This window comes from Pleurodeles waltl, chromosome 3_1 (assembly GCF_031143425.1).
Source record: "Pleurodeles waltl isolate 20211129_DDA chromosome 3_1, aPleWal1.hap1.20221129, whole genome shotgun sequence".
NCBI lineage: Eukaryota > Metazoa > Chordata > Amphibia > Caudata > Salamandridae > Pleurodeles > Pleurodeles waltl.
The window spans coordinates 774,005,649-774,149,446 of NC_090440.1; positions in this window are offsets into that span (position 1 = coordinate 774,005,649).

Consider the following 143,798-nt stretch of genomic DNA (forward strand, 5'->3'; position numbering starts at 1 on the left):
TTTTGAAAGAAAACAGAGGTGTTTTTTGCGAAGTGCCTACCTGTAGATTTTGGCCTCTAGCTCAGCCGGCACTTAGGGAAACCTACCAAACCTGTGCATTTCTGAAAACTAGAGACCTAGGGGAATCCAAGGAGGGGTGAGTTGTGGGGCTCGGACCAGGTTCTGTTACCCAGAATCCTTTGCAAACCTCAAAATTTGGCTAAAAAAACACATGTTCCTCACATTTCTGTGGCAGAAAGTTCTAGAATCTGAGAGGAGCCACAAATTTCCTTCCACCCAGCGTTCCCCCAAGTCTCCCGATAAAAATGATACCTCACTTGTGTGGGTAGGCCTAGCGCCCGCGACAGGAAACGCCCCAAAGCGCAACGTGGACACATCCAAATTTTTTAAAGAAAATAGAGGTGTTTTTTGCGAAGTGCCTACCTGTAGATTGTGGCCTCTAGCTCAGCCGGCACCTAGGGAAACCTACCAAACCTGTGCATTTCTGAAAATTAGAGACCTAGGGGAATCCAAGGAGGAGTGACTTGCGGGGCTCGGACCAGGTTCTGTTACCCAGAATCCTTTGGAAACCTCAAAATTTGGCTAAAAAAACACATGTTCCTCACATTTCTGTGGCAGAAAGTTCTGAAATCTGAGAGGAGCCACAAATTTCCTTCCACCCAGCGTTCCCCCAAGTCTCCCGATAAAAATGATACCTCACTTGTGTGGGTAGGTCTAGCGCCCGTGACAGGAAACGCCCCAAAGCGCAACGTGGACACATCCAAATTTTTGAAAGAAAACAGAGGTGTTTTTTGCAAAGTGCCTACCTGTAGATTTTGGCCTCTAGCTCAGCCGGCACCTAGGGAAACCTACCAAACCTGTGCATTTCTGAAAACTAGAGACCTAGGGGAATTCAAGGAGGGGTGACTTGCGGGGTTCGGACCAGGTTCTGTTACCCAGAATCCTTTGCAAACCTCAAAATTTGGCTAAAAACACATGTTCCTCACATTTCTGTGGCAGAAAGTTCTGGAATCTGAGAGGAGCCACAAATTTCCTTCCACCCAGCGTTCCCCCAAGTCTCCCAATAAAAATGATACCTCACTTGTGTGGGTAGGCCTAGCGCCCACTACAGGAAACGCCCCAAAGCGCAACGTGGACACATCCAAATTTTTGAAAGAAAACAGAGGTGTTTTTTGTGAAGTGCCTACCTGTAGATTTTGGCTTCTAGCTCAGCCGCCACCTAGGGAAACCTACCAAACCTGTGCATTTCTGAAAACTAGAGACCTAGGGGAATCCAAGGAGGGGTGACTTGTGGGGCTCGGACCAGGTTCTGTTACCCAGAATCCTTTGCAAACCTCAAAATTTGGCTAAAAAAACAATTGTTCCTCACATTTCTGTGGCAGATAGTTCTGGAATCTGAGAGGAGCCACAAATTTCCTTCCACCCAGCGTTCCACCAAGTCTCCCGATAAAAATGATACCTCACTTGTGTGGGTAGGCCTAGCGCCTGCGACAGGAAACGCCCCAAAGCGCAACGTGGACACATCCAAATTTTTGAAAGAAAACAGGTGTTTTTTGCGAAGTGCCTACCTGTAGATTTTGGCCTCTAGCTCAGCCGGCACCTAGGGAAACCTACCAAACCTGTGCATTTCTGAAAACTAGAGACCTAGGGAAATCCAAGGAGGGGTGACTTGCGGGGCTCGGACCAGGTTCTGTTACCCAGAATCCTTTGCAAACCTCAAAATGTGGCTAAAAAAACACATGTTCCTCACATTTCTGTGGCAGAAAGTTCTGGAATCTGAGAGGAGCCACAAATTTCCTTCCACCCAGCGTTCCCCCAAGTCTCCCGATAAAAATGATACCTCACTTGTGTGGGTAGGCCTGGCGCCCGCGACAGGAGACACCCCAAAGCGCAACGTGGACACATCCACATTTTTGAAAGAAAACAGAGGTGTTTTTTGTGAAGTGCCTACCTGTAGATTTTGGCCTCTAGCTCAGCCGGCACCTAGGGAAACCTACCAAACCTGTGCATTTCTGAAAACTAGAGACCTAGGGGAATCCAAGGAGGGGTGACTTGCGGGGCTCGGACCAGGTTCTGTTACCCAGAATCCTTTGCAAACCTCAAAATTTGGCTAAAAAAACAATTGTTCCTCACATTTCTGTGGCAGAAAGTTCTGGAATCTGAGAGGAGCCACAAATTTCCTTCCACCCAGCGTTCCACCAAGTCTCCCGATAAAAATGATACCTCACTTGTGTGGGTAGGCCTAGCGCCTGCGACAGGAAACGCCCCAAAGTGCAACGTGGACACATCCAAATTTTTGAAAGAAAACAGAGGTGTTTTTTGCGAAGTGCCTACCTGTAGATTTTGGCCTCTAGCTCAGCCGGCACCTAGGGAAACCTACCAAACCTGTGCATTTCTGAAAACTAGAGACCTAGGGGAATCCAAGGAGGGGTGACTTGCGGGGCTCGGACCAGGTTCTGTTACCCAGAATCCTTTGCAAACCTCAAAATGTAGCTAAAAAAACACATGTTCCTCACATTTCTGTGGCAGAAAGTTCTGGAATCTGAGAGGAGCCACAAATTTCCTTCCACCCAGCGTTCCCCCAAGTCTCCCGATAAAAATGATACCTCACTTGTGTGGGTAGGCCTGGCGCCCGCGACAGGAGACACCCCAAAGCGCAACGTGGACACATCCACATTTTTGAAAGAAAACAGGGGTGTTTTTTGCGAAGTGCCTACCTGTAGATTTTGGCCTCTAGCTCAGCCGGCAACTAGGGAAACCTACCAAACCTGTGCATTTCTGAAAACTAGAGACCTACGGGAATCCAAGGAGGGGTGACTTGCGGGGCTCGGACCAGGTTCTGTTACCTAGAATCCTTTGCAAATCTCAAAATTGGGCTAAAAAAACTCATGTTCCTCACATTTCTGTGGCAGAAAGTTCTGGAATCTGAGAGGAGCCACAAATTTCCTTCCACCCAGCGTTCCCCCAAGTCTCCCGATAAAAATGATACCTCACTTGTGTGGGTAGGCCTAGCGCCCGCGACAGGAAACGCCCCAAAGCGCAACGTGGACACATCCAAATTTTTGAAAGAAAACAGAGGTGTTTTTTGCGAAGTGCCTACCTGTAGATTTTGGCCTCTAGCTCAGCCGGCACTTAGGGAAACCTACCAAACCTGTGCATTTCTGAAAACTAGAGACCTAGGGGAATCCAAGGAGGGGTGACTTGTGGGGCTCGGACCAGGTTCTGTTACCCAGAATCCTTTGCAAACCTCAAAATTTGGCTAAAAAAACACATGTTCCTCACATTTCTGTGGCAGAAATTCCAGAATCTGAGAGGAGCCACAAATTTCCTTCCACCCAGCGTTCCCCCAAGTCTCCCGATAAAAATGATACCTCACTTGTGTGGGTAGGCCTAGCGCCCGCGAAAGGAAACGCCCCAAAGCGCAACGTGGACACATCCAAATTTTTGAAAGAAAATAGAGGTGTTTTTTGCGAAGTGCCTACCTGTAGATTTTGGCCTCTAGCTCAGCCGGCACCTAGGGAAACCTACCAAACCTGTGCATTTCTGAAAACTAGAGACCTAGGGGAATCCAAGGAGGGGTGACTTGCGGGGCTCGGACCAGGTTCTGTTACCCAGAATCCTTTGCAAACCTCAAAATGTGGCTAAAAAAACACATGTTCCTCACATTTCTGTGGCAGAAAGTTCTGGAATCTGAGAGGAGCCACAAATTTCCTTCCACCCAGCGTTCCCCCAAGTCTCCCGATAAAAATGATACCTCACTTGTGTGGGTAGGCCTGGCGCCCGCGACAGGAGACACCCCAAAGCGCAACGTGGACACATCCACATTTTTGAAAGAAAACAGGGGTGTTTTTTGCAAAGTGCCTACCTGTAGATTTTGGCCTCTAGCTCAGCCGGCACCTAGGGAAACCTACCAAACCTGTGCATTTCTGAAAACTAGAGACCTAGGGGAATCCAAGGAGGGGTGACTTGCGGGGCTCGGACCAGGTTCTGTTACCCAGAATCCTTTGCAAATCTCAAAATTGGGCTAAAAAAACTCATGTTCCTCACATTTCTGTGGCAGAAAGTTCTGGAATCTGAGAGGAGCCACAAATTTCCTTCCACGCAGCGTTCCCCCAAGTCTCCCGATAACAATGATACCTCACTTGTGTTGGTAGGCCTAGCGCCCGCGACAGGAAACGCCCCAAAGTGCAACGTGGACACATCCAAACTTTTGAAAGAAAACAGAGGTGTTTTTTGCGAAGTGCCTACCTGTAGATTTTGGCCTCTATCTCAGCCGGCACCTAGGGAAACCTACCAAACCTGTGCATTTCTGAAAACTAGAGACCTAGGGGAATCCAAGGAGTGGTGAATTGCGGGGCTCGGACCAGGTTCTGTTACCCAGAATCCTTTGCAAACCTCAAAATTTGGCTAAAAAAACACCTTTTCCTCACATTTCTGTGGCAGAAAGTTCTGGAATCTGAGAGGAACCACAAATTTCCTTCCACCCAGCGTTCCCCCAAGTCTCCCGATAAAAATGATACCTCACTTGTGTGGGTAGGCCTAGCGCCCGCGACAGGAAACGCCCCAAAGCGCAACGTGGACACATCCACATTTTTGAAAGAAAACAGAGGTGTTTTTTGCGAAGTGCCTACCTGTAGATTTTGGCCTCTAGCTCAGCCGGCACTTAGGGAAACCTACCAAACCTGTGCATTTCTGAAAACTAGAGACCTAGGGGAATCCAAGGAGGGGTGACTTGTGGGGCTCGGACCAGGTTCTGTTACCCAGAATCCTTTGCAAACCTAAAAATTTGGCTAAAAAAACACATGTTCCTCACATTTCTGTGGCAGAAAGTTCTAGAATCTGAGAGGAGCCACAAATTTCCTTCCACCCAGCGTTCCCCCAAGTCTCCCGATAAAAATGATACCTCACTTGTGTGGGTAGGCCTAGCGCCCGCGAAAGGAAACGCCCCAAAGCGCAACGTGGACACATCCAAATTTTTTAAAGAAAATAGAGGTGTTTTTTGCGAAGTGCCTACCTGTTGATTTTGGCCTCTAGCTCAGCCGGCACGTAGGGAAACCTACCAAACCTGTGCATTTCTGAAAACTAGAGACCTAGGGGAATCCAAGGAGGGGTGACTTGCGGGGCTCGGACCAGGTTCTGTTACCCAGAATCCTTTGCAAACCTCAAAATGTGGCTAAAAAAACACATGTTCCTCACATTTCTGTGGCAGAAAGTTCTGGAATCTGAGAGGAGCCACAAATTTCCTTCCACCCAGCGTTCCCCCCAAGTCTCCCAATAAAAATGATACCTCACTTGTGTGGGTAGGCCTAGCGCCCGCGACAGGAAACGCCCCAAAGCGCAACGTGGACACATCCAAACTTTTGAAAGATAACAGAGGTGTTTTTTGCGAAGTGCCTACCTGTAGATTTTGGCCTCTAGCTCAGCCGGCACTTAGGGAAACCTACCAAACCTGTGCATTTCTGAAAACTAGAGACCTAGGGGAATCCAAGGAGGGGTGACTTGTGGGGCTCGGACCAGGTTCTGTTACCCAGAATCCTTTGCAAACCTCAAAATTTGGCTAAAAAAACACATGTTCCTCACATTTCTGTGGCAGAAAGTTCTGGAATCTGAGAGGAGCCACAAATTTCCTTCCACCCAGCGTTCCCCCCAAGTCTCCCAATAAAAATGATACCTCACTTGTGTGGGTAGGCCTAGCGCCCGCGACAGGAAACGCCCCAAAGCGCAACGTGGACACATCCAAACTTTTGAAAGATAACAGAGGTGTTTTTTGCGAAGTGCCTACCTGTAGATTTTGGCCTCTAGCTCAGCCGGCACCTAGGGAAACCTACCAAACCTGTGCATTTCTGAAAATTAGAGACCTAGGGGAATCCAAGGAGGAGTGACTTGCGGGGCTCGGACCAGGTTCTGTTACCCAGAATCCTTTGCAAACCTCAAAATTTCGCTAAAAAAACACATGTTCCTCACATTTCTGTGGCAGAAAGTTCTGGAATCTGAGAGGAGCCACAAATTTCCTTCCACCCAGCGTTCCCCCAAGTCTCCCGATAAAAATGATACCTCACTTGTGTGGGTAGGCCTAGCGCCCGCGACAGGAAACGCCCCAAAGCGCAACGTGGACACATCCAAATTTTTGAAAGTAAATAGAGGTTTTTTTTGGGAAGTGCCTACCTGTAGATTTTGGCCTCTAGCTCAGCCGGCACCTAGGGAAACCTACCAAACCTGTGCATTTCTGAAAACTAGAGACCTAGGGGAATCCAAGGAGGGGTGACTTGTGGGGCTCGGACCAGGTTCTGTTACCCAGAATCCTTTGCAAACCTCAAAATTTGGCTAAAAAAACACATGTTCCTCACATTTCTGTGGCAGAAAGTTCTGGAATCTGAGAGGAGCCACAAATTTCCTTCCACCCAGCGTTCCCCCCAAGTCTCCCAATAAAAATGATACCTCACTTGTGTGGGTAGGCCTAGCGCCCGCGACAGGAAACGCCCCAAAGCGCAACGTGGACACATCCAAACTTTTGAAAGATAACAGAGGTGTTTTTTGCGAAGTGCCTACCTGTAGATTTTGGCCTCTAGCTCAGCCGGCACCTAGGGAAACCTACCAAACCTGTGCATTTCTGAAAATTAGAGACCTAGGGGAATCCAAGGAGGAGTGACTTGCGGGGCTCGGACCAGGTTCTGTTACCCAGAATCCTTTGCAAACCTCAAACTTTCGCTAAAAAAACACATGTTCCTCACATTTCTGTGGCAGAAAGTTCTGGAATCTGAGAGGAGCCACAAATTTCCTTCCACCCAGCGTTCCACCAAGTCTCCCGATAAAAATGATACCTCACTTGTGTGGGTAGGTCTAGCGCCCGTGACAGGAAACGCCCCATAGCGCAACGTGGAGACATCCAAATTTTTGAAAGAAAACAGAAGTGTTTTTTGCAAAGTGCCTACCTGTAGATTTTGGCCTCTAGCTCAGCCGGCACCTAGGGAAACCTACCAAACCTGTGCATTTCTGAAAACTAGAGACCTAGGGGAATCCAAGGAGGAGTGACTTGCGGGGCTCGGACCAGGTTCTGTTACCCAGAATCCTTTGCAAACCTCAAAATGTGGCTAAAAAAACACATGTTCCTCACATTTCTGTGGCAGAAAGTTCTGGAATCTGAGAGGAGCCACAAATTTCCTTCCACCCAGCGTTCCCCCAAGTCTCCCGATAAAAATGATACCTCACTTGTGTGGGTAGGCCTGGCGCCCGCGACAGGAGACACCCCAAAGCGCAACGTGGACACATCAAAATTTTTTAAAGAAAACAGAGGTGTTTTTTGTGAAGTGCCTACCTGTAGATTTTGGCCTCTAGCTCAGCCGCCACCTAGGGAAACCTACCAAACCTGTGCATTTCTGAAAACTAGAGACCTAGGGGAATCCAAGGAGGGGTGACTTGCGGGGCTCGGACCAGGTTCTGTTACCCAGAATCCTTTGCAAACCTCAAAATGTGGCTAAAAAAACACATGTTCCTCACATTTCTGTGGCAGAAAGTTCTGGAATCTGAGAGGAGCCACAAATTTCCTTCCACCCAGCATTCCCCCAAGTCTCCCGATAAAAATGATACCTCACTTGTGTGGGTAGGCCTGGCGCCCGCGACAGGAGACACCCCAAAGCGCAACGTGGACACATCCACATTTTTGAAAGAAAACAGGGGTGTTTTTTGCGAAGTGCCTACCTGTAGATTTTGGCCTCTAGCTCAGCCGGCACCTAGGGAAACCTACCAAACCTGTGCATTTCTGAAAACTAGAGACCTACGGGAATCCAAGGAGGGGTGACTTGCGGGGCTCGGACCAGGTTCTGTTACCCAGAATCCTTTGCAAATCTCAAAATTGGGCTAAAAAAACTCATGTTCCTCACATTTCTGTGGCAGAAAGTTCTGGAATCTGAGAGGAGCCGCAAATTTCCTTCCACGCAGCGTTCCCCCAAGTCTCCCAATAACAATGATACCTCACTTGTGTTGGTAGGCCTAGCGCCCGTGACAGGAAACGCCCCAAAGTGCAACGTGGACACATCCAAACTTTTGAAAGAAAACAGAGGTGTTTTTTGCGAAGTGCCTACCTGTAGATTTTGGCCTCTATCTCAGCCGGCACCTAGGGAAACCTACCAAACCTGTGCATTTCTGAAAACTAGAGACATAGGGGAATCCAAGGAGGGGTGACTTGTGGGGCTCGGACCAGGTTCTGTTACCCAGAATCCTTTGCAAACCTCAAAATTTGGCTAAAAAAACACATGTTCCTCACATTTCTGTGGCAGAAAGTTCTAGAATCTGAGAGGAGCCACAAATTTCCTTCCACCCAGCGTTCCCCCAAGTCTCCCGATAACAATGATACCTCACTTGTGTGGGTAGGCCTAGCGCCCGCGACAGGAAACGCCCCAAAGCGCAACGTGGACACATCCAAATTTTTGAAAGAAAACAGAGGTGTTTTTTGCGAAGTGCCTACCTGTAGATTTTGGCCTCTAGCTCAGCCGGCACTTAGGGAAACCTACCAAACCTGTGCATTTCTGAAAACTAGAGACCTAGGGGAATCCAAGGAGGGGTGACTTGTGGGGCTCGGACCAGGTTCTGTTACCCAGAATCCTTTGCAAACCTCAAAATTTGGCTAAAAAAACACATGTTCCTCACATTTCTGTGGCAGAAAGTTCTAGAATCTGAGAGGAGCCACAAATTTCCTTCCACCCAGCGTTCCCCCAAGTCTCCCGATAAAAATGATACCTCACTTGTGTGGGTAGGCCTAGCGCCCGCGAAAGGAAACGCCCCAAAGCGCAACGTGGACACATCCAAATTTTTGAAAGAAAACAGAAGTGTTTTTTGCAAAGTGCCTACCTGTAGATTTTGGCCTCTAGCTCAGCCGGCACCTAGGGAAACCTACCAAACCTGTGCATTTCTGAAAACTAGAGACCTAGGGGAATCCAAGGAGGGGTGACTTGTGGGGCTCGGACCAGGTTCTGTTACCCAGAATCCTTTGCAAACCTCAAAATTTGGCTAAAAAAACACATGTTCCTCACATTTCTGTGGCAGAAAGTTCTAGAATCTGAGAGGAGCCACAAATTTCCTTCCACCCAGCGTTCCCCCAAGTCTCCCGATAAAAATGATACCTCACTTGTGTGGGTAGGCCTAGCGCCCGCGAAAGGAAACGCCCCAAAGCGCAACGTGGACACATCCAAATTTTTGAAAGAAAATAGAGGTGTTTTTTGCGAAGTGCCTACCTGTAGATTTTGGCCTCTAGCTCAGCCGGCACCTAGGGAAACCTACCAAACCTGTGCATTTCTGAAAACTAGAGACCTAGGGGAATCCAAGGAGGGGTGACTTGCGGGGCTCGGACCAGGTTCTGTTACCCAGAATCCTTTGCAAACCTCAAAATGTGGCTAAAAAAACACATGTTCCTCACATTTCTGTGGCAGAAAGTTCTGGAATCTGAGAGGAGCCACAAATTTCCTTCCACCCAGCGTTCCCCCAAGTCTCCCGATAAAAATGATACCTCACTTGTGTGGGTAGGCCTGGCGCCCGCGACAGGAGACACCCCAAAGCGCAACGTGGACACATCCACATTTTTGAAAGAAAACAGGGGTGTTTTTTGCAAAGTGCCTACCTGTAGATTTTGGCCTCTAGCTCAGCCGGCACCTAGGGAAACCTACCAAACCTGTGCATTTCTGAAAACTAGAGACCTAGGGGAATCCAAGGAGGGGTGACTTGCGGGGCTCGGACCAGGTTCTGTTACCCAGAATCCTTTGCAAATCTCAAAATTGGGCTAAAAAAACTCATGTTCCTCACATTTCTGTGGCAGAAAGTTCTGGAATCTGAGAGGAGCCACAAATTTCCTTCCACGCAGCGTTCCCCCAAGTCTCCCGATAACAATGATACCTCACTTGTGTTGGTAGGCCTAGCGCCCGCGACAGGAAACGCCCCAAAGTGCAACGTGGACACATCCAAACTTTTGAAAGAAAACAGAGGTGTTTTTTGCGAAGTGCCTACCTGTAGATTTTGGCCTCTATCTCAGCCGGCACCTAGGGAAACCTACCAAACCTGTGCATTTCTGAAAACTAGAGACCTAGGGGAATCCAAGGAGTGGTGAATTGCGGGGCTCGGACCAGGTTCTGTTACCCAGAATCCTTTGCAAACCTCAAAATTTGGCTAAAAAAACACCTTTTCCTCACATTTCTGTGGCAGAAAGTTCTGGAATCTGAGAGGAACCACAAATTTCCATCCACCCAGCGTTCCCCCAAGTCTCCCGATAAAAATGATACCTCACTTGTGTGGGTAGGCCTAGCGCCCGCGACAGGAAACGCCCCAAAGCGCAACGTGGACACATCCAAATTTTTGAAAGAAAACAGAGGTGTTTTTTGCGAAGTGCCTACCTGTAGATTTTGGCCTCTAGCTCAGCCGGCACTTAGGGAAACCTACCAAACCTGTGCATTTCTGAAAACTAGAGACCTAGGGGAATCCAAGGAGGGGTGACTTGTGGGGCTCGGACCAGGTTCTGTTACCCAGAATCCTTTGCAAACCTCAAAATGTGGCTAAAAAAACACATGTTCCTCACATTTCTGTGGCAGAAAGTTCTAGAATCTGAGAGGAGCCACAAATTTCCTTCCACCCAGCGTTCCCCCCAAGTCTCCCGATAAAAATGATACCTCACTTGTGTGGGTAGGCCTAGCGCCCGCGACAGGAAACGCCCCAAAGCGCAACGTGGACACATCCAAATTTTTGAAAGTAAATAGAGGTTTTTTTTGGGAAGTGCCTACCTGTAGATTTTGGCCTCTAGCTCAGCCGGCACCTAGGGAAACCTACCAAACCTGTGCATTTCTGAAAACTAGAGACCTAGGGGAATCCAAGGAGGGGTGACTTGTGGGGCTCGGACCAGGTTCTGTTACCCAGAATCCTTTGCAAACCTCAAAATTTGGCTAAAAAAACACATGTTCCTCACATTTCTGTGGCAGAAAGTTCTGGAATCTGAGAGGAGCCACAAATTTCCTTCCACCCAGCGTTCCCCCCAAGTCTCCCAATAAAAATGATACCTCACTTGTGTGGGTAGGCCTAGCGCCCGCGACAGGAAACGCCCCAAAGCGCAACGTGGACACATCCAAACTTTTGAAAGATAACAGAGGTGTTTTTTGCGAAGTGCCTACCTGTAGATTTTGGCCTCTAGCTCAGCCGGCACCTAGGGAAACCTACCAAACCTGTGCATTTCTGAAAATTAGAGACCTAGGGGAATCCAAGGAGGAGTGACTTGCGGGGCTCGGACCAGGTTCTGTTACCCAGAATCCTTTGCAAACCTCAAAATTTCGCTAAAAAAACACATGTTCCTCACATTTCTGTGGCAGAAAGTTCTGGAATCTGAGAGGAGCCACAAATTTCCTTCCACCCAGCGTTCCCCCAAGTCTCCCGATAAAAATGATACCTCACTTGTGTGGGTAGGTCTAGCGCCCGTGACAGGAAACGCCCCATAGCGCAACGTGGAGACATCCAAATTTTTTAAAGAAAACAGAAGTGTTTTTTGCAAAGTGCCTACCTCTAGATTTTGGCCTCTAGCTCAGCCGGCACCTAGGGAAACCTACCAAACCTGTGCATTTCTGAAAACTAGAGACCTAGGGGAATCCAAGGAGGAGTGACTTGCGGGGCTCGGACCAGGTTCTGTTACCCAGAATCCTTTGCAAACCTCAAAATGTGGCTAAAAAAACACATGTTCCTCACATTTCTGTGGCAGAAAGTTCTGGAATCTGAGAGGAGCCACAAATTTCCTTCCACCCAGCGTTCCCCCAAGTCTCCCGATAAAAATGATACCTCACTTGTGTGGGTAGGCCTGGCGCCCGCGACAGGAGACACCCCAAAGCGCAACGTGGACACATCCACATTTTTTAAAGAAAACAGAGGTGTTTTTTGTGAAGTGCCTACCTGTAGATTTTGGCCTCTAGCTCAGCCGCCACCTAGGGAAACCTACCAAACCTGTGCATTTCTGAAAACTAGAGACCTAGGGGAATCCAAGGAGGGGTGACTTGCGGGGCTCGGACCAGGTTCTGTTACCCAGAATCCTTTGCAAACCTCAAAATGTGGCTAAAAAAACACATGTTCCTCACATTTCTGTGGCAGAAAGTTCTGGAATCTGAGAGGAGCCACAAATTTCCTTCCACCCAGCATTCCCCCAAGTCTCCCGATAAAAATGATACCTCACTTGTGTGGGTAGGCCTGGCGCCCGCGACAGGAGACACCCCAAAGCGCAACGTGGACACATCCACATTTTTTAAAGAAAACAGGGGTGTTTTTTGCGAAGTGCCTACCTGTAGATTTTGGCCTCTAGCTCAGCCGGCACCTAGGGAAACCTACCAAACCTGTGCATTTCTGAAAATTAGAGACCTAGGGGAATCCAAGGAGGAGTGACTTGCGGGGCTCGGACCAGGTTCTGTTACCCAGAATCCTTTGCAAACCTCAAAATTTCGCTAAAAAAACACATGTTCCTCACATTTCTGTGGCAGAAAGTTCTGGAATCTGAGAGGAGCCACAAATTTCCTTCCACCCAGCGTTCCCCCAAGTCTCCCGATAAAAATGATACCTCACTTGTGTGGGTAGGTCTAGCGCCCGTGACAGGAAACGCCCCATAGCGCAACGTGGAGACATCCAAATTTTTTAAAGAAAACAGAAGTGTTTTTTGCAAAGTGCCTACCTCTAGATTTTGGCCTCTAGCTCAGCCGGCACCTAGGGAAACCTACCAAACCTGTGCATTTCTGAAAACTAGAGACCTAGGGGAATCCAAGGAGGAGTGACTTGCGGGGCTCGGACCAGGTTCTGTTACCCAGAATCCTTTGCAAACCTCAAAATGTGGCTAAAAAAACACATGTTCCTCACATTTCTGTGGCAGAAAGTTCTGGAATCTGAGAGGAGCCACACATTTCCTTCCACCCAGCGTTCCCCCAAGTCTCCCGATAAAAATGATACCTCACTTGTGTGGGTAGGCCTGGCGCCCGCGACAGGAGACACCCCAAAGCGCAACGTGGACACATCCACATTTTTTAAAGAAAACAGAGGTGTTTTTTGTGAAGTGCCTACCTGTAGATTTTGGCCTCTAGCTCAGCCGCCACCTAGGGAAACCTACCAAACCTGTGCATTTCTGAAAACTAGAGACCTAGGGGAATCCAAGGAGGGGTGACTTGCGGGGCTCGGACCAGGTTCTGTTACCCAGAATCCTTTGCAAACCTCAAAATGTGGCTAAAAAAACACATGTTCCTCACATTTCTGTGGCAGAAAGTTCTGGAATCTGAGAGGAGCCACAAATTTCCTTCCACCCAGCATTCCCCCAAGTCTCCCGATAAAAATGATACCTCACTTGTGTGGGTAGGCCTGGCGCCCGCGACAGGAGACACCCCAAAGCGCAACGTGGACACATCCACATTTTTGAAAGAAAACAGGGGTGTTTTTTGCGAAGTGCCTACCTGTAGATTTTGGCCTCTAGCTCAGCCGGCACCTAGGGAAACCTACCAAACCTGTGCATTTCTGAAAACTAGAGACCTACGGGAATCCAAGGAGGGGTGACTTGCGGGGCTCGGACCAGGTTCTGTTACCCAGAATCCTTTGCAAATCTCAAAATTGGGCTAAAAAAACTCATGTTCCTCACATTTCTGTGGCAGAAAGTTCTGGAATCTGAGAGGAGCCACAAATTTCCTTCCACGCAGCGTTCCCCCAAGTCTCCCAATAACAATGATACCTCACTTGTGTTGGTAGGCCTAGCGCCCGCGACAGGAGACACCCCAAAGCGCAACGTGGACACATCCACATTTTTTAAAGAAAACAGAGGTGTTTTTTGTGAAGTGCCTACCTGTAGATTTTGGCCTCTAGCTCAGCCGCCACCTAGGGAAACCTACCAAACCTGTGCATTTCTGAAAACTAGAGACCTAGGGGAATCCAAGGAGGGGTGACTTGCGGGGCTCGGACCAGGTTCTGTTACCCAGAATCCTTTGCAAACCTCAAAATGTGGCTAAAAAAACACATGTTCCTCACATTTCTGTGGCAGAAAGTTCTGGAATCTGAGAGGAGCCACAAATTTCCTTCCACCCAGCATTCCCCCAAGTCTCCCGATAAAAATGATACCTCACTTGTGTGGGTAGGCCTGGCGCCCGCGACAGGAGACACCCCAAAGCGCAACGTGGACACATCCACATTTTTGAAAGAAAACAGGGGTGTTTTTTGCGAAGTGCCTACCTGTAGATTTTGGCCTCTAGCTCAGCCGGCACCTAGGGAAACCTACCAAACCTGTGCATTTCTGAAAACTAGAGACCTACGGGAATCCAAGGAGGGGTGACTTGCGGGGCTCGGACCAGGTTCTGTTACCCAGAATCCTTTGCAAATCTCAAAATTGGGCTAAAAAAACTCATGTTCCTCACATTTCTGTGGCAGAAAGTTCTGGAATCTGAGAGGAGCCACAAATTTCCTTCCACGCAGCGTTCCCCCAAGTCTCCCAATAACAATGATACCTCACTTGTGTTGGTAGGCCTAGCGCCCGCGACAGGAAACGCCCCAAAGTGCAACGTGGACACATCCAAACTTTTGAAAGAAAACAGAGGTGTTTTTTGCGAAGTGCCTACCTGTAGATTTTGGCCTCTATCTCAGCCGGCACCTAGGGAAACCTACCAAACCTGTGCATTTCTGAAAACTAGAGACATAGGGGAATCCAAGGAGGGGTGAATTGCGGGGCTCGGACCAGGTTCTGTTACCCAGAATCCTTTGCAAACCTCAAAATTTGGCTAAAAAAACACATGTTCCTCACATTTCTGTGGCAGAAAGTTCTGGAATCTGAGAGGAACCACAAATTTCCTTCCACCCAGCGTTCCCCCAAGTCTCCCGATAAAAATGATACCTCACTTGTGTGGGTAGGCCTAGCGCCCGCGACAGGAAACGCCCCAAAGCGCAACGTGGACACATCCAAATTTTTAAAAGAAAACAGAGGTGTTTTTTGCGAAGTGCCTACCTGTAGATTTTGGCCTCTAGCTCAGCCGGCACTTAGGGAAACCTACCAAACCTGTGCATTTCTGAAAACTAGAGACCTAGGGGAATCCAAGGAGGGGTGACTTGTGGGGCTCGGACCAGGTTCTGTTACCCAGAATCCTTTGCAAACCTCAAAATTTGGCTAAAAAAACACATGTTCCTCACATTTCTGTGGCAGAAAGTTCTAGAATCTGAGAGGAGCCACAAATTTCCTTCCACCCAGCGTTCCCCCAAGTCTCCCGATAACAATGATACCTCACTTGTGTGGGTAGGCCTAGCGCACGCGACAGGAAACGCCCCAAAGTGCAACGTGGACACATCCAAACTTTTGAAAGAAAACAGAGGTGTTTTTTGCGAAGTGCCTACCTGTAGATTTTGGCCTCTATCTCAGCCGGCACATAGGGAAACCTACCAAACCTGTGCATTTCTGAAAACTAGAGACCTAGGGGAATCCAAGGAGGGGTGAATTGCGGGGCTCGGACCAGGTTCTGTTACCCAGAATCCTTTGCAAACCTCAAAATTTGGCTAAAAAAACACATGTTCCTCACATTTCTGTGGCAGAAAGTTTTGGAATCTGAGAGGAACCACAAATTTCCTTCCACCCAGCGTTCCCCCAAGTCTCCCGATAAAAATGATACCTCACTTGTGTGGGTAGGCCTAGCGCCCGCGACAGGAAACGCCCCAAAGCGCAACGTGGACACATCCAAATTTTTGAAAGAAAACAGAGGTGTTTTTTGCGAAGTGCCTACCTGTAGATTTTGGCCTCTAGCTCAGCCGGCACTTAGGGAAACCTACCAAACCTGTGCATTTCTGAAAACTAGAGACCTAGGGGAATCCAAGGAGGGGTGACTTGTGGGGCTCGGACCAGGTTCTGTTACCCAGAATCCTTTGCAAACCTCAAAATTTGGCTAAAAAAACACATGTTCCTCACATTTCTGTGGCAGAAAGTTCTAGAATCTGAGAGGAGCCACAAATTTCCTTCCACCCAACGTTCCCCCAAGTCTCCCGATAAAAATGATACCTCACTTGTGTGGGTAGGCCTAGCGCCCGCGAAAGGAAACGCCCCAAAGCGCAACGTGGACACATCCAAATTTTTGAAAGAAAATAGAGGTGTTTTTTGCGAAGTGCCTACCTGTAGATTTTGGCCTCTAGCTCAGCCGGCACTTAGGGAAACCTACCAAACCTGTGCATTTCTGAAAACTAGAGACCTAGGGGAATCCAAGGAGGGGTGACTTGCGGGGCTCGGACCAGGTTCTGTTACCCAGAATCCTTTGCAAACCTCAAAATGTGGCTAAAAAAACACATGTTCCTCACATTTCTGTGGCAGAAAGTTTTGGAATCTGAGAGGAACCACAAATTTCCTTCCACCCAGCGTTCCCCCAAGTCTCCCGATAAAAATGATACCTCACTTGTGTGGGTAGGCCTAGCGCCCGCGACAGGAAACGCCCCAAAGCGCAACGTGGACACATCCAAATTTTTGAAAGAAAACAGAGGTGTTTTTTGCGAAGTGCCTACCTGTAGATTTTGGCCTCTAGCTCAGCCGGCACTTAGGGAAACCTACCAAACCTGTGCATTTCTGAAAACTAGAGACCTAGGGGAATCCAAGGAGGGGTGACTTGCGGGGCTCGGACCAGGTTCTGTTACCCAGAATCCTTTGCAAACCTCAAAATGTGGCTAAAAAAACACATGTTCCTCACATTTCTGTGGCAGAAAGTTCTGGAATCTGAGAGGAGCCACAAATTTCCTTCCACCCAGCGTTCCCCCAAGTCTCCCGATAAAAATGATACCTCACTTGTGTGGGTAGGCCTGGCGCCCGCGACAGGAGACACCCCAAAGCGCAACGTGGACACATCCACATTTTTGAAAGAAAACAGGGGTGTTTTTTGCAAAGTGCCTACCTGTAGATTTTGGCCTCTAGCTCAGCCGGCACCTAGGGAAACCTACCAAACCTGTGCATTTCTGAAAACTAGAGACCTAGGGGAATCCAAGGAGGGGTGACTTGCGGGGCTCGGACCAGGTTCTGTTACCCAGAATCCTTTGCAAATCTCAAAATTGGGCTAAAAAAACTCATGTTCCTCACATTTCTGTGGCAGAAAGTTCTGGAATCTGAGAGGAGCCACAAATTTCCTTCCACGCAGCGTTCCCCCAAGTCTCCCGATAACAATGATACCTCACTTGTGTTGGTAGGCCTAGCGCCCGCGACAGGAAACGCCCCAAAGTGCAACGTGGACACATCCAAACTTTTGAAAGAAAACAGAGGTGTTTTTTGCGAAGTGCCTACCTGTAGATTTTGGCCTCTATCTCAGCCGGCACCTAGGGAAACCTACCAAACCTGTGCATTTCTGAAAACTAGAGACCTAGGGGAATCCAAGGAGTGGTGAATTGCGGGGCTCGGACCAGGTTCTGTTACCCAGAATCCTTTGCAAACCTCAAAATTTGGCTAAAAAAACACCTTTTTCTCACATTTCTGTGGCAGAAAGTTCTAGAATCTGAGAGGAGCCACAAATTTCCTTCCACCCAGCGTTCCCCCAAGTCTCCCGATAAAAATGATACCTCACTTGTGTGGGTAGGCCTAGCGCCCGCGAAAGGAAACGCCCCAAAGCGCAACGTGGACACATCCAAATTTTTGAAAGAAAATAGAGGTGTTTTTTGCGAAGTGCCTACCTGTTGATTTTGGCCTCTAGCTCAGCCGGCACGTAGGGAAACCTACCAAACCTGTGCATTTCTGAAAACTAGAGACCTAGGGGAATCCAAGGAGGGGTGACTTGCGGGGCTCGGACCAGGTTCTGTTACCCAGAATCCTTTGCAAACCTCAAAATGTGGCTAAAAAAAGACATGTTCCTCACATTTCTGTGGCAGAAAGTTCTGGAATCTGAGAGGAGCCACAAATTTCCTTTCACCCAGCGTTCCCCCAAGTCTCCCGATAAAAATGATACCTCACTTGTGTGGGTAGGCCTAGCGCCCGCGACAGGAAACGCCCCAAAGCGCAACGTGGACACATCCAAATTTTTGAAAGTAAATAGAGGTTTTTTTTGGGAAGTGCCTACCTGTAGATTTTGGCCTCTAGCTCAGCCGGCACCTAGGGAAACCTACCAAACCTGTGCATTTCTGAAAACTAGAGACCTAGGGGAATCCAAGGAGGGGTGACTTGTGGGGCTCGGACCAGGTTCTGTTACCCAGAATCCTTTGCAAACCTCAAAATTTGGCTAAAAAAACACATGTTCCTCACATTTCTGTGGCAGAAAGTTCTGGAATCTGAGAGGAGCCACAAATTTCCTTCCACCCAGCGTTCCCCCCAAGTCTCCCGATAAAAATGATACCTCACTTGTGTGGGTAGGCCTAGCGCCCGCGACAGGAAACGCCCCAAAGCGCAACGTGGACACATCCAAACTTTTGAAAGATAACAGAGGTGTTTTTTGCGAAGTGCCTACCTGTAGATTTTGGCCTCTAGCTCAGCCGGCACCTAGGGAAACCTACCAAACCTGTGCATTTCTGAAAATTAGAGACCTAGGGGAATCCAAGGAGGAGTGACTTGCGGGGCTCGGACCAGGTTCTGTTACCCAGAATCCTTTGCAAACCTCAAAATTTCGCTAAAAAAACACATGTTCCTCACATTTCTGTGGCAGAAAGTTCTGGAATCTGAGAGGAGCCACAAATTTCCTTCCACCCAGCGTTCCCCCAAGTCTCCCGATAAAAATGATACCTCACTTGTGTGGGTAGGTCTAGCGCCCGTGACAGGAAACGCCCCATAGCGCAACGTGGAGACATCCAAATTTTTTAAAGAAAACAGAAGTGTTTTTTGCAAAGTGCCTACCTGTAGATTTTGGCCTCTAGCTCAGCCGGCACCTAGGGAAACCTACCAAACCTGTGCATTTCTGAAAACTAGAGACCTAGGGGAATCCAAGGAGGAGTGACTTGCGGGGCTCGGACCAGGTTCTGTTACCCAGAATCCTTTGCAAACCTCAAAATGTGGCTAAAAAAACACATGTTCCTCACATTTCTGTGGCAGAAAGTTCTGGAATCTGAGAGGAGCCACAAATTTCCTTCCACCCAGCGTTCCCCCAAGTCTCCCGATAAAAATGATACCTCACTTGTGTGGGTAGGCCTGGCGCCCGCGACAGGAGACACCCCAAAGCGCAACGTGGACACATCCAAATTTTTTAAAGAAAACAGAGGTGTTTTTTGTGAAGTGCCTACCTGTAGATTTTGGCCTCTAGCTCAGCCGCCACCTAGGGAAACCTACCAAACCTGTGCATTTCTGAAAACTAGAGACCTAGGGGAATCCAAGGAGGGGTGACTTGCGGGGCTCGGACCAGGTTCTGTTACCCAGAATCCTTTGCAAACCTCAAAATGTGGCTAAAAAAACACATGTTCCTCACATTTCTGTGGCAGAAAGTTCTGGAATCTGAGAGGAGCCACAAATTTCCTTTCACCCAGCATTCCCCCAAGTCTCCCGATAAAAATGATACCTCACTTGTGTGGGTAGGCCTGGCGCCCGCGACAGGAGACACCCCAAAGCGCAACGTGGACACATCCACATTTTTGAAAGAAAACAGGGGTGTTTTTTGCGAAGTGCCTACCTGTAGATTTTGGCCTCTAGCTCAGCCGGCACCTAGGGAAACCTACCAAACCTGTGCATTTTTTAAAACTAGAGACCTACGGGAATCCAAGGAGGGGTGACTTGCGGGGCTCGGACCAGGTTCTGTTACCCAGAATCCTTTGCAAATCTCAAAATTGGGCTAAAAAAACACCTTTTTCTCACATTTCTGTGGCAGAAAGTTCTAGAATCTGAGAGGAGCCACAAATTTCCTTCCACCCAGCGTTCCCCCAAGTCTCCCGATAAAAATGATACCTCACTTGTGTGGGTAGGCCTAGCGCCCGCGAAAGGAAACGCCCCAAAGCGCAACGTGGACACATCCAAATTTTTGAAAGAAAATAGAGGTGTTTTTTGCGAAGTGCCTACCTGTTGATTTTGGCCTCTAGCTCAGCCGGCACGTAGGGAAACCTACCAAACCTGTGCATTTCTGAAAACTAGAGACCTAGGGGAATCCAAGGAGGGGTGACTTGCGGGGCTCGGACCAGGTTCTGTTACCCAGAATCCTTTGCAAACCTCAAAATGTGGCTAAAAAAAGACATGTTCCTCACATTTCTGTGGCAGAAAGTTCTGGAATCTGAGAGGAGCCACAAATTTCCTTTCACCCAGCGTTCCCCCAAGTCTCCCGATAAAAATGATACCTCACTTGTGTGGGTAGGCCTAGCGCCCGCGACAGGAAACGCCCCAAAGCGCAACGTGGACACATCCAAATTTTTGAAAGTAAATAGAGGTTTTTTTTGGGAAGTGCCTACCTGTAGATTTTGGCCTCTAGCTCAGCCGGCACCTAGGGAAACCTACCAAACCTGTGCATTTCTGAAAACTAGAGACCTAGGGGAATCCAAGGAGGGGTGACTTGTGGGGCTCGGACCAGGTTCTGTTACCCAGAATCCTTTGCAAACCTCAAAATTTGGCTAAAAAAACACATGTTCCTCACATTTCTGTGGCAGAAAGTTCTGGAATCTGAGAGGAGCCACAAATTTCCTTCCACCCAGCGTTCCCCCCAAGTCTCCCAATAAAAATGATACCTCACTTGTGTGGGTAGGCCTAGCGCCCGCGACAGGAAACGCCCCAAAGCGCAACGTGGACACATCCAAACTTTTGAAAGATAACAGAGGTGTTTTTTGCGAAGTGCCTACCTGTAGATTTTGGCCTCTAGCTCAGCCGGCACCTAGGGAAACCTACCAAACCTGTGCATTTCTGAAAATTAGAGACCTAGGGGAATCCAAGGAGGAGTGACTTGCGGGGCTCGGACCAGGTTCTGTTACCCAGAATCCTTTGCAAACCTCAAAATTTCGCTAAAAAAACACATGTTCCTCACATTTCTGTGGCAGAAAGTTCTGGAATCTGAGAGGAGCCACAAATTTCCTTCCACCCAGCGTTCCCCCAAGTCTCCCGATAAAAATGATACCTCACTTGTGTGGGTAGGTCTAGCGCCCGTGACAGGAAACGCCCCATAGCGCAACGTGGAGACATCCAAATTTTTTAAAGAAAACAGAAGTGTTTTTTGCAAAGTGCCTACCTGTAGATTTTGGCCTCTAGCTCAGCCGGCACCTAGGGAAACCTACCAAACCTGTGCATTTCTGAAAACTAGAGACCTAGGGGAATCCAAGGAGGAGTGACTTGCGGGGCTCGGACCAGGTTCTGTTACCCAGAATCCTTTGCAAACCTCAAAATGTGGCTAAAAAAACACATGTTCCTCACATTTCTGTGGCAGAAAGTTCTGGAATCTGAGAGGAGCCACAAATTTCCTTCCACCCAGCGTTCCCCCAAGTCTCCCGATAAAAATGATACCTCACTTGTGTGGGTAGGCCTGGCGCCCGCGACAGGAGACACCCCAAAGCGCAACGTGGACACATCCAAATTTTTTAAAGAAAACAGAGGTGTTTTTTGTGAAGTGCCTACCTGTAGATTTTGGCCTCTAGCTCAGCCGCCACCTAGGGAAACCTACCAAACCTGTGCATTTCTGAAAACTAGAGACCTAGGGGAATCCAAGGAGGGGTGACTTGCGGGGCTCGGACCAGGTTCTGTTACCCAGAATCCTTTGCAAACCTCAAAATGTGGCTAAAAAAACACATGTTCCTCACATTTCTGTGGCAGAAAGTTCTGGAATCTGAGAGGAGCCACAAATTTCCTTCCACCCAGCATTCCCCCAAGTCTCCCGATAAAAATGATACCTCACTTGTGTGGGTAGGCCTGGCGCCCGCGACAGGAGACACCCCAAAGCGCAACGTGGACACATCCACATTTTTGAAAGAAAACAGGGGTGTTTTTTGCGAAGTGCCTACCTGTAGATTTTGGCCTCTAGCTCAGCCGGCACCTAGGGAAACCTACCAAACCTGTGCATTTTTGAAAACTAGAGACCTACGGGAATCCAAGGAGGGGTGACTTGCGGGGCTCGGACCAGGTTCTGTTACCCAGAATCCTTTGCCAATCTCAAAATTGGGCTAAAAAAACTCATGTTCCTCACATTTCTGTGGCAGAAAGTTCTGGAATCTGAGAGGAGCCACAAATTTCCTTCCACGCAGCGTTCCCCCAAGTCTCCCAATAACAATGATACCTCACTTGTGTTGGTAGGCCTAGCGCCCGCGACAGGAAACGCCCCAAAGTGCAACGTGGACACATCCAAACTTTTGAAAGAAAACAGAGGTGTTTTTTGCGAAGTGCCTACCTGTAGATTTTGGCCTCTATCTCAGCCGGCACCTAGGGAAACCTACCAAACCTGTGCATTTCTGAAAACTAGAGACATAGGGGAATCCAAGGAGGGGTGAATTGCGGGGCTCGGACCAGGTTCTGTTACCCAGAATCCTTTGCAAACCTCAAAATTTGGCTAAAAAAACACATGTTCCTCACATTTCTGTGGCAGAAAGTTCTGGAATCTGAGAGGAACCACAAATTTCCTTCCACCCAGCGTTCCCCCAAGTCTCCCGATAAAAATGATACCTCACTTGTGTGGGTAGGCCTAGCGCCCGCGACAGGAAACGCCCCAAAGCGCAACGTGGACACATCCAAATTTTTTAAAGAAAACAGAGGTGTTTTTTGCGAAGTGCCTACCTGTAGATTTTGGCCTCTAGCTCAGCCGGCACTTAGGGAAACCTACCAAACCTGTGCATTTCTGAAAACTAGAGACCTAGGGGAATCCAAGGAGGGGTGACTTGTGGGGCTCGGACCAGGTTCTGTTACCCAGAATCCTTTGCAAACCTCAAAATTTGGCTAAAAAAACACATGTTCCTCACATTTCTGTGGCAGAAAGTTCTAGAATCTGAGAGGAGCCACAAATTTCCTTCCACCCAGCGTTCCCCCAAGTCTCCCGATAACAATGATACCTCACTTGTGTGGGTAGGCCTAGCGCACGCGACAGGAAACGACCCAAAGTGCAACGTGGACACATCCAAACTTTTGAAAGAAAACAGAGGTGTTTTTTGCGAAGTGCCTACCTGTAGATTTTGGCCTCTATCTCAGCCGGCACCTAGGGAAACCTACCAAACCTGTGCATTTCTGAAAACTAGAGACCTAGGGGAATCCAAGGAGGGGTGAATTGCGGGGCTCGGACCAGGTTCTGTTACCCAGAATCCTTTGCAAACCTCAAAATTTGGCTAAAAAAACACATGTTCCTCACATTTCTGTGGCAGAAAGTTCTGGAATCTGAGAGGAACCACAAATTTCCTTCCACCCAGCGTTCCCCCAAGTCTCCCGATAAAAATGATACCTCACTTGTGTGGGTAGGCCTAGCGCCCGCGACAGGAAACGCCCCAAAGCGCAACGTGGACACATCCAAATTTTTGAAAGAAAACAGAGGTGTTTTTTGCGAAGTGCCTACCTGTAGATTTTGGCCTCTAGCTCAGCCGGCACTTAGGGAAACCTACCAAACCTGTGCATTTCTGAAAACTAGAGACCTAGGGGAATCCAAGGAGGGGTGACTTGTGGGGCTCGGACCAGGTTCTGTTACCCAGAATCCTTTGCAAACCTCAAAATTTGGCTAAAAAAACACATGTTCCTCACATTTCTGTGGCAGAAAGTTCTAGAATCTGAGAGGAGCCACAAATTTTCTTCCACCCAGCGTTCCCCCAAGTCTCCCGATAAAAATGATACCTCACTTGTGTGGGTAGGCCTAGCGCCCGCGAAAGGAAACGCCCCAAAGCGCAACGTGGACACATCCAAATTTTTGAAAGAAAATAGAGGTGTTTTTTGCGAAGTGCCTACCTGTTGATTTTGGCCTCTAGCTCAGCCGGCACCTAGGGAAACCTACCAAACCTGTGCATTTCTGAAAACTAGAGACCTAGGGGAATCCAAGGAGGGGTGACTTGCGGGGCTCGGACCAGGTTCTGTTACCCAGAATCCTTTGCAAACCTCAAAATGTGGCTAAAAAAAGACATGTTCCTCACATTTCTGTGGCAGAAAGTTCTGGAATCTGAGAGGAGCCACAAATTTCCTTTCACCCAGCGTTCCCCCAAGTCTCCCGATAAAAATGATACCTCACTTGTGTGGGTAGGCCTAGCGCCCGCGACAGGAAACGCCCCAAAGCGCAACGTGGACACATCCAAATTTTTGAAAGTAAATAGAGGTTTTTTTTGGGAAGTGCCTACCTGTAGATTTTGGCCTCTAGCTCAGCCGGCACCTAGGGAAACCTACCAAACCTGTGCATTTCTGAAAACTAGAGACCTAGGGGAATCCAAGGAGGGGTGACTTGTGGGGCTCGGACCAGGTTCTGTTACCCAGAATCCTTTGCAAACCTCAAAATTTGGCTAAAAAAACACATGTTCCTCACATTTCTGTGGCAGAAAGTTCTGGAATCTGAGAGGAGCCACAAATTTCCTTCCACCCAGCGTTCCCCCCAAGTCTCCCGATAAAAATGATACCTCACTTGTGTGGGTAGGCCTAGCGCCCGCGACAGGAAACGCCCCAAAGCGCAACGTGGACACATCCAAACTTTTGAAAGATAACAGAGGTGTTTTTTGCGAAGTGCCTACCTGTAGATTTTGGCCTCTAGCTCAGCCGGCACCTAGGGAAACCTACCAAACCTGTGCATTTCTGAAAATTAGAGACCTAGGGGAATCCAAGGAGGAGTGACTTGCGGGGCTCGGACCAGGTTCTGTTACCCAGAATCCTTTGCAAACCTCAAAATTTCGCTAAAAAAACACATGTTCCTCACATTTCTGTGGCAGAAAGTTCTGGAATCTGAGAGGAGCCACAAATTTCCTTCCACCCAGCGTTCCCCCAAGTCTCCCGATAAAAATGATACCTCACTTGTGTGGGTAGGCCTAGCGCCCGCGACAGGAAACGCCCCAAAGCGCAACGTGGACACATCCAAATTTTTTAAAGAAAACAGAAGTGTTTTTTGCAAAGTGCCTACCTGTAGATTTTGGCCTCTAGCTCAGCCGGCACTTAGGGAAACCTACCAAACCTGTGCATTTCTGAAAACTAGAGACCTAGGGGAATCCAAGGAGGGGTGACTTGCGGGGCTCGGACCAGGTTCTGTTACCCAGAATCCTTTGCAAACCTCAAAATGTGGCTAAAAAAACACATGTTCCTCACATTTCTGTGGCAGAAAGTTCTGGAATCTGAGAGGAGCCACAAATTTCCTTCCACCCAGCGTTCCCCCAAGTCTCCCGATAAAAATGATACCTCACTTGTGTGGGTAGGCCTGGCGCCCGCGACAGGAGACACCCCAAAGCGCAACGTGGACAGATCCACATTTTTGAAAGAAAACAGGGGTGTTTTTTGCGAAGTGCCTACCTGTAGATTTTGGCCTCTAGCTCAGCCGACACCTAGGGAAACCTACCAAACCTGTGCATTTCTGAAAACTAGAGACCTACGGGAATCCAAGGAGGGGTGACTTGCGGGGCTCGGACCAGGTTCTGTTACCCAGAATCCTTTGCAAATCTCAAAATTGGGCTAAAAAAACTCATGTTCCTCACATTTCTGTGGCAGAAAGTTCTGGAATCTGAGAGGAGCCACACATTTCCTTCCACGCAGCGTTCCCCCAAGTCTCCCGATAACAATGATACCTCACTTGTGTTGGTAGGCCTAGCGCCCGCGACAGGAAACGCCCCAAAGTGCAACGTGGACACATCCAAACTTTTGAAAGAAAACAGAGGTGTTTTTTGCGAAGTGCCTACCTGTAGATTTTGGCCTCTATCTCAGCCGGCACCTAGGGAAACCTACCAAACCTGTGCATTTCTGAAAACTAGAGACATAGGGGAATCCAAGGAGGGGTGAATTGCGGGGCTCGGACCAGGTTCTGTTACCCAGAATCCTTTGCAAATCTCAAAATTGGGCTAAAAAAACTCATGTTCCTCACATTTCTGTGGCAGAAAGTTCTGGAATCTGAGAGGAACCACAAATTTCCTTCCACCCAGCGTTCCCCCAAGTCTCCCGATAAAAATGATACCTCACTTGTGTGGGTAGGCCTAGCGCCCGCGACAGGAAACGCCCCAAAGCGCAACGTGGACACATCCAAATTTTTTAAAGAAAACAGAGGTGTTTTTTGCGAAGTGCCTACCTGTAGATTTTGGCCTCTAGCTAAGCCGGCACTTAGGGAAACCTACCAAACCTGTGCATTTCTGAAAACTAGAGACCTAGGGGAATCCAAGGAGGGGTGACTTGTGGGGCTCGGACCAGGTTCTGTTACCCAGAATCCTTTGCAAACCTCAAAATTTGGCTAAAAAAACACATGTTCCTCACATTTCTGTGGCAGAAAGTTCTAGAATCTGAGAGGAGCCACAAATTTCCTTCCACCCAGCGTTCCCCCAAGTCTCCCGATAACAATGATACCTCACTTGTGTGGGTAGGCCTAGCGCCCGCGACAGGAAACGCCCCAAAGTGCAACGTGGACACATCCAAACTTTTGAAAGAAAACAGAGGTGTTTTTTGCGAAGTGCCTACCTGTAGATTTTGGCCTCTATCTCAGCCGGCACCTAGGGAAACCTACCAAACCTGTGCATTTCTGAAAACTAGAGACCTAGGGGAATCCAAGGAGGGGTGAATTGCGGGGCTCGGACCAGGTTCTGTTACCCAGAATCCTTTGCAAACCTCAAAATTTGGCTAAAAAAACACATGTTCCTCACATTTCTGTGGCAGAAAGTTCTAGAATCTGAGAGGAGCCACAAATTTCCTTCCACCCAGCGTTCCCCCAAGTCTCCCGATAAAAATGATACCTCACTTGTGTGGGTAGGCCTAGCGCCCGCGAAAGGAAACGCCCCAAAGCGCAACGTGGACACATCCACATTTTTTAAAGAAAACAGAGGTGTTTTTTGTGAAGTGCCTACCTGTAGATTTTGGCCTCTAGCTCAGCCGGCACTTAGGGAAACCTACCAAACCTGTGCATTTCTGAAAACTAGAGACCTAGGGGAATCCAAGGAGGGGTGACTTGTGGGGCTCGGACCAGGTTCTGTTACCCAGAATCCTTTGCAAACCTCAAAATTTGGCTAAAAAAACACATGTTCCTCACATTTCTGTGGCAGAAAGTTCTAGAATCTGAGAGGAGCCACAAATTTCCTTCCACCCAGCGTTCCCCCAAGTCTCCCGATAACAATGATACCTCACTTGTGTGGGTAGGCCTAGCGCACGCGACAGGAAACGCCCCAAAGTGCAACGTGGACACATCCAAACTTTTGAAAGAAAACAGAGGTGTTTTTTGCGAAGTGCCTACCTGTAGATTTTGGCCTCTATCTCAGCCGGCACATAGGGAAACCTACCAAACCTGTGCATTTCTGAAAACTAGAGACCTAGGGGAATCCAAGGAGGGGTGAATTGCGGGGCTCGGACCAGGTTCTGTTACCCAGAATCCTTTGCAAACCTCAAAATTTGGCTAAAAAAACACATGTTCCTCACATTTCTGTGGCAGAAAGTTTTGGAATCTGAGAGGAACCACAAATTTCCTTCCACCCAGCGTTCCCCCAAGTCTCCCGATAAAAATGATACCTCACTTGTGTGGGTAGGCCTAGCGCCCGCGACAGGAAACGCCCCAAAGCGCAACGTGGACACATCCAAATTTTTGAAAGAAAACAGAGGTGTTTTTTGCGAAGTGCCTACCTGTAGATTTTGGCCTCTAGCTCAGCCGGCACTTAGGGAAACCTACCAAACCTGTGCATTTCTGAAAACTAGAGACCTAGGGGAATCCAAGGAGGGGTGACTTGTGGGGCTCGGACCAGGTTCTGTTACCCAGAATCCTTTGCAAACCTCAAAATTTGGCTAAAAAAACACATGTTCCTCACATTTCTGTGGCAGAAAGTTCTAGAATCTGAGAGGAGCCACAAATTTCCTTCCACCCAGCGTTCCCCCAAGTCTCCCGATAAAAATGATACCTCACTTGTGTGGGTAGGCCTAGCGCCCGCGAAAGGAAACGCCCCAAAGCGCAACGTGGACACATCCAAATTTTTGAAAGAAAATAGAGGTGTTTTTTGCGAAGTGCCTACCTGTAGATTTTGGCCTCTAGCTCAGCCGGCACCTAGGGAAACCTACCAAACCTGTGCATTTCTGAAAACTAGAGACCTAGGGGAATCCAAGGAGGGGTGACTTGCGGGGCTCGGACCAGGTTCTGTTACCCAGAATCCTTTGCAAACCTCAAAATGTGGCTAAAAAAACACATGTTCCTCACATTTCTGTGGCAGAAAGTTCTGGAATCTGAGAGGAGCCACAAATTTCCTTCCACCCAGCGTTCCCCCAAGTCTCCCGATAAAAATGATACCTCACTTGTGTGGGTAGGCCTGGCGCCCGCGACAGGAGACACCCCAAAGCGCAACGTGGACACATCCACATTTTTGAAAGAAAACAGGGGTGTTTTTTGCAAAGTGCCTACCTGTAGATTTTGGCCTCTAGCTCAGCCGGCACCTAGGGAAACCTACCAAACCTGTGCATTTCTGAAAACTAGAGACCTAGGGGAATCCAAGGAGGGGTGACTTGCGGGGCTCGGACCAGGTTCTGTTACCCAGAATCCTTTGCAAATCTCAAAATTGGGCTAAAAAAACTCATGTTCCTCACATTTCTGTGGCAGAAAGTTCTGGAATCTGAGAGGAGCCACAAATTTCCTTCCACGCAGCGTTCCCCCAAGTCTCCCGATAACAATGATACCTCACTTGTGTTGGTAGGCCTAGCGCCCGCGACAGGAAACGCCCCAAAGTGCAACGTGGACACATCCAAACTTTTGAAAGAAAACAGAGGTGATTTTTGCGAAGTGCCTACCTGTAGATTTTGGCCTCTATCTCAGCCGGCACCTAGGGAAACCTACCAAACCTGTGCATTTCTGAAAACTAGAGACCTAGGGGAATCCAAGGAGTGGTGAATTGCGGGGCTCGGACCAGGTTCTGTTACCCAGAATCCTTTGCAAACCTCAAAATTTGGCTAAAAAAACACCTTTTTCTCACATTTCTGTGGCAGAAAGTTCTAGAATCTGAGAGGAGCCACAAATTTCCTTCCACCCAGCGTTCCCCCAAGTCTCCCGATAAAAATGATACCTCACTTGTGTGGGTAGGCCTAGCGCCCGCGAAAGGAAACGCCCCAAAGCGCAACGTGGACACATCCAAATTTTTGAAAGAAAATAGAGGTGTTTTTTGCGAAGTGCCTACCTGTTGATTTTGGCCTCTAGCTCAGCCGGCACGTAGGGAAACCTACCAAACCTGTGCATTTCTGAAAACTAGAGACCTAGGGGAATCCAAGGAGGGGTGACTTGCGGGGCTCGGACCAGGTTCTGTTACCCAGAATCCTTTGCAAACCTCAAAATGTGGCTAAAAAAAGACATGTTACTCACATTTCTGTGGCAGAAAGTTCTGGAATCTGAGAGGAGCCACAAATTTCCTTTCACCCAGCGTTCCCCCAAGTCTCCCGATAAAAATGATACCTCACTTGTGTGGGTAGGCCTAGCGCCCGCGACAGGAAACGCCCCAAAGCGCAACGTGGACACATCCAAATTTTTGAAAGTAAATAGAGGTTTTTTTTGGGAAGTGCCTACCTGTAGATTTTGGCCTCTAGCTCAGCCGGCACCTAGGGAAACCTACCAAACCTGTGCATTTCTGAAAACTAGAGACCTAGGGGAATCCAAGGAGGGGTGACTTGTGGGGCTCGGACCAGGTTCTGTTACCCAGAATCCTTTGCAAACCTCAAAATTTGGCTAAAAAAACACATGTTCCTCACATTTCTGTGGCAGAAAGTTCTGGAATCTGAGAGGAGCCACAAATTTCCTTCCACCCAGCGTTCCCCCCAAGTCTCCCAATAAAAATGATACCTCACTTGTGTGGGTAGGCCTAGCGCCCGCGACAGGAAACGCCCCAAAGCGCAACGTGGACACATCCAAACTTTTGAAAGATAACAGAGGTGTTTTTTGCGAAGTGCCTACCTGTAGATTTTGGCCTCTAGGTCAGCCGGCACCTAGGGAAACCTACCAAACCTGTGCATTTCTGAAAATTAGAGACCTAGGGGAATCCAAGGAGGAGTGACTTGCGGGGCTCGGACCAGGTTCTGTTACCCAGAATCCTTTGCAAACCTCAAAATTTCGCTAAAAAAACACATGTTCCTCACATTTCTGTGGCAGAAAGTTCTGGAATCTGAGAGGAGCCACAAATTTCCTTCCACCCAGCGTTCCCCCAAGTCTCCCGATAAAAATGATACCTCACTTGTGTGGGTAGGTCTAGCGCCCGTGACAGGAAACGCCCCATAGCGCAACGTGGAGACATCCAAATTTTTTAAAGAAAACAGAAGTGTTTTTTGCAAAGTGCCTACCTGTAGATTTTGGCCTCTAGCTCAGCCGGCACCTAGGGAAACCTACCAAACCTGTGCATTTCTGAAAACTAGAGACCTAGGGGAATCCAAGGAGGAGTGACTTGCGGGGCTCGGACCAGGTTCTGTTACCCAGAATCCTTTGCAAACCTCAAAATGTGGCTAAAAAAACACATGTTCCTCACATTTCTGTGGCAGAAAGTTCTGGAATCTGAGAGGAGCCACAAATTTCCTTCCACCCAGCGTTCCCCCAAGTCTCCCGATAAAAATGATACCTCACTTGTGTGGGTAGGCCTGGCGCCCGCGACAGGAGACACCCCAAAGCGCAACGTGGACACATCCAAATTTTTTAAAGAAAACAGAGGTGTTTTTTGTGAAGTGCCTACCTGTAGATTTTGGCCTCTAGCTCAGCCGCCACCTAGGGAAACCTACCAAACCTGTGCATTTCTGAAAACTAGAGACCTAGGGGAATCCAAGGAGGGGTGACTTGCGGGGCTCGGACCAGGTTCTGTTACCCAGAATCCTTTGCAAACCTCAAAATGTGGCTAAAAAAACACATGTTCCTCACATTTCTGTGGCAGAAAGTTCTGGAATCTGAGAGGAGCCACAAATTTCCTTCCGCCCAGCATTCCCCCAAGTCTCCCGATAAAAATGATACCTCACTTGTGTGGGTAGGCCTGGCGCCCGCGACAGGAGACACCCCAAAGCGCAACGTGGACACATCCACATTTTTGAAAGAAAACAGGGGTGTTTTTTGCGAAGTGCCTACCTGTAGATTTTGGCCTCTAGCTCAGCCGGCACCTAGGGAAACCTACCAAACCTGTGCATTTTTGAAAACTAGAGACCTACGGGAATCCAAGGAGGGGTGACTTGCGGGGCTCGGACCAGGTTCTGTTACCCAGAATCCTTTGCAAATCTCAAAATTGGGCTAAAAAAACTCATGTTCCTCACATTTCTGTGGCAGAAAGTTCTGGAATCTGAGAGGAGCCACAAATTTCCTTCCACGCAGCGTTCCCCCAAGTCTCCCAATAACAATGATACCTCACTTGTGTTGGTAGGCCTAGCGCCCGCGACAGGAAACGCCCCAAAGTGCAACGTGGACACATCCAAACTTTTGAAAGAAAACAGAGGTGTTTTTTGCGAAGTGCCTACCTGTAGATTTTGGCCTCTATCTCAGCCGGCACCTAGGGAAACCTACCAAACCTGTGCATTTCTGAAAACTAGAGACATAGGGGAATCCAAGGAGGGGTGAATTGCGGGGCTCGGACCAGGTTCTGTTACCCAGAATCCTTTGCAAACCTCAAAATTTGGCTAAAAAAACACATGTTCCTCACATTTCTGTGGCAGAAAGTTCTGGAATCTGAGAGGAACCACAAATTTCCTTCCACCCAGCGTTCCCCCAAGTCTCCCGATAAAAATGATACCTCACTTGTGTGGGTAGGCCTAGCGCCCGCGACAGGAAACGCCCCAAAGCGCAACGTGGACACATCCAAATTTTTTAAAGAAAACAGAGGTGTTTTTTGCGAAGTGCCTACCTGTAGATTTTGGCCTCTAGCTCAGCCGGCACTTAGGGAAACCTACCAAACCTGTGCATTTCTGAAAACTAGAGACCTAGGGGAATCCAAGGAGGGGTGACTTGTGGGGCTCGGACCAGGTTCTGTTACCCAGAATCCTTTGCAAACCTCAAAATTTGGCTAAAAAAACACATGTTCCTCACATTTCTGTGGCAGAAAGTTCTAGAATCTGAGAGGAGCCACAAATTTCCTTCCACCCAGCGTTCCCCCAAGTCTCCCGATAACAATGATACCTCACTTGTGTGGGTAGGCCTAGCGCACGCGACAGGAAACGCCCCAAAGTGCAACGTGGACACATCCAAACTTTTGAAAGAAAACAGAGGTGTTTTTTGCGAAGTGCCTACCTGTAGATTTTGGCCTCTATCTCAGCCGGCACCTAGGGAAACCTACCAAACCTGTGCATTTCTGAAAACTAGAGACCTAGGGGAATCCAAGGAGGGGTGAATTGCGGGGCTCGGACCAGGTTCTGTTACCCAGAATCCTTTGCAAACCTCAAAATTTGGCTAAAAAAACACATGTTCCTCACATTTCTGTGGCAGAAAGTTCTGGAATCTGAGAGGAACCACAAATTTCCTTCCACCCAGCGTTCCCCCAAGTCTCCCGATAAAAATGATACCTCACTTGTGTGGGTAGGCCTAGCGCCCGCGACAGGAAACGCCCCAAAGCGCAACGTGGACACATCCAAATTTTTGAAAGAAAACAGAGGTGTTTTTTGCGAAGTGCCTACCTGTAGATTTTGGCCTCTAGCTCAGCCGGCACTTAGGGAAACCTACCAAACCTGTGCATTTCTGAAAACTAGAGACCTAGGGGAATCCAAGGAGGGGTGACTTGTGGGGCTCGGACCAGGTTCTGTTACCCAGAATCCTTTGCAAACCTCAAAATTTGGCTAAAAAAACACATGTTCCTCACATTTCTGTGGCAGAAAGTTCTAGAATCTGAGAGGAGCCACAAATTTTCTTCCACCCAGCGTTCCCCCAAGTCTCCCGATAAAAATGATACCTCACTTGTGTGGGTAGGCCTAGCGCCCGCGAAAGGAAACGCCCCAAAGCGCAACGTGGACACATCCAAATTTTTGAAAGAAAATAGAGGTGTTTTTTGCGAAGTGCCTACCTGTTGATTTTGGCCTCTAGCTCAGCCGGCACCTAGGGAAACCTACCAAACCTGTGCATTTCTGAAAACTAGAGACCTAGGGGAATCCAAGGAGGGGTGACTTGCGGGGCTCGGACCAGGTTCTGTTACCCAGAATCCTTTGCAAACCTCAAAATGTGGCTAAAAAAAGACATGTTCCTCACATTTCTGTGGCAGAAAGTTCTGGAATCTGAGAGGAGCCACAAATTTCCTTTCACCCAGCGTTCCCCCAAGTCTCCCGATAAAAATGATACCTCACTTGTGTGGGTAGGCCTAGCGCCCGCGACAGGAAACGCCCCAAAGCGCAACGTGGACACATCCAAATTTTTGAAAGTAAATAGAGGTTTTTTTTGGGAAGTGCCTACCTGTAGATTTTGGCCTCTAGCTCAGCCGGCACCTAGGGAAACCTACCAAACCTGTGCATTTCTGAAAACTAGAGACCTAGGGGAATCCAAGGAGGGGTGACTTGTGGGGCTCGGACCAGGTTCTGTTACCCAGAATCCTTTGCAAACCTCAAAATTTGGCTAAAAAAACACATGTTCCTCACATTTCTGTGGCAGAAAGTTCTGGAATCTGAGAGGAGCCACAAATTTCCTTCCACCCAGCGTTCCCCCCAAGTCTCCCGATAAAAATGATACCTCACTTGTGTGGGTAGGCCTAGCGCCCGCGACAGGAAACGCCCCAAAGCGCAACGTGGACACATCCAAACTTTTGAAAGATAACAGAGGTGTTTTTTGCGAAGTGCCTACCTGTAGATTTTGGCCTCTAGCTCAGCCGGCACCTAGGGAAACCTACCAAACCTGTGCATTTCTGAAAATTAGAGACCTAGGGGAATCCAAGGAGGAGTGACTTGCGGGGCTCGGACCAGGTTCTGTTACCCAGAATCCTTTGCAAACCTCAAAATTTCGCTAAAAAAACACATGTTCCTCACATTTCTGTGGCAGAAAGTTCTGGAATCTGAGAGGAGCCACAAATTTCCTTCCACCCAGCGTTCCCCCAAGTCTCCCGATAAAAATGATACCTCACTTGTGTGGGTAGGCCTGGCGCCCGCGACAGGAAACGCCCCAAAGCGCAACGTGGACACATCCAAATTTTTGAAAGTAAATAGAGGTTTTTTTTGGGAAGTGCCTACCTGTAGATTTTGGCCTCTAGCTCAGCCGGCACCTAGGGAAACCTACCAAACCTGTGCATTTCTGAAAACTAGAGACCTAGGGGAATCCAAGGAGGGGTGACTTGTGGGGCTCGGACCAGGTTCTGTTACCCAGAATCCTTTGCAAACCTCAAAATTTGGCTAAAAAAACACATGTTCCTCACATTTCTGTGGCAGAAAGTTCTAGAATCTGAGAGGAGCCACAAATTTCCTTCCACCCAGCGTTCCCCCAAGTCTCCCGATAACAATGATACCTCACTTGTGTGGGTAGGCCTAGCGCACGCGACAGGAAACGCCCCAAAGTGCAACGTGGACACATCCAAACTTTTGAAAGAAAACAGAGGTGTTTTTTGCGAAGTGCCTACCTGTAGATTTTGGCCTCTATCTCAGCCGGCACCTAGGGAAACCTACCAAACCTGTGCATTTCTGAAAACTAGAGACCTAGGGGAATCCAAGGAGGGGTGAATTGCGGGGCTCGGACCAGGTTCTGTTACCCAGAATCCTTTGCAAACCTCAAAATTTGGCTAAAAAAACACATGTTCCTCACATTTCTGTGGCAGAAAGTTCTGGAATCTGAGAGGAACCACAAATTTCCTTCCACCCAGCGTTCCCCCAAGTCTCCCGATAAAAATGATACCTCACTTGTGTGGGTAGGCCTAGCGCCCGCGACAGGAAACGCCCCAAAGCGCAACGTGGACACATCCAAATTTTTGAAAGAAAACAGAGGTGTTTTTTGCGAAGTGCCTACCTGTAGATTTTGGCCTCTAGCTCAGCCGGCACTTAGGGAAACCTACCAAACCTGTGCATTTCTGAAAACTAGAGACCTAGGGGAATCCAAGGAGGGGTGACTTGTGGGGCTCGGACCAGGTTCTGTTACCCAGAATCCTTTGCAAACCTCAAAATTTGGCTAAAAAAACACATGTTCCTCACATTTCTGTGGCAGAAAGTTCTAGAATCTGAGAGGAGCCACAAATTTTCTTCCACCCAGCGTTCCCCCAAGTCTCCCGATAAAAATGATACCTCACTTGTGTGGGTAGGCCTAGCGCCCGCGAAAGGAAACGCCCCAAAGCGCAACGTGGACACATCCAAATTTTTGAAAGAAAATAGAGGTGTTTTTTGCGAAGTGCCTACCTGTTGATTTTGGCCTCTAGCTCAGCCGGCACCTAGGGAAACCTACCAAACCTGTGCATTTCTGAAAACTAGAGACCTAGGGGAATCCAAGGAGGGGTGACTTGCGGGGCTCGGACCAGGTTCTGTTACCCAGAATCCTTTGCAAACCTCAAAATGTGGCTAAAAAAAGACATGTTCCTCACATTTCTGTGGCAGAAAGTTCTGGAATCTGAGAGGAGCCACAAATTTCCTTTCACCCAGCGTTCCCCCAAGTCTCCCGATAAAAATGATACCTCACTTGTGTGGGTAGGCCTAGCGCCCGCGACAGGAAACGCCCCAAAGCGCAACGTGGACACATCCAAATTTTTGAAAGTAAATAGAGGTTTTTTTTGGGAAGTGCCTACCTGTAGATTTTGGCCTCTAGCTCAGCCGGCACCTAGGGAAACCTACCAAACCTGTGCATTTCTGAAAACTAGAGACCTAGGGGAATCCAAGGAGGGGTGACTTGTGGGGCTCGGACCAGGTTCTGTTACCCAGAATCCTTTGCAAACCTCAAAATTTGGCTAAAAAAACACATGTTCCTCACATTTCTGTGGCAGAAAGTTCTGGAATCTGAGAGGAGCCACAAATTTCCTTCCACCCAGCGTTCCCCCCAAGTCTCCCGATAAAAATGATACCTCACTTGTGTGGGTAGGCCTAGCGCCCGCGACAGGAAACGCCCCAAAGCGCAACGTGGACACATCCAAACTTTTGAAAGATAACAGAGGTGTTTTTTGCGAAGTGCCTACCTGTAGATTTTGGCCTCTAGCTCAGCCGGCACCTAGGGAAACCTACCAAACCTGTGCATTTCTGAAAATTAGAGACCTAGGGGAATCCAAGGAGGAGTGACTTGCGGGGCTCGGACCAGGTTCTGTTACCCAGAATCCTTTGCAAACCTCAAAATTTCGCTAAAAAAACACATGTTCCTCACATTTCTGTGGCAGAAAGTTCTGGAATCTGAGAGGAGCCACAAATTTCCTTCCACCCAGCGTTCCCCCAAGTCTCCCGATAAAAATGATACCTCACTTGTGTGGGTAGGCCTGGCGCCCGCGACAGGAAACGCCCCAAAGCGCAACGTGGACACATCCAAATTTTTTAAAGAAAACAGAAGTGTTTTTTGCAAAGTGCCTACCTGTAGATTTTGGCCTCTAGCTCAGCCGGCACTTAGGGAAACCTACCAAACCTGTGCATTTCTGAAAACTAGAGACCTAGGGGAATCCAAGGAGGGGTGACTTGCGGGGCTCGGACCAGGTTCTGTTACCCAGAATCCTTTGCAAACCTCAAAATGTGGCTAAAAAAACACATGTTCCTCACATTTCTGTGGCAGAAAGTTCTGGAATCTGAGAGGAGCCACAAATTTCCTTCCACCCAGCGTTCCCCCAAGTCTCCCGATAAAAATGATACCTCACTTGTGTGGGTAGGCCTGGCGCCCGCGACAGGAGACACCCCAAAGCGCAACGTGGACAGATCCACATTTTTGAAAGAAAACAGGGGTGTTTTTTGCGAAGTGCCTACCTGTAGATTTTGGCCTCTAGCTCAGCCGACACCTAGGGAAACCTACCAAACCTGTGCATTTCTGAAAACTAGAGACCTACGGGAATCCAAGGAGGGGTGACTTGCGGGGCTCGGACCAGGTTCTGTTACCCAGAATCCTTTGCAAATCTCAAAATTGGGCTAAAAAAACTCATGTTCCTCACATTTCTGTGGCAGAAAGTTCTGGAATCTGAGAGGAGCCACACATTTCCTTCCACGCAGCGTTCCCCCAAGTCTCCCGATAACAATGATACCTCACTTGTGTTGGTAGGCCTAGCGCCCGCGACAGGAAACGCCCCAAAGTGCAACGTGGACACATCCAAACTTTTGAAAGAAAACAGAGGTGTTTTTTGCGAAGTGCCTACCTGTAGATTTTGGCCTCTATCTCAGCCGGCACCTAGGGAAACCTACCAAACCTGTGCATTTCTGAAAACTAGAGACATAGGGGAATCCAAGGAGGGGTGAATTGCGGGGCTCGGACCAGGTTCTGTTACCCAGAATCCTTTGCAAATCTCAAAATTGGGCTAAAAAAACTCATGTTCCTCACATTTCTGTGGCAGAAAGTTCTGGAATCTGAGAGGAACCACAAATTTCCTTCCACCCAGCGTTCCCCCAAGTCTCCCGATAAAAATGATACCTCACTTGTGTGGGTAGGCCTAGCGCCCGCGACAGGAAACGCCCCAAAGCGCAACGTGGACACATCCAAATTTTTTAAAGAAAACAGAGGTGTTTTTTGCGAAGTGCCTACCTGTAGATTTTGGCCTCTAGCTAAGCCGGCACTTAGGGAAACCTACCAAACCTGTGCATTTCTGAAAACTAGAGACCTAGGGGAATCCAAGGAGGGGTGACTTGTGGGGCTCGGACCAGGTTCTGTTACCCAGAATCCTTTGCAAACCTCAAAATTTGGCTAAAAAAACACATGTTCCTCACATTTCTGTGGCAGAAAGTTCTAGAATCTGAGAGGAGCCACAAATTTCCTTCCACCCAGCGTTCCCCCAAGTCTCCCGATAACAATGATACCTCACTTGTGTGGGTAGGCCTAGCGCCCGCGACAGGAAACGCCCCAAAGTGCAACGTGGACACATCCAAACTTTTGAAAGAAAACAGAGGTGTTTTTTGCGAAGTGCCTACCTGTAGATTTTGGCCTCTATCTCAGCCGGCACCTAGGGAAACCTACCAAACCTGTGCATTTCTGAAAACTAGAGACCTAGGGGAATCCAAGGAGGGGTGAATTGCGGGGCTCGGACCAGGTTCTGTTACCCAGAATCCTTTGCAAACCTCAAAATTTGGCTAAAAAAACACATGTTCCTCACATTTCTGTGGCAGAAAGTTCTAGAATCTGAGAGGAGCCACAAATTTCCTTCCACCCAGCGTTCCCCCAAGTCTCCCGATAAAAATGATACCTCACTTGTGTGGGTAGGCCTAGCGCCCGCGAAAGGAAACGCCCCAAAGCGCAACGTGGACACATCCAAATTTTTGAAAGAAAATAGAGGTGTTTTTTGCGAAGTGCCTACCTGTTGATTTTGGCCTCTAGCTCAGCCGGCACCTAGGGAAACCTACCAAACCTGTGCATTTCTGAAAACTAGAGACCTAGGGGAATCCAAGGAGGGGTGACTTGCGGGGCTCGGACCAGGTTCTGTTACCCAGAATCCTTTGCAAACCTCAAAATGTGGCTAAAAAAAGACATGTTCCTCACATTTCTGTGGCAGAAAGTTCTGGAATCTGAGAGGAGCCACAAATTTCCTTTCACCCAGCGTTCCCCCAAGTCTCCCGATAAAAATGATACCTCACTTGTGTGGGTAGGCCTAGCGCCCGCGACAGGAAACGCCCCAAAGCGCAACGTGGACACATCCAAATTTTTGAAAGTAAATAGAGGTTTTTTTTGGGAAGTGCCTACCTGTAGATTTTGGCCTCTAGCTCAGCCGGCACCTAGGGAAACCTACCAAACCTGTGCATTTCTGAAAACTAGAGACCTAGGGGAATCCAAGGAGGGGTGACTTGTGGGGCTCGGACCAGGTTCTGTTACCCAGAATCCTTTGCAAACCTCAAAATTTGGCTAAAAAAACACATGTTCCTCACATTTCTGTGGCAGAAAGTTCTGGAATCTGAGAGGAGCCACAAATTTCCTTCCACCCAGCGTTCCCCACAAGTCTCCCGATAAAAATGATACCTCACTTGTGTGGGTAGGCCTAGCGCCCGCGACAGGAAACGCCCCAAAGCGCAACGTGGACACATCCAAACTTTTGAAAGATAACAGAGGTGTTTTTTGCGAAGTGCCTACCTGTAGATTTTGGCCTCTAGCTCAGCCGGCACCTAGGGAAACCTACCAAACCTGTGCATTTCTGAAAATTAGAGACCTAGGGGAATCCAAGGAGGAGTGACTTGCGGGGCTCGGACCAGGTTCTGTTACCCAGAATCCTTTGCAAACCTCAAAATTTGGCTAAAAAAACACATGTTCCTCACATTTCTGTGGCAGAAAGTTCTGGAATCTGAGAGGAGCCACAAATTTCCTTCCACCCAGCGTTCCCCCAAGTCTCCCGATAAAAATGATACCTCACTTGTGTGGGTAGGTCTAGCGCCCGTGACAGGAAACGCCCCAAAGCGCAACGTGGAGACATCCAAATTTTTGAAAGAAAACAGAAGTGTTTTTTGCAAAGTGCCTACCTGTAGATTTTGGCCTCTAGCTCAGCCGGCACCTAGGGAAACCTACCAAACCTGTGCATTTCTGAAAACTAGAGACCTAGGGGAATCCAAGGAGGGGTGACTTGCGGGGCTCGGACCAGGTTCTGTTACCCAGAATCCTTTGCAAACCTCAAAATTTGGCTAAAAAAACAATTGTTCCTCACATTTCTGTGGCAGAAAGTTCTGGAATCTGAGAGGAGCCACAAATTTCCTTTCACCCAGCGTTCCCCCAAGTCTCCCGATAAAAATGATACCTCACTTGTGTGGGTAGGCCTAGCGCCCGCGACAGGAAACGCCCCAAAGCGCAACGTGGACACATCCAAATTTTTGAAAGTAAATAGAGGTTTTTTTTGGGAAGTGCCTACCTGTAGATTTTGGCCTCTAGCTCAGCCGGCACCTAGGGAAACCTACCAAACCTGTGCATTTCTGAAAACTAGAGACCTAGGGGAATCCAAGGAGGGGTGACTTGTGGGGCTCGGACCAGGTTCTGTTACCCAGAATCCTTTGCAAACCTCAAAATTTGGCTAAAAAAACACATGTTCCTCACATTTCTGTGGCAGAAAGTTCTGGAATCTGAGAGGAGCCACAAATTTCCTTCCACCCAGCGTTCCCCCCAAGTCTCCCGATAAAAATGATACCTCACTTGTGTGGGTAGGCCTAGCGCCCGCGACAGGAAACGCCCCAAAGCGCAACGTGGACACATCCAAACTTTTGAAAGATAACAGAGGTGTTTTTTGCGAAGTGCCTACCTGTAGATTTTGGCCTCTAGCTCAGCCGGCACCTAGGGAAACCTACCAAACCTGTGCATTTCTGAAAATTAGAGACCTAGGGGAATCCAAGGAGGAGTGACTTGCGGGGCTCGGACCAGGTTCTGTTACCCAGAATCCTTTGCAAACCTCAAAATTTCGCTAAAAAAACACATGTTCCTCACATTTCTGTGGCAGAAAGTTCTGGAATCTGAGAGGAGCCACAAATTTCCTTCCACCCAGCGTTCCCCCAAGTCTCCCGATAAAAATGATACCTCACTTGTGTGGGTAGGCCTGGCGCCCGCGACAGGAAACGCCCCAAAGCGCAACGTGGACACATCCAAATTTTTTAAAGAAAACAGAAGTGTTTTTTGCAAAGTGCCTACCTGTAGATTTTGGCCTCTAGCTCAGCCGGCACTTAGGGAAACCTACCAAACCTGTGCATTTCTGAAAACTAGAGACCTAGGGGAATCCAAGGAGGGGTGACTTGCGGGGCTCGGACCAGGTTCTGTTACCCAGAATCCTTTGCAAACCTCAAAATGTGGCTAAAAAAACACATGTTCCTCACATTTCTGTGGCAGAAAGTTCTGGAATCTGAGAGGAGCCACAAATTTCCTTCCACCCAGCGTTCCCCCAAGTCTCCCGATAAAAATGATACCTCACTTGTGTGGGTAGGCCTGGCGCCCGCGACAGGAGACACCCCAAAGCGCAACGTGGACAGATCCACATTTTTGAAAGAAAACAGGGGTGTTTTTTGCGAAGTGCCTACCTGTAGATTTTGGCCTCTAGCTCAGCCGACACCTAGGGAAACCTACCAAACCTGTGCATTTCTGAAAACTAGAGACCTACGGGAATCCAAGGAGGGGTGACTTGCGGGGCTCGGACCAGGTTCTGTTACCCAGAATCCTTTGCAAATCTCAAAATTGGGCTAAAAAAACTCATGTTCCTCACATTTCTGTGGCAGAAAGTTCTGGAATCTGAGAGGAGCCACACATTTCCTTCCACGCAGCGTTCCCCCAAGTCTCCCGATAACAATGATACCTCACTTGTGTTGGTAGGCCTAGCGCCCGCGACAGGAAACGCCCCAAAGTGCAACGTGGACACATCCAAACTTTTGAAAGAAAACAGAGGTGTTTTTTGCGAAGTGCCTACCTGTAGATTTTGGCCTCTATCTCAGCCGGCACCTAGGGAAACCTACCAAACCTGTGCATTTCTGAAAACTAGAGACATAGGGGAATCCAAGGAGGGGTGAATTGCGGGGCTCGGACCAGGTTCTGTTACCCAGAATCCTTTGCAAATCTCAAAATTGGGCTAAAAAAACTCATGTTCCTCACATTTCTGTGGCAGAAAGTTCTGGAATCTGAGAGGAACCACAAATTTCCTTCCACCCAGCGTTCCCCCAAGTCTCCCGATAAAAATGATACCTCACTTGTGTGGGTAGGCTTAGCGCCCGCGACAGGAAACGCCCCAAAGCGCAACGTGGACACATCCAAATTTTTTAAAGAAAACAGAGGTGTTTTTTGCGAAGTGCCTACCTGTAGATTTTGGCCTCTAGCTAAGCCGGCACTTAGGGAAACCTACCAAACCTGTGCATTTCTGAAAACTAGAGACCTAGGGGAATCCAAGGAGGGGTGACTTGTGGGGCTCGGACCAGGTTCTGTTACCCAGAATCCTTTGCAAACCTCAAAATTTGGCTAAAAAAACACATGTTCCTCACATTTCTGTGGCAGAAAGTTCTAGAATCTGAGAGGAGCCACAAATTTCCTTCCACCCAGCGTTCCCCCAAGTCTCCCGATAACAATGATACCTCACTTGTGTGGGTAGGCCTAGCGCCCGCGACAGGAAACGCCCCAAAGTGCAACGTGGACACATCCAAACTTTTGAAAGAAAACAGAGGTGTTTTTTGCGAAGTGCCTACCTGTAGATTTTGGCCTCTATCTCAGCCGGCACCTAGGGAAACCTACCAAACCTGTGCATTTCTGAAAACTAGAGACCTAGGGGAATCCAAGGAGGGGTGAATTGCGGGGCTCGGACCAGGTTCTGTTACCCAGAATCCTTTGCAAACCTCAAAATTTGGCTAAAAAAACACATGTTCCTCACATTTCTGTGGCAGAAAGTTCTAGAATCTGAGAGGAGCCACAAATTTCCTTCCACCCAGCGTTCCCCCAAGTCTCCCGATAAAAATGATACCTCACTTGTGTGGGTAGGCCTAGCGCCCGCGAAAGGAAACGCCCCAAAGCGCAACGTGGACACATCCAAATTTTTGAAAGAAAATAGAGGTGTTTTTTGCGAAGTGCCTACCTGTTGATTTTGGCCTCTAGCTCAGCCGGCACCTAGGGAAACCTACCAAACCTGTGCATTTCTGAAAACTAGAGACCTAGGGGAATCCAAGGAGGGGTGACTTGCGGGGCTCGGACCAGGTTCTGTTACCCAGAATCCTTTGCAAACCTCAAAATGTGGCTAAAAAAAGACATGTTCCTCACATTTCTGTGGCAGAAAGTTCTGGAATCTGAGAGGAGCCACAAATTTCCTTTCACCCAGCGTTCCCCCAAGTCTCCCGATAAAAATGATACCTCACTTGTGTGGGTAGGCCTAGCGCCCGCGACAGGAAACGCCCCAAAGCGCAACGTGGACACATCCAAATTTTTGAAAGTAAATAGAGGTTTTTTTTGGGAAGTGCCTACCTGTAGATTTTGGCCTCTAGCTCAGCCGGCACCTAGGGAAACCTACCAAACCTGTGCATTTCTGAAAACTAGAGACCTAGGGGAATCCAAGGAGGGGTGACTTGTGGGGCTCGGACCAGGTTCTGTTACCCAGAATCCTTTGCAAACCTCAAAATTTGGCTAAAAAAACACATGTTCCTCACATTTCTGTGGCAGAAAGTTCTGGAATCTGAGAGGAGCCACAAATTTCCTTCCACCCAGCGTTCCCCACAAGTCTCCCGATAAAAATGATACCTCACTTGTGTGGGTAGGCCTAGCGCCCACGACAGGAAACGCCCCAAAGCGCAACGTGGACACATCCAAACTTTTGAAAGATAACAGAGGTGTTTTTTGCGAAGTGCCTACCTGTAGATTTTGGCCTCTAGCTCAGCCGGCACCTAGGGAAACCTACCAAACCTGTGCATTTCTGAAAATTAGAGACCTAGGGGAATCCAAGGAGGAGTGACTTGCGGGGCTCGGACCAGGTTCTGTTACCCAGAATCCTTTGCAAACCTCAAAATTTGGCTAAAAAAACACATGTTCCTCACATTTCTGTGGCAGAAAGTTCTGGAATCTGAGAGGAGCCACAAATTTCCTTCCACCCAGCGTTCCCCCAAGTCTCCCGATAAAAATGATACCTCACTTGTGTGGGTAGGTCTAGCGCCCGTGACAGGAAACGCCCCAAAGCGCAACGTGGAGACATCCAAATTTTTGAAAGAAAACAGAAGTGTTTTTTGCAAAGTGCCTACCTGTAGATTTTGGCCTCTAGCTCAGCCGGCACCTAGGGAAACCTACCAAACCTGTGCATTTCTGAAAACTAGAGACCTAGGGGAATCCAAGGAGGGGTGACTTGCGGGGCTCGGACCAGGTTCTGTTACCCAGAATCCTTTGCAAACCTCAAAATTTGGCTAAAAAAACAATTGTTCCTCACATTTCTGTGGCAGAAAGTTCTGGAATCTGAGAGGAGCCACAAATTTCCTTCCACCCAGCGTTCCACGAAGTCTCCCGATAAAAATGATACCTCACTTGTGTGGGTAGGCCTAGCGCCTGTGACAGGAAACGCCCCAAAGCGCAACGTGGACACATCCAAATTTTTGAAAGAAAACAGAGGTGTTTTTTGCGAAGTGCCTACCTGTAGATTTTGGCCTCTAGCTCAGCCGGCACCTAGGGAAACCTACCAAACCTGTGCATTTCTGAAAACTAGAGACCTAGGGGAATCCAAGGAGGAGTGACTTGCGGGGCTCGGACCAGGTTCTGTTACCCAGAATCCTTTGCAAACCTCAAAATGTGGCTAAAAAAACACATGTTCCTCACATTTCTGTGGCAGAAAGTTCTGGAATCTGAGAGGAGCCACAAATTTCCTTCCACCCAGCGTTCCCCCAAGTCTCCCGATAAAAATGATACCTCACTTGTGTGGGTAGGCCTGGCGCCCGCGACAGGAGACACCCCAAAGCGCAACGTGGACACATCCAAATTTTTTAAAGAAAACAGAGGTGTTTTTTGTGAAGTGCCTACCTGTAGATTTTGGCCTCTAGCTCAGCCGGCACCTAGGGAAACCTACCAAACCTGTGCATTTCTGAAAACTAGAGACCTACGGGAATCCAAGGAGGGGTGACTTGCGGGGCTCGGACCAGGTTCTGTTACCCAGAATCCTTTGCAAATCTCAAAATTGGGCTAAAAAAACTCATGTTCCTCACATTTCTGTGGCAGAAAGTTCTGGAATCTGAGAGGAGCCACAAATTTCCTTCCACGCAGCGTTCCCCCAAGTCTCCCGATAACAATGATACCTCACTTGTGTTGGTAGGCCTAGCGCCCGCAACAGGAAACGCCCCAAAGTGCAACGTGGACACATCCAAACTTTTGAAAGAAAACAGAGGTGTTTTTTGCGAAGTGCCTACCTGTAGATTTTGGCCTCTATCTCAGCCGGCACCTAGGGAAACCTACCAAACCTGTGCATTTCTGAAAATTAGAGACCTAGGGGAATCCAAGGAGGAGTGACTTGCGGGGCTCGGACCAGGTTCTGTTACCCAGAATCCTTTGCAAACCTCAAAATGTGGCTAAAAAAACACATGTTCCTCACATTTCTGTGGCAGAAAGTTCTGGAATCTGAGAGGAGCCACAAATTTCCTTCCACCCAGCGTTCCCCCAAGTCTCCCGATAAAAATGATACCTCACTTGTGTGGGTAGGTCTAGCGCCCGTGACAGGAAACGCCCCAAAGCGCAACGTGGAGACATCCAAATTTTTTAAAGAAAACAGAAGTGTTTTTTGCAAAGTGCCTACCTGTAGATTTTGGCCTCTAGCTCAGCCGGCACCTAGGGAAACCTACCAAACCTGTGCATTTCTGAAAACTAGAGACCTAGGGGAATCCAAGGAGGGGTGACTTGCGGGGCTCGGACCAGGTTCTGTTACCCAGAATCCTTTGCAAACCTCAAAATTTGGCTAAAAAAACAATTGTTCCTCACATTTCTGTGGCAGAAAGTTCTGGAATCTGAGAGGAGCCACAAATTTCCTTCCACCCAGCGTTCCACGAAGTCTCCCGATAAAAATGATACCTCACTTGTGTGGGTAGGCCTAGCGCCTGTGACAGGAAACGCCCCAAAGCGCAACGTGGACACATCCAAATTTTTGAAAGAAAACAGAGGTGTTTTTTGCGAAGTGCCTACCTGTAGATTTTGGCCTCTAGCTCAGCCGGCACCTAGGGAAACCTACCAAACCTGTGCATTTCTGAAAACTAGAGACCTAGGGGAATCCAAGGAGGAGTGACTTGCGGGGCTCGGACCAGGTTCTGTTACCCAGAATCCTTTGCAAACCTCAAAATGTGGCCAAAAAAACACATGTTCCTCACATTTCTGTGGCAGAAAGTTCTGGAATCTGAGAGGAGCCACAAATTTCCTTCCACCCAGCGTTCCCCCAAGTCTCCCGATAAAAATGATACCTCACTTGTGTGGGTAGGCCTGGCGCCCGCGACAGGAGACACCCCAAAGCGCAACGTGGACACATCCAAATTTTTTAAAGAAAACAGAGGTGTTTTTTGTGAAGTGCCTACCTGTAGATTTTGGCCTCTAGCTCAGCCGGCACCTAGGGAAACCTACCAAACCTGTGCATTTCTGAAAACTAGAGACCTACGGGAATCCAAGGAGGGGTGACTTGCGGGGCTCGGACCAGGTTCTGTTACCCAGATTCCTTTGCAAATCTCAAAATTGGGCTAAAAAAACTCATGTTCCTCAAATTTCTGTGGCAGAAAGTTCTGGAATCTGAGAGGAGCCACAAATTTCCTTCCACGCAGCGTTCCCCCAAGTCTCCCGATAACAATGATACCTCACTTGTGTTGGTAGGCCTAGCGCCCGCGACAGGAAACGCCCCAAAGTGCAACGTGGACACATCCAAACTTTTGAAAGAAAACAGAGGTGTTTTTTGCGAAGTGCCTACCTGTAGATTTTGGCCTCTATCTCAGCCGGCACCTAGGGAAACCTACCAAACCTGTGCATTTCTGAAAACTAGAGACATAGGGGAATCCAAGGAGGGGTGAATTGCGGGGCTCGGACCAGGTTCTGTTACCCAGAATCCTTTGCAAACCTCAAAATTTGGCTAAAAAAACACATGTTCCTCACATTTCTGTGGCAGAAAGTTCTGGAATCTGAGAGGAACCACAAATTTCCTTCCACCCAGCGTTCCCCCAAGTCTCCCGATAAAAATGATACCTCACTTGTGTGGGTAGGCCTAGCGCCCGCGACAGGAAACGCCCCAAAGCGCAACGTGGACACATCCAAACTTTTGAAAGAAAACAGAGGTGTTTTTTGCGAAGTGCCTACCTGTAGATTTTGGCCTCTATCTCAGCCGGCACCTAGGGAAACCTACCAAACCTGTGCATTTCTGAAAACTAGAGACCTAGGGGAATCCAAGGAGGGGTGAATTGCGGGGCTCGGACCAGGTTCTGTTACCCAGAATCCTTTGCAAACCTAAAAATTTGGCTAAAAAAACACATGTTCCTCACATTTCTGTGGCAGAAAGTTCTAGAATCTGAGAGGAGCCACAAATTTCCTTCCACCCAGCGTTCCCCCAAGTCTCCCGATAAAAATGATACCTCACTTGTGTGGGTAGGCCTAGCGCCCGCGAAAGGAAACGCCCCAAAGCGCAACGTGGACACATCCAAATTTTTGAAAGAAAATAGAGGTGTTTTTTGCGAAGTGCCTACCTGTTGATTTTGGCCTCTAGCTCAGCCGGCACCTAGGGAAACCTACCAAACCTGTGCATTTCTGAAAACTAGAGACCTAGGGGAATCCAAGGAGGGGTGACTTGCGGGGCTCGGACCAGGTTCTGTTACCCAGAATCCTTTGCAAACCTCAAAATTTGGCTAAAAAAACAATTGTTCCTCACATTTCTGTGGCAGAAAGTTCTGGAATCTGAGAGGAGCCACAAATTTCCTTCCACCCAGCGTTCCACGAAGTCTCCCGATAAAAATGATACCTCACTTGTGTGGGTAGGCCTAGCGCCTGTGACAGGAAACGCCCCAAAGCGCAACGTGGACACATCCAAATTTTTTAAAGAAAACAGAGGTGTTTTTTGCGAAGTGCCTACCTGTAGATTTTGGCCTCTAGCTCAGCCGGCACTTAGGGAAACCTACCAAACCTGTGCATTTCTGAAAACTAGAGACCTAGGGGAATCCAAGGAGGGGTGACTTGTGGGGCTCGGACCAGGTTCTGTTACCCAGAATCCTTTGCAAACCTCAAAATTTGGCTAAAAAAACACATGTTCCTCACATTTCTGTGGCAGAAAGTTCTAGAATCTGAGAGGAGCCACAAATTTCCTTCCACCCAGCGTTCCCCCAAGTCTCCCGATAACAATGATACCTCACTTGTGTGGGTAGGCCTAGCGCCCGCGACAGGAAACGCCCCAAAGTGCAACGTGGACACATCCAAACTTTTGAAAGAAAACAGAGGTGTTTTTTGCGAAGTGCCTACCTGTAGATTTTGGCCTCTATCTCAGTCGGCACATAGGGAAACCTACCAAACCTGTGCATTTCTGAAAACTAGAGACCTAGGGGAATCCAAGGAGGGGTGAATTGCGGGGCTCGGACCAGGTTCTGTTACCCAGAATCCTTTGCAAACCTCAAAATTTGGCTAAAAAAACACATGTTCCTCACATTTCTGTGGCAGAAAGTTCTGGAATCTGAGAGGAACCACAAATTTCCTTCCACCCAGCGTTCCCCCAAGTCTCCCGATAAAAATGATACCTCACTTGTGTGGGTAGGCCTAGCGCCCGCGACAGGAAACGCCCCAAAGCGCAACGTGGACACATCCAAATTTTTGAAAGAAAACAGAGGTGTTTTTTGCGAAGTGCCCACCTGTAGATTTTGGCCTCTAGCTCAGCCGGCACTTAGGGAAACCTACCAAACCTGTGCATTTCTGAAAACTAGAGACCTAGGGGAATCAAAGGAGGGGTGACTTGTGGGGCTCGGACCAGGTTCTGTTACCCAGAATCCTTTGCAAACCTCAAAATTTGGCTAAAAAAACACATGTTCCTCACATTTCTGTGGCAGAAAGTTCTAGAATCTGAGAGGAGCCACAAATTTCCTTCCACCCAGCGTTCCCCCAAGTCTCCCGATAAAAATGATACCTCACTTGTGTGGGTAGGCCTAGCGCCCGCGAAAGGAAACGCCCCAAAGCGCAACGTGGACACATCCAAATTTTTGAAAGAAAATAGAGGTGTTTTTTGCGAAGTGCCTACCTGTTGATTTTGGCCTCTAGCTCAGCCGGCACCTAGGGAAACCTACCAAACCTGTGCATTTCTGAAAACTAGAGACCTAGGGGAATCCAAGGAGGGGTGACTTGCGGGGCTCGGACCAGGTTCTGTTACCCAGAATCCTTTGCAAACCTCAAAATGTGGCTAAAAAAAGACATGTTCCTCACATTTCTGTGGCAGAAAGTTCTGGAATCTGAGAGGAGCCACAAATTTCCTTTCACCCAGCGTTCCCCCAAGTCTCCCGATAAAAATGATACCTCACTTGTGTGGGTAGGCCTAGCGCCCGCGACAGGAAACGCCCCAAAGCGCAACGTGGACACATCCAAATTTTTGAAAGTAAATAGAGGTTTTTTTTGGGAAGTGCCTACCTGTAGATTTTGGCCTCTAGCTCAGCCGGCACCTAGGGAAACCTACCAAACCTGTGCATTTCTGAAAACTAGAGACCTAGGGGAATCCAAGGAGGGGTGACTTGTGGGGCTCGGACCAGGTTCTGTTACCCAGAATCCTTTGCAAACCTCAAAATTTGGCTAAAAAAACACATGTTCCTCACATTTCTGTGGCAGAAAGTTCTGGAATCTGAGAGGAGCCACAAATTTCCTTCCACCCAGCGTTCCCCCCAAGTCTCCCGATAAAAATGACACCTCACTTGTGTGGGTAGGCGTAGCGCCCGCGACAGGAAACGCCCCAAAGCGCAACGTGGACACATCCAAACTTTTGAAAGATAACAGAGGTGTTTTTTGCGAAGTGCCTACCTGTAGATTTTGGCCTCTAGCTCAGCCGGCACCTAGGGAAACCTACCAAACCTGTGCATTTCTGAAAATTAGAGACCTAGGGGAATCCAAGGAGGAGTGACTTGCGGGGCTCGGACCAGGTTCTGTTACCCAGAATCCTTTGCAAACCTCAAAATTTCGCTAAAAAAACACATGTTCCTCACATTTCTGTGGCAGAAAGTTCTGGAATCTGAGAGGAGCCACAAATTTCCTTCCACCCAGCGTTCCCCCAAGTCTCCCGATAAAAATAATACCTCACTTGTGTGGGTAGGCCTAGCGCCCGCGACAGGAAACGCCCCAAAGCGCAACGTGGACACATCCAAATTTTTTAAAGAAAACAGAATTGTTTTTTGCAAAGTGCCTACCTGTAGATTTTGGCCTCTAGCTCAGCCGGCACTTAGGGAAACCTACCAAACCTGTGCATTTCTGAAAACTAGAGACCTAGGGGAATCCAAGGAGGGGTGACTTGCGGGGCTCGGACCAGGTTCTGTTACCCAGAATCCTTTGCAAACCTCAAAATGTGGCTAAAAAAACACATGTTCCTCACATTTCTGTGGCAGAAAGTTCTGGAATCTGAGAGGAGCCACAAATTTCCTTCCACCCAGCGTTCCCCCATATCTCCCGATAAAAATGATACCTCACTTGTGTGGGTAGGCCTGGCGCCCGCGACAGGAGACACCCCAAAGCGCAACGTGGACAGATCCACATTTTTGAAAGAAAACAGGGGTGTTTTTTGCGAAGTGCCTACCTGTAGATTTTGGCCTCTAGCTCAGCCGGCACCTAGGGAAACCTACCAAACCTGTGCATTTCTGAAAACTAGAGACCTACGGGAATCCAAGGAGGGGTGACTTGCGGGGCTCGGACCAGGTTCTGTTACCCAGAATCCTTTGCAAATCTCAAAATTGGGCTAAAAAAACTCATGTTCCTCACATTTCTGTGGCAGAAAGTTCTGGAATCTGAGAGGAGCTACACATTTCCTTCCACGCAGCGTTCCCCCAAGTCTCCCGATAACAATGATACCTCACTTGTGTTGGTAGGCCTAGCGCCCGCGACAGGAAACGCCCCAAAGTGCAACGTGGACACATCCAAACTTTTGAAAGAAAACAGAGGTGTTTTTTGCGAAGTGCCTACCTGTAGATTTTGGCCTCTATCTCAGCCGGCACCTAGGGAAACCTACCAAACCTGTGCATTTCTGAAAACTAGAGACATAGGGGAATCCAAGGAGGGGTGAATTGCGGGGCTCGGACCAGGTTCTGTTACCCAGAATCCTTTGCAAATCTCAAAATTGGGCTAAAAAAACTCAAGTTCCTCACATTTCTGTGGCAGAAAGTTCTGGAATCTGAGAGGAACCACAAATTTCCTTCCACCCAGCGTTCCCCCAAGTCTCCCGATAAAAATGATACCTCACTTGTGTGGGTAGGCCTAGCGCCCGCGACAGGAAACGCCCCAAAGCGCAACGTGGACACATCCAAATTTTTTAAAGAAAACAGAGGTGTTTTTTGCGAAGTGCCTACCTGTAGATTTTGGCCTCTAGCTCAGCCGGCACTTAGGGAAACCTACCAAACCTGTGCATTTCTGAAAACTAGAGACCTAGGGGAATCCAAGGAGGGGTGACTTGCGGGGCTCGGACCAGGTTCTGTTACCCAGAATCCTTTGCAAACCTCAAAATTTGGCTAAAAAAACACATGTTCCTCACATTTCTGTGGCAGAAAGTTCTAGAATCTGAGAGGAGCCACAAATTTCCTTCCACCCAGCGTTCCCCCAAGTCTCCCGATAACAATGATACCTCACTTGTGTGGGTAGGCCTAGCGCCCGCGACAGGAAACGCCCCAAAGTGCAACGTGGACACATCCAAACTTTTGAAAGAAAACAGAGGTGTTTTTTGCGAAGTGCCTACCTGTAGATTTTGGCCTCTATCTCAGCCGGCACCTAGGGAAACCTACCAAACCTGTGCATTTCTGAAAACTAGAGACCTAGGGGAATCCAAGGAGGGGTGAATTGCGGGGCTCGGACCAGGTTCTGTTACCCAGAATCCTTTGCAAACCTCAAAATTTGGCTAAAAAAACACATGTTCCTCACATTTCTGTGGCAGAAAGTTCTAGAATCTGAGAGGAGCCACAAATTTCCTTCCACCCAGCGTTCCCCCAAGTCTCCCGATAAAAATGATACCTCACTTGTGTGGGTAGGCCTAGCGCCCGCGAAAGGAAACGCCCCAAAGCGCAACGTGGACACATCCAAATTTTTGAAAGAAAATAGAGGTGTTTTGTGCGAAGTGCCTACCTGTTGATTTTGGCCTCTAGCTCAGCCGGCACCTAGGGAAACCTACCAAACCTGTGCATTTCTGAAAACTAGAGACCTAGGGGAATCCAAGGAGGGGTGACTTGCGGGGCTCGGACCAGGTTCTGTTACCCAGAATCCTTTGCAAACCTCAAAATGTGGCTAAAAAAAGACATGTTCCTCACATTTCTGTGGCAGAAAGTTCTGGAATCTGAGAGGAGCCACAAATTTCCTTTCACCCAGCGTTCCCCCAAGTCTCCCGATAAAAATGATACCTCACTTGTGTGGGTAGGCCTAGCGCCCGCGACAGGAAACGCCCCAAAGCGCAACGTGGACACATCCAAACTTTTGAAAGATAACAGAGGTGTTTTTTGCGAAGTGCCTACCTGTAGATTTTGGCCTCTATCTCAGCCGGCACCTAGGGAAACCTACCAAACCTGTGCATTTCTGAAAATTAGAGACCTAGGGGAATCCAAGGAGGAGTGACTTGCGGGGCTCGGACCAGGTTCTGTTACCCAGAATCCTTTGCAAACCTCAAAATTTGGCTAAAAAAACACATGTTCCTCACATTTCTGTGGCAGAAAGTTCTGGAATCTGAGAGGAGCCACAAATTTCCTTCCACCCAGCGTTCCCCCAAGTCTCCCGATAAAAATGATACCTCACTTGTGTGGGTAGGTCTAGCGCCCGTGACAGGAAACGCCCCAAAGCGCAACGTGGAGACATCCAAATTTTTGAAAGAAAACAGAAGTGTTTTTTGCAAAGTGCCTACCTGTAGATTTTGGCCTCTAGCTCAGCCGGCACCTAGGGAAACCTACCAAACCTGTGCATTTCTGAAAACTAGAGACCTAGGGGAATCCAAGGAGGGGTGACTTGCGGGGCTCGGACCAGGTTCTGTTACCCAGAATCCTTTGCAAACCTCAAAATTTGGCTAAAAAAACAATTGTTCCTCACATTTCTGTGGCAGAAAGTTCTGGAATCTGAGAGGAGCCACAAATTTCCTTCCACCCAGCGTTCCACGAAGTCTCCCGATAAAAATGATACCTCACTTGTGTGGGTAGGCCTAGCGCCTGTGACAGGAAACGCCCCAAAGCGCAACGTGGACACATCCAAATTTTTGAAAGAAAACAGAGGTGTTTTTTGCGAAGTGCCTACCTGTAGATTTTGGCCTCTAGCTCAGCCGGCACCTAGGGAAACCTACCAAACCTGTGCATTTCTGAAAACTAGAGACCTAGGGGAATCCAAGGAGGAGTGACTTGCGGGGCTCGGACCAGGTTCTGTTACCCAGAATCCTTTGCAAACCTCAAAATGTGGCTAAAAAAACACATGTTCCTCACATTTCTGTGGCAGAAAGTTCTGGAATCTGAGAGGAGCCACAAATTTCCTTCCACCCAGCGTTCCCCCAAGTCTCCCGATAAAAATGATACCTCACTTGTGTGGGTAGGCCTGGCGCCCGCGACAGGAGACACCCCAAAGCGCAACGTGGACACATCCAAATTTTTTAAAGAAAACAGAGGTGTTTTTTGTGAAGTGCCTACCTGTAGATTTTGGCCTCTAGCTCAGCCGGCACCTAGGGAAACCTACCAAACCTGTGCATTTCTGAAAACTAGAGACCTACGGGAATCCAAGGAGGGGTGACTTGCGGGGCTCGGACCAGGTTCTGTTACCCAGAATCCTTTGCAAATCTCAAAATTGGGCTAAAAAAACTCATGTTCCTCACATTTCTGTGGCAGAAAGTTCTGGAATCTGAGAGGAGCCACAAATTTCCTTCCACGCAGCGTTCCCCCAAGTCTCCCGATAACAATGATACCTCACTTGTGTTGGTAGGCCTAGCGCCCGCGACAGGAAACGCCCCAAAGTGCAACGTGGACACATCCAAACTTTTGAAAGAAAACAGAGGTGTTTTTTGCGAAGTGCCTACCTGTAGATTTTGGCCTCTATCTCAGCCGGCACCTAGGGAAACCTACCAAACCTGTGCATTTCTGAAAATTAGAGACCTAGGGGAATCCAAGGAGGAGTGACTTGCGGGGCTCGGACCAGGTTCTGTTACCCAGAATCCTTTGCAAACCTCAAAATGTGGCTAAAAAAACACATGTTCCTCACATTTCTGTGGCAGAAAGTTCTGGAATCTGAGAGGAGCCACAAATTTCCTTCCACCCAGCGTTCCCCCAAGTCTCCCGATAAAAATGATACCTCACTTGTGTGGGTAGGTCTAGCGCCCGTGACAGGAAACGCCCCAAAGCGCAACGTGGAGACATCCAAATTTTTGAAAGAAAACAGAAGTGTTTTTTGCAAAGTGCCTACCTGTAGATTTTGGCCTCTAGCTCAGCCGGCACCTAGGGAAACCTACCAAACCTGTGCATTTCTGAAAACTAGAGACCTAGGGGAATCCAAGGAGGGGTGACTTGCGGGGCTCGGACCAGGTTCTGTTACCCAGAATCCTTTGCAAACCTCAAAATTTGGCTAAAAAAACAATTGTTCCTCACATTTCTGTGGCAGAAAGTTCTGGAATCTGAGAGGAGCCACAAATTTCCTTCCACCCAGCGTTCCACGAAGTCTCCCGATAAAAATGATACCTCACTTGTGTGGGTAGGCCTAGCGCCTGTGACAGGAAACGCCCCAAAGCGCAACGTGGACACATCCAAATTTTTGAAAGAAAACAGAGGTGTTTTTTGCGAAGTGCCTACCTGTAGATTTTGGCCTCTAGCTCAGCCGGCACCTAAGGAAACCTACCAAACCTGTGCATTTCTGAAAACTAGAGACCTAGGGGAATCCAAGGAGGAGTGACTTGCGGGGCTCGGACCAGGTTCTGTTACCCAGAATCCTTTGCAAACCTCAAAATGTGGCTAAAAAAACACATGTTCCTCACATTTCTGTGGCAGAAAGTTCTGGAATCTGAGAGGAGCCACAAATTTCCTTCCACCCAGCGTTCCCCCAAGTCTCCCGATAAAAATGATACCTCACTTGTGTGGGGAGGCCTGGCGCCCGCGACAGGAGACACCCCAAAGCGCAACGTGGACACATCCACATTTTTTAAAGAAAACAGAGGTGTTTTTTGTGAAGTGCCTACCTGTAGATTTTGGCCTCTAGCTCAGCCGCCACCTAGGGAAACCTACCAAACCTGTGCATTTCTGAAAACTAGAGACATAGGGGAATCCAAGGAGGGGTGAATTGCGGGGCTCGGACCAGGTTCTGTTACCCAGAATCCTTTGCAAATCTCAAAATTGGGCTAAAAAAACTCAAGTTCCTCACATTTCTGTGGCAGAAAGTTCTGGAATCTGAGAGGAACCACAAATTTCCTTCCACCCAGCGTTCCCCCAAGTCTCCCGATAAAAATGATACCTCACTTGTGTGGGTAGGCCTAGCGCCCGCGACAGGAAACGCCCCAAAGCGCAACGTGGACACATCCAAATTTTTTAAAGAAAACAGAGGTGTTTTTTGCGAAGTGCCTACCTGTAGATTTTGGCCTCTAGCTCAGCCGGCACTTAGGGAAACCTACCAAACCTGTGCATTTCTGAAAACTAGAGACCTAGGGGAATCCAAGGAGGGGTGACTTGTGGGGCTCGGACCAGGTTCTGTTACCCAGAATCCTTTGCAAACCTCAAAATTTGGCTAAAAAAACACATGTTCCTCACATTTCTGTGGCAGAAAGTTCTAGAATCTGAGAGGAGCCACAAATTTCCTTCCACCCAGCGTTCCCCCAAGTCTCCCGATAACAATGATACCTCACTTGTGTGGGTAGGCCTAGTGCCCGTGACAGGAAACGCCCCAAAGTGCAACGTGGACACATCCAAACTTTTGAAAGAAAACAGAGGTGTTTTTTGCGAAGTGCCTACCTGTAGATTTTGGCCTCTATCTCAGCCGGCACCTAGGGAAACCTACCAAACCTGTGCATTTCTGAAAACTAGAGACCTAGGGGAATCCAAGGAGGGGTGAATTGCGGGGCTCGGACCAGGTTCTGTTACCCAGAATCCTTTGCAAACCTCAAAATTTGGCTAAAAAAACACATGTTCCTCACATTTCTGTGGCAGAAAGTTCTAGAATCTGAGAGGAGCCACAAATTTCCTTCCACCCAGCGTTCCCCCAAGTCTCCCGATAAAAATGATACCTCACTTGTGTGGGTAGGCCTAGCGCCCGCGAAAGGAAACGCCCCAAAGCGCAACGTGGACACATCCAAATTTTTGAAAGAAAATAGAGGTGTTTTGTGCGAAGTGCCTACCTGTTGATTTTGGCCTCTAGCTCAGCCGGCACCTAGGGAAACCTACCAAACCTGTGCATTTCTGAAAACTAGAGACCTAGGGGAATCCAAGGAGGGGTGACTTGCGGGGCTCGGACCAGGTTCTGTTACCCAGAATCCTTTGCAAACCTCAAAATGTGGCTAAAAAAAGACATGTTCCTCACATTTCTGTGGCAGAAAGTTCTGGAATCTGAGAGGAGCCACAAATTTCCTTTCACCCAGCGTTCCCCCAAGTCTCCCGATAAAAATGATACCTCACTTGTGTGGGTAGGCCTAGCGCCCGCGACAGGAAACGCCCCAAAGCGCAACGTGGACACATCCAAACTTTTGAAAGATAACAGAGGTGTTTTTTGCGAAGTGCCTACCTGTAGATTTTGGCCTCTATATCAGCCGGCACCTAGGGAAACCTACCAAACCTGTGCATTTCTGAAAATTAGAGACCTAGGGGAATCCAAGGAGGAGTGACTTGCGGGGCTCGGACCAGGTTCTGTTACCCAGAATCCTTTGCAAACCTCAAAATTTGGCTAAAAAAACACATGTTCCTCACATTTCTGTGGCAGAAAGTTCTGGAATCTGAGAGGAGCCACAAATTTCCTTCCACCCAGCGTTCCCCCAAGTCTCCCGATAAAAATGATACCTCACTTGTGTGGGTAGGTCTAGCGCCCGTGACAGGAAACGCCCCAAAGCGCAACGTGGAGACATCCAAATTTTTGAAAGAAAACAGAAGTGTTTTTTGCAAAGTGCCTACCTGTAGATTTTGGCCTCTAGCTCAGCCGGCACCTAGGGAAACCTACCAAACCTGTGCATTTCTGAAAACTAGAGACCTAGGGGAATCCAAGGAGGGGTGACTTGCGGGGCTCGGACCAGGTTCTGTTACCCAGAATCCTTTGCAAACCTCAAAATTTGGCTAAAAAAACAATTGTTCCTCACATTTCTGTGGCAGAAAGTTCTGGAATCTGAGAGGAGCCACAAATTTCCTTCCACCCAGCGTTCCACGAAGTCTCCCGATAAAAATGATACCTCACTTGTGTGGGTAGGCCTAGCGCCTGTGACAGGAAACGCCCCAAAGCGCAACGTGGACACATCCAAATTTTTGAAAGAAAACAGAGGTGTTTTTTGCGAAGTGCCTACCTGTAGATTTTGGCCTCTAGCTCAGCCGGCACCTAGGGAAACCTACCAAACCTGTGCATTTCTGAAAACTAGAGACCTAGGGGAATCCAAGGAGGAGTGACTTGCGGGGCTCGGACCAGGTTCTGTTACCCAGAATCCTTTGCAAACCTCAAAATGTGGCTAAAAAAACACATGTTCCTCACATTTCTGTGGCAGAAAGTTCTGGAATCTGAGAGGAGCCACAAATTTCCTTCCACCCAGCGTTCCCCCAAGTCTCCCGATAAAAATGATACCTCACTTGTGTGGGTAGGCCTGGCGCCCGCGACAGGAGACACCCCAAAGCGCAACGTGGACACATCCAAATTTTTTAAAGAAAACAGAGGTGTTTTTTGTGAAGTGCCTACCTGTAGATTTTGGCCTCTAGCTCAGCCGGCACCTAGGGAAACCTACCAAACCTGTGCATTTCTGAAAACTAGAGACCTACGGGAATCCAAGGAGGGGTGACTTGCGGGGCTCGGACCAGGTTCTGTTACCCAGAATCCTTTGCAAATCTCAAAATTGGGCTAAAAAAACTCATGTTCCTCACATTTCTGTGGCAGAAAGTTCTGGAATCTGAGAGGAGCCACAAATTTCCTTCCACGCAGCGTTCCCCCAAGTCTCCCGATAACAATGATACCTCACTTGTGTTGGTAGGCCTAGCGCCCGCGACAGGAAACGCCCCAAAGTGCAACGTGGACACATCCAAACTTTTGAAAGAAAACAGAGGTGTTTTTTGCGAAGTGCCTACCTGTAGATTTTGGCCTCTATCTCAGCCGGCACCTAGGGAAACCTACCAAACCTGTGCATTTCTGAAAATTAGAGACCTAGGGGAATCCAAGGAGGAGTGACTTGCGGGGCTCGGACCAGGTTCTGTTACCCAGAATCCTTTGCAAACCTCAAAATGTGGCTAAAAAAACACATGTTCCTCACATTTCTGTGGCAGAAAGTTCTGGAATCTGAGAGGAGCCACAAATTTCCTTCCACCCAGCGTTCCCCCAAGTCTCCCGATAAAAATGATACCTCACTTGTGTGGGTAGGTCTAGCGCCCGTGACAGGAAACGCCCCAAAGCGCAACGTGGACACATCCAAATTTTTGAAAGAAAACAGAGGTGTTTTTTGCGAAGTGCCTACCTGTAGATTTTGGCCTCTAGCTCAGCCGGCACCTAAGGAAACCTACCAAACCTGTGCATTTCTGAAAACTAGAGACCTAGGGGAATCCAAGGAGGAGTGACTTGCGGGGCTCGGACCAGGTTCTGTTACCCAGAATCCTTTGCAAACCTCAAAATGTGGCTAAAAAAACACATGTTCCTCACATTTCTGTGGCAGAAAGTTCTGGAATCTGAGAGGAGCCACAAATTTCCTTCCACCCAGCGTTCCCCCAAGTCTCCCGATAAAAATGATACCTCACTTGTGTGGGGAGGCCTGGCGCCCGCGACAGGAGACACCCCAAAGCGCAACGTGGACACATCCACATTTTTTAAAGAAAACAGAGGTGTTTTTTGTGAAGTGCCTACCTGTAGATTTTGGCCTCTAGCTCAGCCGCCACCTAGGGAAACCTACCAAACCTGTGCATTTCTGAAAACTAGAGACATAGGGGAATCCAAGGAGGGGTGAATTGCGGGGCTCGGACCAGGTTCTGTTACCCAGAATCCTTTGCAAATCTCAAAATTGGGCTAAAAAAACTCAAGTTCCTCACATTTCTGTGGCAGAAAGTTCTGGAATCTGAGAGGAACCACAAATTTCCTTCCACCCAGCGTTCCCCCAAGTCTCCCGATAAAAATGATACCTCACTTGTGTGGGTAGGCCTAGCGCCCGCGACAGGAAACGCCCCAAAGCGCAACGTGGACACATCCAAATTTTTTAAAGAAAACAGAGGTGTTTTTTGCGAAGTGCCTACCTGTAGATTTTGGCCTCTAGCTCAGCCGGCACTTAGGGAAACCTACCAAACCTGTGCATTTCTGAAAACTAGAGACCTAGGGGAATCCAAGGAGGGGTGACTTGTGGGGCTCGGACCAGGTTCTGTTACCCAGAATCCTTTGCAAACCTCAAAATTTGGCTAAAAAAACACATGTTCCTCACATTTCTGTGGCAGAAAGTTCTAGAATCTGAGAGGAGCCACAAATTTCCTTCCACCCAGCGTTCCCCCAAGTCTCCCGATAACAATGATACCTCACTTGTGTGGGTAGGCCTAGTGCCCGTGACAGGAAACGCCCCAAAGTGCAACGTGGACACATCCAAACTTTTGAAAGAAAACAGAGGTGTTTTTTGCGAAGTGCCTACCTGTAGATTTTGGCCTCTATCTCAGCCGGCACCTAGGGAAACCTACCAAACCTGTGCATTTCTGAAAACTAGAGACCTAGGGGAATCCAAGGAGGGGTGAATTGCGGGGCTCGGACCAGGTTCTGTTACCCAGAATCCTTTGCAAACCTCAAAATTTGGCTAAAAAAACACATGTTCCTCACATTTCTGTGGCAGAAAGTTCTAGAATCTGAGAGGAGCCACAAATTTCCTTCCACCCAGCGTTCCCCCAAGTCTCCCGATAAAAATGATACCTCACTTGTGTGGGTAGGCCTAGCGCCCGCGAAAGGAAACGCCCCAAAGCGCAACGTGGACACATCCAAATTTTTGAAAGAAAATAGAGGTGTTTTGTGCGAAGTGCCTACCTGTTGATTTTGGCCTCTAGCTCAGCCGGCACCTAGGGAAACCTACCAAACCTGTGCATTTCTGAAAACTAGAGACCTAGGGGAATCCAAGGAGGGGTGACTTGCGGGGCTCGGACCAGGTTCTGTTACCCAGAATCCTTTGCAAACCTCAAAATGTGGCTAAAAAAAGACATGTTCCTCACATTTCTGTGGCAGAAAGTTCTGGAATCTGAGAGGAGCCACAAATTTCCTTTCACCCAGCGTTCCCCCAAGTCTCCCGATAAAAATGATACCTCACTTGTGTGGGTAGGCCTAGCGCCCGCGACAGGAAACGCCCCAAAGCGCAACGTGGACACATCCAAACTTTTGAAAGATAACAGAGGTGTTTTTTGCGAAGTGCCTACCTGTAGATTTTGGCCTCTATATCAGCCGGCACCTAGGGAAACCTACCAAACCTGTGCATTTCTGAAAATTAGAGACCTAGGGGAATCCAAGGAGGAGTGACTTGCGGGGCTCGGACCAGGTTCTGTTACCCAGAATCCTTTGCAAACCTCAAAATTTGGCTAAAAAAACACATGTTCCTCACATTTCTGTGGCAGAAAGTTCTGGAATCTGAGAGGAGCCACAAATTTCCTTCCACCCAGCGTTCCCCCAAGTCTCCCGATAAAAATGATACCTCACTTGTGTGGGTAGGTCTAGCGCCCGTGACAGGAAACGCCCCAAAGCGCAACGTGGAGACATCCAAATTTTTGAAAGAAAACAGAAGTGTTTTTTGCAAAGTGCCTACCTGTAGATTTTGGCCTCTAGCTCAGCCGGCACCTAGGGAAACCTACCAAACCTGTGCATTTCTGAAAACTAGAGACCTAGGGGAATCCAAGGAGGGGTGACTTGCGGGGCTCGGACCAGGTTCTGTTACCCAGAATCCTTTGCAAACCTCAAAATTTGGCTAAAAAAACAATTGTTCCTCACATTTCTGTGGCAGAAAGTTCTGGAATCTGAGAGGAGCCACAAATTTCCTTCCACCCAGCGTTCCACGAAGTCTCCCGATAAAAATGATACCTCACTTGTGTGGGTAGGCCTAGCGCCTGTGACAGGAAACGCCCCAAAGCGCAACGTGGACACATCCAAATTTTTGAAAGAAAACAGAGGTGTTTTTTGCGAAGTGCCTACCTGTAGATTTTGGCCTCTAGCTCAGCCGGCACCTAGGGAAACCTACCAAACCTGTGCATTTCTGAAAACTAGAGACCTAGGGGAATCCAAGGAGGAGTGACTTGCGGGGCTCGGACCAGGTTCTGTTACCCAGAATCCTTTGCAAACCTCAAAATGTGGCTAAAAAAACACATGTTCCTCACATTTCTGTGGCAGAAAGTTCTGGAATCTGAGAGGAGCCACAAATTTCCTTCCACCCAGCGTTCCCCCAAGTCTCCCGATAAAAATGATACCTCACTTGTGTGGGTAGGCCTGGCGCCCGCGACAGGAGACACCCCAAAGCGCAACGTGGACACATCCAAATTTTTTAAAGAAAACAGAGGTGTTTTTTGTGAAGTGCCTACCTGTAGATTTTGGCCTCTAGCTCAGCCGGCACCTAGGGAAACCTACCAAACCTGTGCATTTCTGAAAACTAGAGACCTACGGGAATCCAAGGAGGGGTGACTTGCGGGGCTCGGACCAGGTTCTGTTACCCAGAATCCTTTGCAAATCTCAAAATTGGGCTAAAAAAACTCATGTTCCTCACATTTCTGTGGCAGAAAGTTCTGGAATCTGAGAGGAGCCACAAATTTCCTTCCACGCAGCGTTCCCCCAAGTCTCCCGATAACAATGATACCTCACTTGTGTTGGTAGGCCTAGCGCCCGCGACAGGAAACGCCCCAAAGTGCAACGTGGACACATCCAAACTTTTGAAAGAAAACAGAGGTGTTTTTTGCGAAGTGCCTACCTGTAGATTTTGGCCTCTATCTCAGCCGGCACCTAGGGAAACCTACCAAACCTGTGCATTTCTGAAAATTAGAGACCTAGGGGAATCCAAGGAGGAGTGACTTGCGGGGCTCGGACCAGGTTCTGTTACCCAGAATCCTTTGCAAACCTCAAAATGTGGCTAAAAAAACACATGTTCCTCACATTTCTGTGGCAGAAAGTTCTGGAATCTGAGAGGAGCCACAAATTTCCTTCCACCCAGCGTTCCCCCAAGTCTCCCGATAAAAATGATACCTCACTTGTGTGGGTAGGTCTAGCGCCCGTGACAGGAAACGCCCCAAAGCGCAACGTGGAGACATCCAAATTTTTGAAAGAAAACAGAAGTGTTTTTTGCAAAGTGCCTACCTGTAGATTTTGGCCTCTAGCTCAGCCGGCACCTAGGGAAACCTACCAAACCTGTGCATTTCTGAAAACTAGAGACCTAGGGGAATCCAAGGAGGGGTGACTTGCGGGGCTCGGACCAGGTTCTGTTACCCAGAATCCTTTGCAAACCTCAAAATTTGGCTAAAAAAACAATTGTTCCTCACATTTCTGTGGCAGAAAGTTCTGGAATCTGAGAGGAGCCACAAATTTCCTTCCACCCAGCGTTCCACGAAGTCTCCCGATAAAAATGATACCTCACTTGTGTGGGTAGGCCTAGCGCCTGTGACAGGAAACGCCCCAAAGCGCAACGTGGACACATCCAAATTTTTGAAAGAAAACAGAGGTGTTTTTTGCGAAGTGCCTACCTGTAGATTTTGGCCTCTAGCTCAGCCGGCACCTAAGGAAACCTACCAAACCTGTGCATTTCTGAAAACTAGAGACCTAGGGGAATCCAAGGAGGAGTGACTTGCGGGGCTCGGACCAGGTTCTGTTACCCAGAATCCTTTGCAAACCTCAAAATGTGGCTAAAAAAACACATGTTCCTCACATTTCTGTGGCAGAAAGTTCTGGAATCTGAGAGGAGCCACAAATTTCCTTCCACCCAGCGTTCCCCCAAGTCTCCCGATAAAAATGATACCTCACTTGTGTGGGTAGGCCTGGCGCCCGCGACAGGAGACACCCCAAAGCGCAACGTGGACACATCCACATTTTTTAAAGAAAACAGAGGTGTTTTTTGTGAAGGGCCTACCTGTAGATTTTGGCCTCTAGCTCAGCCGGCACCTAGGGAAACCTACCAAACCTGTGCATTTCTGAAAACTAGAGACCTACGGGAATCCAAGGAGGGGTGACTTGCGGGGCTCGGACCAGGTTCTGTTACCCAGACTCCTTTGCAAATCTCAAAAATTGGGCTAAAAAAACTCATGTTCCTCACATTTCTGTGGCAGAAAGTTCTGGAATCTGAGAGGAGCCACAAATTTCCTTCCACGCAGCGTTTCCCCAAGTCTCCCGATAACAATGATACCTCACTTGTGTTGGTAGGCCTAGCGCCCGCGACAGGAAACGCCCCAAAGTGCAACGTGGACACATCCAAACTTTTGAAAGAAAACAGAGGTGTTTTTTGCGAAGTGCCTACCTGTAGATTTTGGCCTCTATCTCAGCCGGCACCTAGGGAAACCTACCAAACCTGTGCATTTCTGAAAACTAGAGACATAGGGGAATCCAAGGAGGGGTGAATTGCGGGGCTCGGACCAGGTTCTGTTACCCAGAATCCTTTGCAAACCTCAAAATTTGGCTAAAAAAACACATGTTCCTCACATTTCTGTGGCAGAAAGTTCTGGAATCTGAGAGGAACCACAAATTTCCTTCCACCCAGCGTTCCCCCAAGTCTCCCGATAAAAATGATACCTCACTTGTGTGGGTAGGCCTAGCGCCCGCGACAGGAAACGCCCCAAAGCGCAACGTGGACACATCCAAACTTTTGAAAGAAAACAGAGGTGTTTTTTGCGAAGTGCCTACCTGTAGATTTTGGCCTCTATCTCAGCCGGCACCTAGGGAAACCTACCAAACCTGTGCATTTCTGAAAACTAGAGACCTAGGGGAATCCAAGGAGGGGTGAATTGCGGGGCTCGGACCAGGTTCTGTTACCCAGAATCCTTTGCAAACCTCAAAATTTGGCTAAAAAAACACATGTTCCTCACATTTCTGTGGCAGAAAGTTCTAGAATCTGAGAGGAGCCACAAATTTCCTTCCACCCAGCGTTCCCCCAAGTCTCCCGATAAAAATGATACCTCACTTGTGTGGGTAGGCCTAGCGCCCGCGACAGGAAACGCCCCAAAGCGCAACGTGGACACATCCAAATTTTTGAAAGTAAATAGAGGTTTTTTTTGGGAAGTGCCTACCTGTAGATTTTGGCCTCTAGCTCAGCCGCCACCTAGGGAAACCTACCAAACCTGTGCATTTCTGAAAACTAGAGACCTAGGGGAATCCAAGGAGGGGTGACTTGTGGGGCTCGGACCAGGTTCTGTTACCCAGAATCCTTTGCAAACCTCAAAATTTGGCTAAAAAAACACATGTTCCTCACATTTCTGTGGCAGAAAGTTCTGGAATCTGAGAGGAGCCACAAATTTCCTTCCACCCAGCGTTCCCCACAAGTCTCCCGATAAAAATGATACCTCACTTGTGTGGGTAGGCCTAGCGCCCGCGACAGGAAACGCCCCAAAGCGCAACGTGGACACATCCAAACTTTTGAAAGATAACAGAGGTGTTTTTTGCGAAGTGCCTACCTGTAGATTTTGGCCTCTAGCTCAGCCGGCACCTAGGGAAACCTACCAAACCTGTGCATTTCTGAAAATTAGAGACCTAGGGGAATCCAAGGAGGAGTGACTTGCGGGGCTCGGACCAGGTTCTGTTACCCAGAATCCTTTGCAAACCTCAAAATTTGGCTAAAAAAACACATGTTCCTCACATTTCTGTGGCAGAAAGTTCTGGAATCTGAGAGGAGCCACAAATTTCCTTCCACCCAGCGTTCCCCCAAGTCTCCCGATAAAAATGATACCTCACTTGTGTGGGTAGGTCTAGCGCCCGTGACAGGAAACGCCCCAAAGCGCAACGTGGAGACATCCAAATTTTTGAAAGAAAACAGAAGTGTTTTTTGCAAAGTGCCTACCTGTAGATTTTGGCCTCTAGCTCAGCCGGCACCTAGGGAAACCTACCAAACCTGTGCATTTCTGAAAACTAGAGACCTAGGGGAATCCAAGGAGGGGTGACTTGCGGGGCTCGGACCAGGTTCTGTTACCCAGAATCCTTTGCAAACCTCAAAATTTGGCTAAAAAAACAATTGTTCCTCACATTTCTGTGGCAGAAAGTTCTGGAATCTGAGAGGAGCCACAAATTTCCTTCCACCCAGCGTTCCACGAAGTCTCCCGATAAAAATGATACCTCACTTGTGTGGGTAGGCCTAGCGCCTGTGACAGGAAACGCCCCAAAGCGCAACGTGGACACATCCAAATTTTTGAAAGAAAACAGAGGTGTTTTTTGCGAAGTGCCTACCTGTAGATTTTGGCCTCTAGCTCAGCCGGCACCTAGGGAAACCTACCAAACCTGTGCATTTCTGAAAACTAGAGACCTAGGGGAATCCAAGGAGGAGTGACTTGCGGGGCTCGGACCAGGTTCTGTTACCCAGAATCCTTTGCAAACCTCAAAATGTGGCTAAAAAAACACATGTTCCTCACATTTCTGTGGCAGAAAGTTCTGGAATCTGAGAGGAGCCACAAATTTCCTTCCACCCAGCGTTCCCCCAAGTCTCCCGATAAAAATGATACCTCACTTGTGTGGGTAGGCCTGGCGCCCGCGACAGGAGACACCCCAAAGCGCAACGTGGACACATCCAAATTTTTTAAAGAAAACAGAGGTGTTTTTTGTGAAGTGCCTACCTGTAGATTTTGGCCTCTAGCTCAGCCGGCACCTAGGGAAACCTACCAAACCTGTGCATTTCTGAAAACTAGAGACCTACGGGAATCCAAGGAGGGGTGACTTGCGGGGCTCGGACCAGGTTCTGTTACCCAGAATCCTTTGCAAATCTCAAAATTGGGCTAAAAAAACTCATGTTCCTCACATTTCTGTGGCAGAAAGTTCTGGAATCTGAGAGGAGCCACAAATTTCCTTCCACGCAGCGTTCCCCCAAGTCTCCCGATAACAATGATACCTCACTTGTGTTGGTAGGCCTAGCGCCCGCGACAGGAAACGCCCCAAAGTGCAACGTGGACACATCCAAACTTTTGAAAGAAAACAGAGGTGTTTTTTGCGAAGTGCCTACCTGTAGATTTTGGCCTCTATCTCAGCCGGCACCTAGGGAAACCTACCAAACCTGTGCATTTCTGAAAATTAGAGACCTAGGGGAATCCAAGGAGGAGTGACTTGCGGGGCTCGGACCAGGTTCTGTTACCCAGAATCCTTTGCAAACCTCAAAATGTGGCTAAAAAAACACATGTTCCTCACATTTCTGTGGCAGAAAGTTCTGGAATCTGAGAGGAGCCACAAATTTCCTTCCACCCAGCGTTCCCCCAAGTCTCCCGATAAAAATGATACCTCACTTGTGTGGGTAGGTCTAGCGCCCGTGACAGGAAACGCCCCAAAGCGCAACGTGGAGACATCCAAATTTTTGAAAGAAAACAGAAGTGTTTTTTGCAAAGTGCCTACCTGTAGATTTTGGCCTCTAGCTCAGCCGGCACCTAGGGAAACCTACCAAACCTGTGCATTTCTGAAAACTAGAGACCTAGGGGAATCCAAGGAGGGGTGACTTGCGGGGCTCGGACCAGGTTCTGTTACCCAGAATCCTTTGCAAACCTCAAAATTTGGCTAAAAAAACAATTGTTCCTCACATTTCTGTGGCAGAAAGTTCTGGAATCTGAGAGGAGCCACAAATTTCCTTCCACCCAGCGTTCCACGAAGTCTCCCGATAAAAATGATACCTCACTTGTGTGGGTAGGCCTAGCGCCTGTGACAGGAAACGCCCCAAAGCGCAACGTGGACACATCCAAATTTTTGAAAGAAAACAGAGGTGTTTTTTTCGAAGTGCCTACCTGTAGATTTTGGCCTCTAGCTCAGCCGGCACCTAAGGAAACCTACCAAACCTGTGCATTTCTGAAAACTAGAGACCTAGGGGAATCCAAGGAGGAGTGACTTGCGGGGCTCGGACCAGGTTCTGTTACCCAGAATCCTTTGCAAACCTCAAAATGTGGCTAAAAAAACACATGTTCCTCACATTTCTGTGGCAGAAAGTTCTGGAATCTGAGAGGAGCCACAAATTTCCTTCCACCCAGCGTTCCCCCAAGTCTCCCGATAAAAATGATACCTCACTTGTGTGGGGAGGCCTGGCGCCCGCGACAGGAGACACCCCAAAGCGCAACGTGGACACATCCACATTTTTTAAAGAAAACAGAGGTGTTTTTTGTGAAGTGCCTACCTGTAGATTTTGGCCTCTAGCTCAGCCGCCACCTAGGGAAACCTACCAAACCTGTGCATTTCTGAAAACTAGAGACATAGGGGAATCCAAGGAGGGGTGAATTGCGGGGCTCGGACCAGGTTCTGTTACCCAGAATCCTTTGCAAATCTCAAAATTGGGCTAAAAAAACTCAAGTTCCTCACATTTCTGTGGCAGAAAGTTCTGGAATCTGAGAGGAACCACAAATTTCCTTCCACCCAGCGTTCCCCCAAGTCTCCCGATAAAAATGATACCTCACTTGTGTGGGTAGGCCTAGCGCCCGCGACAGGAAACGCCCCAAAGCGCAACGTGGACACATCCAAATTTTTTAAAGAAAACAGAGGTGTTTTTTGCGAAGTGCCTACCTGTAGATTTTGGCCTCTAGCTCAGCCGGCACTTAGGGAAACCTACCAAACCTGTGCATTTCTAAAAACTAGAGACCTAGGGGAATCCAAGGAGGGGTGACTTGTGGGGCTCGGACCAGGTTCTGTTACCCAGAATCCTTTGCAAACCTCAAAATTTGGCTAAAAAAACACATGTTCCTCACATTTCTGTGGCAGAAAGTTCTAGAATCTGAGAGGAGCCACAAATTTCCTTCCACCCAGCGTTCCCCCAAGTCTCCCGATAACAATGATACCTCACTTGTGTGGGTAGGCCTAGTGCCCGCGACAGGAAACGCCCCAAAGTGCAACGTGGACACATCCAAACTTTTGAAAGAAAACAGAGGTGTTTTTTGCGAAGTGCCTACCTGTAGATTTTGGCCTCTATCTCAGCCGGCACCTAGGGAAACCTACCAAACCTGTGCATTTCTGAAAACTAGAGACCTAGGGGAATCCAAGGAGGGGTGAATTGCGGGGCTCGGACCAGGTTCTGTTACCCAGAATCCTTTGCAAACCTCAAAATTTGGCTAAAAAAACACATGTTCCTCACATTTCTGTGGCAGAAAGTTCTAGAATCTGAGAGGAGCCACAAATTTCCTTCCACCCAGCGTTCCCCCAAGTCTCCCGATAAAAATGATACCTCACTTGTGTGGGTAGGCCTAGCGCCCGCGAAAGGAAACGCCCCAAAGCGCAACGTGGACACATCCAAATTTTTGAAAGAAAATAGAGGTGTTTTGTGCGAAGTGCCTACCTGTTGATTTTGGCCTCTAGCTCAGCCGGCACCTAGGGAAACCTACCAAACCTGTGCATTTCTGAAAACTAGAGACCTAGGGGAATCCAAGGAGGGGTGACTTGCGGGGCTCGGACCAGGTTCTGTTACCCAGAATCCTTTGCAAACCTCAAAATGTGGCTAAAAAAAGACATGTTCCTCACATTTCTGTGGCAGAAAGTTCTGGAATCTGAGAGGAGCCACAAATTTCCTTTCACCCAGCGTTCCCCCAAGTCTCCCGATAAAAATGATACCTCACTTGTGTGGGTAGGCCTAGCGCCCGCGACAGGAAACGCCCCAAAGCGCAACGTGGACACATCCAAACTTTTGAAAGATAACAGAGGTGTTTTTTGCGAAGTGCCTACCTGTAGATTTTGGCCTCTATATCAGCCGGCACCTAGGGAAACCTACCAAACCTGTGCATTTCTGAAAATTAGAGACCTAGGGGAATCCAAGGAGGAGTGACTTGCGGGGCTCGGACCAGGTTCTGTTACCCAGAATCCTTTGCAAACCTCAAAATTTGGCTAAAAAAACACATGTTCCTCACATTTCTGTGGCAGAAAGTTCTGGAATCTGAGAGGAGCCACAAATTTCCTTCCACCCAGCGTTCCCCCAAGTCTCCCGATAAAAATGATACCTCACTTGTGTGGGTAGGTCTAGCGCCCGTGACAGGAAACGCCCCAAAGCGCAACGTGGAGACATCCAAATTTTTGAAAGAAAACAGAAGTGTTTTTTGCAAAGTGCCTACCTGTAGATTTTGGCCTCTAGCTCAGCCGGCACCTAGGGAAACCTACCAAACCTGTGCATTTCTGAAAACTAGAGACCTAGGGGAATCCAAGGAGGGGTGACTTGCGGGGCTCGGACCAGGTTCTGTTACCCAGAATCCTTTGCAAACCTCAAAATTTGGCTAAAAAAACAATTGTTCCTCACATTTCTGTGGCAGAAAGTTCTGGAATCTGAGAGGAGCCACAAATTTCCTTCCACCCAGCGTTCCACGAAGTCTCCCGATAAAAATGATACCTCACTTGTGTGGGTAGGCCTAGCGCCTGTGACAGGAAACGCCCCAAAGCGCAACGTGGACACATCCAAATTTTTGAAAGAAAACAGAGGTGTTTTTTGCGAAGTGCCTACCTGTAGATTTTGGCCTCTAGCTCAGCCGGCACCTAGGGAAACCTACCAAACCTGTGCATTTCTGAAAACTAGAGACCTAGGGGAATCCAAGGAGGAGTGACTTGCGGGGCTCGGACCAGGTTCTGTTACCCAGAATCCTTTGCAAACCTCAAAATGTGGCTAAAAAAACACATGTTCCTCACATTTCTGTGGCAGAAAGTTCTGGAATCTGAGAGGAGCCACAAATTTCCTTCCACCCAGCGTTCCCCCAAGTCTCCCGATAAAAATGATACCTCACTTGTGTGGGTAGGCCTGGCGCCCGCGACAGGAGACACCCCAAAGCGCAACGTGGACACATCCAAATTTTTTAAAGAAAACAGAGGTGTTTTTTGTGAAGTGCCTACCTGTAGATTTTGGCCTCTAGCTCAGCCGGCACCTAGGGAAACCTACCAAACCTGTGCATTTCTGAAAACTAGAGACCTACGGGAATCCAAGGAGGGGTGACTTGCGGGGCTCGGACCAGGTTCTGTTACCCAGAATCCTTTGCAAATCTCAAAATTGGGCTAAAAAAACTCATGTTCCTCACATTTCTGTGGCAGAAAGTTCTGGAATCTGAGAGGAGCCACAAATTTCCTTCCACGCAGCGTTCCCCCAAGTCTCCCGATAACAATGATACCTCACTTGTGTTGGTAGGCCTAGCGCCCGCGACAGGAAACGCCCCAAAGTGCAACGTGGACACATCCAAACTTTTGAAAGAAAACAGAGGTGTTTTTTGCGAAGTGCCTACCTGTAGATTTTGGCCTCTATCTCAGCCGGCACCTAGGGAAACCTACCAAACCTGTGCATTTCTGAAAATTAGAGACCTAGGGGAATCCAAGGAGGAGTGACTTGCGGGGCTCGGACCAGGTTCTGTTACCCAGAATCCTTTGCAAACCTCAAAATGTGGCTAAAAAAACACATGTTCCTCACATTTCTGTGGCAGAAAGTTCTGGAATCTGAGAGGAGCCACAAATTTCCTTCCACCCAGCGTTCCCCCAAGTCTCCCGATAAAAATGATACCTCACTTGTGTGGGTAGGTCTAGCGCCCGTGACAGGAAACGCCCCAAAGCGCAACGTGGAGACATCCAAATTTTTGAAAGAAAACAGAAGTGTTTTTTGCAAAGTGCCTACCTGTAGATTTTGGCCTCTAGCTCAGCCGGCACCTAGGGAAACCTACCAAACCTGTGCATTTCTGAAAACTAGAGACCTAGGGGAATCCAAGGAGGGGTGACTTGCGGGGCTCGGACCAGGTTCTGTTACCCAGAATCCTTTGCAAACCTCAAAATTTGGCTAAAAAAACAATTGTTCCTCACATTTCTGTGGCAGAAAGTTCTGGAATCTGAGAGGAGCCACAAATTTCCTTCCACCCAGCGTTCCACGAAGTCTCCCGATAAAAATGATACCTCACTTGTGTGGGTAGGCCTAGCGCCTGTGACAGGAAACGCCCCAAAGCGCAACGTGGACACATCCAAATTTTTGAAAGAAAACAGAGGTGTTTTTTGCGAAGTGCCTACCTGTAGATTTTGGCCTCTAGCTCAGCCGGCACCTAAGGAAACCTACCAAACCTGTGCATTTCTGAAAACTAGAGACCTAGGGGAATCCAAGGAGGAGTGACTTGCGGGGCTCGGACCAGGTTCTGTTACCCAGAATCCTTTGCAAACCTCAAAATGTGGCTAAAAAAACACATGTTCCTCACATTTCTGTGGCAGAAAGTTCTGGAATCTGAGGGGAGCCACAAATTTCCTTCCACCCAGCGTTCCCCCAAGTCTCCCGATAAAAATGATACCTCACTTGTGTGGGTAGGCCTGGCGCCCGCGACAGGAGACACCCCAAAGCGCAACGTGGACACATCCACATTTTTTAAAGAAAACAGAGGTGTTTTTTGTGAAGGGCCTACCTGTAGATTTTGGCCTCTAGCTCAGCCGGCACCTAGGGAAACCTACCAAACCTGTGCATTTCTGAAAACTAGAGACCTACGGGAATCCAAGGAGGGGTGACTTGCGGGGCTCGGACCAGGTTCTGTTACCCAGACTCCTTTGCAAATCTCAAAAATTGGGCTAAAAAAACTCATGTTCCTCACATTTCTGTGGCAGAAAGTTCTGGAATCTGAGAGGAGCCACAAATTTCCTTCCACGCAGCGTTTCCCCAAGTCTCCCGATAACAATGATACCTCACTTGTGTTGGTAGGCCTAGCGCCCGCGACAGGAAACGCCCCAAAGTGCAACGTGGACACATCCAAACTTTTGAAAGAAAACAGAGGTGTTTTTTGCGAAGTGCCTACCTGTAGATTTTGGCCTCTATCTCAGCCGGCACCTAGGGAAACCTACCAAACCTGTGCATTTCTGAAAACTAGAGACATAGGGGAATCCAAGGAGGGGTGAATTGCGGGGCTCGGACCAGGTTCTGTTACCCAGAATCCTTTGCAAACCTCAAAATTTGGCTAAAAAAACACATGTTCCTCACATTTCTGTGGCAGAAAGTTCTGGAATCTGAGAGGAACCACAAATTTCCTTCCACCCAGCGTTCCCCCAAGTCTCCCGATAAAAATGATACCTCACTTGTGTGGGTAGGCCTAGCGCCCGCGACAGGAAACGCCCCAAAGCGCAACGTGGACACATCCAAACTTTTGAAAGAAAACAGAGGTGTTTTTTGCGAAGTGCCTACCTGTAGATTTTGGCCTCTATCTCAGCCGGCACCTAGGGAAACCTACCAAACCTGTGCATTTCTGAAAACTAGAGACCTAGGGGAATCCAAGGAGGGGTGAATTGCGGGGCTCGGACCAGGTTCTGTTACCCAGAATCCTTTGCAAACCTCAAAATTTGGCTAAAAAAACACATGTTCCTCACATTTCTGTGGCAGAAAGTTCTAGAATCTGAGAGGAGCCACAAATTTCCTTCCACCCAGCGTTCCCCCAAGTCTCCCGATAAAAATGATACCTCACTTGTGTGGGTAGGCCTAGCGCCCGCGACAGGAAACGCCCCAAAGCGCAACGTGGACACATCCAAATTTTTGAAAGTAAATAGAGGTTTTTTTTGGGAAGTGCCTACCTGTAGATTTTGGCCTCTAGCTCAGCCGCCACCTAGGGAAACCTACCAAACCTGTGCATTTCTGAAAACTAGAGACCTAGGGGAATCCAAGGAGGGGTGACTTGTGGGGCTCGGACCAGGTTCTGTTACCCAGAATCCTTTGCAAACCTCAAAATTTGGCTAAAAAAACACATGTTCCTCACATTTCTGTGGCAGAAAGTTCTGGAATCTGAGAGGAGCCACAAATTTCCTTCCACCCAGCGTTCCCCACAAGTCTCCCGATAAAAATGATACCTCACTTGTGTGGGTAGGCCTAGCGCCCGCGACAGGAAACGCCCCAAAGCGCAACGTGGACACATCCAAACTTTTGAAAGATAACAGAGGTGTTTTTTGCGAAGTGCCTACCTGTAGATTTTGGCCTCTAGCTCAGCCGGCACCTAGGGAAACCTACCAAACCTGTGCATTTCTGAAAATTAGAGACCTAGGGGAATCCAAGGAGGAGTGACTTGCGGGGCTCGGACCAGGTTCTGTTACCCAGAATCCTTTGCAAACCTCAAAATTTGGCTAAAAAAACACATGTTCCTCACATTTCTGTGGCAGAAAGTTCTGGAATCTGAGAGGAGCCACAAATTTCCTTCCACCCAGCGTTCCCCCAAGTCTCCCGATAAAAATGATACCTCACTTGTGTGGGTAGGTCTAGCGCCCGTGACAGGAAACGCCCCAAAGCGCAACGTGGAGACATCCAAATTTTTGAAAGAAAACAGAAGTGTTTTTTGCAAAGTGCCTACCTGTAGATTTTGGCCTCTAGCTCAGCCGGCACCTAGGGAAACCTACCAAACCTGTGCATTTCTGAAAACTAGAGACCTAGGGGAATCCAAGGAGGGGTGACTTGCGGGGCTCGGACCAGGTTCTGTTACCCAGAATCCTTTGCAAACCTCAAAATTTGGCTAAAAAAACAATTGTTCCTCACATTTCTGTGGCAGAAAGTTCTGGAATCTGAGAGGAGCCACAAATTTCCTTCCACCCAGCGTTCCACGAAGTCTCCCGATAAAAATGATACCTCACTTGTGTGGGTAGGCCTAGCGCCTGTGACAGGAAACGCCCCAAAGCGCAACGTGGACACATCCAAATTTTTGAAAGAAAACAGAGGTGTTTTTTGCGAAGTGCCTACCTGTAGATTTTGGCCTCTAGCTCAGCCGGCACCTAGGGAAACCTACCAAACCTGTGCATTTCTGAAAACTAGAGACCTAGGGGAATCCAAGGAGGAGTGACTTGCGGGGCTCGGACCAGGTTCTGTTACCCAGAATCCTTTGCAAACCTCAAAATGTGGCTAAAAAAACACATGTTCCTCACATTTCTGTGGCAGAAAGTTCTGGAATCTGAGAGGAGCCACAAATTTCCTTCCACCCAGCGTTCCCCCAAGTCTCCCGATAAAAATGATACCTCACTTGTGTGGGTAGGCCTGGCGCCCGCGACAGGAGACACCCCAAAGCGCAACGTGGACACATCCAAATTTTTTAAAGAAAACAGAGGTGTTTTTTGTGAAGTGCCTACCTGTAGATTTTGGCCTCTAGCTCAGCCGGCACCTAGGGAAACCTACCAAACCTGTGCATTTCTGAAAACTAGAGACCTACGGGAATCCAAGGAGGGGTGACTTGCGGGGCTCGGACCAGGTTCTGTTACCCAGAATCCTTTGCAAATCTCAAAATTGGGCTAAAAAAACTCATGTTCCTCACATTTCTGTGGCAGAAAGTTCTGGAATCTGAGAGGAGCCACAAATTTCCTTCCACGCAGCGTTCCCCCAAGTCTCCCGATAACAATGATACCTCACTTGTGTTGGTAGGCCTAGCGCCCGCGACAGGAAACGCCCCAAAGTGCAACGTGGACACATCCAAACTTTTGAAAGAAAACAGAGGTGTTTTTTGCGAAGTGCCTACCTGTAGATTTTGGCCTCTATCTCAGCCGGCACCTAGGGAAACCTACCAAACCTGTGCATTTCTGAAAATTAGAGACCTAGGGGAATCCAAGGAGGAGTGACTTGCGGGGCTCGGACCAGGTTCTGTTACCCAGAATCCTTTGCAAACCTCAAAATGTGGCTAAAAAAACACATGTTCCTCACATTTCTGTGGCAGAAAGTTCTGGAATCTGAGAGGAGCCACAAATTTCCTTCAACCCAGCGTTCCCCCAAGTCTCCCGATAAAAATGATACCTCACTTGTGTGGGTAGGTCTAGCGCCCGTGACAGGAAACGCCCCAAAGCGCAACGTGGAGACATCCAAATTTTCGAAAGAAAACAGAAGTGTTTTTTGCAAAGTGCCTACCTGTAGATTTTGGCCTCTAGCTCAGCCGGCACCTAGGGAAACCTACCAAACCTGTGCATTTCTGAAAACTAGAGACCTAGGGGAATCCAAGGAGGGGTGACTTGCGGGGCTCGGACCAGGTTCTGTTACCCAGAATCCTTTGCAAACCTCAAAATTTGGCTAAAAAAACAATTGTTCCTCACATTTCTGTGGCAGAAAGTTCTGGAATCTGAGAGGAGCCACAAATTTCCTTCCACCCAGCGTTCCACGAAGTCTCCCGATAAAAATGATACCTCACTTGTGTGGGTAGGCCTAGCGCCTGTGACAGGAAACGCCCCAAAGCGCAACGTGGACACATCCAAATTTTTGAAAGAAAACAGAGGTGTTTTTTGCGAAGTGCCTACCTGTAGATTTTGGCCTCTAGCTCAGCCGGCACCTAAGGAAACCTACCAAACCTGTGCATTTCTGAAAACTAGAGACCTAGGGGAATCCAAGGAGGAGTGACTTGCGGGGCTCGGACCAGGTTCTGTTACCCAGAATCCTTTGCAAACCTCAAAATGTGGCCAAAAAAACACATGTTCCTCACATTTCTGTGGCAGAAAGTTCTGGAATCTGAGAGGAGCCACAAATTTCCTTCCACCCAGCGTTCCCCCAAGTCTCCCGATAAAAATGATACCTCACTTGTGTGGGTAGGCCTGGCGCCCGCGACAGGAGACACCCCAAAGCGCAACGTGGACACATCCAAATTTTTTAAAGAAAACAGAGGTGTTTTTTGTGAAGGGCCTACCTGTAGGTTTTGGCCTCTAGCTCAGCCGGCACCTAGGGAAACCTACCAAACCTGTGCATTTCTGAAAACTAGAGACCTACGGGAATCCAAGGAGGGGTGACTTGCGGGGCTCGGACCAGGTTCTGTTACCCAGACTCCTTTGCAAATCTCAAAATTGGGCTAAAAAAACTCATGTTCCTCACATTTCTGTGGCAGAAAGTTCTGGAATCTGAGAGGAGCCACAAATTTCCTTCCACGCAGCGTTCCCCCAAGTCTCCCGATAACAATGATACCTCACTTGTGTTGGTAGGCCTAGCGCCCGCGACAGGAAACGCCCCAAAGTGCAACGTGGACACATCCAAACTTTTGAAAGAAAACAGAGGTGTTTTTTGCGAAGTGCCTACCTGTAGATTTTGGCCTCTATCTCAGCCGGCACCTAGGGAAACCTACCAAACCTGTGCATTTCTGAAAACTAGAGACATAGGGGAATCCAAGGAGGGGTGAATTGCGGGGCTCGGACCAGGTTCTGTTACCCAGAATCCTTTGCAAACCTCAAAATTTGGCTAAAAAAACACATGTTCCTCACATTTCTGTGGCAGAAAGTTCTGGAATCTGAGAGGAACCACAAATTTCCTTCCACCCAGCGTTCCCCCAAGTCTCCCGATAAAAATGATACCTCACTTGTGTGGGTAGGCCTAGCGCCCGCGACAGGAAACGCCCCAAAGCGCAACGTGGACACATCCAAACTTTTGAAAGAAAACAGAGGTGTTTTTTGCGAAGTGCCTACCTGTAGATTTTGGCCTCTATCTCAGCCGGCACCTAGGGAAACCTACCAAACCTGTGCATTTCTGAAAACTAGAGACCTAGGGGAATCCAAGGAGGGGTGAATTGCGGGGCTCGGACCAGGTTCTGTTACCCAGAATCCTTTGCAAACCTCAAAATTTGGCTAAAAAAACACATGTTCCTCACATTTCTGTGGCAGAAAGTTCTAGAATCTGAGAGGAGCCACAAATTTCCTTCCACCCAGCGTTCCCCCAAGTCTCCCGATAAAAATGATACCTCACTTGTGTGGGTAGGCCTAGCGCCCGCGAAAGGAAACGCCCCAAAGCGCAACGTGGACACATCCAAATTTTTTTAAGAAAATAGAGGTGTTTTTTGCGAAGTGCCTACCTGTTGATTTTGGCCTCTAGCTCAGCCGGCACCTAGGGAAACCTACCAAACCTGTGCATTTCTGAAAACTAGAGACCTAGGGGAATCCAAGGAGGGGTGAATTGCGGGGCTCGGACCAGGTTCTGTTACCCAGAATCCTTTGCAAACCTCAAAATTTGGCTAAAAAAACACATGTTCCTCACATTTCTGTGGCAGAAAGTTCTAGAATCTGAGAGGAGCCACAAATTTCCTTCCACCCAGCGTTCCCCCAAGTCTCCCGATAAAAATGATACCTCACTTGTGTGGGTAGGCCTAGCGCCCGCGAAAGGAAACGCCCCAAAGCGCAACGTGGACACATCCAAATTTTTTTAAGAAAATAGAGGTGTTTTTTGCGAAGTGCCTACCTGTTGATTTTGGCCTCTAGCTCAGCCGGCACCTAGGGAAACCTACCAAACCTGTGCATTTCTGAAAACTAGAGACCTAGGGGAATCCAAGGAGGGGTGACTTGCGGGGCTCGGACCAGGTTCTGTTACCCAGAATCCTTTGCAAACCTCAAAATGTGGCTAAAAAAGACATGTTCCTCACATTTCTGTGGCAGAATGTTCTGGAATCTGAGAGGAGCCACAAATTTCCTTTCACCCAGCGTTCCCCCAAGTCTCCCGATAAAAATGATACCTCACTTGTGTGGGTAGGCCTAGCGCCCGCGACAGGAAACGCCCCAAAGCGCAACGTGGACACATCCAAATTTTTGAAAGTAAATAGAGGTTTTTTTTGGGAAGTGCCTACCTGTAGATTTTGGCCTCTAGCTCAGCCGGCACCTAGGGAAACCTACCAAACCTGTGCATTTCTGAAAACTAGAGACCTAGGGGAATCCAAGGAGGGGTGACTTGTGGGGCTCGGACCAGGTTCTGTTACCCAGAATCCTTTGCAAACCTCAAAATTTGGCTAAAAAAACACATGTTCCTCACATTTCTGTGGCAGAAAGTTCTGGAATCTGAGAGGAGCCACAAATTTCCTTCCACCCAGCGTTCCCCACAAGTCTCCCGATAAAAATGATACCTCACTTGTGTGGGTAGGCCTAGCGCCCGCGACAGGAAACGCCCCAAAGCGCAACGTGGACACATCCAAACTTTTGAAAGATAACAGAGGTGTTTTTTGCGAAGTGCCTACCTGTAGATTTTGGCCTCTAGCTCAGCCGGCACCTAGGGAAACCTACCAAACCTGTGCATTTCTGAAAATTAGAGACCTAGGGGAATCCAAGGAGGAGTGACTTGCGGGGCTCGGACCAGGTTCTGTTACCCAGAATCCTTTGCAAACCTCAAAATTTGGCTAAAAAAACACATGTTCCTCACATTTCTGTGGCAGAAAGTTCTAGAATCTGAGAGGAGCCACAAATTTCCTTCCACCCAGCGTTCCCCCAAGTCTCCCGATAAAAATGATACCTCACTTGTGTGGGTAGGCCTAGCGCCCGCGAAAGGAAACGCCCCAAAGCGCAACGTGGACACATCCAAATTTTTTTAAGAAAATAGAGGTGTTTTTTGCGAAGTGCCTACCTGTTGATTTTGGCCTCTATCTCAGCCGGCACCTAGGGAAACCTACCAAACCTGTGCATTTCTGAAAACTAGAGACCTAGGGGAATCCAAGGAGGGGTGAATTGCGGGGCTCGGACCAGGTTCTGTTACCCAGAATCCTTTGCAAACCTCAAAATTTGGCTAAAAAAACACATGTTCCTCACATTTCTGTGGCAGAAAGTTCTAGAATCTGAGAGGAGCCACAAATTTCCTTCCACCCAGCGTTCCCCCAAGTCTCCCGATAAAAATGATACCTCACTTGTGTGGGTAGGCCTAGCGCCCGCGAAAGGAAACGCCCCAAAGCGCAACGTGGACACATCCAAATTTTTTTAAGAAAATAGAGGTGTTTTTTGCGAAGTGCCTACCTGTTGATTTTGGCCTCTAGCTCAGCCGGCACCTAGGGAAACCTACCAAACCTGTGCATTTCTGAAAACTAGAGACCTAGGGGAATCCAAGGAGGGGTGACTTGCGGGGCTCGGACCAGGTTCTGTTACCCAGAATCCTTTGCAAACCTCAAAATGTGGCTAAAAAAGACATGTTCCTCACATTTCTGTGGCAGAATGTTCTGGAATCTGAGAGGAGCCACAAATTTCCTTTCACCCAGCGTTCCCCCAAGTCTCCCGATAAAAATGATACCTCACTTGTGTGGGTAGGCCTAGCGCCCGCGACAGGAAACGCCCCAAAGCGCAACGTGGACACATCCAAATTTTTGAAAGTAAATAGAGGTTTTTTTTGGGAAGTGCCTACCTGTAGATTTTGGCCTCTAGCTCAGCCGGCACCTAGGGAAACCTACCAAACCTGTGCATTTCTGAAAACTAGAGACCTAGGGGAATCCAAGGAGGGGTGACTTGTGGGGCTCGGACCAGGTTCTGTTACCCAGAATCCTTTGCAAACCTCAAAATTTGGCTAAAAAAACACATGTTCCTCACATTTCTGTGGCAGAAAGTTCTGGAATCTGAGAGGAGCCACAAATTTCCTTCCACCCAGCGTTCCCCACAAGTCTCCCGATAAAAATGATACCTCACTTGTGTGGGTAGGCCTAGCGCCCGCGACAGGAAACGCCCCAAAGCGCAACGTGGACACATCCAAACTTTTGAAAGATAACAGAGGTGTTTTTTGCGAAGTGCCTACCTGTAGATTTTGGCCTCTAGCTCAGCCGGCACCTAGGGAAACCTACCAAACCTGTGCATTTCTGAAAATTAGAGACCTAGGGGAATCCAAGGAGGAGTGACTTGCGGGGCTCGGACCAGGTTCTGTTACCCAGAATCCTTTGCAAACCTCAAAATTTTGTTAAAAAAACACATGTTCCTCACATTTCTGTGGCAGAAAGTTCTGGAATCTGAGAGGAGCCACAAATTTCCTTCCACCCAGAGTTCCCCCAAGTCTCCCGATAAAAATGATACCTCACTTGTGTGGGTAGGTCTAGCGCCCGTGACAGGAAACGCCCTAAAGCGCAACGTGGAGACATCCAAATTTTTGAAAGAAAACAGAAGTGTTTTTTGCAAAGTGCCTACCTGTAGATTTTGGCCTCTAGCTCAGCCGGCACCTAGGGAAACCTACCAAACCTGTGCATTTCTGAAAACTAGAGACCTAGGGGAATCCAAGGAGGGGTGACTTGCGGGGCTCGGACCAGGTTCTGTTACCCAGAATCCTTTGCAAACCTCAAAATTTGGCTAAAAAAACAATTGTTCCTCACATTTCTGTGGCAGAAAGTTCTGGAATCTGAGAGGAGCCACAAATTTCCTTCCACCCAGCGTTCCACGAAGTCTCCCGATAAAAATGATACCTCACTTGTGTGGGTAGGCCTAGCGCCTGTGACAGGAAACGCCCCAAAGCGCAACGTGGACACATCCAAATTTTTGAAAGAAAACAGAGGTGTTTTTTGCGAAGTGCCTACCTGTAGATTTTGGCCTCTAGCTCGGCCGGCACCTAGGGAAACCTACCAAACCTGTGCATTTCTGAAAACTAGAGACCTAGGGGAATCCAAGGAGGAGTGACTTGCGGGGCTCGGACCAGGTTCTGTTACCCAGAATCCTTTGCAAACCTCAAAATGTGGCCAAAAAAACACATGTTCCTCACATTTCTGTGGCAGAAAGTTCTGGAATCTGAGAGGAGCCACAAATTTCCTTCCACCCAGCGTTCCCCCAAGTCTCCCGATAAAAATGATACCTCACTTGTGTGGGTAGGCCTGGCGCCCGCGACAGGAGACACCCCAAAGCGCAACGTGGACACATCCAAATTTTTTAAAGAAAACAGAGGTGTTTTTTGTGAAGGGCCTACCTGTAGATTTTGGCCTCTAGCTCAGCCGGCACCTAGGGAAACCTACCAAACCTGTGCATTTCTGAAAACTAGAGACCTACGGGAATCCAAGGAGGGGTGACTTGCGGGGCTCGGACCAGGTTCTGTTACCCAGACTCCTTTGCAAATCTCAAAATTGGGCTAAAAAAACTCATGTTCCTCACATTTCTGTGGCAGAAAGTTCTGGAATCTGAGAGGAGCCACAAATTTCCTTCCACGCAGCGTTCCCCCAAGTCTCCCGATAACAATGATACCTCACTTGTGTTGGTAGGCCTAGCGCCCGCGACAGGAAACACCCCAAAGTGCAACGTGGACACATCCAAACTTTTGAAAGAAAACAGAGGTGTTTTTTGCGAAGTGCCTACCTGTAGATTTTGGCCTCTATCTCAGCCGGCACCTAGGGAAACCTACCAAACCTATGCATTTCTGAAAACTAGAGACATAGGGGAATCCAAGGAGGGGTGAATTGCGGGGCTCGGACCAGGTTCTGTTACCCAGAATCCTTTGCAAACCTCAAAATTTGGCTAAAAAAACACATGTTCCTCACATTTCTGTGGCAGAAAGTTCTGGAATCTGAGAGGAACCACAAATTTCCTTCCACCCAGCGTTCCCCCAAGTCTCCCGATAAAAATGATACCTCACTTGTGTGGGTAGGCCTAGCGCCCGCGACAGGAAACGCCCCAAAGCGCAACGTGGACACATCCAAACTTTTGAAAGAAAACAGAGGTGTTTTTTGCGAAGTGCCTACCTGTAGATTTTGGCCTCTATCTCAGCCGGCACCTAGGGAAACCTACCAAACCTGTGCATTTCTGAAAACTAGAGACCTAGGGGAATCCAAGGAGGGGTGAATTGCGGGGCTCGGACCAGGTTCTGTTACCCAGAATCCTTTGCAAACCTCAAAATTTGGCTAAAAAAACACATGTTCCTCACATTTCTGTGGCAGAAAGTTCTAGAATCTGAGAGGAGCCACAAATTTCCTTCCACCCAGCGTTCCCCCAAGTCTCCCGATAAAAATGATACCTCACTTGTGTGGGTAGGCCTAGCGCCCGCGAAAGGAAACGCCCCAAAGCGCAACGTGGACACATCCAAATTTTTTAAAGAAAATAGAGGTGTTTTTTGCGAAGTGCCTACCTGTTGATTTTGGCCTCTAGCTCAGCCGGCACCTAGGGAAACCTACCAAACCTGTGCATTTCTGAAAACTAGAGACCTAGGGGAATCCAAGGAGGGGTGACTTGCGGGGCTCGGACCAGGTTCTGTTACCCAGAATCCTTTGCAAACCTCAAAATGTGGCTAAAAAAAGACATGTTCCTCACATTTCTGTGGCAGAAAGTTCTGGAATCTGAGAGGAGCCACAAATTTCCTTTCACCCAGCGTTCCCCCAAGTCTCCCGATAAAAATGATACCTCACTTGTGTGGGTAGGCCTAGCGCCCGCGACAGGAAACGCCCCAAAGCGCAACGTGGACACATCCAAATTTTTGAAAGTAAATAGAGGTTTTTTTTGGGAAGTGCCTACCTGTAGATTTTGGCCTCTAGCTCAGCCGGCACCTAGGGAAACCTACCAAACCTGTGCATTTCTGAAAACTAGAGACCTAGGGGAATCCAAGGAGGGGTGACTTGTGGGGCTCGGACCAGGTTCTGTTACCCAGAATCCTTTGCAAACCTCAAAATTTGGCTAAAAAAACACATGTTCCTCACATTTCTGTGGCAGAAAGTTCTGGAATCTGAGAGGAGCCACAAATTTCCTTCCACCCAGCGTTCCCCACAAGTCTCCCGATAAAAATGATACCTCACTTGTGTGGGTAGGCCTAGCGCCCGCGACAGGAAACGCCCCAAAGCGCAACGTGGACACATCCAAACTTTTGAAAGATAACAGAGGTGTTTTTTGCGAAGTGCCTACCTGTAGATTTTGGCCTCTAGCTCAGCCGGCACCTAGGGAAACCTACCAAACCTGTGCATTTCTGAAAATTAGAGACCTAGGGGAATCCAAGGAGGAGTGACTTGCGGGGCTCGGACCAGGTTCTGTTACCCAGAATCCTTTGCAAACCTCAAAATTTTGTTAAAAAAACACATGTTCCTCACATTTCTGTGGCAGAAAGTTCTGGAATCTGAGAGGAGCCACAAATTTCCTTCCACCCAGAGTTCCCCCAAGTCTCCCGATAAAAATGATACCTCACTTGTGTGGGTAGGTCTAGCGCCCGTGACAGGAAACGCCCCAAAGCGCAACGTGGAGACATCCAAATTTTTGAAAGAAAACAGAAGTGTTTTTTGCAAAGTGCCTACCTGTAGATTTTGGCCTCTAGCTCAGCCGGCACCTAGGGAAACCTACCAAACCTGTGCATTTCTGAAAACTAGAGACCTAGGGGAATCCAAGGAGGGGTGACTTGCGGGGCTCGGACCAGGTTCTGTTACCCAGAATCCTTTGCAAACCTCAAAATTTGGCTAAAAAAACAATTGTTCCTCACATTTCTGTGGCAGAAAGTTCTGGAATCTGAGAGGAGCCACAAATTTCCTTCCACCCAGCGTTCCACGAAGTCTCCCGATAAAAATGATACCTCACTTGTGTGGGTAGGCCTAGCGCCTGTGACAGGAAACGCCCCAAAGCGCAACGTGGACACATCCAAATTTTTGAAAGAAAACAGAGGTGTTTTTTGCGAAGTGCCTACCTGTAGATTTTGGCCTCTAGCTCAGCCGGCACCTAGGGAAACCTACCAAACCTGTGCATTTCTGAAAACTAGAGACCTAGGGGAATCCAAGGAGGAGTGACTTGCGGGGCTCGGACCAGGTTCTGTTACCCAGAATCCTTTGCAAACCTCAAAATGTGGCTAAAAAAACACATGTTCCTCACATTTCTGTGGCAGAAAGTTCTGGAATCTGAGAGGAGCCACAAATTTCCTTCCACCCAGCGTTCCCCCAAGTCTCCCGATAAAAATGATACCTCACTTGTGTGGGTAGGCCTGGCGCCCGCGACAGGAGACACCCCAAAGCGCAACGTGGACACATCCAAATTTTTTAAAGAAAACAGAGGTGTTTTTTGTGAAGTGCCTACCTGTAGATTTTGGCCTCTAGCTCAGCCGGCACCTAGGGAAACCTACCAAACCTGTGCATTTCTGAAAACTAGAGACCTACGGGAATCCAAGGAGGGGTGACTTGCGGGGCTCGGACCAGGTTCTGTTACCCAGAATCCTTTGCAAATCTCAAAATTGGGCTAAAAAAACTCATGTTCCTCACATTTCTGTGGCAGAAAGTTCTGGAATCTGAGAGGAGCCACAAATTTCCTTCCACGCAGCGTTCCCCCAAGTCTCCCGATAACAATGATACCTCACTTGTGTTGGTAGGCCTAGCGCCCGCGACAGGAAACGCCCCAAAGTGCAACGTGGACACATCCAAACTTTTGAAAGAAAACAGAGGTGTTTTTTGCGAAGTGCCTACCTGTAGATTTTGGCCTCTATCTCAGCCGGCACCTAGGGAAACCTACCAAACCTGTGCATTTCTGAAAACTAGAGACATAGGGGAATCCAAGGAGGGGTGAATTGCGGGGCTCGGACCAGGTTCTGTTACCCAGAATCCTTTGCAAACCTCAAAATTTGGCTAAAAAAACACATGTTCCTCACATTTCTGTGGCAGAAAGTTCTGGAATCTGAGAGGAACCACAAATTTCCTTCCACCCAGCGTTCCCCCAAGTCTCCCGATAAAAATGATACCTCACTTGTGTGGGTAGGCCTAGCGCCCGCGACAGGAAACGCCCCAAAGCGCAACGTGAACACATCCAAATTTTTTTAAGAAAACAGAGGTGTTTTTTGCGAAGTGCCTACCTGTAGATTTTGGCCCCTAGCTCAGCCGGCACTTAGGGAAACCTACCAAACCTGTGCATTTCTGAAAACTAGAGACCTAGGGGAATCCAAGGAGGGGTGACTTGTGGGGCTCGGACCAGGTTCTGTTACCCAGAATCCTTTGCAAACCTCAAAATTTGGCTAAAAAAACACATGTTCCTCACATTTCTGTGGCAGAAAGTTCTAGAATCTGAGAGGAGCCACAAATTTCCTTCCACCCAGCGTTCCCCCAAGTCTCCCGATAACAATGATACCTCACTTGTGTGGGTAGGCCTAGCGCCCGCGACAGGAAACGCCCCAAAGTGCAACGTGGACACATCCAAACTTTTGAAAGAAAACAGAGGTGTTTTTTGCGAAGTGCCTACCTGTAGATTTTGGCCTCTATCTCAGCCGGCACCTAGGGAAACCTACCAAACCTGTGCATTTCTGAAAACTAGAGACCTAGGGGAATCCAAGGAGGGGTGAATTGCGGGGCTCGGACCAGGTTCTGTTACCCAGAATCCTTTGCAAACCTCAAAATTTGGCTAAAAAAACACATGTTCCTCACATTTCTGTGGCAGAAAGTTCTGGAATCTGAGAGGAACCACAAATTTCCTTCCACCCAGCGTTCCCCCAAGTCTCCCGATAAAAATGATACCTCACTTGTGTGGGTAGGCCTAGCGCCCGTGACAGGAAACGCCCCAAAGCGCAACGTGGAGACATCCAAATTTTTGAAAGAAAACAGAAGTGTTTTTTGCAAAGTGCCTACCTGTAGATTTTGGCCTCTAGCTCAGCCGGCACCTAGGGAAACCTACCAAACCTGTGCATTTCTGAAAACTAGAGACCTAGGGGAATCCAAGGAGGGGTGACTTGCGGGGCTCGGACCAGGTTCTGTTACCCAGAATCCTTTGCAAACCTCAAAATTTGGCTAAAAAAACAATTGTTTCTCACATTTCTGTGGCAGAAAGTTCTGGAATCTGAGAGGAGCCACAAATTTCCTTCCACCCAGCGTTCCACGAAGTCTCCCGATAAAAATGATACCTCACTTGTGTGGGTAGGCCTAGCGCCTGTGACAGGAAACGCCCCAAAGCGCAACGTGGACACATCCAAATTTTTGAAAGAAAACAGAGGTGTTTTTTGCGAAGTGCCTACCTGTAGATTTTGGCCTCTAGCTCAGCCGGCACCTAGGGAAACCTACCAAACCTGTGCATTTCTGAAAACTAGAGACCTAGGGGAATCCAAGGAGGAGTGACTTGCGGGGCTCGGACCAGGTTCTGTTACCCAGAATCCTTTGCAAACCTCAAAATGTGGCTAAAAAAACACATGTTCCTCACATTTCTGTGGCAGAAAGTTCTGGAATCTGAGAGGAGCCACAAATTTCCTTCCACCCAGCGTTCCCCCAAGTCTCCCGATAAAAATGATACCTCACTTGTGTGGGTAGGCCTGGCGCCCGCGACAGGAGACACCCCAAAGCGCAACGTGGACACATCCACATTTTTTAAAGAAAACAGAGGTGTTTTTTGTGAAGTGCCTACCTGTAGATTTTGGCCTCTAGCTCAGCCGGCACCTAGGGAAACCTACCAAACCTGTGCATTTCTGAAAACTAGAGACCTACGGGAATCCAAGGAGGGGTGACTTGCGGGGCTCGGACCAGGTTCTGTTACCCAGAATCCTTTGCAAATCTCAAAATTGGGCTAAAAAAACTCATGTTCCTCACATTTCTGTGGCAGAAAGTTCTGGAATCTGAGAGGAGCCACAAATTTCCTTCCACGCAGCGTTCCCCCAAGTCTCCCGATAACAATGATACCTCACTTGTGTTGGTAGGCCTAGCGCCCGCGACAGGAAACGCCCCAAAGTGCAACGTGGACACATCCAAACTTTTGAAAGAAAACAGAGGTGTTTTTTGCGAAGTGCCTACCTGTAGATTTTGGCCTCTATCTCAGCCGGCACCTAGGGAAACCTACCAAACCTGTGCATTTCTGAAAACTAGAGACATAGGGGAATCCAAGGAGGGGTGAATTGCGGGGCTCGGACCAGGTTCTGTTACCCAGAATCCTTTGCAAACCTCAAAATTTGGCTAAAAAAACACATGTTCCTCACATTTCTGTGGCAGAAAGTTCTGGAATCTGAGAGGAACCACAAATTTCCTTCCACCCAGCGTTCCCCCAAGTCTCCCGATAAAAATGATACCTCACTTGTGTGGGTAGGCCTAGCGCCCGCGACAGGAAACGCCCCAAAGCGCAACGTGGACACATCCAAATTTTTTAAAGAAAACAGAGGTGTTTTTTGCGAAGTGCCTACCTGTAGATTTTGGCCTCTAGCTCAGCCGGCACTTAGGGAAACCTACCAAACCTGTGCATTTCTGAAAACTAGAGACCTAGGGGAATCCAAGGAGGGGTGACTTGTGGGGCTCGGACCAGGTTCTGTTACCCAGAATCCTTTGCAAACCTCAAAATTTGGCTAAAAAAACACATGTTCCTCACATTTCTGTGGCAGAAAGTTCTAGAATCTGAGAGGAGCCACAAATTTCCTTCCACCCAGCGTTCCCCCAAGTCTCCCGATAACAATGATACCTCACTTGTGTGGGTAGGCCTAGCGCCCGCGACAGGAAACGCCCCAAAGTGCAACGTGGACACATCCAAACTTTTGAAAGAAAACAGAGGTGTTTTTTGCGAAGTGCCTACCTGTAGATTTTGGCCTCTATCTCAGCCGGCACCTAGGGAAACCTACCAAACCTGTGCATTTCTGAAAACTAGAGACCTAGGGGAATCCAAGGAGGGGTGAATTGCGGGGCTCGGACCAGGTTCTGTTACCCAGAATCCTTTGCAAACCTCAAAATTTGGCTAAAAAAACACATGTTCCTCACATTTCTGTGGCAGAAAGTTCTGGAATCTGAGAGGAACCACAAATTTCCTTCCACCCAGCGTTCCCCCAAGTCTCCCGATAAAAATGATACCTCACTTGTGTGGGTAGGCCTAGCGCCCGCGACAGGAAATGCCCCAAAGCGCAACGTGGACACATCCAAATTTTTGAAAGAAAACAGAGGTGTTTTTTGCGAAGTGCCTACCTGTAGATTTTGGCCTCTAGCTCAGCCGACACTTAGGGAAACCTACCAAACCTGTGCATTTCTGAAAACTAGAGACCTAGGGGAATCCAAGGAGGGGTGACTTGTGGGGCTCGGACCAGGTTCTGTTACCCAGAATCCTTTGCAAACCTCAAAATTTGGCTAAAAAAACACATGTTCCTCACATTTCTGTGGCAGAAAGTTCTAGAATCTGAGAGGAGCCACAAATTTCCTTCCACCCAGCGTTCCCCCAAGTCTCCCGATAAAAATGATACCTCACTTGTGTGGGTAGGCCTAGCGCCCGCGAAAGGAAACGCCCCAAAGCGCAACGTGGACACATCCAAATTTTTGAAAGAAAATAGAGGTGTTTTTTGCGAAGTGCCTACCTGTTGATTTTGGCCTCTAGCTCAGCCGGCACCTAGGGAAACCTACCCAACCTGTGCATTTCTGAAAACTAGAGACCTAGGGGAATCCAAGGAGGGGTGACTTGCGGGGCTCGGACCAGGTTCTGTTACCCAGAATCCTTTGCAAACCTCAAAATGTGGCTAAAAAAAGACATGTTCCTCATATTTCTGTGGCAGAAAGTTCTGGAATCTGAGAGGAGCCACAAATTTCCTTTCACCCAGCGTTCCCCCAAGTCTCCCGATAAAAATGATACCTCACTTGTGTGGGTAGGCCTAGCGCCCGCGACAGGAAACGCCCCAAAGCGCAACGTGGACACATCCAAATTTTTGAAAGTAAATAGAGGTTTTTTTTGGGAAGTGCCTACCTGTAGATTTTGGCCTCTAGCTCAGCCGGCACCTAGGGAAACCTACCAAACCTGTGCATTTCTGAAAACTAGAGACCTAGGGGAATCCAAGGAGGGGTGACTTGTGGGGCTCGGACCAGGTTCTGTTACCCAGAATCCTTTGCAAACCTCAAAATTTGGCTAAAAAAACACATGTTCCTCACATTTCTGTGGCAGAAAGTTCTGGAATCTGAGAGGAGCCACAAATTTCCTTCCACCCAGCGTTCCCCCCAAGTCTCCCGATAAAAATGATACCTCACTTGTGTGGGTAGGCCTAGCGCCCGCGACAGGAAACGCCCCAAAGCGCAACGTGGACACATCCAAACTTTTGAAAGATAACAGAGGTGTTTTTTGCGAAGTGCCTACCTGTAGATTTTGGCCTCTAGCTCAGCCGGCACCTAGGGAAACCTACCAAACCTGTGCATTTCTGAAAATTAGAGACCTAGGGGAATCCAAGGAGGAGTGACTTGCGGGGCTCGGACCAGGTTCTGTTACCCAGAATCCTTTGCAAACCTCAAAATTTTGCTAAAAAAACACATGTTCCTCACATTTCTGTGGCAGAAAGTTCTGGAATCTGAGAGGAGCCACAAATTTCCTTCCACCCAGCGTTCCCCCAAGTCTCCCGATAAAAATGATACCTCACTTGTGTGGGTAGGCCTAGCGCCCGCAACAGGAAACGCCCCAAAGCGCAACGTGGACACATCCAAATTTTTTAAAGAAAACAGAAGTGTTTTTTGCAAAGTGCCTACCTGTAGATTTTGGCCTCTAGCTCAGCCGGCACTTAGGGAAACCTACCAAACCTGTGCATTTCTGAAAACTAGAGACCTAGGGGAATCCAAGGAGGGGTGACTTGCGGGGCTCGGACCAGGTTCTGTTACCCAGAATCCTTTGCAAACCTCAAAATGTGGCTAAAAAAACACATGTTCCTCACATTTCTGTGGCAGAAAGTTCTGGAATCTGAGAGGAGCCACAAATTTCCTTCCACCCAGCGTTCCCCCAAGTCTCCCGATAAAAATGATACCTCACTTGTGTGGGTAGGCCTGGCGCCCGCGACAGGAGACACCCCAAAGCGCAACGTGGACACATCCACATTTTTGAAAGAAAACAGGGGTGTTTTTTGCGAAGTGCCTACCTGTAGATTTTGGCCTCTAGCTCAGCCGGCACCTAGGGAAACCTACCAAACCTGTGCATTTCTGAAAACTAGAGACCTACGGGAATCCAAGGAGGGGTGACTTGCGGGGCTCGGACCAGGTTCTGTTACCCAGAATCCTTTGCAAATCTCAAAATTGGGCTAAAAAAACTCATGTTCCTCACATTTCTGTGGCAGAAAGTTCTGGAATCTGAGAGGAGCCACACATTTCCTTCCACGCAGCGTTCCCCCAAGTCTCCCGATAACAATGATACCTCACTTGTGTTGGTAGGCCTAGCGCCCGCGACAGGAAACGCCCCAAAGTGCAACGTGGACACATCCAAACTTTTGAAAGAAAATAGAGGTGTTTTTTGCGAAGTGCCTACCTGCAGATTTTGGCCTCTAGCTCAGCCGGCACCTAGGGAAACCTACCAAACCTGTGCATTTCTGAAAACTAGAGACCTACGGGAATCCAAGGAGGGGTGAATTGCGGGGCTCGGACCAGGTTCTGTTACCCAGAATCCTTTGCAAACCTCAAAATTTGGCTAAAAAAACACATGTTCCTCACATTTCTGTGGCAGAAAGTTCTGGAATCTGAGAGGAACCACAAATTTCCTTCCACCCAGCGTTCCCCCAAGTCTCCCGATAAAAATGATACCTCACTTGTGTGGGTAGGCCTAGCGCCCGCGACAGGAAACGCCCCAAAGCGCAACGTGGACACATCCAAATTTTTTAAAGAAAACAGAGGTGTTTTTTGCGAAGTGCCTACCTGTAGATTTTGGCCTCTAGCTCAGCCGGCACTTAGGGAAACCTACCAAACCTGTGCATTTCTGAAAACTAGAGACCTAGGGGAATCCAAGGAGGGGTGACTTGTGGGGCTCGGACCAGGTTCTGTTACCCAGAATCCTTTGCAAACCTCAAAATTTGGCTAAAAAAACACATGTTCCTCACATTTCTGTGGCAGAAAGTTCTAGAATCTGAGAGGAGCCACAAATTTCCTTCCACCCAGCGTTCCCCCAAGTCTCCCGATAAAAATGATACCTCACTTGTGTGGGTAGGCCTGGCGCCCGCGACAGGAGACACCCCAAAGCGCAACGTGGACACATCCACATTTTTGAAAGAAAACAGGGGTGTTTTTTGCGAAGTGCCTACCTGTAGATTTTGGCCTCTAGCTCAGCCGGCACCTAGGGAAACCTACCAAACCTGTGCATTTCTGAAAACTAGAGACCTACGGGAATCCAAGGAGGGGTGACTTGCGGGGCTCGGACCAGGTTCTGTTACCCAGAATCCTTTGCAAATCTCAAAATTGGGCTAAAAAAACTCATGTTCCTCACATTTCTGTGGCAGAAAGTTCTGGAATCTGAGAGGAGCCACACATTTCCTTCCACGCAGCGTTCCCCCAAGTCTCCCGATAACAATGATACCTCACTTGTGTTGGTAGGCCTAGCGCCCGCGACAGGAAACGCCCCAAAGTGCAACGTGGACACATCCAAACTTTTGAAAGAAAATAGAGGTGTTTTTTGCGAAGTGCCTACCTGTAGATTTTGGCCTCTAGCTCAGCCGGCACCTAGGGAAACCTACCAAACCTGTGCATTTCTGAAAACTAGAGACCTACGGGAATCCAAGGAGGGGTGAATTGCGGGGCTCGGACCAGGTTCTGTTACCCAGAATCCTTTGCAAACCTCAAAATTTGGCTAAAAAAACACATGTTCCTCACATTTCTGTGGCAGAAAGTTCTGGAATCTGAGAGGAACCACAAATTTCCTTCCACCCAGCGTTCCCCCAAGTCTCCCGATAAAAATGATACCTCACTTGTGTGGGTAGGCCTAGCGCCCGCGACAGGAAACGCCCCAAAGCGCAACGTGGACACATCCAAATTTTTTAAAGAAAACAGAGGTGTTTTTTGCGAAGTGCCTACCTGTAGATTTTGGCCTCTAGCTCAGCCGGCACTTAGGGAAACCTACCAAACCTGTGCATTTCTGAAAACTAGAGACCTAGGGGAATCCAAGGAGGGGTGACTTGTGGGGCTCGGACCAGGTTCTGTTACCCAGAATCCTTTGCAAACCTCAAAATTTGGCTAAAAAAACACATGTTCCTCACATTTCTGTGGCAGAAAGTTCTAGAATCTGAGAGGAGCCACAAATTTCCTTCCACCCAGCGTTCCCCAAGTCTCCCGATAACAATGATACCTCACTTGTGTGGGTAGGCCTAGCGCCCGCGACAGGAAACGCCCCAAAGTGCAACGTGGACACATCCAAACTTTTGAAAGAAAACAGAGGTGTTTTTTGCGAAGTGCCTACCTGTAGATTTTGGCCTCTAGCTCAGCCGGCACTTAGGGAAACCTACCAAACCTGTGCATTTCTGAAAACTAGAGACCTAGGGGAATCCAAGGAGGGGTGAATTGCGGGGCTCGGACCAGGTTCTGTTACCCAGAATCCTTTGCAAACCTCAAAATTTGGCTAAAAAAACACATGTTCCTCACATTTCTGTGGCAGAAAGTTCTAGAATCTGAGAGGAGCCACAAATTTCCTTCCACCCAGCGTTCCCCCAAGTCTCCCGATAAAAATGATACCTCACTTGTGTGGGTAGGCCTAGCGCCCGCGAAAGGAAACGCCCCAAAGCGCAACGTGGACACATCCAAATTTTTGAAAGAAAATAGAGGTGTTTTTTGCGAAGTGCCTACCTGTTGATTTTGGCCTCTAGCTCAGCCGGCACCTAGGGAAACCTACCAAACCTGTGCATTTCTGAAAACTAGAGACCTAGGGGAATCCAAGGAGGGGTGACTTGCGGGGCTCGGACCAGGTTCTGTTACCCAGAAACCTTTGCAAACCTCAAAATGTGGCTAAAAAAAGACATGTTCCTCACATTTCTGTGGCAGAAAGTTCTGGAATCTGAGAGGAGCCACGAATTTCCTTTCACCCAGCGTTCCCCCAAGTCTCCCGATAAAAATGATACCTCACTTGTGTGGGTAGGCCTAGCGCCCGCGACAGGAAACGCCCCAAAGCGCAACGTGGACACATCCAAATTTTTGAAAGTAAATAGAGGTTTTTTTTGGGAAGTGCCTACCTGTAGATTTTGGCCTCTAGCTCAGCCGGCACCTAGGGAAACCTACCAAACCTGTGCATTTCTGAAAACTAGAGACCTAGGGAAATCCAAGGAGGGGTGACTTGTGGGGCTCGGACCAGGTTCTGTCACCCAGAATCCTTTGCAAACCTCAAAATTTGGCTAAAAAAACACATGTTCCTCACATTTCTGTGGCAGAAAGTTCTGGAATCTGAGAGGAGCCACAAATTTCCTTCCACCCAGCGTTCCCCCCAAGTCTCCCGATAAAAATGATACTTCACTTGTGTGGGTAGGCCTAGCGCCCGCGACAGGAAACGCCCCAAAGCGCAACGTGGACACATCCAAACTTTTGAAAGATAACAGAGGTGTTTTTTGCGAAGTGCCTACCTGTAGATTTTGGCCTCTAGCTCAGCCGGCACCTAGGGAAACCTACCAAACCTGTGCATTTCTGAAAATTAGAGACCTAGGGGAATCCAAGGAGGAGTGACTTGCGGGGCTCGGACCAGGTTCTGTTACCCAGAATCCTTTGCAAACCTCAAAATTTCGCTAAAAAAACACATGTTCCTCACATTTCTGTGGCAGAAAGTTCTGGAATCTGAGATGAGCCACAAATTTCCTTCCACCCAGCGTTCCCCCAAGTCTCCCGATAAAAATGATACCTCACTTGTGTGGGTAGGTCTAGCGCCCGTGACAGGAAACGCCCCAAAGCGCAACGTGGAGACATCCAAATTTTTTAAAGAAAACAGAAGTGTTTTTTGCAAAGTGCCTACCTGTAGATTTTGGCCTCTAGCTCAGCCGGCACCTAGGGAAACCTACCAAACCTGTGCATTTCTGAAAACTAGAGACCTAGGGGAATCCAAGGAGGGGTGACTTGCGGGGCTCGGACCAGGTTCTGTTACCCAGAATCCTTTGCAAACCTCAAAATTTGGCTAAAAAAACTATTGTTCCTCACATTTCTGTGGCAGAAAGTTCTGGAATCTGAGAGGAGCCACAAATTTCCTTCCACCCAGCGTTCCACGAAGTCTCCCGATAAAAATGATACCTCACTTGTGTGGGTAGGCCTAGCGCCTGTGACAGGAAACGCCCCAAAGCGCAACGTGGACACATCCAAATTTTTGAAAGAAAACAGAGGTGTTTTTTGCGAAGTGCCTACCTGTAGATTTTGGCCTCTAGCTCAGCCGGCACCTAGGGAAACCTACCAAACCTGTGCATTTCTGAAAACTAGAGACCTAGGGGAATCCAAGGAGGAGTGACTTGCGGGGCTCGGACCAGGTTCTGTTACCCAGAATCCTTTGCAAACCTCAAAATGTGGCTAAAAAAACACATGTTCCTCACATTTCTGTGGCAGAAAGTTCTGGAATCTGAGAGGAGCCACAAATTTCCTTCCACCCAGCGTTCCACGAAGTCTCCCGATAAAAATGATACCTCACTTGTGTGGGTAGGCCTAGCGCCTGTGACAGGAAACGCCCCAAAGCGCAACGTGGACACATCCAAATTTTTGAAAGAAAACAGAGGTGTTTTTTGCGAAGTGCCTACCTGTAGATTTTGGCCTCTAGCTCAGCCGGCACCTAGGGAAACCTACCAAACCTGTGCATTTCTGAAAACTAGAGACCTAGGGGAATCCAAGGAGGAGTGACTTGCGGGGCTCGGACCAGGTTCTGTTACCCAGAATCCTTTGCAAATCTCAAAATGTGGCTAAAAAAACACATGTTCCTCACATTTCTGTGGCAGAAAGTTCTGGAATCTGAGAGGAGCCACAAATTTCCTTCCACCCAGCGTTCCCCCAAGTCTCCCGATAAAAATGATACCTCACTTGTGTGGGTAGGCCTGGCGCCCGCGACAGGAGACACCCCAAAGCGCAACGTGGACACATCCAAATTTTTTAAAGAAAACAGAGGTGTTTTTTGTGAAGTGCCTACCTGTAGATTTTGGCCTCTAGCTCAGCCGGCACCTAGGGAAACCTACCAAACCTGTGCATTTCTGAAAACTAGAGACCTACGGGAATCCAAGGAGGGGTGACTTGCGGGGCTCGGACCAGGTTCTGTTACCCAGAATCCTTTGCAAATCTCAAAATTGGGCTAAAAAAACTCATGTTCCTCACATTTCTGTGGCAGAAAGTTCTGGAATCTGAGAGGAGCCACAAATTTCCTTCCACGCAGCGTTCCCCCAAGTCTCCCGATAACAATGATACCTCACTTGTGTTGGTAGGCCTAGCGCCCGCGACAGGAAACGCCCCAAAGTGCAACGTGGACACATCCAAACTTTTGAAAGAAAACAGAGGTGTTTTTTGCGAAGTGCCTACCTGTAGATTTTGGCCTCTATCTCAGCCGGCACCTAGGGAAACCTACCAAACCTGTGCATTTCTGAAAACTAGAGACATAGGGGAATCCAAGGAGGGGTGAATTGCGGGGCTCGGACCAGGTTCTGTTACCCAGAATCCTTTGCAAACCTCAAAATTTGGCTAAAAAAACACATGTTCCTCACATTTCTGTGGCAGAAAGTTCTGGAATCTGAGAGGAACCACAAATTTCCTTCCACCCAGCGTTCCCCCAAGTCTCCCGATAAAAATGATACCTCACTTGTGTGGGTAGGCCTAGCGCCCGCGACAGGAAACGCCCCAAAGCGCAACGTGGACACATCCAAATTTTTTAAAGAAAACAGAGGTGTTTTTTGCGAAGTGCCTACCTGTAGATTTTGGCCTCTAGCTCAGCCGGCACTTAGGGAAACCTACCAAACCTGTGCATTTCTGAAAACTAGAGACCTAGGGGAATCCAAGGAGGGGTGACTTGTGGGGCTCGGACCAGGTTCTGTTACCCAGAATCCTTTGCAAACCTCAAAATTTGGCTAAAAAAACACATGTTCCTCACATTTCTGTGGCAGAAAGTTCTAGAATCTGAGAGGAGCCACAAATTTCCTTCCACCCAGCGTTCCCCCAAGTCTCCCGATAACAATGATACCTCACTTGTGTGGGTAGGCCTAGCGCCCGCGACAGGAAACGCCCCAAAGTGCAACGTGGACACATCCAAACTTTTGAAAGAAAACAGAGGTGTTTTTTGCGAAGTGCCTACCTGTAGATTTTGGCCTCTATCTCAGCCGGCACCTAGGGAAACCTACCAAACCTGTGCATTTCTGAAAACTAGAGACCTAGGGGAATCCAAGGAGGGGTGAATTGCGGGGCTCGGACCAGGTTCTGTTACCCAGAATCCTTTGCAAACCTCAAAATTTGGCTAAAAAAACACATGTTCCTCACATTTCTGTGGCAGAAAGTTCTGGAATCTGAGAGGAACCACAAATTTCCTTCCACCCAGCGTTCCCCCAAGTCTCCCGATAAAAATGATACCTCACTTGTGTGGGTAGGCCTAGCGCCCGCGACAGGAAACGCCCCAAAGCGCAACGTGGACACATCCAAATTTTTGAAAGAAAACAGAGGTGTTTTTTGCGAAGTGCCTACCTGTAGATTTTGGCCTCTAGCTCAGCCGGCACTTAGGGAAACCTACCAAACCTGTGCATTTCTGAAAACTAGAGACCTAGGGGAATCAAAGGAGGGGTGACTTGTGGGGCTCGGACCAGGTTCTGTTACCCAGAATCCTTTGCAAACCTCAAAATTTGGCTAAAAAAACACATGTTCCTCACATTTCTGTGGCAGAAAGTTCTAGAATCTGAGAGGAGCCACAAATTTCCTTCCACCCAGCGTTCCCCCAGGTCTCCCGATAAAAATGATACCTCACTTGTGTGGGTAGGCCTAGCGCCCGCGAAAGGAAACGCCCCAAAGCGCAACGTGGACACATCCAAATTTTTGAAAGAAAATAGAGGTGTTTTTTGCGAAGTGCCTACCTGTTGATTTTGGCCTCTAGCTCAGCCGGCACCTAGGGAAACCTACCAAACCTGTGCATTTCTGAAAACTAGAGACCTAGGGGAATCCAAGGAGGGGTGACTTGCGGGGCTCGGACCAGGTTCTGTTACCCAGAATCCTTTGCAAACCTCAAAATGTGGCTAAAAAAAGACATGTTCCTCACATTTCTGTGGCAGAAAGTTCTGGAATCTGAGAGGAGCCACAAATTTCCTTTCACCCTGCGTTCCCCCAAGTCTCCCGATAAAAATGATACCTCACTTGTGTGGGTAGGCCTAGCGCCCGCGACAGGAAACGCCCCAAAGCGCAACGTGGACACATCCAAATTTTTGAAAGTAAATAGAGGTTTTTTTTGGGAAGTGCCTACCTGTAGATTTTGGCCTCTAGCTCAGCCGGCACCTAGGGAAACCTACCAAACCTGTGCATTTCTGAAAACTAGAGACCTAGGGGAATCCAAGGAGGGGTGACTTGTGGGGCTCGGACCAGGTTCTGTTACCCAGAATCCTTTGCAAACCTCAAAATTTGGCTAAAAAAACACATGTTCCTCACATTTCTGTGGCAGAAAGTTCTGGAATCTGAGAGGAGCCACAAATTTCCTTCCACCCAGCGTTCCCCCCAAGTCTCCCGATAAAAATGATACCTCACTTGTGTGGGTAGGCCTAGCGCCCGCGACAGGAAACGCCCCAAAGCGCAACGTGGACACATCCAAACTTTTGAAAGATAACAGAGGTGTTTTTTGCGAAGTGCCTACCTGTAGATTTTGGCCTCTAGCTCAGCCGGCACCTAGGGAAACCTACCAAACCTGTGCATTTCTGAAAATTAGAGACCTAGGGGAATCCAAGGAGGAGTGACTTGCGGGGCTCGGACCAGGTTCTGTTACCCAGAATCCTTTGCAAACCTCAAAATTTCGCTAAAAAAACACATGTTCCTCACATTTCTGTGGCAGAAAGTTCTGGAATCTGAGAGGAGCCACAAATTTCCTTCCACCCAGCGTTCCCCCAAGTCTCCCGATAAAAATGATACCTCACTTGTGTGGGTAGGCCTAGCGCCCGCAACAGGAAACGCCCCAAAGCGCAACGTGGACACATCCAAATTTTTTAAAGAAAACAGAAGTGTTTTTTGCAAAGTGCCTACCTGTAGATTTTGGCCTCTAGCTCAGCCGGCACTTAGGGAAACCTACCAAACCTGTGCATTTCTGAAAACTAGAGACCTAGGGGAATCCAAGGAGGGGTGACTTGCGGGGCTCGGACCAGGTTCTGTTACCCAGAATCCTTTGCAAACCTCAAAATGTGGCTAAAAAAACACATGTTCCTCACATTTCTGTGGCAGAAAGTTCTGGAATCTGAGAGGAGCCACAAATTTCCTTCCACCCAGCGTTCCCCCAAGTCTCCCGATAAAAATGATACCTCACTTGTGTGGGTAGGCCTGGCGCCCGCGACAGGAGACACCCCAAAGCGCAACGTGGACACATCCACATTTTTGAAAGAAAACAGGGGTGTTTTTTGCGAAGTGCCTACCTGTAGATTTTGGCCTTTAGCTCAGCCGGCACCTAGGGAAACCTACCAAACCTGTGCATTTCTGAAAACTAGAGACCTACGGGAATCCAAGGAGGGGTGACTTGCGGGGCTCGGACCAGGTTCTGTTACCCAGAATCCTTTGCAAATCTCAAAATTGGGCTAAAAAAACTCATGTTCCTCACATTTCTGTGGCAGAAAGTTCTGGAATCTGAGAGGAGCCACACATTTCCTTCCACGCAGCGTTCCCCCAAGTCTCCCGATAACAATGATACCTCACTTGTGTTGGTAGGCATAGCGCCCGCGACAGGAAACGCCCCAAAGTGCAACGTGGACACATCCAAACTTTTGAAAGAAAACAGAGGTGTTTTTTGCGAAGTGCCTACCTGTAGATTTTGGCCTCTATCTCAGCCGGCACCTATGGAAACCTACCAAACCTGTGCATTTCTGAAAACTAGAGACATAGGGGAATCCAAGGAGGGGTGAATTGCGGGGCTCGGACCAGGTTCTGTTACCCAGAATCCTTTGCAAACCTCAAAATTTGGCTAAAAAAACACATGTTCCTCACATTTCTGTGGCAGAAAGTTCTGGAATCTGAGAGGAACCACAAATTTCCTTCCACCCAGCGTTCCCCCAAGTCTCCCGATAAAAATGATACCTCACTTGTGTGGGTAGGCCTAGCGCCCGCGACAGGAAACGCCCCAAAGCGCAACGTGGACACATCCAAATTTTTTAAAGAAAACAGAGGTGTTTTTTGCGAAGTGCCTACCTGTAGATTTTGGCCTCTAGCTCAGCCGGCACTTAGGGAAACCTACCAAACCCGTGCATTTCTGAAAACTAGAGACCTAGGGGAATCCAAGGAGGGGTGACTTGTGGGGCTCGGACCAGGTTCTGTTACCCAGAATCCTTTGCAAACCTCAAAATTTGGCTAAAAAAACACATGTTCCTCACATTTCTGTGGCAGAAAGTTCTAGAATCTGAGAGGAGCCACAAATTTCCTTCCACCCAGCGTTCCCCCAAGTCTCCCGATAACAATGATACCTCACTTGTGTGGGTAGGCCTAGCGCCCGCGACAGGAAACGCCCCAAAGTGCAACGTGGACACATCCAAACTTTTGAAAGAAAACAGAGGTGTTTTTTGCGAAGTGCCTACCTGTAGATTTTGGCCTCTATCTCAGCCGGCACCTAGGGAAACCTACCAAACCTGTGCATTTCTGAAAACTAGAGACCTAGGGGAATCCAAGGAGGGGTGAATTGCGGGGCTCGGACCAGGTTCTGTTACCCAGAATCCTTTGCAAACCTCAAAATTTGGCTAAAAAAACACATGTTCCTCACATTTCTGTGGCAGAAAGTTCTAGAATCTGAGAGGAGCCACAAATTTCCTTCCACCCAGCGTTCCCCCAAGTCTCCCGATAAAAATGATACCTCACTTGTGTGGGTAGGCCTAGCGCCCGCGAAAGGAAACGCCCCAAAGCGCAACGTGGACACATCCAAATTTTTGAAAGAAAATAGAAGTGTTTTTTGCGAAGTGCCTACCTGTTGATTTTGGCCTCTAGCTCAGCCGGCACCTAGGGAAACCTACCAAACCTGTGCATTTCTGAAAACTAGAGACCTAGGGGAATCCAAGGAGGGGTGACTTGCGGGGCTCGGACCAGGTTCTGTTACCCAGAATCCTTTGCAAACCTCAAAATGTGGCTAAAAAAAGACATGTTCCTCATATTTCTGTGGCAGAAAGTTCTGGAATCTGAGAGGAGCCACAAATTTCCTTTCACCCAGCGTTCCCCCAAGTCTCCCGATAAAAATGATACCTCACTTGTGTGGGTAGGCCTAGCGCCCGCGACAGGAAACGCCCCAAAGCGCAACGTGGACACATCCAAATTTTTGAAAGTAAATAGAGGTTTTTTTTGGGAAGTGCCTACCTGTAGATTTTGGCCTCTAGCTCAGCCGGCACCTAGGGAAACCTACCAAACCTGTGCATTTCTGAAAACTAGAGACCTAGGGAAATCCAAGGAGGGGTGACTTGTGGGGCTCGGACCAGGTTCTGTCACCCAGAATCCTTTGCAAACCTCAAAATTTGGCTAAAAAAACACATGTTCCTCACATTTCTGTGGCAGAAAGTTCTGGAATCTGAGAGGAGCCACAAATTTCCTTCCACCCAGCGTTCCCCCCAAGTCTCCCGATAAAAATGATACCTCACTTGTGTGGGTAGGCCTAGCGCCCGCGACAGGAAACGCCCCAAAGCGCAACGTGGACACATCCAAACTTTTGAAAGATAACAGAGGTGTTTTTTGCGAAGTGCCTACCTGTAGATTTTGGCCTCTAGCTCAGCCGGCACTTAGGGAAACCTACCAAACCTGTGCATTTCTGAAAACTAGAGACCTAGGGGAATCCAAGGAGGGGTGACTTGTGGGGCTCGGACCAGGTTCTGTTACCCAGAATCCTTTGCAAACCTCAAAATTTGGCTAAAAAAACACATGTTCCTCACATTTCTGTGGCAGAAAGTTCTAGAATCTGAGAGGAGCCACAAATTTCCTTCCACCCAGCGTTCCCCCAAGTCTCCCGATAAAAATGATACCTCACTTGTGTGGGTAGGCCTAGCGCCCGCGAAAGGAAACGCCCCAAAGCGCAACGTGGACACATCCAAATTTTTGAAAGAAAATAGAGGTGTTTTTTGCGAAGTGCCTACCTGTTGATTTTGGCCTCTAGCTCAGCCGGCACCTAGGGAAACCTACCAAACCTGTGCATTTCTGAAAACTAGAGACCTAGGGGAATCCAAGGAGGGGTGACTTGCGGGGCTCGGACCAGGTTCTGTTACCCAGAATCCTTTGCAAACCTCAAAATGTGGCTAAAAAAAGACATGTTCCTCACATTTCTGTGGCAGAAAGTTCTGGAATCTGAGAGGAGCCACAAATTTCCTTTCACCCTGCGTTCCCCCAAGTCTCCCGATAAAAATGATACCTCACTTGTGTGGGTAGGCCTAGCGCCCGCGACAGGAAACGCCCCAAAGCGCAACGTGGACACATCCAAATTTTTGAAAGTAAATAGAGGTTTTTTTTGGGAAGTGCCTACCTGTAGATTTTGGCCTCTAGCTCAGCCGGCACCTAGGGAAACCTACCAAACCTGTGCATTTCTGAAAACTAGAGACCTAGGGGAATCCAAGGAGGGGTGACTTGTGGGGCTCGGACCAGGTTCTGTTACCCAGAATCTTTTGCAAACCTCAAAATTTGGCTAAAAAAACACATGTTCCTCACATTTCTGTGGCAGAAAGTTCTGGAATCTGAGAGGAGCCACAAATTTCCTTCCACCCAGCGTTCCCCCCAAGTCTCCCGATAAAAATGATACCTCACTTGTGTGGGTAGGCCTAGCGCCCGCGACAGGAAACGCCCCAAAGCGCAACGTGGACACATCCAAACTTTTGAAAGATAACAGAGGTGTTTTTTGCGAAGTGCCTACCTGTAGATTTTGGCCTCTAGCTCAGCCGGCACCTAGGGAAACCTACCAAACCTGTGCATTTCTGAAAATTAGAGACCTAGGGGAATCCAAGGAGGAGTGACTTGCGGGGCTCGGACCAGGTTCTGTTACCCAGAATCCTTTGCAAACCTCAAAATTTCGCTAAAAAAACACATGTTCCTCACATTTCTGTGGCAGAAAGTTCTGGAATCTGAGAGGAGCCACAAATTTCCTTCCACCCAGCGTTCCCCCAAGTCTCCCGATAAAAATGATACCTCACTTGTGTGGGTAGGCCTAGCGCCCGCAACAGGAAACGCCCCAAAGCGCAACGTGGACACATCCAAATTTTTTAAAGAAAACAGAAGTGTTTTTTGCAAAGTGCCTACCTGTAGATTTTGGCCTCTAGCTCAGCCGGCACTTAGGGAAACCTACCAAACCTGTGCATTTCTGAAAACTAGAGACCTAGGGGAATCCAAGGAGGGGTGACTTGCGGGGCTCGGACCAGGTTCTGTTACCCAGAATCCTTTGCAAACCTCAAAATGTGGCTAAAAAAACACATGTTCCTCACATTTCTGTGGCAGAAAGTTCTGGAATCTGAGAGGAGCCACAAATTTCCTTCCACCCAGCGTTCCCCCAAGTCTCCCGATAAAAATGATACCTCACTTGTGTGGGTAGGCCTGGCGCCCGCGACAGGAGACACCCCAAAGCGCAACGTGGACACATCCACATTTTTGAAAGAAAACAGGGGTGTTTTTTGCGAAGTGCCTACCTGTAGATTTTGGCCTTTAGCTCAGCCGGCACCTAGGGAAACCTACCAAACCTGTGCATTTCTGAAAACTAGAGACCTACGGGAATCCAAGGAGGGGTGACTTGCGGGGCTCGGACCAGGTTCTGTTACCCAGAATCCTTTGCAAATCTCAAAATTGGGCTAAAAAAACTCATGTTCCTCACATTTCTGTGGCAGAAAGTTCTGGAATCTGAGAGGAGCCACACATTTCCTTCCACGCAGCGTTCCCCCAAGTCTCCCGATAACAATGATACCTCACTTGTGTTGGTAGGCATAGCGCCCGCGACAGGAAACGCCCCAAAGTGCAACGTGGACACATCCAAACTTTTGAAAGAAAACAGAGGTGTTTTTTGCGAAGTGCCTACCTGTAGATTTTGGCCTCTATCTCAGCCGGCACCTATGGAAACCTACCAAACCTGTGCATTTCTGAAAACTAGAGACATAGGGGAATCCAAGGAGGGGTGAATTGCGGGGCTCGGACCAGGTTCTGTTACCCAGAATCCTTTGCAAACCTCAAAATTTGGCTAAAAAAACACATGTTCCTCACATTTCTGTGGCAGAAAGTTCTGGAATCTGAGAGGAACCACAAATTTCCTTCCACCCAGCGTTCCCCCAAGTCTCCCGATAAAAATGATACCTCACTTGTGTGGGTAGGCCTAGCGCCCGCGACAGGAAACGCCCCAAAGCGCAACGTGGACACATCCAAATTTTTTAAAGAAAACAGAGGTGTTTTTTGCGAAGTGCCTACCTGTAGATTTTGGCCTCTAGCTCAGCCGGCACTTAGGGAAACCTACCAAACCCGTGCATTTCTGAAAACTAGAGACCTAGGGGAATCCAAGGAGGGGTGACTTGTGGGGCTCGGACCAGGTTCTGTTACCCAGAATCCTTTGCAAACCTCAAAATTTGGCTAAAAAAACACATGTTCCTCACATTTCTGTGGCAGAAAGTTCTAGAATCTGAGAGGAGCCACAAATTTCCTTCCACCCAGCGTTCCCCCAAGTCTCCCGATAACAATGATACCTCACTTGTGTGGGTAGGCCTAGCGCCCGCGACAGGAAACGCCCCAAAGTGCAACGTGGACACATCCAAACTTTTGAAAGAAAACAGAGGTGTTTTTTGCGAAGTGCCTACCTGTAGATTTTGGCCTCTATCTCAGCCGGCACCTAGGGAAACCTACCAAACCTGTGCATTTCTGAAAACTAGAGACCTAGGGGAATCCAAGGAGGGGTGAATTGCGGGGCTCGGACCAGGTTCTGTTACCCAGAATCCTTTGCAAACCTCAAAATTTGGCTAAAAAAACACATGTTCCTCACATTTCTGTGGCAGAAAGTTCTAGAATCTGAGAGGAGCCACAAATTTCCTTCCACCCAGCGTTCCCCCAAGTCTCCCGATAAAAATGATACCTCACTTGTGTGGGTAGGCCTAGCGCCCGCGAAAGGAAACGCCCCAAAGCGCAACGTGGACACATCCAAATTTTTGAAAGAAAATAGAGGTGTTTTTTGCGAAGTGCCTACCTGTTGATTTTGGCCTCTAGCTCAGCCGGCACCTAGGGAAACCTACCAAACCTGTGCATTTCTGAAAACTAGAGACCTAGGGGAATCCAAGGAGGGGTGACTTGCGGGGCTCGGACCAGGTTCTGTTACCCAGAATCCTTTGCAAACCTCAAAATGTGGCTAAAAAAAGACATGTTCCTCATATTTCTGTGGCAGAAAGTTCTGGAATCTGAGAGGAGCCACAAATTTCCTTTCACCCAGCGTTCCCCCAAGTCTCCCGATAAAAATGATACCTCACTTGTGTGGGTAGGCCTAGCGCCCGCGACAGGAAACGCCCCAAAGCGCAACGTGGACACATCCAAATTTTTGAAAGTAAATAGAGGTTTTTTTTGGGAAGTGCCTACCTGTAGATTTTGGCCTCTAGCTCAGCCGGCACCTAGGGAAACCTACCAAACCTGTGCATTTCTGAAAACTAGAGACCTAGGGAAATCCAAGGAGGGGTGACTTGTGGGGCTCGGACCAGGTTCTGTCACCCAGAATCCTTTGCAAACCTCAAAATTTGGCTAAAAAAACACATGTTCCTCACATTTCTGTGGCAGAAAGTTCTGGAATCTGAGAGGAGCCACAAATTTCCTGCCACCCAGCGTTCCCCCCAAGTCTCCCGATAAAAATGATACCTCACTTGTGTGGGTAGGCCTAGCGCCCGCGACAGGAAACGCCCCAAAGCGCAACGTGGACACATCCAAACTTTTGAAAGATAACAGAGGTGTTTTTTGCGAAGTGCCTACCTGTAGATTTTGGCCTCTAGCTCAGCCGGCACCTAGGGAAACCTACCAAACCTGTGCATTTCTGAAAATTAGAGACCTAGGGGAATCCAAGGAGGAGTGACTTGTGAGGCTCGGACCAGGTTCTGTTACCCAGAATCCTTTGCAAACCTCAAAATTTCGCTAAAAAAACACATGTTCCTCACATTTCTGTGGCAGAAAGTTCTGGAATCTGAGAGGAGCCACAAATTTCCTTCCACCCAGCGTTCCCCCAAGTCTCCCGATAAAAATGATACCTCACTTGTGTGGGTAGGTCTAGCGCCCGTGACAGGAAACGCCCCATAGCGCAACGTGGAGACATCCAAATTTTTGAAAGAAAACAGAAGTGTTTTTTGCAAAGTGCCTACCTGTAGATTTTGGCCTCTAGCTCAGCCGGCACCTAGGGAAACCTACCAAACCTGTGCATTTCTGAAAACTAGAGACCTAGGGGAATCCAAGGAGGAGTGACTTGCGGGGCTCGGACCAGGTTCTGTTACCCAGAATCCTTTGCAAACCTCAAAATGTGGCTAAAAAAACACATGTTCCTCACATTTCTGTGGCAGAAAGTTCTGGAATCTGAGAGGAGCCACAAATTTCCTTCCACCCAGCGTTCCCCCAAGTCTCCCGATAAAAATGATACCTCACTTGTGTGGGTAGGCCTGGCGCCCGCGACAGGAGACACCCCAAAGCGCAACGTGGACACATCCAAATTTTTTAAAGAAAACAGAGGTGTTTTTTGTGAAGTGCCTACCTGTAGATTTTGGCCTCTAACTCAGCCGCCACCTAGGGAAACCTACCAAACCTGTGCATTTCTGAAAACTAGAGACGTAGGGGAATCCAAGGAGGGGTGACTTGCGGGGCTCGGACCAGGTTCTGTTACCCAGAATCCTTTGCAAACCTCAAAATGTGGCTAAAAAAACACATGTTCCTCACATTTCTGTGGCAGAAAGTTCTGGAATCTGAGAGGAGCCACAAATTTCCTTCCACCCAGCGTTCCCCCAAGTCTCCCGATAAAAATGATACCTCACTTGTGTGGGTATGCCTGGCGCCCGCGACAGGAGACACCCCAAAGCGCAACGTGGACACATCCAAATTTTTTAAAGAAAACAGGGGTGTTTTTTGCGAAGTGCCTACCTGTAGATTTTGGCCTCTAGCTCAGCCGGCACTTAGGGAAACCTACCAAACCTGTGCATTTCTGAAAACTAGAGACCTAGGGGAATCCAAGGAGGGGTGACTTGTGGGGCTCGGACCAGGTTCTGTTACCCAGAATCCTTTGCAAATCTCAAAATTTGGCTAAAAAAACACATGTTCCTCACATTTCTGTGGCAGAAAGTTCTAGAATCTGAGAGGAGCCACAAATTTCCTTCCACCCAGCGTTCCCCCAAGTCTCCCGATAAAAATGATACCTCACTTGTGTGGGTAGGCCTAGCGCCCGCGAAAGGAAACGCCCCAAAGCGCAACGTGGACACATCCAAATTTTTGAAAGAAAATAGAGGTGTTTTTTGCGAAGTGCCTACCTGTTGATTTTGGCCTCTAGCTCAGCCGGCACCTAGGGAAACCTACCAAACCTGTGCATTTCTGAAAATTAGAGACCTAGGGGAATCCAAGGAGGAGTGACTTGCGGGGCTCGGACCAGGTTCTGTTACCCAGAATCCTTTGCAAACCTCAAAATTTCGCTAAAAAAACACATGTTCCTCACATTTCTGTGGCAGAAAGTTCTGGAATCTGAGAGGAGCCACAAATTTCCTTCCACCCAGCGTTCCCCCAAGTCTCCCGATAAAAATGATACCTCACTTGTGTGGGTAGGCCTAGCGCCCGCGACAGGAAACGCCCCAAAGCGCAACGTGGACACATCCAAATTTTTTAAAGAAAACAGAGGTGTTTTTTGCGAAGTGCCTACCTGTAGATTTTGGCCTCTATCTCAGCCGGCACCCAGGGAAACCTACCAAACCTGTGCATTTCTGAAAACTAGAGACCTAGGGGAATCCAAGGAGGGGTGAATTGCGGGGCTCGGACCAGGTTCTGTTACCCAGAATCCTTTGCAAACCTCAAAATTTGGCTAAAAAAACACATGTTCCTCACATTTCTGTGGCAGAAAGTTCTGGAATCTGAGAGGAACCACAAATTTCCTTCCACCCAGCGTTCCCCCAAGTCTCCCGATAAAAATGATACCTCACTTGTGTGGGTAGGCCTAGCGCCCGCGACAGGAAACGCCCCAAAGCGCAACGTGGACACATCCAAATTTTTGAAAGAAAACAGAGGTGTTTTTTGCGAAGTGCCTACCTGTAGATTTTGGCCTCTAGCTCAGCCGGCACTTAGGGAAACCTACCAAACCTGTGCATTTCTGAAAACTAGAGACCTAGGGGAATCCAAGGAGGGGTGACTTGTGGGGCTCGGACCAGGTTCTGTTACCCAGAATCCTTTGCAAACCTCAAAATTTGGCTAAAAAAACACATGTTCCTCACATTTCTGTGGCAGAAAGTTCTAGAATCTGAGAGGAGCCACAAATTTCCTTCCACCCAGCGTTCCCCCAAGTCTCCCGATAAAAATGATACCTCACTTGTGTGGGTAGGCCTAGCGCCCGCGAAAGGAAACGCCCCAAAGCGCAACGTGGACACGTTCAAATTTTTGAAAGAAAATAGAGGTGTTTTTTGCGAAGTGCCTACCTGTTGATTTTGGCCTCTAGCTCAGCCGGCACCTAGGGAAACCTACCAAACCTGTGCATTTCTGAAAACTAGAGACCTAGGGGAATCCAAGGAGGGGTGACTTGCGGGACTCGGACCAGGTTCTGTTACCCAGAATCCTTTGCAAACCTCAAAATGTGGCTAAAAAAAGACATGTTCCTCACATTTCTGTGGCAGAAAGTTCTGGAATCTGAGAGGAGCCACAAATTTCCTTTCACCCAGCGTTCCCCCAAGTCTCCCGATAAAAATGATACCTCACTTGTGTGGGTAGGCCTAGCGCCCGCGACAGGAAACGCCCCAAAGCGCAACGTGGACACATCCAAATTTTTTAAAGTAAATAGAGGTTTTTTTTGGGAAGTGCCTACCTGTAGATTTTGGCCTCTAGCTCAGCCGGCACCTAGGGAAACCTACCAAACCTGTGCATTTCTGAAAACTAGAGACCTAGGGGAATCCAAGGAGGGGTGACTTGTGGGGCTCGGACCCGGTTCTGTTACCCAGAATCCTTTGCAAACCTCAAAATTTGGCTAAAAAAACACATGTTCCTCACATTTCTGTGGCAGAAAGTTCTGGAATCTGAGAGGAGCCACAAATTTCCTTCCACCCAGCGTTCCCCCCAAGTCTCCCGATAAAAATGATACCTCACTTGTGTGGGTAGGCCTAGCGCCCGCGACAGGAAACGCCCCAAAGCGCAACGTGGACACATCCAAACTTTTGAAAGATAACAGAGGTGTTTTTTGCGAAGTGCCTACCTGTAGATTTTGGCCTCTAGCTCAGCCGGCACCTAGGGAAACCTACCAAACCTGTGCATTTCTGAAAATTAGAGACCTAGGGGAATCCAAGGAGGAGTGACTTGCGGGGCTCGGACCAGGTTCTGTTACCCAGAATCCTTTGCAAACCTCAAAATTTCGCTAAAAAAACACATGTTCCTCACATTTCTGTGGCAGAAAGTTCTAGAATCTGAGAGGAGCCACAAATTTCCTTCCACCCAGCGTTCCCCCAAGTCTCCCGATAAAAATGATACCTCACTTGTGTGGGTAGGCCTAGCGCCCGCGAAAGGAAACGCCCCAAAGCGCAACGTGGACACATCCAAATTTTTGAAAGAAAATAGAGGTGTTTTTTGCGAAGTGCCTACCTGTTGATTTTGGCCTCTAGCTCAGCCGGCACCTAGGGAAACCTACCAAACCTGTGCATTTCTGAAAACTAGAGACCTAGGGGAATCCAAGGAGGGGTGACTTGCGGGGCTCGGACCAGGTTCTGTTACCCAGAATCCTTTGCAAACCTCAAAATGTGGCTAAAAAAAGACATGTTCCTCACATTTCTGTGGCAGAAAGTTCTGGAATCTGAGAGGAGCCACAAATTTCCTTTCACCCTGCGTTCCCCCAAGTCTCCCGATAAAAATGATACCTCACTTGTGTGGGTAGGCCTAGCGCCCGCGACAGGAAACGCCCCAAAGCGCAACGTGGACACATCCAAATTTTTGAAAGTAAATAGAGGTTTTTTTTGGGAAGTGCCTACCTGTAGATTTTGGCCTCTAGCTCAGCCGGCACCTAGGGAAACCTACCAAACCTGTGCATTTCTGAAAACTAGAGACCTAGGGGAATCCAAGGAGGGGTGACTTGTGGGGCTCGGACCAGGTTCTGTTACCCAGAATCTTTTGCAAACCTCAAAATTTGGCTAAAAAAACACATGTTCCTCACATTTCTGTGGCAGAAAGTTCTGGAATCTGAGAGGAGCCACAAATTTCCTTCCACCCAGCGTTCCCCCCAAGTCTCCCGATAAAAATGATACCTCACTTGTGTGGGTAGGCCTAGCGCCCGCGACAGGAAACGCCCCAAAGCGCAACGTGGACACATCCAAACTTTTGAAAGATAACAGAGGTGTTTTTTGCGAAGTGCCTACCTGTAGATTTTGGCCTCTAGCTCAGCCGGCACCTAGGGAAACCTACCAAACCTGTGCATTTCTGAAAATTAGAGACCTAGGGGAATCCAAGGAGGAGTGACTTGCGGGGCTCGGACCAGGTTCTGTTACCCAGAATCCTTTGCAAACCTCAAAATTTCGCTAAAAAAACACATGTTCCTCACATTTCTGTGGCAGAAAGTTCTGGAATCTGAGAGGAGCCACAAATTTCCTTCCACCCAGCGTTCCCCCAAGTCTCCCGATAAAAATGATACCTCACTTGTGTGGGTAGGCCTAGCGCCCGCAACAGGAAACGCCCCAAAGCGCAACGTGGACACATCCAAATTTTTTAAAGAAAACAGAAGTGTTTTTTGCAAAGTGCCTACCTGTAGATTTTGGCCTCTAGCTCAGCCGGCACTTAGGGAAACCTACCAAACCTGTGCATTTCTGAAAACTAGAGACCTAGGGGAATCCAAGGAGGGGTGACTTGCGGGGCTCGGACCAGGTTCTGTTACCCAGAATCCTTTGCAAACCTCAAAATGTGGCTAAAAAAACACATGTTCCTCACATTTCTGTGGCAGAAAGTTCTGGAATCTGAGAGGAGCCACAAATTTCCTTCCACCCAGCGTTCCCCCAAGTCTCCCGATAAAAATGATACCTCACTTGTGTGGGTAGGCCTGGCGCCCGCGACAGGAGACACTCCAAAGCGCAACGTGGACACATCCACATTTTTGAAAGAAAACAGGGGTGTTTTTTGCGAAGTGCCTACCTGTAGATTTTGGCCTTTAGCTCAGCCGGCACCTAGGGAAACCTACCAAACCTGTGCATTTCTGAAAACTAGAGACCTACGGGAATCCAAGGAGGGGTGACTTGCGGGGCTCGGACCAGGTTCTGTTACCCAGAATCCTTTGCAAATCTCAAAATTGGGCTAAAAAAACTCATGTTCCTCACATTTCTGTGGCAGAAAGTTCTGGAATCTGAGAGGAGCCACACATTTCCTTCCACGCAGCGTTCCCCCAAGTCTCCCGATAACAATGATACCTCACTTGTGTTGGTAGGCATAGCGCCCGCGACAGGAAACGCCCCAAAGTGCAACGTGGACACATCCAAACTTTTGAAAGAAAACAGAGGTGTTTTTTGCGAAGTGCCTACCTGTAGATTTTGGCCTCTATCTCAGCCGGCACCTATGGAAACCTACCAAACCTGTGCATTTCTGAAAACTAGAGACATAGGGGAATCCAAGGAGGGGTGAATTGCGGGGCTCGGACCAGGTTCTGTTACCCAGAATCCTTTGCAAACCTCAAAATTTGGCTAAAAAAACACATGTTCCTCACATTTCTGTGGCAGAAAGTTCTGGAATCTGAGAGGAACCACAAATTTCCTTCCACCCAGCGTTCCCCCAAGTCTCCCGATAAAAATGATACCTCACTTGTGTGGGTAGGCCTAGCGCCCGCGACAGGAAACGCCCCAAAGCGCAACGTGGACACATCCAAATTTTTTAAAGAAAACAGAGGTGTTTTTTGCGAAGTGCCTACCTGTAGATTTTGGCCTCTAGCTCAGCCGGCACTTAGGGAAACCTACCAAACCCGTGCATTTCTGAAAACTAGAGACCTAGGGGAATCCAAGGAGGGGTGACTTGTGGGGCTCGGACCAGGTTCTGTTACCCAGAATCCTTTGCAAACCTCAAAATTTGGCTAAAAAAACACATGTTCCTCACATTTCTGTGGCAGAAAGTTCTAGAATCTGAGAGGAGCCACAAATTTCCTTCCACCCAGCGTTCCCCCAAGTCTCCCGATAACAATGATACCTCACTTGTGTGGGTAGGCCTAGCGCCCGCGACAGGAAACGCCCCAAAGTGCAACGTGGACACATCCAAACTTTTGAAAGAAAACAGAGGTGTTTTTTGCGAAGTGCCTACCTGTAGATTTTGGCCTCTATCTCAGCCGGCACCTAGGGAAACCTACCAAACCTGTGCATTTCTGAAAACTAGAGACCTAGGGGAATCCAAGGAGGGGTGAATTGCGGGGCTCGGACCAGGTTCTGTTACCCAGAATCCTTTGCAAACCTCAAAATTTGGCTAAAAAAACACATGTTCCTCACATTTCTGTGGCAGAAAGTTCTAGAATCTGAGAGGAGCCACAAATTTCCTTCCACCCAGCGTTCCCCCAAGTCTCCCGATAAAAATGATACCTCACTTGTGTGGGTAGGCCTAGCGCCCGCGAAAGGAAACGCCCCAAAGCGCAACGTGGACACATCCAAATTTTTGAAAGAAAATAGAGGTGTTTTTTGCGAAGTGCCTACCTGTTGATTTTGGCCTCTAGCTCAGCCGGCACCTAGGGAAACCTACCAAACCTGTGCATTTCTGAAAACTAGAGACCTAGGGGAATCCAAGGAGGGGTGACTTGCGGGGCTCGGACCAGGTTCTGTTACCCAGAATCCTTTGCAAACCTCAAAATGTGGCTAAAAAAAGACATGTTCCTCATATTTCTGTGGCAGAAAGTTCTGGAATCTGAGAGGAGCCACAAATTTCCTTTCACCCAGCGTTCCCCCAAGTCTCCCGATAAAAATGATACCTCACTTGTGTGGGTAGGCCTAGCGCCCGCGACAGGAAACGCCCCAAAGCGCAACGTGGACACATCCAAATTTTTGAAAGTAAATAGAGGTTTTTTTTGGGAAGTGCCTACCTGTAGATTTTGGCCTCTAGCTCAGCCGGCACCTAGGGAAACCTACCAAACCTGTGCATTTCTGAAAACTAGAGACCTAGGGAAATCCAAGGAGGGGTGACTTGTGGGGCTCGGACCAGGTTCTGTCACCCAGAATCCTTTGCAAACCTCAAAATTTGGCTAAAAAAACACATGTTCCTCACATTTCTGTGGCAGAAAGTTCTGGAATCTGAGAGGAGCCACAAATTTCCTGCCACCCAGCGTTCCCCCCAAGTCTCCCGATAAAAATGATACCTCACTTGTGTGGGTAGGCCTAGCGCCCGCGACAGGAAACGCCCCAAAGCGCAACGTGGACACATCCAAACTTTTGAAAGATAACAGAGGTGTTTTTTGCGAAGTGCCTACCTGTAGATTTTGGCCTCTAGCTCAGCCGGCACCTAGGGAAACCTACCAAACCTGTGCATTTCTGAAAATTAGAGACCTAGGGGAATCCAAGGAGGAGTGACTTGTGAGGCTCGGACCAGGTTCTGTTACCCAGAATCCTTTGCAAACCTCAAAATTTCGCTAAAAAAACACATGTTCCTCACATTTCTGTGGCAGAAAGTTCTGGAATCTGAGAGGAGCCACAAATTTCCTTCCACCCAGCGTTCCCCCAAGTCTCCCGATAAAAATGATACCTCACTTGTGTGGGTAGGTCTAGCGCCCGTGACAGGAAACGCCCCATAGCGCAACGTGGAGACATCCAAATTTTTGAAAGAAAACAGAAGTGTTTTTTGCAAAGTGCCTACCTGTAGATTTTGGCCTCTAGCTCAGCCGGCACCTAGGGAAACCTACCAAACCTGTGCATTTCTGAAAACTAGAGACCTAGGGGAATCCAAGGAGGAGTGACTTGCGGGGCTCGGACCAGGTTCTGTTACCCAGAATCCTTTGCAAACCTCAAAATGTGGCTAAAAAAACACATGTTCCTCACATTTCTGTGGCAGAAAGTTCTGGAATCTGAGAGGAGCCACAAATTTCCTTCCACCCAGCGTTCCCCCAAGTCTCCCGATAAAAATGATACCTCACTTGTGTGGGTAGGCCTGGCGCCCGCGACAGGAGACACCCCAAAGCGCAACGTGGACACATCCAAATTTTTTAAAGAAAACAGAGGTGTTTTTTGTGAAGTGCCTACCTGTAGATTTTGGCCTCTAGCTCAGCCGCCACCTAGGGAAACCTACCAAACCTGTGCATTTCTGAAAACTAGAGACGTAGGGGAATCCAAGGAGGGGTGACTTGCGGGGCTCGGACCAGGTTCTGTTACCCAGAATCCTTTGCAAACCTCAAAATGTGGCTAAAAAAACACATGTTCCTCACATTTCTGTGGCAGAAAGTTCTGGAATCTGAGAGGAGCCACAAATTTCCTTCCACCCAGCGTTCCCCCAAGTCTCCCGATAAAAATGATACCTCACTTGTGTGGGTATGCCTGGCGCCCGCGACAGGAGACACCCCAAAGCGCAACGTGGACACATCCAAATTTTTTAAAGAAAACAGGGGTGTTTTTTGCGAAGTGCCTACCTGTAGATTTTGGCCTCTAGCTCAGCCGGCACTTAGGGAAACCTACCAAACCTGTGCATTTCTGAAAACTAGAGACCTAGGGGAATCCAAGGAGGGGTGACTTGTGGGGCTCGGACCAGGTTCTGTTACCCAGAATCCTTTGCAAATCTCAAAATTTGGCTAAAAAAACACATGTTCCTCACATTTCTGTGGCAGAAAGTTCTAGAATCTGAGAGGAGCCACAAATTTCCTTCCACCCAGCGTTCCCCCAAGTCTCCCGATAAAAATGATACCTCACTTGTGTGGGTAGGCCTAGCGCCCGCGAAAGGAAACGCCCCAAAGCGCAACGTGGACACATCCAAATTTTTGAAAGAAAATAGAGGTGTTTTTTGCGAAGTGCCTACCTGTTGATTTTGGCCTCTAGCTCAGCCGGCACCTAGGGAAACCTACCAAACCTGTGCATTTCTGAAAATTAGAGACCTAGGGGAATCCAAGGAGGAGTGACTTGCGGGGCTCGGACCAGGTTCTGTTACCCAGAATCCTTTGCAAACCTCAAAATTTCGCTAAAAAAACACATGTTCCTCACATTTCTGTGGCAGAAAGTTCTGGAATCTGAGAGGAGCCACAAATTTCCTTCCACCCAGCGTTCCCCCAAGTCTCCCGATAAAAATGATACCTCACTTGTGTGGGTAGGCCTAGCGCCCGCGACAGGAAACGCCCCAAAGCGCAACGTGGACACATCCAAATTTTTTAAAGAAAACAGAGGTGTTTTTTGCGAAGTGCCTACCTGTAGATTTTGGCCTCTATCTCAGCCGGCACCCAGGGAAACCTACCAAACCTGTGCATTTCTGAAAACTAGAGACCTAGGGGAATCCAAGGAGGGGTGAATTGCGGGGCTCGGACCAGGTTCTGTTACCCAGAATCCTTTGCAAACCTCAAAATTTGGCTAAAAAAACACATGTTCCTCACATTTCTGTGGCAGAAAGTTCTGGAATCTGAGAGGAACCACAAATTTCCTTCCACCCAGCGTTCCCCCAAGTCTCCCGATAAAAATGATACCTCACTTGTGTGGGTAGGCCTAGCGCCCGCGACAGGAAACGCCCCAAAGCGCAACGTGGACACATCCAAATTTTTGAAAGAAAACAGAGGTGTTTTTTGCGAAGTGCCTACCTGTAGATTTTGGCCTCTAGCTCAGCCGGCACTTAGGGAAACCTACCAAACCTGTGCATTTCTGAAAACTAGAGACCTAGGGGAATCCAAGGAGGGGTGACTTGTGGGGCTCGGACCAGGTTCTGTTACCCAGAATCCTTTGCAAACCTCAAAATTTGGCTAAAAAAACACATGTTCCTCACATTTCTGTGGCAGAAAGTTCTAGAATCTGAGAGGAGCCACAAATTTCCTTCCACCCAGCGTTCCCCCAAGTCTCCCGATAAAAATGATACCTCACTTGTGTGGGTAGGCCTAGCGCCCGCGAAAGGAAACGCCCCAAAGCGCAACGTGGACACGTTCAAATTTTTGAAAGAAAATAGAGGTGTTTTTTGCGAAGTGCCTACCTGTTGATTTTGGCCTCTAGCTCAGCCGGCACCTAGGGAAACCTACCAAACCTGTGCATTTCTGAAAACTAGAGACCTAGGGGAATCCAAGGAGGGGTGACTTGCGGGACTCGGACCAGGTTCTGTTACCCAGAATCCTTTGCAAACCTCAAAATGTGGCTAAAAAAAGACATGTTCCTCACATTTCTGTGGCAGAAAGTTCTGGAATCTGAGAGGAGCCACAAATTTCCTTTCACCCAGCGTTCCCCCAAGTCTCCCGATAAAAATGATACCTCACTTGTGTGGGTAGGCCTAGCGCCCGCGACAGGAAACGCCCCAAAGCGCAACGTGGACACATCCAAATTTTTTAAAGTAAATAGAGGTTTTTTTTGGGAAGTGCCTACCTGTAGATTTTGGCCTCTAGCTCAGCCGGCACCTAGGGAAACCTACCAAACCTGTGCATTTCTGAAAACTAGAGACCTAGGGGAATCCAAGGAGGGGTGACTTGTGGGGCTCGGACCCGGTTCTGTTACCCAGAATCCTTTGCAAACCTCAAAATTTGGCTAAAAAAACACATGTTCCTCACATTTCTGTGGCAGAAAGTTCTGGAATCTGAGAGGAGCCACAAATTTCCTTCCACCCAGCGTTCCCCCCAAGTCTCCCGATAAAAATGATACCTCACTTGTGTGGGTAGGCCTAGCGCCCGCGACAGGAAACGCCCCAAAGCGCAACGTGGACACATCCAAACTTTTGAAAGATAACAGAGGTGTTTTTTGCGAAGTGCCTACCTGTAGATTTTGGCCTCTAGCTCAGCCGGCACCTAGGGAAACCTACCAAACCTGTGCATTTCTGAAAATTAGAGACCTAGGGGAATCCAAGGAGGAGTGACTTGCGGGGCTCGGACCAGGTTCTGTTACCCAGAATCCTTTGCAAACCTCAAAATTTCGCTAAAAAAACACATGTTCCTCACATTTCTGTGGCAGAAAGTTCTGGAATCTGAGAGGAGCCACAAATTTCCTTCCACCCAGCGTTCCCCCAAGTCTCCCGATAAAAATGATACCTCACTTGTGTGGGTAGGCCTAGCGCCCGCAACAGGAAACGCCCCAAAGCGCAACGTGGACACATCCAAATTTTTTAAAGAAAACAGAAGTGTTTTTTGCAAAGTGCCTACCTGTAGATTTTGGCCTCTAGCTCAGCCGGCACTTAGGGAAACCTACCAAACCTGTGCATTTCTGAAAACTAGAGACCTAGGGGAATCCAAGGAGGGGTGACTTGCGGGGCTCGGACCAGGTTCTGTTACCCAGAATCCTTTGCAAACCTCAAAATGTGGCTAAAAAAACACATGTTCCTCACATTTCTGTGGCAGAAAGTTCTGGAATCTGAGAGGAGCCACAAATTTCCTTCCACCCAGCGTTCCCCCAAGTCTCCCGATAAAAATGATACCTCACTTGTGTGGGTAGGCCTGGCGCCCGCGACAGGAGACACCCCAAAGCGCAACGTGGACACATCCACATTTTTGTAAGAAAACAGGGGTGTTTTTTGCGAAGTGCCTACCTGTAGATTTTGGCCTCTAGCTCAGCCGGCACCTAGGGAAACCTACCAAACCTGTGCATTTCTGAAAACTAGAGACCTACGGGAATCCAAGGAGGGGTGACTTGCGGGGCTCGGACCAGGTTCTGTTACCCAGAATCCTTTGCAAATCTCAAAATTGGGCTAAAAAAACTCATGTTCCTCACATTTCTGTGGCAGAAAGTTCTGGAATCTGAGAGGAGCCACACATTTCCTTCCACGCAGCGTTCCCCCAAGTCTCCCGATAACAATGATACCTCACTTGTGTTGGTAGGCATAGCGCCCGCGACAGGAAACGCCCCAAAGTGCAACGTGGACACATCCAAACTTTTGAAAGAAAACAGAGGTGTTTTTTGCGAAGTGCCTACCTGTAGATTTTGGCCTCTATCTCAGCCGGCACCTATGGAAACCTACCAAACCTGTGCATTTCTGAAAACTAGAGACATAGGGGAATCCAAGGAGGGGTGACTTGCGGGGCTCGGACCAGGTTCTGTTACCCAGAATCCTTTGCAAACCTCAAAATTTCGCTAAAAAAACACATGTTCCTCACATTTCTGTGGCAGAAAGTTCTGGAATCTGAGAGGAGCCACAAATTTCCTTCCACCCAGCGTTCCCCCAAGTCTCCCGATAAAAATGATACCTCACTTGTGTGGGTAGGTCTAGCGCCCGTGACAGGAAACGCCCCATAGCGCAACGTGGAGACATCCAAATTTTTGAAAGAAAACAGAAGTGTTTTTTGCAAAGTGCCTACCTGTAGATTTTGGCCTCTAGCTCAGCCGGCACCTAGGGAAACCTACCAAACCTGTGCATTTCTGAAAACTAGAGACCTAGGGGAATCCAAGGAGGAGTGACTTGCGGGGCTCGGACCAGGTTCTGTTACCCAGAATCCTTTGCAAACCTCAAAATGTGGCTAAAAAAACACATGTTCCTCACATTTCTGTGGCAGAAAGTTCTGGAATCTGAGAGGAGCCACAAATTTCCTTCCACCCAGCGTTCCCCCAAGTCTCCCGATAAAAATGATACCTCACTTGTGTGGGTAGGCCTGGCGCCCGCGACAGGAGACACCCCAAAGCGCAACGTGGACACATCCAAATTTTTTAAAGAAAACAGAGGTGTTTTTTGTGAAGTGCCTACCTGTAGATTTTGGCCTCTAGCTCAGCCGCCACCTAGGGAAACCTACCAAACCTGTGCATTTCTGAAAACTAGAGACGTAGGGGAATCCAAGGAGGGGTGACTTGCGGGGCTCGGACCAGGTTCTGTTACCCAGAATCCTTTGCAAACCTCAAAATGTGGCTAAAAAAACACATGTTCCTCACATTTCTGTGGCAGAAAGTTCTGGAATCTGAGAGGAGCCACAAATTTCCTTCCACCCAGCGTTCCCCCAAGTCTCCCGATAAAAATGATACCTCACTTGTGTGGGTATGCCTGGCGCCCGCGACAGGAGACACCCCAAAGCGCAACGTGGACACATCCAAATTTTTTAAAGAAAACAGGGGTGTTTTTTGCGAAGTGCCTACCTGTAGATTTTGGCCTCTAGCTCAGCCGGCACTTAGGGAAACCTACCAAACCTGTGCATTTCTGAAAACTAGAGACCTAGGGGAATCCAAGGAGGGGTGACTTGTGGGGCTCGGACCAGGTTCTGTTACCCAGAATCCTTTGCAAATCTCAAAATTTGGCTAAAAAAACACATGTTCCTCACATTTCTGTGGCAGAAAGTTCTAGAATCTGAGAGGAGCCACAAATTTCCTTCCACCCAGCGTTCCCCCAAGTCTCCCGATAAAAATGATACCTCACTTGTGTGGGTAGGCCTAGCGCCCGCGAAAGGAAACGCCCCAAAGCGCAACGTGGACACATCCAAATTTTTGAAAGAAAATAGAGGTGTTTTTTGCGAAGTGCCTACCTGTTGATTTTGGCCTCTAGCTCAGCCGGCACCTAGGGAAACCTACCAAACCTGTGCATTTCTGAAAATTAGAGACCTAGGGGAATCCAAGGAGGAGTGACTTGCGGGGCTCGGACCAGGTTCTGTTACCCAGAATCCTTTGCAAACCTCAAAATTTCGCTAAAAAAACACATGTTCCTCACATTTCTGTGGCAGAAAGTTCTGGAATCTGAGAGGAGCCACAAATTTCCTTCCACCCAGCGTTCCCCCAAGTCTCCCGATAAAAATGATACCTCACTTGTGTGGGTAGGCCTAGCGCCCGCGACAGGAAACGCCCCAAAGCGCAACGTGGACACATCCAAATTTTTTAAAGAAAACAGAGGTGTTTTTTGCGAAGTGCCTACCTGTAGATTTTGGCCTCTATCTCAGCCGGCACCTAGGGAAACCTACCAAACCTGTGCATTTCTGAAAACTAGAGACCTAGGGGAATCCAAGGAGGGGTGAATTGCGGGGCTCGGACCAGGTTCTGTTACCCAGAATCCTTTGCAAACCTCAAAATTTGGCTAAAAAAACACATGTTCCTCACATTTCTGTGGCAGAAAGTTCTGGAATCTGAGAGGAACCACAAATTTCCTTCCACCCAGCGTTCCCCCAAGTCTCCCGATAAAAATGATACCTCACTTGTGTGGGTAGGCCTAGCGCCCGCGACAGGAAACGCCCCAAAGCGCAACGTGGACACATCCAAATTTTTGAAAGAAAACAGAGGTGTTTTTTGCGAAGTGCCTACCTGTAGATTTTGGCCTCTAGCTCAGCCGGCACTTAGGGAAACCTACCAAACCTGTGCATTTCTGAAAACTAGAGACCTAGGGGAATCCAAGGAGGGGTGACTTGTGGGGCTCGGACCAGGTTCTGTTACCCAGAATCCTTTGCAAACCTCAAAATTTGGCTAAAAAAACACATGTTCCTCACATTTCTGTGGCAGAAAGTTCTAGAATCTGAGAGGAGCCACAAATTTCCTTCCACCCAGCGTTCCCCCAAGTCTCCCGATAAAAATGATACCTCACTTGTGTGGGTAGGCCTAGCGCCCGCGAAAGGAAACGCCCCAAAGCGCAACGTGGACACATCCAAATTTTTGAAAGAAAATAGAGGTGTTTTTTGCGAAGTGCCTACCTGTTGATTTTGGCCTCTAGCTCAGCCGGCACCTAGGGAAACCTACCAAACCTGTGCATTTCTGAAAACTAGAGACCTAGGGGAATCCAAGGAGGGGTGACTTGCGGGGCTCGGACCAGGTTCTGTTACCCAGAATCCTTTGCAAACCTCAAAATGTGGCTAAAAAAAGACATGTTCCTCACATTTCTGTGGCAGAAAGTTCTGGAATCTGAGAGGAGCCACAAATTTCCTTTCACCCAGCGTTCCCCCAAGTCTCCCGATAAAAATGATACCTCACTTGTGTGGGTAGGCCTAGCGCCCGCGACAGGAAACGCCCCAAAGCGCAACGTGGACACATCCAAATTTTTTAAAGTAAATAGAGGTTTTTTTTGGGAAGTGCCTACCTGTAGATTTTGGCCTCTAGCTCAGCCGGCACCTAGGGAAACCTACCAAACCTGTGCATTTCTGAAAACTAGAGACCTAGGGGAATCCAAGGAGGGGTGACTTGTGGGGCTCGGACCCGGTTCTGTTACCCAGAATCCTTTGCAAACCTCAAAATTTGGCTAAAAAAACACATGTTCCTCACATTTCTGTGGCAGAAAGTTCTGGAATCTGAGAGGAGCCACAAATTTCCTTCCACCCAGCGTTCCCCCCAAGTCTCCCGATAAAAATGATACCTCACTTGTGTGGGTAGGCCTAGCGCCCGCGACAGGAAACGCCCCAAAGCGCAACGTGGACACATCCAAACTTTTGAAAGATAACAGAGGTGTTTTTTGCGAAGTGCCTACCTGTACATTTTGGCCTCTAGCTCAGCCGGCACCTAGGGAAACCTACCAAACCTGTGCATTTCTGAAAATTAGAGACCTAGGGGAATCCAAGGAGGAGTGACTTGCGGGGCTCGGACCAGGTTCTGTTACCCAGAATCCTTTGCAAACCTCAAAATTTCGCTAAAAAAACACATGTTCCTCACATTTCTGTGGCAGAAAGTTCTGGAATCTGAGAGGAGCCACAAATTTCCTTCCACCCAGCGTTCCCCCAAGTCTCCCGATAAAAATGATACCTCACTTGTGTGGGTAGGCCTAGCGCCCGCAACAGGAAACGCCCCAAAGCGCAACGTGGACACATCCAAATTTTTTAAAGAAAACAGAAGTGTTTTTTGCAAAGTGCCTACCTGTAGATTTTGGCCTCTAGCTCAGCCGGCACTTAGGGAAACCTACCAAACCTGTGCATTTCTGAAAACTAGAGACCTAGGGGAATCCAAGGAGGGGTGACTTGCGGGGCTCGGACCAGGTTCTGTTACCCAGAATCCTTTGCAAACCTCAAAATGTGGCTAAAAAAACACATGTTCCTCACATTTCTGTGGCAGAAAGTTCTGGAATCTGAGAGGAGCCACAAATTTCCTTCCACCCAGCGTTCCCCCAAGTCTCCCGATAAAAATGATACCTCACTTGTGTGGGTAGGCCTGGCGCCCGCGACAGGAGACACCCCAAAGCGCAACGTGGACACATCCACATTTTTGAAAGAAAACAGGGGTGTTTTTTGCGAAGTGCCTACCTGTAGATTTTGGCCTCTAGCTCAGCCGGCACTTAGGGAAACCTACCAAACCTGTGCATTTCTGAAAACTAGAGACCTAGGGGAATCCAAGGAGGGGTGACTTGCGGGACTCGGACCAGGTTCTGTTACCCAGAATCCTTTGCAAATCTCAAAATTGGGCTAAAAAAACTCATGTTCCTCACATTTCTGTGGCAGAAAGTTCTGGAATCTGAGAGGAGCCACACATTTCCTTCCACGCAGCGTTCCCCCAAGTCTCCCGATAACAATGATACCTCACTTGTGTTGGTAGGCCTAGCGCCCGCGACAGGAAACGCCCCAAAGTGCAACGTGGACACATCCAAACTTTTGAAAGAAAACAGAGGTGTTTTTTGCGAAGTGCCTACCTGTAGATTTTGGCCTCTATCTCAGCCGGCACCTATGGAAACCTACCAAACCTGTGCATTTCTGAAAACTAGAGACATAGGGGAATCCAAGGAGGGGTGAATTGCGGGGCTCGGACCAGGTTCTGTTACCCAGAATCCTTTGCAAACCTCAAAATTTGGCTAAAAAAACACATGTTCCTCACATTTCTGTGGCAGAAAGTTCTGGAATCTGAGAGGAACCACAAATTTCCTTCCACCCAGCGTTCCCCCAAGTCTCCCGATAAAAATGATACCTCACTTGTGTGGGTAGGCCTAGCGCCCGCGACAGGAAACGCCCCAAAGCGCAACGTGGACACATCCAAATTTTTTAAAGAAAACAGAGGTGTTTTTTGCGAAGTGCCTACCTGTAGATTTTGGCCTCTAGCTCAGCCGGCACTTAGGGAAACCTACCAAACCTGTGCATTTCTGAAAACTAGAGACCTAGGGGAATCCAAGGAGGGGTGACTTGTGGGGCTCGGACCAGGTTCTGTTACCCAGAATCCTTTGCAAACCTCAAAATTTGGCTAAAAAAACACATGTTCCTCACATTTCTGTGGCAGAAAGTTCTAGAATCTGAGAGGAGCCACAAATTTCCTTCCACCCAGCGTTCCCCCAAGTCTCCCGATAACAATGATACCTCACTTGTGTGGGTAGGCCTAGCGCCCGCGACAGGAAACGCCCCAAAGTGCAACGTGGACACATCCAAACTTTTGAAAGAAAACAGAGGTGTTTTTTGCGAAGTGCCTACCTGTAGATTTTGGCCTCTATCTCAGCCGGCACCTAGGGAAACCTACCAAACCTGTGCATTTCTGAAAACTAGAGACCTAGGGGAATCCAAGGAGGGGTGAATTGCGGGGCTCGGACCAGGTTCTGTTACCCAGAATCCTTTGCAAACCTCAAAATTTGGCTAAAAAAACACATGTTCCTCACATTTCTGTGGCAGAAAGTTCTGGAATCTGAGAGGAGCCACAAATTTCCTTCCACCCAGCGTTCCCCCCAAGTCTCCCGATAAAAATGATACCTCACTTGTGTGGGTAGGCCTAGCGCCCGCGACAGGAAACGCCCCAAAGCGCAACGTGGACACATCCAAACTTTTGAAAGATAACAGAGGTGTTTTTTGCGAAGTGCCTACCTGTAGATTTTGGCCTCTAGCTCAGCCGGCACCTAGGGAAACCTACCAAACCTGTGCATTTCTGAAAATTAGAGACCTAGGGGAATCCAAGGAGGAGTGACTTGCGGGGCTCGGACCAGGTTCTGTTACCCAGAATCCTTTGCAAACCTCAAAATTTCGCTAAAAAAACACATGTTCCTCACATTTCTGTGGCAGAAAGTTCTGGAATCTGAGAGGAGCCACAAATTTCCTTCCACCCAGCGTTCCCCCAAGTCTCCCGATAAAAATGATACCTCACTTGTGTGGGTAGGTCTAGCGCCCGTGACAGGAAACGCCCCATAGCGCAACGTGGAGACATCCAAATTTTTGAAAGAAAACAGAAGTGTTTTTTGCAAAGTGCCTACCTGTAGATTTTGGCCTCTAGCTCAGCCGGCACCTAGGGAAACCTACCAAACCTGTGCATTTCTGAAAACTAGAGACCTAGGGGAATCCAAGGAGGAGTGACTTGCGGGGCTCGGACCAGGTTCTGTTACCCAGAATCCTTTGCAAACCTCAAAATGTGGCTAAAAAAACACATGTTCCTCACATTTCTGTGGCAGAAAGTTCTGGAATCTGAGAGGAGCCACAAATTTCCTTCCACCCAGCGTTCCCCCAAGTCTCCCGATAAAAATGATACCTCACTTGTGTGGGTAGGCCTGGCGCCCGCGACAGGAGACACCCCAAAGCGCAACGTGGACACATCCAAATTTTTTAAAGAAAACAGAGGTGTTTTTTGTGAAGTGCCTACCTGTAGATTTTGGCCTCTAGCTCAGCCGCCACCTAGGGAAACCTACCAAACCTGTGCATTTCTGAAAACTAGAGACGTAGGGGAATCCAAGGAGGGGTGACTTGCGGGGCTCGGACCAGGTTCTGTTACCCAGAATCCTTTGCAAACCTCAAAATGTGGCTAAAAAAACACATGTTCCTCACATTTCTGTGGCAGAAAGTTCTGGAATCTGAGAGGAGCCACAAATTTCCTTCCACCCAGCGTTCCCCCAAGTCTCCCGATAAAAATGATACCTCACTTGTGTGGGTATGCCTGGCGCCCGCGACAGGAGACACCCCAAAGCGCAACGTGGACACATCCAAATTTTTTAAAGAAAACAGGGGTGTTTTTTGCGAAGTGCCTACCTGTAGATTTTGGCCTCTAGCTCAGCCGGCACTTAGGGAAACCTACCAAACCTGTGCATTTCTGAAAACTAGAGACCTAGGGGAATCCAAGGAGGGGTGACTTGTGGGGCTCGGACCAGGTTCTGTTACCCAGAATCCTTTGCAAATCTCAAAATTTGGCTAAAAAAACACATGTTCCTCACATTTCTGTGGCAGAAAGTTCTAGAATCTGAGAGGAGCCACAAATTTCCTTCCACCCAGCGTTCCCCCAAGTCTCCCGATAAAAATGATACCTCACTTGTGTGGGTAGGCCTAGCGCCCGCGAAAGGAAACGCCCCAAAGCGCAACGTGGACACATCCAAATTTTTGAAAGAAAATAGAGGTGTTTTTTGCGAAGTGCCTACCTGTTGATTTTGGCCTCTAGCTCAGCCGGCACCTAGGGAAACCTACCAAACCTGTGCATTTCTGAAAATTAGAGACCTAGGGGAATCCAAGGAGGAGTGACTTGCGGGGCTCGGACCAGGTTCTGTTACCCAGAATCCTTTGCAAACCTCAACATTTCGCTAAAAAAACACATGTTCCTCACATTTCTGTGGCAGAAAGTTCTGGAATCTGAGAGGAGCCACAAATTTCCTTCCACCCAGCGTTCCGCCAAGTCTCCCGATAAAAATGATACCTCACTTGTGTGGGTAGGCCTAGCGCCCGCGACAGGAAACGCCCCAAAGCGCAACGTGGACACATCCAAATTTTTTAAAGAAAACAGAAGTGTTTTTTGCAAAGTGCCTACCTGTAGATTTTGGCCTCTAGCTCAGCCGGCACCTAGGGAAACCTACCAAACCTGTGCATTTCTGAAAACTAGAGACCTAGGGGAATCCAAGGAGGGGTGACTTGCGGGGCTCGGACCAGGTTCTGTTACCCAGAATCCTTTGCAAACCTCAAAATGTGGCTAAAAAAAGACATGTTCCTCACATTTCTGTGGCAGAAAGTTCTGGAATCTGAGAGGATCCACAAATTTCCTTTCACCCAGCGTTCCCCAAAGTCTCCCGATAAAAATGATACCTCACTTGTGTGGGTAGGCCTATCGCCCGCGACAGGAAACGCCCCAAAGCGCAACGTGGACACATCCAAATTTTTGAAAGTAAATAGAGGTTTTTTTTGGGAAGTGCCTACCTGTAGATTTTGGCCTCTAGCTCAGCCGGCACCTAGGGAAACCTACCAAACCTGTGCATTTCTGAAAACTAGAGACCTAGGGGAATCCAAGGAGGGGTGACTTGTGGGGCTCGGACCAGGTTCTGTTACCCAGAATCCTTTGCAAACCTCAAAATTTGGCTAAAAAAGCACATGTTCCTCACATTTCTGTGGCAGAAAGTTCTGGAATCTGAGAGGAGCCACAAATTTCCTTCCACCCAGCGTTCCCCCCAAGTCTCCCGATAAAAATGATACCTCACTTGTGTGGGTAGGCCTAGCGCCCGCGACAGGAAACGCCCCAAAGCGCAACGTGGACACATCCAAACTTTTGAAAGATAACAGAGGTGTTTTTTGCGAAGTGCCTACCTGTAGATTTTGGCCTCTAGCTCAGCCGGCACCTAGGGAAACCTACCAAACCTGTGCATTTCTGAAAATTAGAGACCTAGGGGAATCCAAGGAGGAGTGACTTGCGGGGCTCAGACCAGGTTCTGTTACCCAGAATCCTTTGCAAACCTCAAAATTTGGCTAAAAAAACACATGTTCCTCACATTTCTGTGGCAGAAAGTTCTGAAATCTGAGAGGAGCCACAAATTTCCTTCCACCCAGCGTTCCCCCAAGTCTCCCGATAAAAATGATACCTCACTTGTGTGGGTAGGTCTAGCGCCCGTGACAGGAAACGCCCCAAAGCGCAACGTGGAGACATCCAAATTTTTGAAAGAAAACAGAAGTGTTTTTTGCAAAGTGCCTACCTGTAGATTTTGGCCTCTAGCTCAGCCGGCACCTAGGGAAACCTACATAACCTGTGCATTTCTGAAAACTAGAGACCTAGGGGAATCCAAGGAGGGGTGACTTGCGGGGCTCGGACCAGGTTCTGTTACCCAGAATCCTTTGCAAACCTCAAAATTTGGCTAAAAAAACAATTGTTCCTCACATTTCTGTGGCAGAAAGTTCTGGAATCTGAGAGGAGCCACAAATTTCCTTCCACCCAGCGTTCCACGAAGTTTACCGATAAAAATGATACCTCACTTGTGTGGGTAGGCCTAGCGCCTGTGACAGGAAACGCCCCAAAGCGCAACGTGGACACATCCAAATTTTTTAAAGAAAACAGGGGTGTTTTTTGCGAAGTGCCTACCTGTAGATTTTGGCCTCTAGCTCAGCCGGCACTTAGGGAAACCTACCAAACCTGTGCATTTCTGAAAACTAGAGACCTAGGGGAATCCAAGGAGGGGTGACTTGTGGGGCTCGGACCAGGTTCTGTTACCCAGAATCCTTTGCAAATCTCAAAATTTGGCTAAAAAAACACATGTTCCTCACATTTCTGTGGCAGAAAGTTCTAGAATCTGAGAGGAGCCACAAATTTCCTTCCACCCAGCGTTCCCCCAAGTCTCCCGATAAAAATGATACCTCACTTGTGTGGGTAGGCCTAGCGCCCGCGAAAGGAAACGCCCCAAAGCGCAACGTGGACACATCCACATTTTTGAAAGAAAATAGAGGTGTTTTTTGCGAAGTGCCTACCTGTTGATTTTGGCCTCTAGCTCAGCCGGCACCTAGGGAAACCTACCAAACCTGTGCATTTCTGAAAATTAGAGACCTAGGGGAATCCAAGGAGGAGTGACTTGCGGGGCTCGGACCAGGTTCTGTTACCCAGAATCCTTTGCAAACCTCAAAATTTCGCTAAAAAAACACATGTTCCTCACATTTCTGTGGCAGAAAGTTCTGGAATCTGAGAGGAGCCACAAATTTCCTTCCACCCAGCGTTCCCCCAAGTCTCCCGATAAAAATGATACCTCACTTGTGTGGGTAGGCCTAGCGCCCGCGACAGGAAACGCCCCAAAGCGCAACGTGGACACATCCAAATTTTTTAAAGAAAACAGAAGTGTTTTTTGCAAAGTGCCTACCTGTAGATTTTGGCCTCTAGCTCAGCCGGCACCTAGGGAAACCTACCAAACCTGTGCATTTCTGAAAACTAGAGACCTAGGGGAATCCAAGGAGGGGTGACTTGCGGGGCTCGGACCAGGTTCTGTTACCCAGAATCCTTTGCAAACCTCAAAATGTGGCTAAAAAAAGACATGTTCCTCACATTTCTGTGGCAGAAAGTTCTGGAATCTGAGAGGATCCACAAATTTCCTTTCACCCAGCGTTCCCCCAAGTCTCCCGATAAAAATGATACCTCAGTTGTGTGGGTAGGCCTATCACCCGCGACAGGAAACGCCCCAAAGCGCAACGTGGACACATCCAAATTTTTGAAAGTAAATAGAGGTTTTTTTGGGGAAGTGCCTACCTGTAGATTTTGGCCTCTAGCTCAGCCGGCACCTAGGGAAACCTACCAAACCTGTGCATTTCTGAAAATTAGAGACCTAGGGGAATCCAAGGAGGAGTGACTTGCGGGGCTCGGACCAGGTTCTGTTACCCAGAATCCTTTGCAAACCTCAAAATTTGGCTAAAAAAACACATGTTCCTCACATTTCTGTGGCAGAAAGTTCTGAAATCTGAGAGGAGCCACAAATTTCCTTCCACCCAGCGTTCCCCCCAAGTCTCCCGATAAAAATGATACCTCACTTGTGTGGGTAGGCCTAGCGCCCGCGACAGGAAACGCCCCAAAGCGCAACGTGGACACATCCAAACTTTTGAAAGATAACAGAGGTGTTTTTTGCGAAGTGCCTACCTGTAGATTTTGGCCTCTAGCTCAGCCGGCACCTAGGGAAACCTACCAAACCTGTGCATTTCTGAAAATTAGAGACCTAGGGGAATCCAAGGAGGAGTGACTTGCGGGGCTCGGACCAGGTTCTGTTACCCAGAATCCTTTGCAAACCTCAAAATTTGGCTAAAAAAACACATGTTCCTCACATTTCTGTGGCAGAAAGTTCTGAAATCTGAGAGGAGCCACAAATTTCCTTCCACCCAGCGTTCCCCCAAGTCTCCCGATAAAAATGATACCTCACTTGTGTGGGTAGGTCTAGCGCCCGTGACAGGAAACGCCCCAAAGCGCAACGTGGAGACATCCAAATTTTTGAAAGAAAACAGAAGTGTTTTTTGCAAAGTGCCTACCTGTAGATTTTGGCCTCTAGCTCAGCCGGCACCTAGGGAAACCTACCAAACCTGTGCATTTCTGAAAACTAGAGACCTAGGGGAATCCAAGGAGGGGTGACTTGCGGGGCTCGGACCAGGTTCTGTTACCCAGAATCCTTTGCAAACCTCAAAATTTGGCTAAAAAAACAATTGTTCCTCACATTTCTGTGGCAGAAAGTTCTGGAATCTGAGAGGAGCCACAAATTTCCTTCCACCCAGCGTTCCACGAAGTCTCCCGATAAAAATGATACCTCACTTGTGTGGGTAGGCCTAGCGCCTGTGACAGGAAACGCCCCAAAGCGCAACGTGGACACATCCAAATTTTTGAAAGAAAACAGAGGTGTTTTTTGCGAAGTGCCTACCTGTAGATTTTGGCCTCTAGCTCAGCCGGCACCTAGGGAAACCTACCAAACCTGTGCATTTCTGAAAACTAGAGACCTAGGGGAATCCAAGGAGGGGTGACTTGCGGGGCTCGGACCAGGTTCTGTTACCCAGAATCCTTTGCAAACCTCAAAATGTGGCTAAAAAAACACATGTTCCTCACATTTCTGTGGCAGAAAGTTCTGGAATCTGAGAGGAGCCACAAATTTCCTTCCACCCAGCGTTCCCCCAAGTCTCCCGATAAAAATGATACCTCACTTGTGTGGGTAGGCCTGTCGCCCGCGACAGGAGACACCCCAAAGCGCAACGTGGACACATCCAAATTTTTGAAAGAAAACAGAGGTGTTTTTTGTGAAGTGCCTACCTGTAGATTTTGGCCTCTAGCTCAGCCGCCACCTAGGGAAACCTACCAAACCTGTGCATTTCTGAAAACTAGAGACCTAGGGGAATCCAAGGAGGGGTGACTTGCGGGGCTCGGACCAGGTTCTGTTACCCAGAATCCTTTGCAAACCTCAAAATTTGGCTAAAAAAACAATTGTTCCTCACATTTCTGTGGCAGAAAGTTCTGGAATCTGAGAGGAGCCACAAATTTCCTTCCACCCAGCGTTCCACCAAGTCTCCCGATAAAAATGATACCTCACTTGTGTGGGTAGGCCTAGCGCCTGCGACAGGAAACGCCCCAAAGCGCAACGTGGACACATCCAAATTTTTGAAAGAAAACAGAGGTGTTTTTTGCGAAGTGCCTTCCTGTAGATTTTGGCCTCTAGCTCAGCCGGCACCTAGGGAAACCTACCAAACCTGTGCATTTCTGAAAACTAGAGACCTAGGGGAATCCAAGGAGGGGTGACTTGCGGGGCTCGGACCAGGTTCTGTTACCCAGAATCCTTTGCAAACCTCAAAATGTGGCTAAAAAAACACATGTTCCTCACATTTCTGTGGCAGAAAGTTCTGGAATCTGAGAGGAGCCACAAATTTCCTTCCACCCAGCGTTCCCCCAAGTCTCCCGATAAAAATGATACCTCACTTGTGTGGGTAGGCCTGGCGCCCGCGACAGGAGACACCCCAAAGCGCAACGTGGACACATCCACATTTTTGAAAGAAAACAGGGGTGTTTTTTGCGAAGTGCCTACCTGTAGATTTTGGCCTCTAGCTCAGCCGGCACCTAGGGAAACCTACCAAACCTGTGCATTTCTGTAAACTAGAGACCTACGGGAATCCAAGGAGGGGTGACTTGCGGGGCTCGGACCAGGTTCTGTTACCCAGAATCCTTTGCAAATCTCAAAATTGGGCTAAAAAAACTCATGTTCCTCACATTTCTGTGGCAGAAAGTTCTGGAATCTGAGAGGAGCCACAAATTTCCTTCCACGCAGCGTTCCCCCAAGTCTCCCGATAACAATGATACCTCACTTGTGTTGGTAGGCCTAGCGCCTGCGACAGGAAACGCCCCAAAGTGCAACGTGGACACATCCAAACTTTTGAAAGAAAACAGAGGTGTTTTTTGCGAAGTGCCTACCTGTAGATTTTGGCCTCTATCTCAGCCGGCACCTAGGGAAACCTACCAAACCTGTGCATTTCTGAAAACTAGAGACCTAGGGGAATCCAAGGAGGAGTGACTTGCGGGGCTCGGACCAGGTTCTGTTACCCAGAATCCTTTGCAAACCTCAAAATGTGGCTAAAAAAACACATGTTCCTCACATTTCTGTGGCAGAAAGTTCTGGAATCTGAGAGGAGCCACAAATTTCCTTCCACCCAGCGTTCCCCCAAGTCTCCCGATAAAAATGATACCTCACTTGTGTGGGTAGGCCTGGCGCCCGCGACAGGAGACACCCCAAAGCGCAACGTGGACACATCCAAATTTTTTAAAGAAAACAGAGGTGTTTTTTGTGAAGTGCCTACCTGTAGATTTTGGCCTCTAGCTCAGCCGCCACCTAGGGAAACCTACCAAACCTGTGCATTTCTGAAAACTAGAGACGTAGGGGAATCCAAGGAGGGGTGACTTGCGGGGCTCGGACCAGGTTCTGTTACCCAGAATCCTTTGCAAACCTCAAAATGTGGCTAAAAAAACACATGTTCCTCACATTTCTGTGGCAGAAAGTTCTGGAATCTGAGAGGAGCCACAAATTTCCTTCCACCCAGCGTTCCCCCAAGTCTCCCGATAAAAATGATACCTCACTTGTGTGGGTATGCCTGGCGCCCGCGACAGGAGACACCCCAAAGCGCAACGTGGACACATCCAAATTTTTTAAAGAAAACAGGGGTGTTTTTTGCGAAGTGCCTACCTGTAGATTTTGGCCTCTAGCTCAGCCGGCACTTAGGGAAACCTACCAAACCTGTGCATTTCTGAAAACTAGAGACCTAGGGGAATCCAAGGAGGGGTGACTTGTGGGGCTCGAACCAGGTTCTGTTACCCAGAATCCTTTGCAAATCTCAAAATTTGGCTAAAAAAACACATGTTCCTCACATTTCTGTGGCAGAAAGTTCTAGAATCTGAGAGGAGCCACAAATTTCCTTCCACCCAGCGTTCCCCCAAGTCTCCCGATAAAAATGATACCTCACTTGTGTGGGTAGGCCTAGCGCCCGCGAAAGGAAACGCCCCAAAGCGCAACGTGGACACATCCACATTTTTTAAAGAAAACAGGGGTGTTTTTTGCGAAGTGCCTACCTGTAGATTTTGGCCTCTAGCTCAGCCGGCACTTAGGGAAACCTACCAAACCTGTGCATTTCTGAAAACTAGAGACCTAGGGGAATCCAAGGAGGGGTGACTTGTGGGGCTCGGACCAGGTTCTGTTACCCAGAATCCTTTGCAAATCTCAAAATTTGGCTAAAAAAACACATGTTCCTCACATTTCTGTGGCAGAAAGTTCTAGAATCTGAGAGGAGCCACAAATTTCCTTCCACCCAGCGTTCCCCCAAGTCTCCCGATAAAAATGATACCTCACTTGTGTGGGTAGGCCTAGCGCCCGCGAAAGGAAACGCCCCAAAGCGCAACGTGGACACATCCAAATTTTTGAAAGAAAATAGAGGTGTTTTTTGCGAAGTGCCTACCTGTTGATTTTGGCCTCTAGCTCAGCCGGCACCTAGGGAAACCTACCAAACCTGTGCATTTCTGAAAATTAGAGACCTAGGGGAATCCAAGGAGGAGTGACTTGCGGGGCTCGGACCAGGTTCTGTTACCCAGAATCCTTTGCAAACCTCAAAATTTCGCTAAAAAAACACATGTTCCTCACATTTCTGTGGCAGAAAGTTCTGGAATCTGAGAGGAGCCACAAATTTCCTTCCACCCAGCGTTCCCCCAAGTCTCCCGATAAAAATGATACCTCACTTGTGTGGGTAGGCCTAGCGCCCGCGACAGGAAACGCCCCAAAGCGCAACGTGGACACATCCAAATTTTTTAAAGAAAACAGAAGTGTTTTTTGCAAAGTGCCTACCTGTAGATTTTGGCCTCTAGCTCAGCCGGCACCTAGGGAAACCTACCAAACCTGTGCATTTCTGAAAACTAGAGACCTAGGGGAATCCAAGGAGGGGTGACTTGCGGGGCTCGGACCAGGTTCTGTTACCCAGAATCCTTTGCAAACCTCAAAATGTGGCTAAAAAAAGACATGTTCCTCACATTTCTGTGGCAGAAAGTTCTGGAATCTGAGAGGATCCACAAATTTCCTTTCACCCAGCGTTCCCCCAAGTCTCCCGATAAAAATGATACCTCACTTGTGTGGGTAGGCCTATCGCCCGCGACAGGAAACGCCCCAAAGCGCAACGTGGACACATCCCAATTTTTTAAAGTAAATAGAGGTTTTTTTTGGGAAGTGCCTACCTGTAGATTTTGGCCTCTAGCTCAGCCGGCACCTAGGGAAACCTACCAAACCTGTGCATTTCTGAAAACTAGAGACCTAGGGGAATCCAAGGAGGGGTGACTTGTGGGGCTCGGACCAGGTTCTGTTACCCAGAATCCTTTGCAAACCTCAAAATGTGGCTAAAAAAGCACATGTTCCTCACATTTCTGTGGCAGAAAGTTCTGGAATCTGAGAGGAGCCACAAATTTCCTTCCACCCAGCGTTCCCCCCAAGTCTCCCGATAAAAATGATACCTCACTTGTGTGGGTAGGCCTAGCGCCCGCGACAGGAAACGCCCCAAAGCGCAACGTGGACACATCCAAACTTTTGAAAGATAACAGAGGTGTTTTTTGCGAAGTGCCTACCTGTAGATTTTGGCCTCTAGCTCAGCCGGCACCTAGGGAAACCTACCAAACCTGTGCATTTCTGAAAATTAGAGACCTAGGGGAATCCAAGGAGGAGTGACTTGCGGGGCTCGGACCAGGTTCTGTTACCCAGAATCCTTTGCAAACCTCAAAATTTGGCTAAAAAAACACATGTTCCTCACATTTCTGTGGCAGAAAGTTCTGAAATCTGAGAGGAGCCACAAATTTCCTTCCACCCAGCGTTCCCCCAAGTCTCCCGATAAAAATGATACCTCACTTGTGTGGGTAGGTCTAGCGCCCGTGACAGGAAACGCCCCAAAGCGCAACGTGGAGACATCCAAATTTTTGAAAGAAAACAGAAGTGTTTTTTGCAAAGTGCCTACCTGTAGATTTTGGCCTCTAGCTCAGCCGGCACCTAGGGAAACCTACATAACCTGTGCATTTCTGAAAACTAGAGACCTAGGGGAATCCAAGGAGGGGTGACTTGCGGGGCTCGGACCAGGTTCTGTTACCCAGAATCCTTTGCAAACCTCAAAATTTGGCTAAAAAAACAATTGTTCCTCACATTTCTGTGGCAGAAAGTTCTGGAATCTGAGAGGAGCCACAAATTTCCTTCCACCCAGCGTTCCACGAAGTTTACCGATAAAAATGATACCTCACTTGTGTGGGTAGGCCTAGCGCCTGTGACAGGAAACGCCCCAAAGCGCAACGTGGACACATCCAAATTTTTTAAAGAAAACAGGGGTGTTTTTTGCGAAGTGCCTACCTGTAGATTTTGGCCTCTAGCTCAGCCGGCACTTAGGGAAACCTACCAAACCTGTGCATTTCTGAAAACTAGAGACCTAGGGGAATCCAAGGAGGCGTGACTTGTGGGGCTCGGACCAGGTTCTGTTACCCAGAATCCTTTGCAAATCTCAAAATTTGGCTAAAAAAACACATGTTCCTCACATTTCTGTGGCAGAAAGTTCTAGAATCTGAGAGGAGCCACAAATTTCCTTCCACCCAGCGTTCCCCCAAGTCTCCCGATAAAAATGATACCTCACTTGTGTGGGTAGGCCTGGCGCCCGCGACAGGAGACACCCCAAAGCGCAACGTGGACACATCCACATTTTTGAAAGAAAACAGGGGTGTTTTTTGCGAAGTGCCTACCTGTAGATTTTGGCCTCTAGCTCAGCCGGCACCTAGGGAAACCTACCAAACCTGTGCATTTCTGAAAATTAGAGACCTAGGGGAATCCAAGGAGGAGTGACTTGCGGGGCTCGGACCAGGTTCTGTTACCCAGAATCCTTTGCAAACCTCAAAATTTCGCTAAAAAAACACATGTTCCTCACATTTCTGTGGCAGAAAGTTCTGGAATCTGAGAGGAGCCACAAATTTCCTTCCACCCAGCGTTCCCCCAAGTCTCCCGATAAAAATGATACCTCACTTGTGTGGGTAGGCCTAGCGCCCGCGACAGGAAACGCCCCAAAGCGCAACGTGGACACATCCAAATTTTTTAAAGAAAACAGAAGTGTTTTTTGCAAAGTGCCTACCTGTAGATTTTGGCCTCTAGCTCAGCCGGCACCTAGGGAAACCTACCAAACCTGTGCATTTCTGAAAACTAGAGACCTAGGGGAATCCAAGGAGGGGTGACTTGCGGGGCTCGGACCAGGTTCTGTTACCCAGAATCCTTTGCAAACCTCAAAATGTGGCTAAAAAAAGACATGTTCCTCACATTTCTGTGGCAGAAAGTTCTGGAATCTGAGAGGATCCACAAATTTCCTTTCACCCAGCGTTCCCCCAAGTCTCCCGATAAAAATGATACCCACTTGTGTGGGTAGGCCTATCGCCCGCGACAGGAAACGCCCCAAAGCGCAACGTGGACACATCCAAATTTTTGAAAGTAAATAGAGGTTTTTTTTGGGAAGTGCCTACCTGTAGATTTTGGCCTCTAGCTCAGCCGGCACCTAGGGAAACCTACCAAACCTGTGCATTTCTGAAAACTAGAGACCTAGGGGAATCCAAGGAGGGGTGACTTGTGGGGCTCGGACCAGGTTCTGTTACCCAGAATCCTTTGCAAACCTCAAAATTTGGCTAAAAAAGCACATGTTCCTCACATTTCTGTGGCAGAAAGTTCTGGAATCTGAGAGGAGCCACAAATTTCCTTCCACCCAGCGTTCCCCCCAAGTCTCCCGATAAAAATGATACCTCACTTGTGTGGGTAGGCCTAGCGCCCGCGACAGGAAACGCCCCAAAGCGCAACGTGGACACATCCAAACTTTTGAAAGATAACAGAGGTGTTTTTTGCGAAGTGCCTACCTGTAGATTTTGGCCTCTAGCTCAGCCGGCACCTAGGGAAACCTACCAAACCTGTGCATTTCTGAAAATTAGAGACCTAGGGGAATCCAAGGAGGAGTGACTTGCGGGGCTCGGACCAGGTTCTGTTACCCAGAATCCTTTGCAAACCTCAAAATTTGGCTAAAAAAACACATGTTCCTCACATTTCTGTGGCAGAAAGTTCTGAAATCTGAGAGGAGCCACAAATTTCCTTCCACCCAGCGTTCCCCCAAGTCTCCCGATAAAAATGATACCTCACTTGTGTGGGTAGGTCTAGCGCCCGTGACAGGAAACGCCCCAAAGCGCAGCGTGGAGACATCCAAATTTTTGAAAGAAAACAGAAGTGTTTTTTGCAAAGTGCCTACCTGTAGATTTTGGCCTCTAGCTCAGCCGGCACCTAGGGAAACCTACCAAACCTGTGCATTTCTGAAAACTAGAGACCTAGGGGAATCCAAGGAGGGGTGACTTGCGGGGCTCGGACCAGGTTCTGTTACCCAGAATCCTTTGCAAACCTCAAAATTTGGCTAAAAAAACAATTGTTCCTCACATTTCTGTGGCAGAAAGTTCTGGAATCTGAGAGGAGCCACAAATTTCCTTCCACCCAGTGTTCCACGAAGTCTCCCGATAAAAATGATACCTCACTTGTGTGGGTAGGCCTAGCGCCTGTGACAGGAAACGCCCCAAAGCGCAACGTGGACACATCCAAATTTTTGAAAGAAAACAGAGGTGTTTTTTGCGAAGTGCCTACCTGTAGATTTTGGCCTCTAGCTCAGCCGGCACCTAGGGAAACCTACCAAACCTGTGCATTTCTGAAAACTAGAGACCTAGGGGAATCCAAGGAGGGGTGACTTGCGGGGCTCGGACCAGGTTCTGTTACCCAGAATCCTTTGCAAACCTCAAAATGTGGCTAAAAAAACACATGTTCCTCACATTTCTGTGGCAGAAAGTTCTGGAATCTGAGAGGAGCCACAAATTTCCTTCCACCCAGCGTTCCCCCAAGTCTCCCGATAAAAATGATACCTCACTTGTGTGGGTAGGCCTGGCGCCCGCGACAGGAGACACCCCAAAGCGCAACGTGGACACATCCAAATTTTTGAAAGAAAACAGAGGTGTTTTTTGTGAAGTGCCTACCTGTAGATTTTGGCCTCTAGCTCAGCCGCCACCTAGGGAAACCTACCAAACCTGTGCATTTCTGAAAACTAGAGACCTAGGGGAATCCAAGGAGGGGTGACTTGCGGGGCTCGGACCAGGTTCTGTTACCCAGAATCCTTTGCAAACCTCAAAATTTGGCTAAAAAAACAATTGTTCCTCACATTTCTGTGGCAGAAAGTTCTGGAATCTGAGAGGAGCCACAAATTTCCTTCCACCCAGCGTTCCACCAAGTCTCCCGATAAAAATGATACCTCACTTGTGTGGGTAGGCCTAGCGCCTGCGACAGGAAACGCCCCAAAGCGCAACGTGGACACATCCAAATTTTTGAAAGAAAACAGAGGTGTTTTTTGCGAAGTGCCTTCCTGTAGATTTTGGCCTCTAGCTCAGCCGGCACCTAGGGAAACCTACCAAACCTGTTCATTTCTGAAAACTAGAGACCTAGGGGAATCCAAGGAGGGGTGACTTGCGGGGCTCGGACCAGGTTCTGTTACCCAGAATCCTTTGCAAACCTCAAAATGTGGCTAAAAAAACACATGTTCCTCACATTTCTGTGGCAGAAAGTTCTGGAATCTGAGAGGAGCCACAAATTTCCTTCCACCCAGTGTTCCCCCAAGTCTCCCGATAAAAATGATACCTCACTTGTGTGGGTAGGCCTGGCGCCCGTGACAGGAGACACCCCAAAGCGCAACGTGGACACATCCACATTTTTGAAAGAAAACAGGGGTGTTTTTTGCGAAGTGCCTACCTGTAGATTTTGGCCTCTAGCTCAGCCGGCACCTAGGGAAACCTACCAAACCTGTGCATTTCTGTAAACTAGAGACCTACGGGAATCCAAGGAGGGGTGACTTGCGGGGCTCGGACCAGGTTCTGTTACCCAGAATCCTTTGCAAATCTCAAAATTGGGCTAAAAAAACTCATGTTCCTCACATTTCTGTGGCAGAAAGTTCTGGAATCTGAGAGGAGCCACAAATTTCCTTCCACGCAGCGTTCCCCCAAGTCTCCCGATAACAATGATACCTCACTTGTGTTGGTAGGCCTAGCGCCTGCGACAGGAAACGCCCCAAAGTGCAACGTGGACACATCCAAACTTTTGAAAGAAAACAGAGGTGTTTTTTGCGAAGTGCCTACCTGTAGATTTTGGCCTCTATCTCAGCCGGCACCTAGGGAAACCTACCAAACCTGTGCATTTCTGAAAACTAGAGACCTAGGGGAATCCAAGGAGGGGTGAATTGCGGGGCTCAGACCAGGTTCTGTTACCCATAATCCTTTGCAAACCTCAAAATGTGGCTAAAAAAACACATGTTCCTCACATTTCTGTGGCAGAAAGTTCTGGAATCTGAGAGGAACCACAAATTTCCTTCCACCCAGCGTTCCCCCAAGTCTCCCGATAAAAATGATACCTCACTTGTGTGGGTAGGCCTAGCGCCCGCGACAGGAAACGCCCCAAAGCGCAACGTGGACACATCCAAATTTTTGAAAGAAAACAGAGGTGTTTTTTGCGAAGTGCCTACCTGTAGATTTTGGCCTCTAGCTCAGCCGGCACTTAGGGAAACCTACCAAACCTGTGCATTTCTGAAAACTAGAGACCTAGGGGAATCCAAGGAGGGGTGACTTGTGGGGCTCGGACCAGGTTCTGTTACCCAGAATCCTTTGCAAACCTCAAAATTTGGCTAAAAAAACACATGTTCCTCACATTTCTGTGGCAGAAAGTTCTAGAATCTGAGAGGAGCCACAAATTTCCTTCCACCCAGCGTTCCCCCAAGTCTCCCGATAAAAATTATACCTCACTTGTGTGGGTAGGCCTAGCGCCCGCGAAAGGAAACGCCCCAAAGCGCAACGTGGACACATCCAAATTTTTGAAAGAAAATAGAGGTGTTTTTTGCGAAGTGCCTACCTGTAGATTTTGGCCTCTAGCTCAGCCGGCACCTAGGGAAACCTACCAAACCTGTGAATTTCTGAAAACTAGAGACCTAGGGGAATCCAAGGAGGGGTGACTTGCGGGGCTCGGACCAGGTTCTGTTACCCAGAATCCTTTGCAAACCTCAAAATGTGGCTAAAAAAACACATGTTCCTCACATTTCTGTGGCAGAAAGTTCTGGAATCTGAGAGGAGCCACAAATTTCCTTCCACCCAGCGTTCCCCCAAGTCTCCCGATAAAAATGATACCTCACTTGTGTGGGTAGGCCTGGCGCCCGCGACAGGAGACACCCCAAAGCGCAACGTGGACACATCCACATTTTTGAAAGAAAACAGGGGTGTTTTTTGCGAAGTGCCTACCTGTAGATTTTGGCCTCTAGCTCAGCCGGCACCTAGGGAAACCTACCAAACCTGTGCATTTCTGAAAACTAGAGACCTAGGGGAATCCAAGGAGGGGTGACTTGCGGGGCTCGGACCAGGTTCTGTTACCCAGAATCCTTTGCAAATCTCAAAATTGGGCTAAAAAAACTCATGTTCCTCACATTTCTGTGGCAGAAAGTTCTGGAATCTGAGAGGAGCCACAAATTTCCTTCCACGCAGCGTTCCCCCAAGTCTCCCGATAACAATGATACCTCACTTGTGTTGGTAGGCCTAGCGCCCACGACAGGAAACGCCCCAAAGTGCAACGTGGACACATCCAAACTTTTGAAAGAAAACAGAGGTGTTTTTTGCGAAGTGCCTACCTGTAGATTTTGGCCTCTATCTCAGCCGGCACCTAGGGAAACCTACCAAACCTGTGCATTTCTGAAAACTAGAGACCTAGGGGAATCCAAGGAGGGGTGAATTGCGGGGCTCGGACCAGGTTCTGTTACCCAGAATCCTTTGCAAACCTCAAAATTTGGCTAAAAAAACACATGTTCCTCACATTTCTGTGGCAGAAAGTTCTGGAATCTGAGAGGAACCACAAATTTCCTTCCACCCAGCGTTCCCCCAAGTCTCCCGATAAAAATGATACCTCACTTGTGTGGGTAGGCCTAGCGCCCGCGACAGGAAACGCCCCAAAGCGCAACGTGGACACATCCAAATTTTTGAAAGAAAACAGAGGTGTTTTTTGCGAAGTGCCTACCTGTAGATTTTGGCCTCTAGCTCAGCCGGCACTTAGGGAAACCTACCAAACCTGTGCATTTCTGAAAACTAGAGACCTAGGGGAATCCAAGGAGGGGTGACTTGTGGGGCTCGGACCAGGTTCTGTTACCCAGAATCCTTTGCAAACCTCAAAATTTGGCTAAAAAAACACATGTTCCTCACATTTCTGTGGCAGAAAGTTCTAGAATCTGAGAGGAGCCACAAATTTCCTTCCACCCAGCGTTCCCCCAAGTCTCCCGATAAAAATGATACCTCACTTGTGTGGGTAGGCCTAGCGCCCGCGAAAGGAAACGCCCCAAAGCGCAACGTGGACACATCCACATTTTTGAAGGAAAATAGAGGTGTTTTTTGCGAAGTGCCTACCTGTTGATTTTGGCCTCTAGCTCAGCCGGCACCTAGGGAAACCTACCAAACCTGTGCATTTCTGAAAACTAGAGACCTAGGGGAATCCAAGGAGGGGTGACTTGCGGGGCTCGGACCAGGTTCTGTTACCCAGAATCCTTTGCAAACCTCAAAATGTGGCTAAAAAAAGACATGTTCCTCACATTTCTGTGGCAGAAAGTTCTGGAATCTGAGAGGAGCCACAAATTTCCTTTCACCCAGCGTTCCCCCAAGTCTCCCGATAAAAATGATACCTCACTTGTGTGGGTAGGCCTAGCGCCCGCGACAGGAAACGCCCCAAAGCGCAACGTGGACACATCCAAATTTTTGAAAGTAAATAGAGGTTTTTTTTGGGAAGTGCCTACCTGTAGATTTTGGCCTCTAGCTCAGCCGGCACCTAGGGAAACCTACCAAACCTGTGCATTTCTGAAAACTAGAGACCTAGGGGAATCCAAGGAGGGGTGACTTGTGGGGCTCGGACCAGGTTCTGTTACCCAGAATCCTTTGCAAACCTCAAAATTTGGCTAAAAAAACACATGTTCCTCACATTTCTGTGGCAGAAAGTTCTGGAATCTGAGAGGAGCCACAAATTTCCTTCCACCCAGCGTTCCCCACAAGTCTCCCGATAAAAATGATACCTCACTTGTGTGGGTAGGCTTAGCGCCCGCGACAGGAAACGCCCCAAAGCGCAACGTGGACACATCCAAACTTTTGAAAGATAACAGAGGTGTTTTTTGCGAAGTGCCTACCTGTAGATTTTGGCCTCTAGCTCAGCCGGCACCTAGGGAAACCTACCAAACCTGTGTATTTCTGAAAATTAGAGACCTAGGGGAATCCAAGGAGGAGTGACTTGCGGGGCTCGGACCAGGTTCTGTTACCCAGAATCCTTTGCAAACCTCAAAATTTGGCTAAAAAAACACATGTTCCTCACATTTCTGTGGCAGAAAGTTCTGGAATCTGAGAGGAGCCACAAATTTCCTTCCACCCATCGTTCCCCCAAGTCTCCCGATAAAAATGATACCTCACTTGTGTGGGTAGGTCTAGCGCCCGTGACAGGAAACGCCCCAAAGCGCAACGTGGAGACATCCAAATTTTTGAAAGAAAACAGAAGTGTTTTTTGCAAAGTGCCTACCTGTAGATTTTGGCCTCTAGCTCAGCCGGCACCTAGGGAAACCTACCAAACCTGTGCATTTCTGAAAACTAGAGACCTAGGGGAATCCAAGGAGGGGTGACTTGCGGGGCTCGGACCAGGTTCTGTTACCCAGAATCCTTTGCAAACCTCAAAATTTGGCTAAAAAAACAATTGTTCCTCACATTTCTGTGGCAGAAAGTTCTGGAATCTGAGAGGAGCCACAAATTTCCTTCCACCCAGCGTTCCACGAAGTCTCCCGATAAAAATGATACCTCACTTGTGTGGGTAGGCCTAGCGCCTGTGACAGGAAACGCCCCAAAGCGCAACGTGGACACATCCAAATTTTTGAAAGAAAACAGAGGTGTTTTTTGCGAAGTGCCTACCTGTAGATTTTGGCCTCTAGCTCAGCCGGCACCTAGGGAAACCTACCAAACCTGTGCATTTCTGAAAACTAGAGACCTAGGGGAATCCAAGGAGGAGTGACTTGCGGGGCTCGGACCAGGTTCTGTTACCCAGAATCCTTTGCAAACCTCAAAATGTGGCTAAAAAAACACATGTTCCTCACATTTCTGTGGCAGAAAGTTCTGGAATCTGAGAGGAGCCACAAATTTCCTTCCACCCAGCGTTCCCCCAAGTCTCCCGATAAAAATGATACCTCACTTGTGTGGGTAGGCCTGGCGCCCGCGACAGGAGACACCCCAAAGCGCAACGTGGACACATCCACATTTTTTATAGAAAACAGAGGTGTTTTTTGTGAAGTGCCTACCTGTAGATTTTGGCCTCTAGCTCAGCCGGCACCTAGGGAAACCTACCAAACCTGTGCATTTCTGAAAACTAGAGACCTAGGGGAATCCAAGGAGGGGTGACTTGCGGGGCTCGGACCAGGTTCTGTTACCCAGAATCCTTTGCAAACCTCAAAATGTGGCTAAAAAAACACATGTTCCTCACATTTCTGTGGCAGAAAGTTCTGGAATCTGAGAGGAGCCACAAATTTCCTTCCACCCAGCGTTCCCCCAAGTCTCCCGATAAAAATGATACCTCACTTGTGTGGGTAGGCCTGGCGCCCGCGACAGGAGACACCCCAAAGCGCAACGTGGACACATCCACATTTTTGAAAGAAAACAGGGGTGTTTTTTGCGAAGTGCCTACCTGTAGATTTTGGCCTCTAGCTCAGCCGGCACCTAGGGAAACCTACCAAACCTGTGCATTTCTGAAAACTAGAGACCTACGGGAATCCAAGGAGGGGTGACTTGCGGGGCTCGGACCAGGTTCTGTTACCCAGAATCCTTTGCAAATCTCAAAATTGGGCTAAAAAAACTCATGTTCCTCACATTTCTGTGGCAGAAAGTTCTGGAATCTGAGAGGAGCCACAAATTTCCTTCCACGCAGCGTTCCCCCAAGTCTCCCGATAACAATGATACCTCACTTGTGTTGGTAGGCCTAGCGCCCGCGACAGGAAACGCCCCAAAGTGCAACGTGGACACATCCAAACTTTTGAAAGAAAACAGAGGTGTTTTTTGCGAAGTGCCTACCTGTAGATTTTGGATTCTATCTCAGCCGGCACCTAGGGAAACCGACCAAACCTGTGCATTTCTGAAAACTAGAGACATAGGGGAATCCAAGGAGGGGTGAATTGCGGGGCTCGGACCAGGTTCTGTTACCCAGAATCCTTTGCAAACCTCAAAATTTGGCTAAAAAAACAAATGTTCCTCACATTTCTGTGGCAGAAAGTTCTGGAATCTGAGAGGAACCACAAATTTACTTCCACCCAGCGTTCCCCCAAGTCTCCCGATAAAAATGATACCTCACTTGTGTGGGTAGGCCTAGCGTCCGCGACAGGAAACGCCCCAAAGCGCAACGTGGACACATCCAAATTTTTTAAAGAAAACAGAGGTGTTTTTTGCGAAGTGCCTACCTGTAGATTTTGGCCTCTAGCTCAGCCGGCACTTAGGGAAACCTACCAAACCTGTGCATTTCTGAAAACTAGAGACCTAGGGGAATCCAAGGAGGGGTGACTTGTGGGGTCGGACCAGGTTCTGTTACCCAGAATCCTTTGCAAACCTCAAAATTTGGCTAAAAAAACACATGTTCCTCACATTTCTGTGGCAGAAAGTTCTAGAATCTGAGAGGAGCCACAAATTTCCTTCCACCCAGCGTTCCCCCAAGTCTCCCGATAAAAATGATGCCTCACTTGTGTGGGTAGGCCTAGCGCCCGCAAAAGGAAACGCCCCAAAGCGCAACGTGGACACATCCAAATTTTTGAAAGAAAATAGAGGTGTTTTTTGCGAAGTGCCTACCTGTTGATTTTGGCCTCTAGCTCAGCCGGCACCTAGGGAAACCTACCAAACCTGTGCATTTCTGAAAACTAGAGACCTAGGGGAATCCAAGGAGGGGTGACTTGCGGGGCTCGGACCAGGTTCTGTTACCCAGAATCCTTTGCAAACCTCAAAATGTGGCTAAAAAAAGACATGTTCCTCACATTTCTGTGGCAGAAAGTTCTGGAATCTGAGAGGAGCCACAAATTTCCTTTCACCCAGCGTTCCCCCAAGTCTCCCGATAAAAATGATACCTCACTTGTGTGGGTAGGCCTATCGCCCGCGACAGGAAACGCCCCAAAGCGCAACGTGGAGACATCCAAATTTTTGAAAGAAAACAGAAGTGTTTTTTGCAAAGTGCCTACCTGTAGATTTTGGCCTCTAGCTCAGCCGGCACCTAGGGAAACCTACCAAACCTGTGCATTTCTGAAAACTAGAGACCTAGGGGAATCCAAGGAGGGGTGACTTGCGGGGCTCGGACCAGGTTCTGTTACCCAGAATCCTTTGCAAACCTCAAAATTTGGCTAAAAAAACAATTGTTCCTCACATTTCTGTGGCAGAAAGTTCTGGAATCTGAGAGGAGCCACAAATTTCCTTCCACCCAGCGTTCCACGAAGTCTCCCGATAAAAATGATACCTCACTTGTGTGGGTAGGCCTAGCGCCTGTGACAGGAAACGCCCCAAAGCGCAACGTGGACACATCCAAATTTTTGAAAGAAAACAGAGGTGTTTTTTGCGAAGTGCCTACCTGTAGATTTTGGCCTCTAGCTCAGCCGGCACCTAGGGAAACCTACCAAACCTGTGCATTTCTGAAAACTAGAGACCTAGGGGAATCCAAGGAGGAGTGACTTGCGGGGCTCGGACCAGGTTCTGTTACCCAGAATCCTTTGCAAACCTCAAAATGTGGCTAAAAAAACACATGTTCCTCACATTTCTGTGGCAGAAAGTTCTGGAATCTGAGAGGAGCCACAAATTTCCTTCCACCCAGCGTTCCCCCAAGTCTCCCGATAAAAATGATACCTCACTTGTGTGGGTAGGCCTGGCGCCCGCGACAGGAGACACCCCAAAGCGCAACGTGGACACATCCAAATTTTTTATAGAAAACAGAGGTGTTTTTTGTGAAGTGCCTACCTGTAGATTTTGGCCTCTAGCTCAGCCGGCACCTAGGGAAACCTACCAAACCTGTGCATTTCTGAAAACTAGAGACCTAGGGGAATCCAAGGAGGGGTGACTTG